Source organism: Pimephales promelas, chromosome 23, assembly GCF_988280905.1.
Source record: "Pimephales promelas chromosome 23, fPimPro1.hap1.1, whole genome shotgun sequence".
NCBI classification, from domain to species: Eukaryota; Metazoa; Chordata; class Actinopteri; order Cypriniformes; family Leuciscidae; genus Pimephales; species Pimephales promelas.
In genome coordinates this window covers 6,866,191-6,983,444 of record NC_142791.1, presented here as the reverse complement: position 1 = coordinate 6,983,444, position 117,254 = coordinate 6,866,191, and the positions used below count along the sequence as shown (strand labels likewise).

At 38.7% G+C, this 117,254-nt stretch overlaps 1 protein-coding gene across 1 annotated transcript; it reads left to right on the top strand.

The window, feature by feature from the left end:
• Window positions 1-9,455: 9,455 nt before the first annotated feature.
• Window positions 9,456-103,817, top strand: dchs1b (dachsous cadherin-related 1b). The gene is made up of 21 exons (XM_089126526.1): window positions 9,456-9,841; window positions 21,367-23,190; window positions 79,171-79,359; window positions 80,968-81,199; window positions 81,816-82,052; window positions 83,223-84,269; window positions 85,069-85,256; window positions 85,487-85,583; window positions 85,756-85,913; window positions 88,880-89,729; window positions 91,917-92,156; window positions 93,594-93,719; window positions 93,920-94,129; window positions 95,198-96,064; window positions 97,173-97,286; window positions 97,383-97,594; window positions 97,865-98,016; window positions 98,399-98,529; window positions 98,650-98,941; window positions 99,271-99,407; window positions 99,682-103,817. Exons 2-21 carry the CDS (start codon window positions 21,388-21,390, stop codon window positions 102,303-102,305), a joined length of 9,906 nt encoding a protein of 3,301 aa, XP_088982652.1. The 5' UTR covers window positions 9,456-9,841; window positions 21,367-21,387; the 3' UTR covers window positions 102,306-103,817.
• The last annotated feature ends 13,437 nt before the right edge of the window (window positions 103,818-117,254 follow it).

The window sequence follows — 117,254 nt, the reverse complement described above, 5'->3', positions numbered from 1 at the left end:
ATCTCATAGTGTTTGTATTGGTTTAGTCATGTTCTGTGGCAATGAGTTTGGAAATTTGATTTAAAACCCTGACGACTTTGAGGGTTTTACCAGGGGCGTCATGTTATTTTTAGACATGACCATGAAAAAACATGACCAAATGACCAAATTTTGAGTAAAACGTTTTGAGAAGTAAAACGTGTCTCATATAGGCCAATAATTTTAACATATACATATATGTATACATATATAATCAAAGGGGAAATATCATGAAAATCTGACTTTTTCGTGTTTAATTGCTACAATCGGGTCTGGTGCATCTACCAATCCAGAAAAAGTGAAAAGTAACTTTTTCAACCCAGTAACTTTGTTTTGGTAAGTCTTTCAATGAAAGTATTTAAAAAAAAAAAAGCAGATCAGATTTCACTCACCTTCTGATGTAGGAAGGGGATTTTATTATAATATTACCGTCCCTTAACCTGCACTTTTCCACCCACGGTGCCGCCATTTGGTTTTCGCAAGCGACAACAGTGTAACCAGTTCTAACGCAATGGCAAAAGTTCAAGCTGCACAGATGAGCACAGAACACTATTTGACCAAAAATGTCTCAGCTGTCTTATAAAGACCTCACAGAGCTGTGTAAAAGTTAAGTCGATGAGATAAATCATTGTAAAGTAACTCCACAACAACTAAATAAATCCACTAACCATTCAGAAACATCTTTGTTTCACATCCTTGTTTCAAAAACAACATTGTTTATGAAAAACATTGCCTACCTTACCTTTAATTCTTATTTATTTAATTCTGAATATTGAATTTATGAATTGTAAGAATTATATTTCTCGTGAGTCTTCATGTTAGTTATTTCTTAGTCATATTTTAAAGGACGCGCGAGAGATCACTTCCGGCGTAACTTTGGAGACGGTTCAGTTCGGTTCAGTTGAACATCTGATTCAGATCAGATCGACGGCTGTTAACAAGAGGTAAAAACTATATAAATACTGTTCGTTTTACCTCATAGACCTGCATTATATAATTAGGTAAGCTAAAACATATCAAAAATGAATTTCAAAGTGAACTATCCCTTTAAAAAGCAAAAAATGTATTTTGCACTAATCTATAGTTCTGATACCATTTTTAAGTTTGACAATGAACATCCAAAGCTGAATATAAAAGCAGGGTGTGCTTCTCCCAGAGTGCACTGTTTGACCAAACTCTTATGAGCCTCAACGTTGCCATGGGTCTCCAACAGTCACGTTTAATCTTGATCGGGCTCTCTTTGTTTGTTATTTTTTGCCAGAGACTTCCAGCCTTGCCATAGAAACCCGATCTTACGTGGTTTTTGGTCTAATACATAGTCGAATATCACTGAAATAGTCCACTGCATGATAATTACAGAGGCCGCAAATCAGAGGTCCCTGTGATGTGGACGGCTAGCCAACCTCTAAGCGGTACAGCAGATCTCCCAAATATTAAACCACTACCTTGCTTTTCCATCCTGGGCTATCTGTGTCTAGTGATGGGAAACGCAGTGGTGTATCAATGCGACTTTTGACTCTCGCCTGCTCATGTAGAAGCCAACAAGCAGACTCACACTCTTCCACAGTTAAGCTCACCAAACACTCTTCATCTTCACTGATGTGGGAACAAAGATTATAATTATTAGACTTATAGAAATATAATGGCTGGTTGTATTTGTTCCATGGGTGCCAAGAACCGGGACCAAAATGTACTGTAACCTCGGACAATCATAGAGAAGCGCAGCCAACCAATGGTTGCATTTGAGCTTAATTTAACGGCTGCTTGTTCACAGATGTTAGCTGCAATATTAGGTTCTGTTGAGGACAAACTGTGACAGGAAAATTAATTTAGAATCTGTTGTAAGAATATCCAGGCTAATGTTAATAGCTTTGTTGCTATTTTGCTTCCATTTTATGCATTTTCCCAGAGTTCGCGAAGATACATTGGTAAACGAAAGACATGATGGGAATCGTTTCCCAGAGCTACAAGTTTTCCAAATGCGTAAAATAACTGAACAAATGTACGTAGTCAAGAAAGGTCCTTTATAAATATATTTTTGCGGTCAAAGCTTGAGCATTATTAGCTAATGCATTTGTCCAAATATTTGGTCTGATTGTTCTGAATGAGGCAGAAAATCCATTGACATAACTGAGGAGATCTTACTGTTTCTACAATGGATGGCCTATTTACATTCTTTTCCATCCACCCTAATTTACTGTATTACAAATCTCTTCTGTCAAGGGTGTACTTGAATGATGAAACAAAAGTAAACATCTGTTGCAGTCTGAGCACTTTAACTGGATCTCACTGTACACTGTGAAGAGACATGTTTTTTGAGACACTTCTTTTTGGCTGATTGCACCAGTTTTACTGTAAACTCACCATTGCATAACATAGTATTTTAATCTTTTGTGTCATAGCTTTAGACCCGTTTCTTCTGTGTGAACCGCTTGTATAACATTCTTATATGTTCCCTGATTCATAAATATATTTCAGTTTGAATAAGAAAAAAACACATTTGTAGATTTGGCAAACAAAAAGCAATTCCAGTGCATTGTGGTACATTTTATCAGGACTGTGTTCTCTGTAAATCAGACTACTTTGGACAATTGCTCCATTTCTTGCATTCTTCTGAAAAGACAGATGAGCAATCTCAATCTCATAATTGATGTGTCCTTATATTTGACCTGTTTCGGGAACCAAGTCACTCTGGAGTCCAGCAGACGGGTGAGTTTTCACATTTTCAAAATTGTTCTTGATCTAAATCCAGCACCATTTCAAGTTTCACATTGTTTTGGCATGCGGTGTTTAATGGACTTTTAATTGTTCCCACAAGAATGCTTATCCCAAAATACTGATTTATTTAATTTTTTAAATAATTGGTCGTTGTCATTACATATTTACATAGTTAGTTGTGAGTGCAATAGACTTGTAAATAAGTTGTGGGGATGCGATTTTGATTCGTTTCAGTGACTTGAATCTTTTGAATCTGTTTGGCAAAAAAACTCATTGGTTTTTGATGAAGCTCAAACACGTAACACACGCGAACCTCATTGGTTCTTGCAGGTCAAGCGAACATGCTTGAGTTTCCATTTACCACAACTGATGTGTTCGTTGATGAATGTTTATATGTCAATAAAGGCCTAAATTAAGCCTGTTCATCATATAAAGCGGTTATGTCTCTTTAGATAATTTGGACTAAACCACTCAATTCACATGGATTCGTTTTATGATCTCTTTATGAACTTTTTTTTAAACGTCAAAGTGGTAGTTGCTTTGAATGTCAATGGAGGGACAGAAATTTCTCCGATTTCATTAAAAATATCTTAATCTGTGTTCCAAAGATGAATTAAAGTCAATTAAATGATGTAAATGATGACAATTTTTATTTATAAATAATTTTTGGTTGAACTAACCATTTAAATGGTACTATAAAGCAGCTTTAGCATCACTTCTCTGTAAGAATTTTATTCATCCATGTGCAAGATAGACAAAACCCTCCATGTGCTGTCCAACACAAACGTTCTCCACTGTGTTTCAAGTTTTCCGGCTGAACAGATACTCTCACTGAGACGTGGTTCACACATCCTTCCTGAAGTTCAAAAGTCGGGCGCTACTGTCGGAAATGGATGAGCTGAATGATTTGGCCTCCTGCATGAACGGAAGCTGTACCAGAATCATTTCCACCATTCTTGGGGTCGAAGGACAAACATCTTTATCACCGTGGCACAACAATCTGCATAACAATAAACAGGAAGCAGGTGAGATATCCATTTGCGTATTTTCTTGCACTTGACCTTCCCATCCTTCCTTTTTTTAGTCATACGTCATTTTTAATGTGTCGAAGCTGAGAGAATGGCTGAGGATGTCTTTACCAATGATTTTTCAGTAGATACTAAAATTTAATTTAAATGCCATAATGGAAAGAATAGGCTCATAAAAGGGGGGAAACGAGGGCCCATGGAAGTGACCCCTGCGTGTGACCTTGCAGGACCTTTTAGAGTCTGGATCTGCTTCTTAAAGTGTTCTGTTTCACTCTTGGACTGATTAGAAGCGATTAATGCTGATAAGAAAACAGCAACACAATACTGGAAGGGTGAACTTTTAGCATATGATGCCAAAACTGCATGCAGTCTTTGTGTTCATTATACACACATCCACCTCTTTGCTCACACACAATCCATAATCATGCCACACCATCGACACACATTTCTCACGCACATACTACTGAACATGCACAAACATACAGAATAATTTGCCAGTCTAAAAAGATGTGGTGCTTGTTTTAACGTAATGTTGAGTGACTAGGCACAATGCAGAGGAAAGGCCAAGTGTTGTCAAGAGTTTCTTTCTTTCCCACGATGCTTTTCACAGTCAGGGCACCACAAGGAAGGAAGCTGACGGTGAGGTTTGTCGCCTTGGCAGAGGTGGCCATGTTGCTCTCCCCATGCACTCTGTTGGACATAAAGTAAAATAACTCATAGGAAGTTCTCAGGATTTTGCACTTCCTGTTTTCAAAAAGGCGGGTTTGACATACAATACAGGGCAAAACAGTGATTTCAAAGACTTGCTTATGAAACGCTTCATTAATTTAACACTGTTACACTTTCAATATTAGGATTCTGTTATATGCACTGTATACATTACCATTTTTAAAGAAATCAATACTTTTATTTAGCAAGAATTTAGCATTAAAGACAAAATACATTATAAAAAAATAAGTCTTTCAAATACATTTTTTTGTTGTTCTTGCTTTCTATTCATTAAAGAATCCTAAAAAAAATGTGTCAAAAAAAATCATTATCTATATTGATAATAATAAGAAATGTTTCTTGAGTACCAAATCCGCATATTAGAAAAAAATTGACACTGAAGACTTCAACTTTATGTAAAAAAATTACATTTTAGAATATGTTAAAATACAAACTATTTTAAATTGTTATAATACATCACAAGTGAAAATAGATTGCAGAGAGAGAGAAAGAGAGAGATATCAGATGTTTATACTTTAGATATTATGTCATATACATAAGTTATTCTTCTGCCACATGTGAAAAAATCTCATATCATTGGATCCTCAAACCAAAAATACCATTAAAATATGATTATAATCACAACAATATACAGCAGTTAACTACTTATCCATCAATATGTCTGCACAGGAGTGAGAAACGGATATAAATGAAATCCAAAGTCAATGCATTAACATCCGCAGTGTAGTGTATCTTGGACTGACAGAACCTCCCATGAGTTTTTCTTCAAGAGATCTGTGATTTTAATCAAATCTGTCAGTCTCTGCACAATGGAACAAATATCTTTACATTTTTTCAACCCAGCAAATTTGATCGACATTGTACGTGTCAATAAAAAGCCTATTGAATAACATTTAACTGCTACAGTATTATTTCTGGATTCTGAACATGCTCCTTTGCAAGCTTCATCTCTTTGTGCTTTCTCTACTGTATATCAGTTTCCTTCACTCCCTTCAGACCTTGAACATCTTCTCATGCTTAAACACACAGCCCAGGCCTAATTACATCATCTCTTCCAACTTAAGCAATAAGAATGTAAAAAAAACACCAACAAAGATCTCATTTCTTTGAATTTGATTCTTTTTATGTGCATATTCACACACACACACACACACACATCCACACAGAATCACATCAATTTGCACAAAGGCTGGAAAGCAGTTATCAGAACTTAACCTTTTTTTTAGTTTGAGATGATTTAGTATTAGCAAATTAGATGTGACAGATAAGACCAATGTTTTCCTGATTTCCTGGCTGACATATGAAGTTTTCATGATGATGTGTTGAAATAAATCTTTCAGGATTTGATGAAAAACAACTGTCAAAGACTGAATTTATTGAACTTGTCAAAAACTGTGAAGCTGGTGACATTCCAAGGTTTCAAAAACACTCTAAATGTGCGTATTAAATTCATTAATAGATTTTGAGAAGTAAATGAATACAGATGCGGTGACGCTACAGTAAAGGCCTTGAGTTTACTGTATTTTGCCATTCAAAAATAAACGTATTCTCTGACTTGAGCTTAAAGGGACACTCCACCCATGTGCATTAAGATTTCCATTGTTAGAAATCGCAGCATGGCATCATGACTTTTGTGTAAACATACGCGCCACTTTCAAGTCAAGTGGCGTCTTATCTATACGCATTTTGAGCTATCCGCGTGTATGCGTGTATGTCTACGCCGTTAAATGTCCGAGTGATTCCGCGTGTATGTACACGCCATTAAATGTCCGAGCGAAACGAAGCAAAATGTAGATCTATGTCTGGGGAGCGATATTTTTTTTCCTAGGATGGTAGGGGAGGTTTAGGGACGGGGTTGGGGTAGGTCATTTCTTTATATATACAGTAATGTAACGTTAAGTCAACGGCATTCATAAACACGCTGAAAAGCGATTGTGCGTGTTGATAGCACGCCAAAAATAGAAATACGAATTGGCGTGTCATACATACATACGCCATTTCATGAGATCAGTCTGGAAATCCAGTCATACTATTGAATGGTCGTGCAACACTCTTCGTGCAACGAGAGAAATCTTCTATTTACCTTTTTCACTTCCTCCTACAATGAGGCAAAAAAATCGTAATTTTACGTCATTGTAGGAGGAAGTGTAAGAGAGGGGGATTTCTGTAAAGACTACAAGCACTAGTTCCCACCCTTTCAAACCCGGGGGTTAGACCTAATGCGCTAACAGACCAATCACAGATCAGTGCCAGTGCGTTTGATTTCACCGGCAAAAAATTTTTGAAAATATGGACGGAGGTTCTGAATACGGTTCTGACGTAAACGGTAATAACCAGACTGAATAAGAATGAAAATTTCGGTGCATGAGTCTCTGCAGGTGATACTCCGCTACAATGGCGATCCTCGTGAGGCTTAAGTTTCCGGCGGATGGATTACCCCCCTTGGTGTAGTGTTTTTTTTGCAAAGTGACATCGCCATCTACTGGCCTGGCATGCAAAATGCAGAATTTTTAGTACTTTTTGTGGATCCTTGTGAATGGAAAAAATTCAAAGGAAATACGTTTCTCTTTTTGTCGTGTAAACGTACATGTAGATATTTTTTGGAGGGGGAAAGAAAGCCCACTCGTTTACAATTACGACCTTGTTCATGTGTGTTCAACTCTTACAATCTCTCTGACATGCACTGTAATTTGATAGACTCTCATTGTCCTTAAAGTTCAATATCTGACCACTGTAGAGAATAACAGAAAAGGCTGTTATGACTTTGTGAAAAAAGACATCATTTCCTCTCCTCACATTATGGAGAGTGACCTACTTTTTTTACATTATGTTTTAGGGAAGAAAGTGTGAACTAGAATTGTACCAGACTTTTGGCTAGAGAGGTAATGTTGATCGACATGAATAAGGAAATTATTCAGAGTTTGAATAAATATGTCCATAAAAACATAACGTTAGGCTACTAAAATGTGTTCCTATGTCCACAATGTCCACAATTTCAAGTATCACACACGTCAAAAATGTCTCGGTCCAAGCCAGTGAAAAGTCTGTTAGGACAGGCAAAATCAGCCTGTGTGAATGAATGGCGCTGGCACCTTAGACAGAAACCCTTATTAACTCTAAATGAGCCATGACAAAATGACCTCACTGTGATTGGACTCACCAAAGCTGGGATATGAAGCTCTAAGATTAAGATGGCTTGAGCAGGAGTCTTTCACAAAGTTTCAGGTACTCATGTCCCATTTCTCCAAAAGATAACAGCATTGGTGGGAAATCAGCAATGGAAAAACTTCAAACGCAACATATACAGTAGGCTACAGCTCCACATGCGTGGGTTTAACTCTGTGAGATTACATTTAAATTGAGTTTGTGTGTTTTAGGCTGGGAAAGCATGAGCCTCTATTGGTTGAATTGTATTGCATCTAGACATAAAATCAGAGAATGAGGCTGATATCTGAAGGTTATGAACAGAGGCCAAGTGTGTCCTAAACCTTGTGGGGAGCCTCTCCCCAAACGCTCGCACACTAGAAACGCAACGTCACCATCTGCTAACACTTAGGAGCATGTATCATAAGTTTTGCGGTATAAAGTCTTTTTTTACAACAGAATTGAACTGCAAAGAAATTTACATATAAGATGATTGAATGCTGATTTCACCTCAAGGTTTATAAAGGACTTAAATATTTATGCGCAATATTCAGATTATAACTCTGGAGAAAATGGAGAACAATGAATGTGATATTTACAGTAAGACTCATGGATTTAGAACACAAATTGCACCTTTAAATTTGAATCGTTTAACAAGGAAAGACTGTGTTCTCTTCTGCAGGTTTGTATTCATGCAGCAACCCATCTCTCTACTTAACGCTTGGGTGCAGTTGGAGGGGGGGTTGACCTGAAACCCAGGTTGATAAATGACCTTGCTGTCACACTGATTCTCCTGGTACTGCTGTGCACTGAGACTCCATCGGTCTGCGGGGTGCACGCCCATGCTCCCTACAAATAATGTCCAGCAAGGTCTAGTAGACATTTTTTGATGTATACACTCATAGACATTGAATAATGCAATGCTAATTTATTCTAAATCATTAAAACAACCATCAATCTATGACCATCAATGAATAGGCTCATATTCATATTTCATATATTTTTTTTGTACGCCCACAACCCCAAACCTCACATGTTCCTATATGTGTGTGTGTGTGTGTGTGTGTGTATATATATATATATATAGAGAGAGAGAGAGAGAGAGAGAGAGAGAGAGAGCTGTCAAACGATTAATCGTGATTAATCGCATCCAAAATAAAAGTTTGTGTTTACATAATATATGTGGGTGCACTGTGTATAATTCTTTTATATGTAAAAATACACACACATGCTTGTATATATTTAAGAAACATGTTCATGTATATACTGTATTGATTTATTTATAATTTATGTTATATATATATATAAATATTTTATACATAAATAAGATATTTTTTGAAATATACATGCATGTGTGTGTATTTATATATATACAAAATAATTATACACAGTGCACCCACATATATTATGTAAACACAAACTTTTATTTTGGATGCGATTAATCGCGATTAATCGTTTGACAGCTCAATACCTACCAATTAATTAATACGAATGTTAGAATGTTTACAATAATGGTGTTTTATCTTGTATATAAGCCTTAAAATTTAATATTATATATGAGAACATTGTGCACGTATATGCAAATGTAGTCTTTATGCAAAAACATAATAGCTACACCATCAAACTACAAGGTCCAGAAGCTGGTTCTTTGTCTTAAAGCCACTTCTCCAAGGTAGAGCATGGTGGCACTATAGTCTACAGGAACCAGTCTAGTCCTAGTCCTCCTCTTTGCTCCCCCTTTTGTACCGCTCCCCACGTGTCGAATATATTAGCAACCCAAATTAAGAGAGGCCGGGCCTGAGGTGGGTGTCGGATTTCACTCGCGGAGGTGCGGGGTATCCACAGAGCGTCCAGTCCATGCAGTATTGGATGCTGAGGTGACCGTTATACGAAGGTGCGCGTTACTATTAACACACAGAGGCAATCGCATGATATCCTGATCCCGTTTGGTGAATGGAGTAGTGAATGCGGACCCGCTCACACCTGAGAGGCTATATAGGCTATTATTTGCCGGCGAAAGCAAGGAGAAGCTGCTTGAGTAGGCTATTTAATCTCTTTCCCATGGATTTAAGGCTGATGTATTTATCTTAAAACAAAAACGATCCGTTTGAGGCTGGGAACGGGCTGGATACATCTGCATACAAATTGGATTTGAGTGAGACAACGGATGCTCACAGACAGCGGCGGAGCTCGATCAGATGAATGTAAGAATCAATGTCGTTATCCTATCTTTCACTATGATTTAAGACAGTCTGCTTAACACTGATTCTGACACCTCAAGGGTTTGCTCAAGAGAAAATGTTGAGGGGCGCACGATTTAGCCACATTTTTATTGATCATTTAATTCATTCACATTTCTGTTTGAGCAAAACCAATCGCTTCTTTGTGTAGTAGCCTATACAAGAGTGTGGTTTCATTCATTTTCTTATACCCCGATGAAGTGAGTGACTGTAGCCTATTCGTCAGCGTATTTCATGTCAGCTGGTTAAAGTGTGCAGCTTGGATGCGTTAAGGACTCAAGAAAATTAATGTTTCCTAAATTGACCAACACGTATCTCATAACTCAGCAAAAACAAACAGAAAAATTATCTAAACCTAATTTAGGTTTAGTTAATTAACCAGTTAGTCCATTCTGGATGTTCTGTTCAGGTGGATTTCCGCAGGCAGGGTGCAATTAGGGGAGTGGGGCTAAATGTGGTTAGGCTGGTTGTGGAGTTTTACTGTATGGGTGAATTCAGGTTGATTCTTGAGACATTTTTTTTCCAGTCATCTCAATGACAAAAAGTCTCCCAACCAATCTGAATTCACCCTACCTGTTAAAGTATATTCAACACAGGTAGGCTATACTTATTTTATTTTTTTGCTGCACAACAAGGCCTGCTGTAGCTAATTAATCACTTTATTAAACATTAACATAGCCTATCGCAGGCTATCGTAGCCTAAAAATGGACAATTATTATGTCTTGAGTTTGCACAAGGCAAACTTAAAAACATTAAGCTCCAAAGTCATATCATTTAGGCTACTTTGAACTAATGCAGTGTGGGTATTTTTAAACATCCACGTTCAAAGATATTTTCTGATACTGTTGGCAAATTGGCAAAGAATTGTTCCCACCAAGTATGTCTCAGATCCTACAATGAGCCATATCTTTACTAAACATGGAATAAGCGAGTGCTATCTATTCCTTGCACGTAAATTGAAACGTTCTCAGCAAATGATCAAGCGTAGATCGGGTTCTTCTTGAGCGGCGAGGCGTGCATTCTCCAAAAACAGACTCCCATTTTTAACAAGAGACATATGTTTGAGTTTTTGTAGGATTACCAGTTTTTTTTTGCTCTCTTTTATCGGTCACTGCGGCTACCGGACGCGTAGCTATAGTATGTGCCTGCACTCAACGTAACTGCACGCACCTCACGGCATCAAAGCATGACTATTATTTAGGTCCCTCAATCAAACTACACAGGCTGTAATTAAGTATCATGAGCGTGTAGTTAAAAGAGAAGAGAGCAGTTCGCTCACTCATGTGTGAAAGGCATGTAATATTGTGGTGGGACTGACAGAAGTAGCACTGGTGTTGTGTGCACTGAGTACTGGAAAGTAGAAGCGTGATTGCAGATGTGTAAGAACGTATCAATTTTGCAATGGGACCCCACTGTTGAGTTCTGTGGCGATTGCTTCAAGACTGCACTGCTTTAAAATCCACTTCCCTCATTTTTTTGCTGCACTTAAAGAGTGATGGGACAGAATACAGAACTGGGACTTTTCTCTGATTGTGTCACTGTATTAGTGGTGGGGTTTTTAGTGACCTTTCTGGAGATTATATCATTACGCCTTCAGGTGGCAGCAAGCGTTTTTGTAAATGATGAGTATATGAATCATTCACTAATTCGATTCGTTAAAGGGTTAGTTCACCCAAAAATGAAAATTATGTCATTATGACTCACCCTCATGTCGTTCCAAGTCGGTAAGACCGGTTTTGGATGAACTAACCCTTTCACCAAACGCTACTACTGTGTGTTGCTTTGAGACGCGCAACAGTAAATCCTTCTTTAGTGGTACAACAAATAATAAAGTAACTAGAAATACTGTCTGTGACTGAAATGTAAATTACTCAATAGGAACTTCTTGTTAATTAAATTGTAGAATAAAAACAAACACATCAGTGATATTCGGAACAACACGTCTGCTCATTTGATATCGCTTAAAAATAATTTACTGGCTACTCTTGTCAATATTTTAGCGGATGAAATGAGAAATCACTCAGTGTTGTGGCACTGTTCTCCTATTCAATCAACTCAAATCTGTTTGTAGGATTCAGCGGAAGCACAGGCCATAGATGGCCAAAGCGTCCTTCACGGCAGTCTATGACGGACACTTGTACCGTATTAACAAAGCAAAGACCGATGTTCAATAGATTGTGGTTTCACTTGGGTGCCATGCATTCATGAGTGCTATTTGTATTGTAAGAAACATCTGTTCATTGGGCATTGGCCTCCCAGATAGCAAACTGACATTGAATCAACGTGGAAATATGACATCGAAACAACGTTGATCTGACATTGTTTTGCTCATCGAATTAACGTTGAACCAACGTCAGACGCGTCATTCTTTCAAAACTAACGGAAAATCAACTTGAAATCAACGCGTTGTTTCAACGTTATGAAAGCAAACCAATTTTCGATTTCATTTAGCTTTGAAGAATGCCGCGTCTGACGTTGGTTCAACGTTAATTCGATGAGCAAATCAACGTTGTTTCAATGTCATGAGAGACGTCGTTTCCACGTTGATTCAATGTCAGTTTGCTGTCTGAGCTGTCAGTCATGATTGGACGTGAGCTCGATTCGGTGTGGTTTTGAACAAATGGTGATGTACATTGTTGACAGTCTCAGCGCGTATGATTTCAAAACATCGATGTACACGGAGAGCTCTGTGATAGCATAGACTGGAAAAAAAATGGACATAGTGTCTGTGACGTCACACATAGGTTTCTGAAGAGCATTTTTGAAGCCCAAAGTGGGCAGAGCCGGCCGTCACCATCTTGGTAGCGCGTCAGTATCGTATTTCCCGAAAATGGGTAAAAAGGTGGGATTAGCTAGCCAGCTAACAGACAGCAGACAAACGGCTAGTGACAGCAGCGGCAATCCACCTGTCACTCAAGTGACCACGCCCTTAATTATGCAGAACTTTAATGCTTAATATAATTTAAACTGAAAAATATACAGGCTCTGCTGTAAAGTTGAGCATATTAACATGGGAGGTATATGGAATTGACTCTCTTTTGGAGCCTGCCTCTAGTGGCCAGTCCATGAATTGCAGTATAAGTCACTTTCGTGTTGGATTCAAGAGAGAGACTGGAAGGTTGCCGCTTGGGTGATATTCAGTGTTGTGAATCGTAACACATTTCATTTGAATTTCATAGTCTGGTTTCTTGCACAACGCTTTTAGTTAATACTGTAAGAGAACAGTTATGAGCTTGGTTAAATATTCTTACATTTGTTTGACAGTTGAGAAGCAGCTTTAATGAGCAACATTGCTGCAAGACCTTAGTGTAGATCTAATTATACATAATTGTGTGATGTGACATCAGTGATTCCTCTCTTTTTTAAATCACATTTACACTGGTTGAAATATACAAGAATCAACCAGATCTATCGTCAAAATCTTTAATACAATTCTTTATCAGTACCAAATAAAGTATAAAATGGCACTTCTGGAACCTCTTTTCCTGCATCACAGATCATAGCTGATGTCAGGAGCGCAGGGCACATGTGCTGTCTCTGCGTGAGACACGTTATAAGGCAGTAAAAGAAAGACATACCCAGTGAGCGGGAGTCTGTTCATACTGTTGCCCATCAACACTTGGACTCCGATCAGAGGCAACACATGGGGGGAGAGGAGCTGTTTGATTTAATTAGAATAAGCCAAGAGAATAGGGTGTGTGTTTCAGTTGGAGGGGATTTGAAACCACTCGTGACCACCACATATTGCTTGAGGATCATTATGTACTTGGTATTTTGTTAAATGATTGCTATTTAATATGAATGTGTATTTGCTACCCTTTTTTAAAGACATTGAAACTCTAAGATTAGAAGTATGGTCTGAACTCTTTGTTGGTCTAGGGGAAACCACGATTAATCTGTTTCCTGCAAACGCCGCAGTCGGAAAGGCGAGAAATAGCCCTTTTGCTGAGTGATTTCCCTGTCTAGATGTTAGATCTCAAGGGTGGATATCCATTTCTTTTTCCTTATGCTCTTAATTGAAGCCTTATAATCATCCCAGAATTGTTCTTTAGATGAAACGCTTTGCGTGTGATTTTTATAGACTTGCCTTATCAAAAAAAGAAAAAAAAAGAATGAAAACGAAATATTTTTTGAAGTTATTCTTGGATGTGTCACAGACCAATTCTCACTCCTCCCTTCTTTGAATGGATGAAAAATTCAACCTAATAAAAATATTCAACCTAGGCTTGTTGGAAATACATGCCTCTTTTGATTACCTGCACGATTTTGATATTTGCATCACATTACCAAATTCATTTGTATGGCTTTTCTTGGTAATACTTGCTCAGTAGCTCACCTGGTACAGCACTGTAGTCCTATGAAAAACCAACACAGTCTCATGAAAGTGCGTGTGATATCACGAATGTCATTTCTCGTGCCATTTATACTCCAAAAATTATTATTATTTTTTTTTTTGCGTGCATATGCTATGCACTGAAAACCCCTTGGTACTGTAAAAAAAATATTTTCATGATTTATCACAACATTTTTTCTATTGTCAAATCAACTTAGACAATTTATGTAGTTCAGATAACATAATATTTTGAGTTTCTGATGATTAAATCAATCTCCTTCTTTCCATTTCAATGAACTTAAAATTTTAAGGCAACCAGGTTATTAATTTTTTTAAGTTAAACCAACAAGTTTTTTACAGTGTACGAACTTTCATGAGATCAGGCTCGAAAAACGAATCACTATTAAAAAGCTCGAAAGCAAGCTAAAATGCCATGGTTACTTCTTTTCTACTGCAGATCTCACTTTGGTTTTGTTAAAGCTACCAGTTCGATTTAGTGTTGGTGTTGCGTTATTTTCAAATGCAGTTGAGCTAATACATTTTAATTTATCTGAAATGTCGCCACAAACACTTTTTTCCAGTGAGCCTGGGGAGCAGATATAAAAACCAGACCTTTTTCCTTTTGTATTTACATACTATTCTAACTTACTTTACACTCAAAGATAGGTAACAAAAACTGTCTAAAACACTTTGTGTCTGTGTGTAATTGTTCTGTTTTTAATTAGCTTACCCAACCGTCTCTATTGTTAGATTTTGGAATCGGCTCCCTGGCACTTTGGTTAGAGCCAAGCCATTATATCCAAGTGCTCCAGCGGCTTTTCCCCTGGGAAAGGTTTCTTTTTTTCCATCTATGAAGCATGTTCTTGCTTAGTCATTTAACCAGGTGGTGATCCACTCCTCTTGTGTGAGGTTTTCTCTTTCAATGTGAGTGGTTACTGAAGTGCAACATATAGTCTTTGCTCTTATTTGTGTGCTTTAGATACTGATAACAAACCAAACCAGGCTTGTGATATGCACAGAGCACTCAAAAGACACCGAATGCTTTGCTCTGCTCTCACCTGTGCTGCTCATTCACTCAGTAATAATGTCATTGAATCATTGAGAGCTTCATTTCACAATACTCCAGTGGAGTGCTTCATATGTCTGAAATCCCTTGACAGCATATTTATTCAGAGTAGCAAACTTCAGTATGGTGGCTTTGTGCTGTTTTACCTCTCATGGCCAGTAATGGTAGTTGTTCTCAAGCATCAGCACTGTCAAATGGACTGGAAATACGCATGTTTGTAGATAAGGTCCGAGTTTGGACAAGTCAGTGTACAATTCTAGTGATGCACAGTTCCTTTTCCTCAATAGGAAGGTACCACGGCCGGTCGGTGGTGGTGATTGCTCCTGGTGTAGCCTTTCTGTAATTCTAATTTAGACAAACATATGTTTTATACATTTTAGCATTAACTTCCCTAGTCTAAGGAGTAAAAACTTGTTGGTCGTTTTTATTGGTCACGTAATTTCTCATGAAATTGACACATTTGAAATATGTCATTAACAGAATATTTTAAAATAAATGGGTTTTTAAAAACTTCTTATTTCCTTTCTTTTCTTACTTATTTGGTTTTATCGTCGACATGAATGTTTTTAATTTTAACATTAATTTAAACATTTAATTTTTTTTTTTTTAGATTTTATGTAAGTAAAATGTTCTGTTGTGATAAAGGACTGTGTTACAGAATACGGTTAAATGTTAAACCAGTTGAAGAGCAAAGCATTTGTTTCCCCCAGAGATTTTAGCATCTGAAGCAATTAGATGTCAGAGACATTTTATCTAGTAGTCTAATACCCAGTTTAGTGTGTATAGTGGGACAGTGTGCTGTAACCTGGGAGACATGGGAACCTGATATGTGGCATCTCAATGTTCAACGTTTGTTAAACAGTTCGTCACTGCTTATTAATAATTCAGGGAGCTTGTCTCTCACTGTCGCTCTTTTCCTTTTACATCCCATTCCTCAAAAGGAGCATGCTGTACACCCGAATCCGATCGTACCAGGGAGACCGCAGGTTGTTTTGCTCATTCCCTGAAGATTTCTCTTTCTTAGAGCACAAGTGTGCTTGGCTGGTATTGGCAAAATGTTAATCTGATTAAAATATATATTTTTATTTAAACATGGGTGGGACTTGATTTCGGGACATGGGTGGGACTAGGGTGGGACTTGATCTCGTTGTTGGGAATTTGTTAGATTGTAGGAAGTTGGACATTGCTAACTGAATCTGATCTGAATGCCAGTTTCCCGTCAGTTGTGGCTGCCGAGACATACGTCATGAAGAGAACAGATGGCAGAGATAAATCTTTTATAATAAACACTGCAACATTCTGTAAAAATTGGAATTGCCAATTTTGACTACATGGTGACTTAACAACCCTGTTTTGGTTACAACCTTGTTTTGTCTTTGGTTGGTGAAGGTTTGAACTTGCAGAGTAGTGTGTAGGGTGTATGTCTAATCTATCATTGGGAAATTATTCTTGACTATTGTTTTTTTTGTTTTTAAATATAGTACAAATATTTTACTAAAAAAAACATTTTTATATGTTTTTATATAAATTCAATATATATTATTAAATTCAATCCCATCCATACAAACATACATGCAATTACATATTTGCTAATAATAACATAAATACTTGCATAAAAAATACTAAAAATTTATATAAAACTTAAAAATTAAGAATGAAAATGGTGTAGCTTTCACTAAATTGGGGTTTACACACGTTGATGAAGGGAACCTTTGTTTCTGGGGTGGCTAACATGAGAAATGTTTCACCTGAACTTGTGGGGTCACTGCTTTAACCCAAAACTTGTTATTTCTGGACTTGCCTCTGATTGGAGAAGGAAATTTGGAAACATTTCTTCCTTGCATTTTTGCCACAGTGACAAACTCCATATTTCCAGTTACTTTCTCAGGAAACCACATACCCTATTAAACCTGTGCCACAGAGAGACCATAAAAAACCAAACTAGTATGTGCTTGTGTGAAGAGAAATGTCGGGAAAGCCATATTACACCAGTTACTTAGGATTACATCATTGTTGTCCAAGCTCACCTGATGATGGAGGTTGTTTTTACTCATGATATCTTTCCTCAGCCCATGTTAGTATGTTAACTGAGAGATTTATCTTTTCCTGGGGCTGGTAAACCTCCCATGAACCAGTGGCAAATTCTCTATACGAGATTTAGAGTTGGCATTGGTTTCAACCTTGGACTCGCTCTTGATGTCTTAAGCTGTTTTGTTTAAGTGCACTGAGGGTCTTTACACACTGAAGAAATTAGTAGTAATTGCCCTCAGAAGTGTAATCTCGGCCTTTATTCAAACGCGGTACAGATGACAGCTAAAAAGCGTGTGTTGGCTACCATGAGCTCAGTGAGTGAGTCACTGGTAAAGCACGCTGATAAGGGATTTTATTGGATCTCATATCTTTAGGGTTTTGCAAATGTTTGTAGAGAATTACGTTTTCTTTGAGATATAGAGTTTTATAAGTGTAGTGCAGTTTCATACCAGGCACACAAATAGTCTCAATCAGTGGTTATCAACCTGTTTTTGCTTCAGGTTTTACATTGGACATCAAATTTAGCATTGTTTTTTTTCCCCTCCTCCCAACTATTCCAGTAAGAAACTTTTAAGTTAAACTTTTCCGTAAATACTCTTTGCATTTTATTTAATGGATGCTCAGCGACCTGATCCTTCTTTGTTCATCTGTCACCTGCTTCCTCAGTCTTAGCGTAGCTCAACTGCCATAAAAACCAACTAAGCCAGTCTCATATCAGTTGGAATCTCTTACTAAGTCCCGCCTGCCACCTTCACCGTTAAATCAACCAACTCCAGCATTTTGACGACAGCTGGACGGCTAAAAGCAGAAAGCCCATGGAGGTCTGGCACTGTGGTTGTCTAAATACTGAAAACTGAGCGGGAGTGAATTCCATACCCATTTAGCCTGCGGAAACTGTGGCAACTGCTCATCCGTATTCAGTCATTTCAGACCCATCATAAGCATAGGTTTTGGTGAAAGATTTCTCATTCATCCCTCAAATAGAGCCAAGTTTCTTAAAATGAGACATCCCACCCTGCGATGGTTTCTGCATCATTTTTATAGTGCAACAAGAATGCAATCTCTCACAGTTTGAATTTTCCAATGCTTCTTACAAAAGTAGTTAGGCTATCAAATTAGTTTTGAGATATAAGTTTGAATGTCCATATTCTTAAATCTCGGCGGTCTAACATGGCGGTGAGCTTCGGCTCACGTTGACTAGGACAGCCGGCCCCCCGCAGGTTTTCCTCAGACGCCTCTGTCAATCACTCAGTCTGGCCTCTGTTTATTCGGAGAGATCGTGATGGAGAAACCGTCAGCTCCTAGTCCGCCGGCCCCCTCGACAACCTTTTTATGCTATGTATTTTAATATGCCGTTAAATATAAGAATGAGACACATTGTGAGGCAATGCATCGTGGGCCTCCATGATCTCAGAATCTGTTTAAATTGGCTTAAAGTGGCCCCCAAGTGCCCCACAATCTCTGCTACTTTCATTAGAATGAACATTGGGCCCGCCACACTTCACACAAATACCTATAGGGGGTCCCCTGATCCTAAAATTGTAGGTTTGAGGTTTTAACCCCCAATACAACTGTTTTTCTGCCCTATAATGATCACTTAAATTGTTTCAATTCGATCCATGTGACTCAAACTAGATTTGTTTCAGATCATCGATGTGATAAACATATAGTCATTGCTGTAATTTGTGTGTAAGTGTGCTTCTTTACACACGCTAGTACTAGAAATCACATGTAAGTGAAGGTCGTAGATACTTGATTAGGACAGATCACATGGTTCCCTGCCGGTCAACTGTGTTTTTGAGGATAATTATTTGTAAATGCCTACAATTAGTGGCACAAAACCACTTGATGGGTTATACACAACCACACAGGACAGGCTCAGACTGTAGACATATTTTTGATAGATAAAGATAAAGCATTACTTTTAAATCTGTTCTACCCCTGTCATAAACCTATTGACTCATTGTGGCCACTAGAGGGAGCCTGCTTGAAAAGCCTTGTAATGAATGAAAACATTCGTGTGGTTTCATCTGGAGGGCTTCTTTCTTGTTAAAAAAATGGCACTGAAGTCCAAATTCAATATTTCTTTTCGTCCTACGGTGAGTTCTGTGCATCTCACTGGAGAACTCTTAAAAAGCACTGACAAGGACAAATTGCATTTGTAATCCACTTATGTATAGAGACCACAACAGCCCACAGTGATGATTTGCCATCATTATGCATTGAGGTTTGGATAATACTGACTTTACCAACAGATACTCTACACAGCGCAAGTGCAAAGACTCCTGAGGTTTGTTGTGATCCAAGCCAAAGTAGTATAATTTTCTAATTGTGCTAGTGCGCTTCTTCAGTGGCGGATAAAATATCATCCCGAGACTGACCATCTGTAGCAGATTGCTTCACAGAGGATTCAGCCTTCACACATATGACAAGAGAAGAGATGCTTTCCAAACACATGCTCCAAACTTCTGTCTGGCCTTTTTGTCTGAGTAATGTCTTTCTGTCTGCTCAAAATTAGTAGCTAAGTTTGCTTCTTTAATATGGCTTTAAAAAAAGTCTAAAATCATCTAACTACTGGCTGCTTTTGGTTTGAACTGACTGCACTCAAAGGATGAATAACCTGCTAAATGAATAAATGTACTCAAGAATATTATATCTCAATATCTAAACATTGTTTTTAACATGTTGGGATTCAAGTGGCAGCAAGCAAGAGAGGCTTGTCCTGCAATCTGGTGACCACCCTTTCAAATATGAATGAATCTATGCCAGTTGGTTGACTAAGCGGCCATATTCATAACATCCTGGGCTGCTATTTACTGTACAGTTATGCAAGTACAGCTGTTATATTACATCCATATAACATATCAAATATGAGAACAATGGTATCATTTTTTAGATTTTCATATTAAAAAAATCTTATCCAGCTGATGGGTGTATGAGGTCTAGTGTAAACAAATGTCGATCTCATAGTAAGGCAGAAATATTTAGTGTTACATTCACCATATTTAGTTACAGTTCCTCTTGTTTGTGTATGTATACAAGTGGCTCATCTGCTATTATTTCTTGGATGGTACCCACTCATCTTAATATGACTGGAAAAAAAACATATAATTTTCATTCATTATAGGAAGCATATTAGGATTTATTGTTCTGTTAAATAAAAACAATTTACAAGAGGTGTCTTGATTATAATACACGGTTTTATACACGGTTATTAAAGCATTTGGGACTATATGACAGCATCATAGAAACATGGGAAATATATGCATGTTAAAGGGTTAGTTCACCCAAAAATGAAAATTAAGTCATTAATTACTCGCCCCCATGCTGTACCAACCCCGTAAGACCTTCGTTCGTCTTCGGAACACAAATGAAGATATTTTTGATTAAATTTGAGAGCTGTATAACTACCACATTGGCTCCTAAGGGACTGCCTCTTGACGGCCCAGAAAGTCAATGAAGAACACTACTTCAGATCGCAATTCTCGAGCATGCGTCGTGGAAATCTAAGGAAATCTCGTTTCTGGCCTACAAGGAAGAAAAGAAATAGTCGAATAAACTCGTTATTTTTGTTTGTTTTTTCGCACAAAAAGTATTCGCGTCGCTTGATAAACATGTAGTTGAGCCACGGTAGTCACTTGGGATATTTAAACATTTTCTTCATTGACTTTCTGGGCCGTCAAGAGGCAGTCCCTTAGGAGCCAATGTGGTAGTTATACAGCTCTCAAATTTAATCAAAAATATCTTCATTTGTGTTCCGAAGACGAACGAAGGTCTTACGGGGTTGGTACAGCATGGGGGTGAGTATTTAATGACTTAATTTTCATTTTTGGGTGAACTAACCCTTTAAGGCGTAGTGCATGAATAAGAGCATACAACATATGCATTAGTTTTTACTGCCCTGACTGGGGAAAGCCTCTCCTTTTTTAAAGCAAACACACCCCTTTCTCATGCATTCCAGCTGTTTGTGAGAGACAGGGATCTGAATTGTTATCTATGTCATAATATTGTGCTGTGTAAATGTGATTGTGACAGTTTGATCCCCTCCTGTTTTGCAGGTGTGAAGAAACCTTGGCACGATGACTTCGTTGAATGGCTTTGGGAAAAACACATGTGAACAGTTCCGGATGTGGGTATTCTGGAGGCTAAGGATGCTTTTGGTGCTTTGTGTAATAGTGGAACTATTAACAGTAATGGTCAGTGGAGAGGGCACACCAGGTATTTTAGAGCTCCAATTAGATGAGGAACAACCTGCAGGGACGATAGTGGGCGACATTAGTGCTGGTTTGCTACCTGGAGTTACTGCCTCTCTATACTTCATCTCTGATCATGAAGGCACCGGCATTGGTAGTGATCTCCACATCGATGAAACCACAGGCATTATCAAGACCGCCAGGCGACTTGACAGAGAGGAAAGAGACCATTACAGTTTTATAGCTGTCACTATGACAGGGTTCACAGTCAAGGTCTCAATCACTGTGAATGATATCAATGACCATGCCCCCACATTCCCCAAGAAGAAAGCCTCTTTGAAGATCCCAGAGCAAACAGCGGTGGGAACTAAGTTCTCTCTTGAGCCTGCAACTGATGCGGATAAGGATCAGCTTACTGTACAAGGATATCAGATTAAAGAAGGCAATGTAGGACAAGTGTTTAAACTTGAGACCAAAAGAGCAGCAAACAAAGTCCTTTACCTTGACTTGGTAGTCAATGGAGTCCTGGACCGAGAGAAGAGGTCCTCCTACTCCTTGGTGTTGGAGGCCTTTGACGGTGGATCTCCAAGGGAGACTGGACAGATGACACTTGACGTCTTGGTGCAGGATATCAATGATCACGCTCCGATTTTCAACCAAAGCCGTTACAATGCCATCATCTCTGAGAGCCTTCCTCAGGGCAGTAACATCCTGCAAGTTTTTGCATTTGATTCTGACGAAGGAGACAATGGCCTTGTATTGTATGAGATAAACCGACGGCAGAGCGACCCGGATCGCTACTTCGTCATCGAACCTCGCTCTGGGATCATTACGCTCAATAAGCCTCTAGACTACGAGGTGAGGAAGGTTCATGAGCTGGTAGTGCAAGCCAGAGATAATGCGAGCCATCCAGAGATCACCAATGCCTTTGTTACAATACATGTTAGAGACTACAACGATAACCAGCCAACCATGACCATAATTTTTCTCAGTGAGGACGGCTCACCCCAAATCTCTGAAGGTGCTCAGCCGGGCCAATACGTTGCAAGAATCTCTGTCTCGGACCCTGATTATGGCGAGTACTCCAATGTCAATGTGTCTCTTGAGGGAGGGGATGGGAAATTTGCCCTGACCACTAAAGACAGCATCATCTACCTCATCTACGTAGACCAGATTCTGGATCGGGAAGAGAGGGATTCTTATGAACTTCGTGTCATGGCTACTGATTCTGGAACCCCGCCGCTTCATGCAGAGTCCTCGTTCACGATTCATGTCACCGATGTAAATGACAACCCCCCTCTCTTTGACCAACAGGCATATAAGCAGACCATTCCAGAAGTTGTCTACCCAGGTAGCTTTGTGCTGCAAGTGACCGCGAGAGACAAAGACCAAGGTCCCAACGGTGATGTCCGCTACAGCATCTTACCAGACAAGAAAACGCACGCCAGTTGGTTCACCATTGACCCTGTCACAGGTATCATATCCACTGCCACCAATCTGGATTATGAAAAGGACCCAAAGCCAAGTTTCAAAGTAGTGGCCACTGATGGAGGTCGACCCCCGTTATCCTCCACTGCTCTGGTAGAAATAGACCTCCAGGATAATAATGATAATGAGCCAGTGTTTGGGAGCAGCTTCTACAATGTTTCTATCAAGGAGAACACATCAGCAGGGACCTGCTTCCTTGAGGTAGGAATGATTATGTTTTCCTTTTATGTTTTGTAACATGTTTACCTTCTTCACTTGTATCATTTCTGAGATTGTTTTGGCCATGATTTTTTCAGGTTTCGTAGTACTAAATGTAACATTTGATTTGGGCTGGGTATTCTTACCGATTTCCTGATTCAACTACATTCTTAAGCTAAAGATTTGATTCCGATTTGATTGTGATTGATTTTGATATATTTCGGTTATAATGACCATGTTGCTTATGTGATAGCATATAATGCTGTAAAAGATACAGTGTGGTTTTTCAGGCTATTTCAAATTGGTAACTTATAAGAGTGAGTTGCTTGTTGTGGGAAATGAGTTATGGTTTACTGATTGCACATTTCTGCTTTACCAGTTGGTGAATTAGTTGAAAAATCAAGATTTTTTTACCCATCCCTACTTTTGACTATAGCAGACAACTAATTTAACAATCCAATATGTCTTGAAACAAGATTTTGAAGTGTTGTGCATATTTGTTTTTGGGTCTTTTATCTTGCTTGAAAGAATCATGGTAGCTGCGGAGCAATAAAACTTGTAATTTCACTCACCAAGACAATTTGTAATTATGACATATGATTAGCAGATTTTAATATCCTCTCATAGAGAATTGCAAAAAGAGCTGTTTGGCAGATGGTAAAATTGTGCTTTGTTGTTCTTTTGAAATGTTGGTATAAATCTGTTGCCATGATAATTGTTGTCACACTGTGTTCTCAAGCTGTTGTTACCCCTGTGGAAAAGAAATGAAAATCAGGGCATGCTTTTTTCCTCAGTTTTTTTTTTTTTCGCCCAATAATAAGCAATTCCAGACTTCAAAGCACCTCCGTAATGTCAGTTTCCAACAGAAGCATTTGTTGAAAAATACCCTCCAGAACAAACTTTTTAGATAAATACTGGAATTCCACATTGTTGCTGGTTCATTTAACATATATTTGGAATGAATCTCTCTGGTCAGTGTTTGGAGGAATTTGGTATGTGGGTTTGTAGTATGAAGAAGGAATAGGAGAGTGAAATCAGTGAATGAAAGAGAAGGATAGAGAGACAAAGAGAGAGCCACACACATAGAGGGATGCATAGAGTCAGCAATAAAAAGGAAGCTGGAAGTGAACTATATACTGATCGGCGAATCTCGGAATGAAGGGGTTTTTGAAAGTATTCTGTGAAACCAGAAGATATGCAAGTTTAGCAGAAAGCTGTTTAAATCACTTAAGGAAATAATAAGAAAAAATGCAATGTTTTTTTCTGTTGAATTAATCTTTTCACATTATTATGCCGCTTTTCCACTACACAGTACCAGCTCGACTCGACTCGGCTCGGCTCGCCTTTGTTTGGTTTTCCACTGTGTAAAAGTTGTACCTGTTCCTGATTTCGGGTACTTTTTTTTGTACCACCTCCGGCGAGGTTCTGATCGAGCTGAGAATACGCCATGGTCAAGAGGATCCTTGGAGAGATCGATAGGGCAACGAGGAACGAAAGGCGTCGCTATGACAACCGGGTACTATTTGTGGCGGTACTGTCTGCAATGGAAACGAAAGTCGGGTCGAGTCGAGCTGAGGCGAGCCGAGTCGAGTCGAGCTGGTACTGGTAATGGAAAAGCGCCATTAGTCAACATTCATTCAACTCATTTCAGGCAGCACAGTTGGTTTTCCAGTACCCTTGTCGCAACTTTCATTCCAGCATATGTCCCTTTTGTCTCACTGAACCAGGTTTGGACACTAGTGTGTGTGTTATTTTTCATCCAGTACTCAGCAGCAGCAGTCCTTATGGAACCAGGCCTCATATATTAGCATATAACACACCAAACTGTGTATCTGTGTGGTCTCTGGTCCACTAAGTGACTGGACTTGGCTTGCCTTAGTGTTTTCTACTCTGGACATGGTATACTTTTTATATTTTTATAAATCACTACTATTTGTCCCATTTGTATTTTTATACAATTTGGAACTTCAGAGTGTGCAGCACTTCAGGAAATGTATTAATAATACAGAGGAGCTAATTCTCTGTCGCTATTTTGCACAAAAACGTACATCTTACATGCACTAAAATAACACTATCATTCTTCAGTGCAAAAACAGCTCCTTTTTATGTAAGTTAGGCTCATAAGGGATTTTACCTTTGCTTTGTTTGTGTGGCACAATTATTAACTTGTATTTAATAGAGATGTTGGTGTACATTTTCTGTTGATCATGCCTGTAGCTATTCTTTACATAATATATGTTTATAAGATGGGGAATTGCATTTAGAGTTTGCATAATTTTGATATATGATGCATCAAATCGCACACTAAAACATCACTAACAGCTTTAATCAATAAATGCATTATTTCTTAGTGAATTTGCTCTTTACATAGAAGGGATTTGTGTTTAATCAATGTTTGTATGATAAACTGCTGATACATTTTTAGCACACCTCGGAATAAACATGCATTTGTCTATAGGAATTTTAAATTTAAGCCATTGATCAGTAGTCTTGAATGACAGATTGGATTGATGAATGTATATTTTTAATAGTTTAAATTTCAACCAATATCCCCCAAACACAAACACTCACTGCTGGTCCAGTCATTTCCTCCGAAAACATGCCTAAGCTTATCTATAGAATAGAATGGTGTATTATTTACACACTGCTGAAAGAGAAAACTGCCTTTTATTTGTATTTCAGTTTCCTTTCTCCTCCCGAGAGTAATTTCTCATGGAAGCAGTCTCTGCTCTAGTTTTCTGTTCATTGTTCTGGTGATCCGACAGATTTCGTGAGTCGGGCGCCCAAACCAAACCCTGTTCGGGACAGTCCCTGTTAAAGTATGTTTGGATAAGAATCACCCTTCTGTATGTACTGGACAGAGGTATCTCCACCCAATGCACTCGTGTATCAACCGTTGGGCTTTTCCATTAGCACCGCTATATGCTGATCTCAGAGCAGATTTTGTTCCCAGTGTATAATTCTTAAGTGTAAAACTGATTCCGAGTTGTTGTACATTGTCCACCCATTAGTAAGACCGGAGATCAATTCCCTCCTGTTCACATCTGATAATAAGTCTCTCACTGCTGGACTGGTCTGATGCATTTAAAGTATACGGTGGTCTGGAACATAAGTTTAATTCAGAACAAATGAGAGAGAAATGGACTTGCACCCACTCAGGACAAAATATAGACAGACAAATCTTAAAGTGTCATCGAGGTAGAGCATATCATTCTTTCAGTATGTGCCTTGATTACTTTCACATTTGAGAGAAACCATAGTGTTTATATGCTCTTCACAAAATCGTGCCTTGGCAGCTCAGGGTCATGTTGAACTGGACAGCTCTTCATTGCTTAAAACAATTCATTTTTATCATATGGATTTATTGTGTACTACATATTTCTATTTGGCCGGGTAGCATGTTTATGCTCACAGGTGCAGCTAGTGTTACATTTCACAAATTAAATTTAGTGAAAACGCTTTTCTTCACCTGTTGAAGCAATTTATACGTACTGTGGTGTTGAATGGTTTTTTGTCCTGAAGACTAATCACATTTAATAAATGGTGCATTGGAGCACATCTGGACTGATGCTTGTAGAGGAAGCTACCTGGGGAACAGCTTCCTGTAACATAAGACCGGCCCCCTGGTGGGGTCACATTATAAAGGGCCCCAACGGAAACAGGATCCAGACTGACTACCTACACATAGTCTGTGTCATTCGGTAGTAGAGAAAACAAACCCTTTTTGTAGTTGGTAAATGGTGATACATTTATTGAATGCCCATGTAAGTTGCCCAAGTGCTTTTTAATGCTCAATTAACCTCTTTCCATTAAGGCACAACAATTAGTAAAGTCATTAAACAAACACTTCACATGTTCAATAAATGTTCTTGATCTCAAATATGGGTTGAAATCTCATTCCTGTGAACATGGGGTGGAAGATGTTTCAATTCTCACATATGGCCTGTGTTTAGCCTTGATTTCCTCTACTGTTTTTTCTACATTGCATTATGCAATATTTTAGTTCCCCTCACCCTCTTTTTAGTGAAATACTTGCATTATCCTGTTTATTAAATGGATCTCTTTTGAATGCATGATTCTGATTGGTCAATTCAGCAGTCAATGATATCGGTATGATATTGGCTATTGGCTGTTAGAGTTTTCTTTTTCGAATCGGTCGATATTAGATATTTCAATGTGTTATGTTGGTAATCCGCTGCTATTACAGTTTTTAAATAGGTATTTCATTGTGCATACTCCCATTTTTACACATGTATGAGTGTGTAAATAAATAAATAAGGGATATACATTGAGTCTATATAATAATGCTAGCTCTGATGATGCTTAAATTCACTTTTTAACACATCTTTAACATTTAACAAAAAAATGTTTGCGTTTTTTTAGGGCTTTCAAACGATTAATCGCGATTAATTGCATCCAAAATAAAAGTTTGTGTTTACATAATATATGTCGGTGCTCTGTGTATAATTATTTTGTATATATATATATATATATATATATAAATACACACACATGCATGTATATTTAATACAAAAATTATTATATAAATATAAAAAATTTAATTAAATATAAATTAAATATATATGTATATATATATATATATATATATATACACCTTATATACGTACATGAAAATATTTCTTAAATATATACAAGCATGTGTGTGTATTTATAAATATGAAATAATCATTCACAGTGCACCCACATATATTATGTAAACACAAACTTTTATTTTGGATGCGATTAATCGCGATTAATCGTTTGACAGCCCTGTTTTTTTTAATGTATTTAGATAAATTTTTGTTTAAGACAAAAAAAAAATCAGAATCAAGTATTCCAGAGAGCTATGCACTCCTAATTTTTAGTCTTCTCACTCCTCTGTCATTCCTTTTATCTTCAATTCTGTTTGATTTCCTCACCGTTCCTTTTTTTTTCACTCTTAACACATTGTTTGCATTTCGTACTACTCATGAGGCTGTTCGACCTTCTCTCGTTTGCGAGCCTGATGTCCACTGCTGTTGTCTCGGAGTAAAGCAGAGCAGCTGTGGCTGTATCTGGTGACATAGTGTTGAGACTGGCAAGCTCAGAGGTTTCTGGGGGCAGTGGTGCTGTTTAAGATCAGCTAATTGAATTTCATGATGTGTTGAGATGACTATTACCATGTATGAATCCTTAGGGTCCTGAAAGTTGTTGTTGGAGAGTTGCTTCATGGGACAGCAGGTGGTTGATGGCTTTAGAGGTGATGATTCCTTTGGGCGATGAGCTCACCATTGGGGATCATTTTCCCAGAGTGTCATATTTGATATAATTAGAGATAAAGTTGAAAAGCATTGATGGCCCATCATGAATGTAGGAACGTGGAGGCCATCTGGTCTTTATCTGTAGATGGTAAGATACGATTCCTAATATTCTCAAGATATTACATTATTGTCAAGAAATTCAGCTTCAGTCAAGTCATAAAGCTGTCATATGAGAGAACAAACAAACACTGCAGTAACAGGATACACAAGTTTGTTCAGCGTCTCAACAATGTAAATCTCTTTAAACACTCATATTTTTCCAATGTTCATTTGTCTCATCAGTATTACAAATGTTCCTGTCACAAAATCTCAAATGTAGACAACCGCGATTTTCCACTGTTGTGTCTTGGCCTCGTTATGTCTCGCATGTATTATTCTTTGTGGTCTAAAGGAGATTTCAAAGCAGTATTTCTCAAAGCTTCAGGGGCACCCAGACCAGGCCAATGATGATAATTTACCAAGAAAGACTAGTTCACCCAAAGACACAATTTTCTCACCCTCATGACTTTTTTACTTCTGCTGAGCAGAAAAGAAAATATTTTAAATAAATGACAGGATTTCAAATGAATATTTTAAATGAATGACATTTTTTAGGGAACTGTCCCTTTAAGAACTGTGCCTTGTAGTTACTATCTGCTGAGCTAGTGTATCAGTGCTGCGCTGCACAGTGGCAAACTCTTATTCAATCAAAGAGCCTAATGAGGCTTGAATAAAAGTGATTATGTTTTAGTGAAAGGGCAAATTAGAAGAGGTGACTAGAGATGCGCAATTGCACTCTTCTGCTTTTATTTTACACATACAATACTCACATTCACTTTTCACCATGTGTCACTCCTTCCTTCTCAAGCTTTAATTCAGTTCAGTTCAATCTATGGTGACCATTCTCCAAAATAAGCAGGTCTCTCCCCTCTCTTTTTTAAGGTTTTCCCATAAAAGAGCTCAGTTAAATGAAATTTAATTACAAAGCTACTGTGTGCCCCAGACTCAGCCAGTAATAATACCTGCTGTATTGATTTAATGAACAGCCCAATGCGGTGAAAAGTCCATTAAAGCCCGCGGAACTTGAACCACAGCATGGCGGCGGTAATCTCTATAATTTCTTGCTCACTCCACCTTTACGTTTCTGAACAACTGCCTTTATAAGCCGATGTGCCAATAAACTGGGCACGCATGCACACTGTGCCATTAATTGTGGTCTTTCTAACCCATCCTTGCTTTTGCAGACTGTCAGGCACCTAGATTATCCCTCCAACACACCCAGTAATCTTGCCGTCACCCTGGTGGTCTCTTCTCTGACCTCCATCCCGCACGGTTGATGCTCTGCCAGCTTGCCTTTGTGAGATCTCGCCACGTTCTGCTACTCATCGAACCCTCTGGCCTTCGCCCTCACTCTCAGGACTGTCATTTCCTTCCATGTGTTGCCATTACATAATGCCCTGTCAGTATTTTTAAGGTTTGTTTGCATTACATTTAAGAGGCTGTACGTTAACCTGAGGTTTCTGTTTGATGGGAAAAGGAGCTTACTGCATTTTTCCAAACCTCACGCTGAGTTGATTCATCTATCCTTGGCAGGGTTTGGGTAAACTTGTTTGAGTTGGCATCCGAGCGTCGTTCTGTGAGATTTAACTTCGTGGAACGGACTCTGAAAGCCGAGGAGAAAAGATATGGAGGTGCTTCCTCTCAAAATTCCCACATTGGCCCTGTTTTATCCCCCCCAAGCTGTTATAATTTGCTCAGAGTCTTGTATTCAAGCAAGATCAACTCTTAAGTACGGATTTATGTGCAGTGACTATCCAAATGATCTTTTGTAAAGTTCATTGCTTCTTATTTTACTTGTCTCCTTCAAATACGCATATAGAGATGTTTGGAAATTCATCCATCAGTCATTTCTTTCAGCTGATTTAATGCTGAAGTATTTTTATTCTGGCTACAATGGCTTTTTAATCCTTCTGTGGCCAATAAAGTTTTTGGACTGCTTGCGTAGTCGTACCGTATTAACTCTCTCGGAGCGGTGTGTAACACAAATGTTACAATGTGTTTCTTATCCTACTGTTCAAAGCGTTTTCAGTTGGCATGGTCCTTTCTTTTCCAGTCCACGTTCGTTTCAGATCAAGAAAGGACGGCCTCTGTAGGCCTATTGAAAATACCTTGGGCTTCGGAGCCTGGAAAAATAAGATTGCCGACCTCATGGTCTCTGTCAGTCTTGTGCGGGACGCTTATAGGGGAGTGAGTTCCAGTAGCTAGCTAATTTTGGTCTCTTTGCACCAGGCTCTATGTCTGCCGTCACTCCGGGACTGGAAGAAAAGATTTGAATTCATAACGCTTTTTCAGATGGAGCCCTTGATTCTCATGGAAAGTCTTAATCCCTCTTGCAATGACTAACTAACTTACTAACAACGCATGTTGGATGTTGCTCCAGAGGGATGTTGTTACTCAAAACAATATTGGGTAACTTCACAAGCATAATGTTGTATGCCAAAAATTTGTTTATTGACTTTTACCTCATTTTTTTTTAGTTTAGCTTACATTATTGGTTTGAAAAGTTGGGGTCAGCACTTTTTTTAAAAAACTTTTATTTAGCAAGAACATTGAACATTGAATTGATAGTAAAGACTTACATTGTTAAAAAAATAGGTTTCAGCTCACCACGCGAGCTACGCCCTTGGCAATATAAAAACCATCTTGTGTCGTCAAAACCACTGTAGGGAGTCAGGAATTGGAATTGTGAGTATTGAAAACGATCAGGATAGAGTGTTAAAAAAACATTTTTAATGCATGGTTTTCCTGTCATTCAGGGTTATGTTATCATGGCAAGGAAGTTGGACATAACTTTAGACAAAAAGTTAGTGTTTTATCCACAATAATACCATGCTAACACTCATATTTTTTGCGTCTTGTGGCTGTATATTTGAAATAGTGAAAAATTTGACGGATAAGTTATAGAAATTATTGTTATTTTTTGGTAAAAACAACATTTTCCCGCTATTATCTCACAAACAAAACATTACCCCACAATTACTTTTGAATGAGCTTGTAGTGAACTGGAATCGTCCTTTAACATGGTCCCATTCTGTGGGAAGACGTTTGGCCAGCTGTAGTCCTGTGGCGATAACGATTGTCTTCTACACCCCAGGTGATGATTTTGACCCTAGTTCAATGGCCGTCTATGCTGCGCTGATCCGTTCATCATGAGCTCAAGTGTTTTGCCTCGGGATGAGTTTACCCCTGGAATGCAGTGCACTCGTTGCTTACACGGAGAAAGCGGATATGAGGGCGCTTTGTGATTGCAGTAGAACTTGACCGGATCATCTGGCTCAACCTGCTCCACCTGCAAGTAGAGCTCATTGATTTCTAATAAAAAGAGCCCTGCACCCCTCATAATGAGGTGGAGATGTTTCTTCAGCTCCTTTTCTCCTAAAGATTGTGTAAATGGGCCAGCGCTGATCAAACAGAAACATCTGAATGATAAGATCTCTGAACTCTTGAATGTTCAATAAAAGCTCTCAGCTGTCTTGCGGAGAGGCTCTGTGCCCTTATTGGATGGTTTCCAAATAATCAATTCATAGGAATCAAACATGGATTATTTGGTTCCAGGTGCTGAAAAATAGCAGCAACGCATCCCTGGATAACCCTGAATCTGCACCGACTGCCAGATGGTTGTCCCTGAACTGTTTAAGAGTGTATACATCTTATGAGAGCTCTTATGAGTAGAAGTAAGAAGAAGAGCAATCATGCAGTTTAAGGCAACTGTTTATGAGACAAGTCGATCTGGGAGTTTTGTTTTGGTTGGCTGTTTACACTTTCATACAGTTTGTACATGCACTTACACCCATAAATTACAACCCTATTATCGGCATATTTGGATGCGTGTTCTACAGCAACAAATAATGATAAATCAGACAATGTGGGAGGCTTCCACTCAAAGTTCAGATTTTCTGGGTCAATGACATTTAAGAGTATTTTATTTTTTTAAATCTAGTGTAAAACGTGCATATTTCTCAGAAATGTACTCTTTGGATTAATGTTGGTTTCAAATACTGTTTTAGTTTAATAGCTAAATGGCTGTTCAAAACGAACATTTTCCATGCACACTGAATATGAGTGTACTGACACTTCTGAATTATTATTTTCAAAAATGTTTTAAAAAATATTTTTAAGGTAAAATATATAAAATAAATATATATAATAAATATAAATAAATATCTATATATAACGTGAAATTATCTGATATATTAATATAGATTCTAAGAAATAATAATAAAATTTATTGCCAAATTTTAAGTTTTCTTTTCAAGAATTTACTGATATAATTTATTTAGGCTTTTTTCCTGTCATTATTATATCAGAACAGTTGTATCACCCATTACTTTATGCTCCCCCAAAAAAATCAAAATGAAATTTAATTAAGAATATAAAAACATGCATATAAAAGTATTTCTGCATGTATGCATGTATATATACAGTACATATACTGTATATACAGTGTGTGTGTGCGTGTGTGTGAGAGAGAGAGAGAGTGAGATAGAGAAAGAAGGGAGGGAGATGCCGGCATGTGGTGTGAGTTATTAGCAAGAAATTGTGCCAGTAGTCATGGTTACCATGGCAATCCGACAGCGAGGAGGAGGAGGGTGGTTTATGTCTGTGGTGTGATTGTGTGTCTGTGTGTGTGCATGTCGACTTGTGTGTAGGGGTAGTAATTTGCTTTCGGCTGATGGTCTGGTTGGCAATGGTCCCTTTTGTCCTTTTTTAGACATTTCTATGTTATATGCTTTTTTAAGTGTGTTTCTGCAGGTCTGCTTTATGTCTGCCCAGGCTCCCCTCAAGGACATGAAAAGTGGGTTAATAAATTATAAGTGTGATCCTTTGTAAGTAAAACTTGTGCACAAGTACACACTCACTCACACACACACAATGATAAAATAGCCTTTCGGTGTGGAAACAAAGCCACTCCCTACCATCTCGCATATCTTCTTGGGCTCTCTATCTCATAAACTACACACTCTTATCGGGCCGCCTGAACTGGAGAATTACATGACAAAAGAGAGTAAAATGGAAGCAGACAGTCTGTGGGCTGTGAGCCATGCTGGTATCACACTGGTAAAGAATAACACCAGCTCTCCCCAGAGATCTCCTCTCTACCAGAACAAAGAGCTGTCCCTTCCTCCAGAGCTCCTTCACACACAGTCCGCCTTTCGCCTTTCCACTGGCCGTCATCTGTCTCTCCTGTTTTGAGGGATCATTTTGAGAAGAAAATAGTTGTTTGGCTCAAATGTGAAACATTTAAACATGCAATTCTGCACAAGATAGTCATTTATAGTTTTGAAATTTGAATTTCATATAGGGTAATTTGGGGCTGGTTTTCATGTGGATATTCTTGGAATGTTACAGTATGTTGCAATAGATATTGCTCATACGTGTGATTGGTGTCCTGTTATTGTACAGTATGGTATAGCTAAACACACATTTATTTTTTATTGACTTGAACCCATTTACCCTCAAACTCATACTGTACATGTATTACTTGTATTCTGTTGTTGTAGAGTTGCTAGATGTGGTTTGTGTGGTTGTTTAAGTATCAGCCTGTGAGTCTACATGCAAACGTGTACTGTATGTGGGTGACATTATATATTGTGGTAGGTGTGAAACAATTGCTTAATTGTTACTGTGCCTTGGATAATTATCATGTCTAATTATCATCATCTTGTTAAATCATGCTTCTTTTTGATGCGCCATACTCATAATTAGCTGAAAGACAGTGTGAAATCTCTATGGAACCTTTCAGGACCAACAATCTATATGAGCTATAAGATATGCTTGAATATTTAGCATAATATAACTATTCATTTAAAAAAATATGAATTTATATTATTAATTAATGTTATTAATTTGTATTTGATATTGTTCATTATTTAAATAATAGTAATAATGATATATAATAAATAAATAAAAAACATTTATATTTAATTATGACCATTGAAGCATACAAGAAATTGTGGGAAATAATTAAAATGCACACTTTATCATCATTCTGAGCCTGATGAAGACCTGAGGGTTGCTTTTTTAATAAATTTTTGGGGCAGTACCTTATGTGCGGACTTCACACTTCTTTATTTTGTTTACTTCATTCAGTTGTCCTGCACCTGAGCCCAATTTGGGTGTTTGGGATGTGCACACCAGTTTTTTTTTTATATTTTTTGACGCTTTATCATCATTACCTACCATTTGCACCCTTGCGTTCCACGAATCTGTAGCTGTCATTTATTACCTATATTGCAACCACTATTATCCATTATATCCAGAACCTCTAACTTCACATCTGCATTTCTATGTTTCTGTAATGTCTTTATGCAATTCTCCCAGGTCATCACCCATAGCCCATAGACACTCCCTTGAGTCATTAACACTTGTCTCCTGCTTGCATTTTCACTGTGTCAAGGTCATATTAAAATAGGCCGGTGCTTCGCCATCCACAGGCTGCTAATGTGTCTCCTGATGATTTTGATTTGTCCATTGAATGAAACTGGCTGTCATTTCTACACATAATATCCATTGAGTAAATGGGTGCCTCGTTAATTATTCTGTATTTGGTGTTGGCTGTGTTTGACAGTACACGCAAAACAAGACGTCTGTGCCTCAGTGGATCTCACTGATTTTTGATCAGTAAGGGTAGCGAAGTGTAACGCCTGGGGTGATCTGACTGAGTGGTTGGTAGAAAGAAAAAAAAAAGACTAAATGAGACCATTAGCTAGGTTTAGCAACCTTGTTACTATGGTAACCGACACCCATGGGATGGCAGGTGTTGGGAAAGAAAACTGATGCAAGCTTTGGACAAACTGGATGTCAGAATGAAGTGTGATGGAGTGGCGTGCACTTGTGTTGTTTGTAAATCTTAAATAGACCTTCATCAAGAGCACCATCTGGACAAATCCACAATTCAATTGTGCACTTTTACTCAACTGTTAGTGTTTATGCATGTATATCACTACATGCACATGCATGCTATTTCATTGTTTATGAAACATCATGCCACATGGCGCCTGCAAGGTTATTGATTGTTCATAATGATTTAAAACTGGTTATTCAGGCAACAGCTCCTTTACATCAACACTACTCTGTGATCCGACTTGGGGCGTAATCAAAACCCGTAGAAATGGTTTGACAAACTAAAGGAACCCATAAACCCATTTTTATTTACCACAAGGGAAATTGGCCTTAATTCTCGGCAGCCTTATTTTCCACTGTATGAAATCCATGGAGGGAATACTGTACCTCCTGCCACACAGATGCAAACCATTATGAACAGCTAAAGAGAGAGCAAATCACTCCACCACAACCTGCAACAAAAAACAATCAAAGCATATCTATAGACAGCCTGGGCGATACTAAAAGTCCCTTCTATAATCAAAGAAGTTTGAGTTAACAATCATTCTGAGAGTAAAGCGTCCCATCTCTCTCCCACCCCACCCTGTCTCAGAGCTGTGAAGTGATCTAATACAAAGCCCTTTGTCTGGGCGGATAATGATCAAACAGGCGGAGGGGATTTCTTGCAGGATTGGTCTCTGATGCGTTTTTACCGTGACCCAATTAAAACGCACATGCTGTATGATCCGTGACATGGTGTAACTGGAAAATCCAGTCTCTTGTTGGAGAACACGACTTCCTGACTGTCATCTGAATGTCCGGTTCTTCAAACAGCAGCCATTGACGCTTCAGTTGGTTTGCAGGACCGTATAATTTTTTGTTGAATTTTCATCTATTCTGACTGCATTAAGTAGGAATGCGCAATATTGGTTCCATATTGGATGATAATGCCAATTTTTCTTTTTAATTTATTAGTATTTACCAATATTGGATATTTATTTAAAATAAATATAACAATGTTAAATGTAATCTTTAGCAGAATTTAAATTCAATATGCATTTTTAATACGGTTATAATATTGATATTTTAGTGCTTTCATTTAAATTGATTAAATTATATATTCTGTTCATGTTTATTTCTAGTAATACATTTAAAAATATGTATATATTATATTCATAATTTTTATTATGAATGTAAATAAATGCATGCTGGTTTAAAACACATGAATAATATAACACTGAGTCTGGCAAGCTTAGAAGTAACTCAAAAAGAAAGGAATATAAAACTTTGTTGATAGCTAATGTACTAAATACCGAAAGGAAAACGTAAAGACTTTGATGTTTTTTATCAACCTATGGTAATGGTTTCAGACTTTTCAGCTTTTCTAATCTGAATAATGGCGCTATCGCAGCAAGACTGATTCTAAATAGAGCGGAGGATGCCAGTTAAGTCAGATGGTGCTGTAATTTTCGAACTGGATTACCTCATCTGTTAAGGAATCACTTCCTTCCTATAGAGATCTCAGAGCAGGAAGCTAACACCTCATGCTGATCAGAGATATGCCGTCTGGACCACAGTGCTGTTTCGATGCTTATCAGCAATCAAAAAAATGTGCATTCCTAATAGGAACATGCATTGTTATACCACAAACAATATAATGAGGGAACTTAAAAGGTGAAACTGGGAGCTCACCACCATCTGGATTGTATTTGGTGGGAAAATATTTTTGTAGCTGTTTGAAATTTGATTTTCAGTGAATTAATTTCTCCCCTGTAAAAGAAATCTGCACATGGTTATTTTTTATTATTATTTTTATCTCTCTCGCAAATGCATTTGTCACTGTTGCGCTGCAGGGGAGAGAATAAGAGGAGACGAGACGGGAAGAGTGGTGAGAAGAAAGAAAAGGGAATGAAGGGGGAGTGCAGTGTAATCGTTCATTTGTCTTTGGTTTCTAACCTCCTGGCTCTGCAGATAATTGAGTTGAGCAAAGGCACGATTTGACAATGCATCATTAGAAATTTGTTGTCGTTATTTTTTTTCAGTGCCATCAGACCAAGACTTTATGCTTCCAGTAGGGAAAGGCATTATGAGTGACTACAGTTTCAACAAACAACTAGTTGATTGATGAGGTTAAGTAGTTTTAGATTTCTGTCTCGGGAGTCCTGCATTAAGTTGTGTTCTGTTACACCACGTCATGCTGTTTTTGAATGCAAGAGCATTTACATGCCATGTAATAATCCATCAGTTATCAGATTGAAGGCTCAACTTAACTGAAAATCTTTCATGTAAACACCTCAGTAGATCCGATTGAGCTTGACGCTTGTGAAATTTCGATCGGATTGAAGATAAAAAATAATCAGATAAAAATCAGGCATATTAACTCTTGAATTTCTCAGTCCAGTGGGACACACAATCTTTTGTGTTACGTGACGACAGACACTGAATTTCCACAGAAGTTGTGTTCTATATAACGCACATCTATATGAATATTTTAATCGGATTTGAATGTTTATGGTACATAAACAGTATTTTTGGAATCTGCAATTTGACAGAATTGGTGCATATTAGCATACCTATAGTGTAGTCGTGTTAGTATAGAACTAGCCTCATCCAAGGCTTCAGAAGTCTAGTTGTTCAGGCTACCCGCCAACTAGTTGATTTTAAAAATGTTATTTTGCCCTAGATTTTAGACTGAGACTCAGTCCAAGGTCACCTCCATAAGATCAAGACTCAAATTCTGGCACCTAGAACTTACAAAGGTGATGACAGCAACATCCAGAACTGTTAGAATGAGTTTATCCCTGAGCTCCTTTAGACCTTTGACCCCTGAAACTAAACTAGGCTTCTGCTGGTTGGGTGTAGAGAACTTCAAACTGAATGTAGAGATCAAGTCAGAGCAGCTTCTACAGACCAGAGTCCCTGGGTATTTGTAGGTTTTTAAGTAGTAGTAATAAGTCCACTGACATAGCAAGAAGTATTGGTAAAATAATGAATCAGGCTGCTGAGGAACTTGGGAAATATGGTAGAGTCACACAATAGCCTTGCTCCCTGGAGTATATGGTCAGCCTTGATGAAACACAACGCAAAATTGTCCTCTCATCCATACATAGCCATTATAACTTGTCGGACAACATTTGTCAACAAGAAAACGGCACGTCATCTTATGTCAGTGTTGATGTAGAAGTTTTGTTTTTCTCTGAATCTCATCCAAACCATGTCCTCTTACTTGAATCGCCCATTATATGATATAGTCATGGAAACAAATCCAGACTGTTCCCAGCTGCTGTGAACCCTTGTGATATTCTTCTCACAAGCCTCTCCCATCTCCAGCCTAAACAAGTCAGGTCTATAGAGCCATTTGCGCCCTTAGATCTTTGATGTCGCTAGGCACTTGTGATTTATTTTAGACAGAGCTGTGAATAAGGTGATCTCAACGATCTTTAACATACAGTAATGTCTCCGGAAGTAAATCTGGCCTGAAACGTCTGTGACATAACGCTTAGTCCCGTATCACATGGATGTTCGATGTGTTAGTGAGATGGCTTTCGTCTCGTAAACATCGCAATCTTTGTCTGAAAGACTGCTGACGGTTAAAGGACCCTCGTCATATGGTAACAATCTTTTCTCAAGCTGTTCACATGCCACCAAAGTCATATTCATCCTAAACTGTCTTTGAAATATTAAGAGGGTGGGCGGGCGGCTCCTCCGAGCTAAACGTTCCCCTAAAATGGAAAAATGCCACACGGCCTCCTTTTTAAGGTAATTAGTCTTTTCTATTTATTTGCATAACAGACAACCAGGTCCATGGCAAATTTATGTTTTATACATCAGACTCCCCATTTGTCTTATGGACGTGGGCTCCGGCGGTTTAGATTGAGTGCCCGACCCAAGCCCAGAACCCCTGGGTGTTACTCCACAGTAGTGCCCTTAATGTCAACCGGTGGAAACGGCTCTTAAGTGGAATGGCTTCTTTTTGTTCTTAAGCTGAATTCGTTTTTATGTTGAACTGAAAAGAGAAGCATTTCAAGTGTAATAGTGATTGTTCTGGTTTTGTTGGGGTGATGTATGGAGTGAGGCTTCTGTGTGTGGCAGAGCTTAATTTATGTGCCCTGTCTGCCGGTAACAATGTGAGCTTGGAAGATTTCCATCCTTCGCTTTCCCTTCCAGGGTCTGGGTTTAAAGATTAGGAGTAATATTCATCAGGGTGTTGTGGCAACACTTTCTTTCGTTTTCTTTCTTGCTGGCTTGCTTTCTTCCGTCCAACTGCCTTTCTGTCTGTCTTGTTGTATCTGTCCATCTGTGCTTCTTAATTCTGTATTTTCTTTCTTTTCTTCCCACTATATTTCTTATGGATCGTCTTTTTATTTCTTGGTTGAGTGTCTTTTTCTGACTGCCCTTATGTCCTTTTCTCTTTTTTCGGGCTTTCTGTTCTTCCCTTCCTCTTTACTTGTCCTTCCTTCCTTACTTCCTTCCCTCTCTCCTTCCTTCCCTCCTTCAATCTTTCCATCCTTCCTTCCTTCCTTCCCTCCCGCCATCCGTCCCTCCTTCCTTCCTTCTTTCCTTCCTTCCTTGCTTACTTCCTTACTTCCCTCCTTTCATCCCTCCCGCCATCCGTCCCTCCTTCCTTCCTTCTTTCCTTCCTTCCTTTCTTCCTTTCATCCCTCCCTCCTTCCCTCCTTCCATCCTTCCATCCCTCCTTCCTTCCTTCCTTCCTTCCATCCTTCCTTCCTTCCCTCCCCCCATCCGTCCCTCCTTCCTTCCTTCTTTCTTTCCTTTCCTTCCTTCCTTCCTTCCTTACTTCCCTCCCTTCTTTCCTTCCTTCCTTCTTAATCTTTATTTCTTGCTGCTTTCTTGCTATGTCTGTCTTGCTCTGTCTGTCTGTCTTTTTTCTTTTTGTTTGTCCATCCTCCCATCCCATCATTTTTTTCTTTCTGTCCATCCTTGTTTTTGTCCATCGATCTACCCGTCTGTTCATTTATTAATCTTTCAGTCTGTATTGTTTTTTGCCTTTCTCGTTTTCTCCTCTTAATGCACAGTTCTTCATCTGCCTACATGTTTAATCCAGTACTTCATAGTTGTGGTTTAGCAACCGATGCCACTCGATATCTGGCCTTGACAACACTGGCCATGCAAATGGGCAGGCCAGTGTCTCCTCCCAATTAAAGCCTGTTTAAATGAGTCATAGAGAGTAGCATTGGGATATTTAGCCCCAGTAAAACCCATAGACCAGACACAGGAGCACTACAGGTGCTCAGGAGTCCAGACAGACACTTTAGGGCTTTCTTTATCTATGTAAAATGAAAGTCCAGAAAGTTCAGCTGACGGTTAGGTGTAAACGTATGTTTCCGTACATTAGTCTCCAGTGATCTAATTTGGCCTAAATCTTGGCATGACGAGTGAAAGGCAAAATATATATGCTTTTGTTGGAATATATGTTTTAAACATATGTTGCTGTTATTTTTAAGATTTGCAGTACTGCACTGTATATATGTGCTGCCAAAATAGAGTCCAGGGATTTGAATCTGGGACTATTTTAAGGTCAAACTGTGGCGATGTAGAGAAGCTTGGCGGCTAGGCATTGGTCAGTGCTTGATCAGGTCAGTGCTTGATTTAAGAGGAAACTGTGGGGTCTGGAGTTTTACCGTACTTGTTTGTGCACCAGCGGAAACATTCTCAGTCTCTAAATTACACAAATTTAACATTTTTAAATGTTATCTTAACAAATCTGAATATCCATTTTCCTACTGGACATAATATTCTTTTCCAGAATTTGAAACTATTGATTTAGATATGCTTTGAATGTTTTAAAAAGAAACATGTTTCCATGGTGTAGACGTTCAGATTATCTGAAACAAGAACTTCATCCCTTGTTTTCCATCATCCCTTGAAGAGATCTATACTGATCCGAAACTTTCTGGTTGAGTTGAGTTTGGCTCAGTCAGCTGGACAGACCACAGTTTTCAAGGTAGGAAAAGAGAAACATTCCAAGTGGTAACTGAGTATTTATGGAGAAACCGTTTCCCTTAATGTATCCTTAATGTAGTGAAGACTTTGTGTCTATTAGGCAAGGACCTTTTTGGGTAATTTCTTGAGTTTCTCTAACCATGCAACTCGTATTGACCATGGTGGTCCAAATCGGGAAGAGAGTGTTGAGTTACTCCATCACTCCGTTACATGTCTGTCAACATTGTTGGAAGAAAAGCGAGCGATCCAAAATAGTGCCAACAGTGAGGATGTTGACCGTTTTATATACCAGATCAATTACTTCTCTTTCTCTGTCATTCACTCACACACACAAAGTAGCTCATTTTGTATAATATCAGATCAAAAATAGCTTCACATCACTGTTGTTAACTTAAACATACCATGGCAGTTATTCCCTCAACCATGGCAGAGCAATATCAGATTTCCTCGTTTGGGAAATTATTCCACTCGGTCCAGTTTGTCATCAGCAATCTGTAAAGACGGAAAACTGGCCGTTAGACTGGACAAAGGTCAGGTGCCCAAATCTGGGCAGTGTTACTCAAGACATTTAGCAGCCGGATTTAAGTTATAACTCCACCTGACAGATTTATCCTGTGGGCCTCTTTCACTTTTTCCCCTCCACATCTCTTTTGCTCTACATACAACAGTGTTCATTTGTCTCTTTTTGTCTGTCAGGGAATTTCAGGTGTGATGGTTTCTTTGGCACACCATTTCTGGTGCTCCTTTTAATCAGTTCTTCCACTCCTCCTCTCTCCGGCCTCCTTCATCCATTATTCCTCCGAGTGAGAATGAGTCAGGCAGCTGTTTCAGGTGGAAATAAGGCTTTGAGATCTGGTGTGAAGGTGAGAAGTGACTAAATGTTGTGCCTAGTTACTTCCCAGAGGGACTATCCTCTTTAAACTGAACCCTGCTCAGGGAGAGTGGTCAGTTTCTTTAGCCACAGGGAGTGTCTATCTTGTTCTTTCTCTCTCTTTTCTCCCGTTATTTCTTTTTCACACAAAAGAGATACTATGACGGTTGATTAGGACTGAAAAGAACTGAGCGTGACCATGGGTTGTAACCTTAGAGCTAAGGTTTTCCATGAAAAAGAGATCCTGTCTGCTTCAGTGCTTCATCAGTGTAGATCTTATTTGATTTCAAAGAGTTTTTATGGTGATTTACAATTTCTGTTGCCTATACTGTGAAGCTGTGGTTCTCAGCTTTCGGATATTGATTTTACACTTTAACAATGGTCAGAAAATGGCAACCCAACACCGTATCAAAATAGTTTATTGTGCTAAAGTAACAATAATGTTTTTGAAAATAAAAGCTATTTTATTTTTTTGTCCCAAATCAACCAATGTTTCACTACTCTGAAACTGTACCCGCTTAATTGGTGTTCGATGAAAGATCTGGGGCAGGTCACATTTTCTGCCAAATCAGTAAGCAGACTACAACAGCTTTTAGCTTCAAACCCTGTTTTCGTAATATCTACCTAATCAACAGATTGCTTTGAAAGCTGGATGTTGAACGCAGTTGAACATGCCCCTTATGTTTGAAACATTGCTAGACATATGTGAGGTTTCTGTAATGAAATACACATGCTAGTTTTTGACCTTGTAGTTGTGCGTCACGTGAAGCATCTTACTAAATGATTTGACATGCAAGTCACAGTCTCTTATATTAAGCAGATTTCTGCTGCTTGAATCCAGCTGGTGACAGACACATTTAGATGGTTATCAATGAACCCCATGGAAAAGAATGACAGGCTGGTCAGTAACATATTTTATATTTTCACTAGCTTAACCAGCAAGGCTTCTTGGTCAACCAGCTTCACCAACTAATGCCTGGTTTAGATTACACAATTTTAGCCCGATTTTGGCACGATCCGTTTGGCGTAGAGTGTCGTGGGGATTCGTAAACGACAACGGGCGTCGGGACGCAATTCGATCGTATAACCTCGTATAGTGTGTCATAGTGGGCGACAACCTACGTCGCGTCTGCGATGCTTCACGACATCACGACAAAAAGACTAGCATGTTTAATTTTTTTAACGGTCGTCCATGACGGGTCCGTCACATTTATGAGGTTGACCAATAGGAGCACAGAAGCTTTTCCGTACACAACTTTCAAAAATGGCGAAATGAAAGAGAGACGATGGTGCTAACGTTAAAACTAAAAGTAAAAATATATAAGAAAACAATATTTTTCCTCAAGTTCTCTTTGGAGGATTGACAGCCCATACTGTCCTCTTTGAGCAGGTTTCTCAAGTCTCACGCAATGGGCGTGAGACACACGCAATTCAACCAGTTCACACGCTCACACGCCACACCATGTATTTCTCACGCTGAAAAGGCAATGCCGAGCAATCCAGGAGCGTGTACATTGTCGGTTTTCTTTCATTTTTAAACTTTTTGTCTGAATACAGGACAGCCAATACAACACTCACCGCTTCATCCATTGTTTATGTTCGTTTCCGGAAGTCACTCGCTACTAGTTTCGCCTTCGCGATGACATGACGCGCTCCATTAAAGACGGCACGTGAGGACTGGTCAGGAAGCAACGTCTAGTCTGACATGTGTCTTGTCCACAACACAACAAGATTTTAGGAGTCAAAATTGCGTAATCTGACACACTGACTATCGTAACAGACAAAAAAATCGTGTAATCTGAACAAGGCATAAATTGAATACGATGTTTATGCTAGTCCAACAGTCACCCAAATCAAGTAAATGTATAGGCTACAAATGGATATTTCATTGGATGTTAAGAACATTTTCCATTTCCATCTGTTCAACACGTCAAATATGTTCACCTGTTTGCTCTCTCCTTGCTCCTTGCCTCTTTAGTATGACTCTGTGAACATCAGTAGTGGATTTTAGGTTATTATCTTGGAAGGGAAACTAATGACAATAGATTCAAATATGAATGTAGAGGTATTTGAGTGCCTTCTTTTCGTAAATCCATATTTGCTGGAATGTAGATCCATTTGGCCCATTGGATACTGACAACTCATTCTGTTCAATCAAACTAAGGACATTTTCCATTAGTTCTCCATTGGCAACATCGCGTAATGGGAAAATGTGCATTATTAACAACAATGATCTCATGCCAACATGCTCTTTATGCATCTGGTCTATTGGTTAATTTGTTTTCTCTGGGATATTTGAGAAAATTGTTTTAATTGCTACCCTTAAACCTCCAACTTTAACTGTTGTTCCTCAGTTAAAGTGAGCGAGGGCTTGAGAAACGCATGTTTAACAGAAAGGGGGGGGGGGGGGACTTGCGGGCCCCTCTCCTGTTTCTCCAGAGAGGGTCTCTCTTGGCAGACATGTGTAAATATCTTAACATGTCTGTTTTATCAATCTGAGGCTCTCCTCACGCGAGGCGCTGATTGGAGACCCAAGGCCATCTGTCAAGCCTGGATTTCAACAATTGGATTTTGTAAACAAGTCCACTGGGCGCTAAACACTCTCGCTCCCAAACGTCAGGTACTGGTACATGCGCGGAGATCTGTAGCTTAAACATTGCTAAGAAATTCGAATGAATCAAGAAGAAAAATAATAGTTTAACTCCAGAAATCAGTGACCTGGGGTTCGGGTTTGATTTAGGGTTAAGTGTTTCACCTCTCGGGTCGGCAAATGGCAAAAGATAGCAGCTAAGCTCTTTCCTGCTGATCGAATTACAATCACAGTTTCAAGGTCAAAGGCTAGAGGTCAGAAAGTGAGCGCAGGAATGCAAAACAATGCCAAAAGAGTCAGTTTAACTTGAACGAAGCACAGTACCTAGCCACAAATCAGTACCAAAGACCTTTTTCTGCTAAAAACCTTTCAGTCATTCAGTTAGCAGTGTTTTTGGGTCAGAAGATGACATTCATAAATGACTCCCTGCTGTCTTTACATGTCTTTAAACATAGCTGATCCTAATAAGGACCATTCTTTCAGCACAACTGATTCCAATCAGCTAAAGTGCGACGTGAAGGGAAGGCCAAAGAGTTTGGCTGGGTTCACTCTCTCTTGCTTGGTATAACTATGAACGGCAGAGGAAACTCAAGCCTGGCCTGAAACTAATCTGTTTTTGTTGCTTGTTTATGAAGTGCGTTCATGTGCAGATGGCGTCTCTGTTTTGAAACCTAAGATTTGAGTTGCGGATTGACATTGCTGTCTTGTTTCTTTAATGTGCAGCACTCATCTCTTTTTTTCATCCTCAGTATGGCATCATTGTCTTCCCATAGCGAAGGTTTTGCTCTTTGAGCAGGACCCATGAATCTTGGATGTGTCTCATACAGAACAGTGTCGGGCTCAGCTGTCATAACTTTGTGACTAATGTAAACTGGAATGCCGCAGCTGAGCCATAAGCGAGTGGAGTGGAGAAAAAACAAAAACAGAACAAAGTAAAAATTAAACAAACAGATGTAGAGAGAGACAGAGAGCATGTGAATGCCGGCATCATTGGGCAGTCCCTGAAAATGAATCAAAACTTTTATGGCCCACATGAAATGATTTAATTTAATTAATGTGGAAGGTCATGAAAGGGGTCCTTGATGTCTATAGTGCTACTCTGAATGCATTTCTGCCTTTTAGGTTAGAAAGATTGTTTTCCTGCTGGTTTTCACATTATGTACTGTGAGAATGAGCAAAAGAAACAAAACAGCAAAATCATTCTCTTTGTTAAGTTCGGGCTTCGAGAGCCATGGTACGCCAAATGCTGAGATATAGGAAATGACTTATTACAATGCTTGAATACTTTATTATAATTGCTCAGTCACAACATTCTGCTGATCATTTTTGTTATTTGTATAGTAGTGATCACTAAACTGTATACCTGACCATTTCATGGATTTCCTACAAAGCTTTACTTTAGTTTAATGCTTCTCATATCATTCAGTGGTCACTTTCTTTTCACATTATACTTTTTAGATTAATAATAACAATTTAGAATTTTATTTTATTTTTCTCTTGAACACATGGGAATTGAACTTGAATTGAAACCTCTAATGTTACACTAGATATATATTAAAGGAGTGGTTCACTTTTAAAAAAAACTTTTGCTAATAATTTACTCACCCCCATGTCATCCAAGATGTCCATGTCATTCTTTCTTCAGTCGAAAAGAAATTAAGGTTTTTTATGAAAACTTTCCAGGATTTTCTCCATATAATGGACTTCATTGGGAACCAAACAGTTCAAGGTCCAATTGAGAGTTTCAATGCATCTTCAAATGGCTTTAAATGACACCAGACAATGAATAAGGGTCTTATCTAGGACCCTTCAAGTCATGACTCGAAAAAAGACTTGTTCATTTTGATGAACGAGTATGAACAGGAGAGTAATGAACGCTCATCACATAACAGAGCAAAGCGAGCATTTGTGCTTATGAAACTTTTATTTATTTTTGAAATGACCGATCGTTTCGCTAGATAAGACCCTTATTCATCGTCTGGTGTCATTTAAAGCCCTTTGAAGCTGCTCTGAAACTCTCATTTTGACTTTGAACCGTTTGGTTCCCAATGAAAATCCTGGAATTTTTTCATCAAAAACCTTAATTTCTTTTCGACTGAAGACTAAAAAAACTGACATGCCCATCTTGGATGACATGGGGGTGAGTAAATTATCAGCAAAAGTTTTTTTAAAAGTTAACTACTCCTTTAACAGCTAGAGATAAAATAAGTGGTCACTTTTATTTAATTGAATTGAATATTTTTTTATTTATTTTATATTTCAGATACCCTTTTCCCCATATATTTCCCATATTCCATTATTCCTGTATTCTCTTCCGGATGGATGGAGACATATCAAATGATACTAATTTCTCAATCTTCCACACAGTTTGAAGTTAACCCAGTCAACAGCCTCATTGACTATTTGGCTTCTCACCTTGAGACGGGCCTTGACTGCCGACAGCTCCGACATCTTGAGAGAGTGTGACGGGGGCCTGGGAGAAAAATTAAAAAGCATGTGATTGATTAAACTTCTTTGTTCCTGGAAAGAGCCCTTCTCGGACACATACAAAGTCCACTGACTTGTTTTCAAGCTCGAGTGTTCCAGTCACTCCTTTTTTCTCATTTTACTGCCTTCGGTGAAGGCACCTCATCAGCAGAAACCTGAAGAGCTGTGCTGAGCTGATGTCATTGATTTAGCACTTCGGGTGCTGGCCATGCACTTCTAAAACACATCCCTGATCAGCCTCTCGAGGTAACACGAGGATAGCGTTTGTTGTTTTTGGGGGGATTGTTTGCGTTGGTGTTGTGGTGGTGGATTTGGACTGAGGTGTTTGCTCGGAAAGCCATCCGAGGGCACATTTAACATCACGAAAACAAAGTAACCACAAATTGTCAAATGTAGAGAACCATTATGAATGTTACACTATGGAAATTATGGCTTTGACCAGTCTATATTTTCCATCTATGGCTTTATTGACCACATTACAGGCTGATGTCATACATTCAATCACTCGATTTCAAAGGTCTGCTTTCCGATGCCGCCACATCCACCCTTTAACCTCCTGAATCCCAGTTGAAGGAAGCCAGATGTGTTTGCAGCGGCAGCTGCGGCATGACTTGCGCCATTACCTGTAGCACAAAGCACGAACTTTATTTGTCTCATCAATTTCTCTATTCGTGTTCACAGCCTAAACCCTCTGACCCCAGTCTCCACTTCTCTGAGAACACAGGTTTGGGTTTTTTTTTCAACCATGTGAAGGTTATTTCCCCTCCCTCCATATCAACACCATTACACAAAGGGGAGGCCTGGACACAAGATCAGCAGAAGGGTAAACACACTCGAAACTGCAGACTCTCTGGAAGCATGAAGAGCTAAACAAATAGAATACTCTTCAACACACCATCCCAGCAGGCCCTGCGTCTGCGCACGTGTCCATCGGTGAGACTAGTGTGTTCTTCAGTCTGTGTACGTCTTCTTTTATAAGTACGCATTAATCATCATGTGTGAATGTTTATGTGCGGAAAGTCTTGTGATGCATAATACAAAAATTGCTGCACCTATCTTGATGCTGACATCATGCTTGGATAAGCAAGTATGTAAACTGTTTGGAGAAGTACTCGTAGATTCTCTTCCCTCTTGGGAAAGTTCTTGCCGTTTTGCCGGTTTATCTGTCCACTATCAATGCAGTCAGGCTTGGGCATCACTGAGGCAGCACATAATGCTGCTGACTCTATCTGTCCATGGTAACCTGTCCGGGGGTAACGGCCTCCCAGGGTACGGTTTCAGTCAAACGCTTCAATAATTAATTGCTCTTCTTGAGCCAACGTTGAAACATTCAGGAGGCCATTGATTTTGTGTCTTGGGAATGCAAAGGCGTTTTAAGAAATTGCTGTAATGAGCTTTGCCTCCACATCAGTCTGTTCTTTACACTTTGTGAGCGGGTGAGTTCATTGGAAGACAATGATGATCTAATGCAGATCTGATTCTGTTGTGTATCTCTGTAGAGCTGAGTACATCCAAAATTCTTGTTACTGTAATGTGATTTTGCTTAATGGTTTGGACTGGATTAAAGGAAGGTCACCAGAATTTCTAAAACTGGCAGCACATTTGTGTTATGACACTAGCAAGCAACACAATACCATATTTTTGAAGATATAAGTGTGTGGGTGAATCTCACAGAACCATGTCCAGGTCATGTTTTAGCTTAAAATGAACACTTGACAAGTGTCAAATGTGAATAAAAATCGTCGTTGGGGAGTATATGAAATGGCGTCAATCATCATTTGGCCGGTAAAAATGTTATGAATTCTAGCAATAGCTATGTTTCCATCCAAAATTTTGAATTTAACTTTGGCCAAAATTGGAATATCACATAAAACATTTGCAAATAAAGCAAATTTAAGTAGTACAGAGAAGCCTTTAAAGGGATAATCCACTTTTTTGGAAATAGGCTCATTTTACAACAGTTGGGTTTTACCGTTTTCGAATCCATTCAGCAGATTTTCTGATATTTTGAAGAATATCAGTAACGAGACAGTTTCTGGTCCCATTGACTTCCATAGTAGAAAAAAATATATACTATGGAAGTCAATGGGACCAGAAACTGTCTGGTTACTGATATTTTTCTAAATATCAGAAAATCGTCTGAATGGATTCGAAAACGGTTAAACCCAACTGTTTAACTCTGTCCGAGTTGTAAAATGAGCCTATTTCCAAAAAAGTGGAGTATCCCTTTAAGTAGTACAGCAAAGTTTAAGAAATGTAACTGTCAAATTTGTGAATTGGTAGAAGATAGAATCGCGATTCACATGTGAATCGATTTTTTTCCATCGCATTTTGCAGTGAGAGTTTTGCGAGGAAATGTGCTGAATTCTCATGAAAATCGTGTTACAATCCAAAACATGATGTTCTCTTGAGATTTCCAACGACACAAAAACAAGCATGTTCCGCATCAAGCCGGTTGCATTAACCTCTCATACATGTGTGCCTTAAACCTTCTTGAGATGTACAGACCCCATGTGCTGGTGATTAGGTATGAGGGTGAAGGGGTCAAGTGTGCTCCAGGATTCATGGCTTAACTGCTGCATTCGTTCTGCTCTCCAGCAACTGATAAATCCAATAGCGCTGACCCTCAGCTTACGCGATTGATTGGAATGTGTCATGCTGCGTGAAACGATCTTCCTTTGTAATGGCGTTCTAGAGTTCAATCCTTCACATTGACTGGCTGATGCATTTAAACATCAACAGGCTCTGTAGTCATCTTGACACCACAGGTATAAGAATGCCACACTCATATCAGTTTTGCTTTTACTACAATTCACATTGCCCCCACTGATAAATTGTGCCAGATTATTTTTCCTATTGCTCTTATGTTGCTTGATGACCTAGCACATTTCAACCCCTGTGGCGTGATGAGAGAAATCGTTGTTGAGGTGCTGTAAAAGGAACCCTAAGGTCACATTGAAAGGCTGTACTAGTACTAGGAAGATCTCTCTGTAACATTCCAGTGACCTGAAACTCACATTCTGGAAGCCATTACCTAAAATTACCTCAGTATCAAAGGCTTTTTTTTGGTCTCCTGTCTGCTTTTTAGTGCCAACAGCTCTCCCCAGCCGGCACAGACGCAGCACTGAAATTATCGCCTTTGGATCATCTCTACTCAGTGCTCGGTTCAGTGATTTGAATCAAGTGCACAAACTCAAACTCAAGTGGAAAGGGACAATGAGGCAGGTTAAGGTAATTTGGCTGTAAGTAACAATGGTGCTTTTCCTGTTTTTGAAAGCCGAACTCTTTGAAAAAAAAAGTTCAAGACGATGTGAAATCCATTTCACAAAACATTTTTCTTTTTGCAAAGTGATGTATTTCCAATTATATGTATATTCAGTTCAATTCAAATGTATTTGTATAGCACTTTTCACTATACATATTGTTTCAAAGCAGCTTTATAGAAAGTGCATTTCAGAAATGTACATAGAAAAATACATTTAGTTAACCCTCTGAGGTCTAGGGTGTATTTGGGGTTCTTGAGATGCTTTCAGATGCCCTGACATTAGTGCTTTTTTCAGTTGCTTATACACCTATTAATGGCACAGGTGAAATTTAGCAGAAACAGGGCTACCATAATATGTGAGCAACATGTATGTACATGTTTGTATTTTTGAGAGAATATTGTTTATGGGTGGTTATTGAAAAAACTAAAAATGAAAGTTTCTAAAAAAAAAAAAAGGCCACAAAACACATGCGAAATATGCATCTACAATATTTTTTGACTAATGGATGTTGTGGCCTAGAGTTTTTTTCTTCAAAATGATCTGAAAATTTTGAAAGTATTGATGTTATTTATATGACCATTAATGACGGAGTATTCATATAGCGTACAGTAATATATTTAAATGTTATTACAATTTAAAATTAAATTTTAAAAAACAATTTAAAAAAGTTTTTCTATTTTAGTAAATTACGTAATATAATTTATATCTGTGATAGCAAAGCTGAATTCTCAGCACCATTACTTCAGTCTCACATGATCCTTCAGAAATCATTAATGTTGTTTGCGCAATAAACATTTATTTTGTTTAAAACAGTTGTGGTGCACAACAGGGTTCTTTGATTATTGGAAAGTTTAAAAAAAACTGCATTTGTTTGAAATAAAAACATTATAAATGCCTTTACTGTCACTTTAGATCAATTTATTGTGTCCTTACTGAATACAATTATTTATTTATTTAAAAAAAGACTTCAAATTGTATTATATAACCATTATATTTGTTTTTTAACAATATTTACATTCTATTTTGTAGTTTTACTGATTATTGTAATGCCTAATTGTAATGTAATTCAATAGTCGACAACCTACAAAAGCACTTTACTGATGTTATGAAGTTTTAGTATTCGCAGTTTCAAAGATGCTTTTAAAGCTAACACTCAGTGATATTAAAACTTGTTCAGTGAACTTCTCTGCTACTTGTTGCATTAATTATAGACATATTTAAAATCTTATGGCACATGGCCGGACGTTACTTCACAATACATTGAAAAATGTTGAGGTAAATTAAGTTTCAAACATGCAGACAGCATTCTTTGTTTGTTTGTGGTCTTGTGTCTATTATTTGATGTTCAGAGACAGTTCCTGTCATTCAAAGCAATGTGATTTCATTGCCAGCCTCCTCATATGGATGTAGTAAAAACAAGTTACTGAAATCATTACCGTCAATCATCTCAGAGACGCTGGCCAACACTGACACATAAGCACAGTCCTCAATATCACATTTACACCCTATCAAGAAATCAAAATTACATTGATTTTTAATTCCTCATTACATGTCACCTCATTACATCTCTGAGTCATTCACGTCTATCCTAGTGGCGTATCCAATCAAAGTGACGCCCATTCATAGTAGTAACAGCCTGAGCACTTGGCAAGCTCACATGGAATAAACCATAATATGCGTCCCTGTACCCACACAAAACACTGTACTTACACCGATGTTGCTTTTATGCCATAGTCTGAAGCAGCAGATTGTAAAATAATTTGCACTTTTTATAGTGAAGATTCACGTCTACTCTGTGAATCTACTTATGTGTGAAATTGGATATGAAAACACCATTGTGGATTGAGACAAGTTAAATATAGTCTTAAAAGGATACATTAGCCTTGCCTTCTCTTTCATGTACTCTGTGAGTATGGAAAAGCCATGTTGTTGTTGTTTGTTAGCATATACGCTTACATTTACTCAAACATGGCAGTGCTGATGCTAAAAATCCAACATATCTTCAGTCAGAAAACATTTAGCTTAAAAGTAAACACGAAAACCTCTGTTAGCATCTGTTTTAGGGTGTGTTCATACTTGGCAGGTTTGGTTCGATTAAGACAAACTGATGTGATTGCTATGCTAGTGTGGTTCATTTGAATAAGTGTGAAAGTTTCCATCTGGTACACAACAGACAAGTGGACCGAGACCCACCTTTTCTATGGTACGGTTTGACTGAAATACATGCAACATGGACCAAAGACATTCAAACAAGCCTAAAACAGGATGTAATGTCACAAGATGTGCCCAGTTTGTTAAAAGCATCAGAACTATTATTACCTTGTAGCAGATCTTCATTTGTGTGTGCTTCGGAAGAGTTCCTTGTGCTGTTTTAACTCCTTTACACATTTTATAAGCTTTTAGTGAGTTCTTAGCTGGTTTTACAGTATTGTATGCACATATCAAGCATATTTACCACAGCACACAGCGTTGTTTCCCATGTTCTGTAACAAAATACACTTCATTAAAGCTGTTATTTGTTTTGTATATTTAGGTTTGATGTTAGCGAACCATGACTAAATAGATCATTTTCTTTTTGGTCCGGACCAAAAGAACCCAAATACAACCTTGAGGTTTTAGGCAAATAAAGCTTTAACACAGTAATCTCAAACATATTGAGCCATGGTTGGCATGTTTTGTGATTTTTATAGCATCAAACTACGAAATTCTGCTATTTATTATGCTCTTGTAATTCTGACTTATGAGGAAAACTGGCGTCTGGACACATTGTTTCTCCTGTTTTATTATTCTTTTTTTTGTACGGCAACAAACGTTGACAGTTTGCCATTCAGGTAATGCGTCTTTGCCTCTGAAGTTTATTATGTTCGCTACACATGAGCTCAGTGTTTCCGCATTGTTAAATTGATATTTGTTGGGAGCCAAACGTAATGTCAGCTATATTAACTGCGTTACAACAATGATTTTGCCATCTGTGCTGTTTGCTCTTACAGAACAGCAGCTGTTCTTCACTGCCAGGGGAAAATATGGAAAAAAATAGTGTAACCTAGAGATAGTGTAACCTACCGGTTATTAAAAATAGATGTTGGAGAAGATATAAGTGCAAAGTTAATGTTTTCTCTGTAGGGTTAGCGCAAGAAAACAGCCTTGGTGCTGCAAATGAAGCCAGTATCGCATTAGCAAAGCTTCCGTTCTCTCTCCGCCAACAATAGACACCTTTTCCTGGTTTATTACAGAATTTCCTCCAAGGTCACAGACTTCATTTTTTCCCTTCTTCAACGTTTGTGAGGTACCACAGGCTTTTTCTGAATTACTGGTTGCTGTAAAGAAGTCAATTTCCGCACAGCACTTTCAGAAGGCTCATGGGTCAACTCACCTAGTTGTACTGTTTTTTGGAGAGATGTGTGTTTACATTTTGGAGTAAAGCATTATAACTAGACATAACCCGATTGTAATTTAATATTTTTATTTTAACATTGTTATGTGTGGTTTTCTTGATAAAAGTTAAAGCCGTCTTATTTTGGGGGAAACAACCATGGTCAGTTAAAGGAATTTACTTAAAGGGATACTTCTCCTCTGCAAAGATGAATGTGTATTTAAAATGGGTCATTTATGTAGAAGAAATGTGAAATTATTTTTTTAATTTGGAGCTTTCTAGACTGAGAAAAGCCATAAAATGAAAGACAACAACTCCCAGAATGCACTTGCTTCGCTGCCCTTGGAGGCCACGCCTACCGGTAACAGAGCGCAGTAGTTAAACAACAAGTCTAGGCTACTAGTGAGTCTCCGTGATGAGTCTGCTCGAAAATGTGTTTCGAGATCGCCCAAAATGTCCTAGATTCGGCTTTTGCGTTCGACAGTCGCCATTCATTATGTTTACTGTGGAGAGCAGGGCGAGGCTAGGGCCGTGGGAGAACGGCGCGAGGCCAGTGGCGTGATTACTGATGAGCGACGCACCGGTCTCGTATCTCTCACAGAGGAGCGGGAATTTTCTTAGCAATGTTAAACCACTTGTTTAACGTTCATGTAAACTACATTCAGATTCACCAATCAGAATGAATTCAGGTAGATTGAGTTAGATAGGAGGAAGTGTAAAGGGTAAATAGCGGGTTTCTCTCGTCTCAGGGGAAAATGAGAGAGTGTTGCATGACCATTCAATAGTATGACTGGATTTCTAACAATGGAAAGCTTAATGCAAATCGGTGGAGTTTCCCTTTAAAAATATAAATTCTGTCATCATTTACTCACTCTCAAGTTGTTTCAAACCTGTTTGAATTTCATTCTTCTGCTGAGTACAAAAGTTATTTTGAAGAATGTCAGCAACTATACAGTTGATGGACCCCTTTGTCTTCCATAGTTTTTTTTTCCCTACTATAGAAGTCGATGGGGTCAATCAACTATTTAGTTGCCAACATTCTTCAAAATATCTTCCTTTGCGTACAGCAGAGGAAAGAAATTCAAACATGTTTGAAAAAACTTGAGGGTGAGTAAACGACAGAATTTTTATTTTTAAGTGAACTATTCCTTTAATATCAACACATAAAAGTAAAAAAACAAAAAACATCAGAATGTACAAAAAACTTGTTTTCTAGGGCATTGTCTGATTCTGCTTATGTTGACCTGGAATGAGGTATGTGTGTATATATTTTATCAGACAGACAGGAAGAGAGAGGTGGTAGAAGAGGTAGAGATATACTTTGCTGAGACGGAAACCACATTCCTCCGAGAATCTCACAATCGCACTCCACAGGTCCTGGTAAAACACAATAGAGTGATAAGTGAAACTCTGACACACATGGGTAGTGGCTCACACATATAACAACTGGGTAGACAAACTGGCACTGTTGTACTCTGAATTCTTGCTTGTGCCAACACGACAAACCGCTTAACTATACTGTAGTCGGGTACCGTATGATCAGTGTTGGAAATCGCTTCCAATGTACACCCAGTATACACTGAAAAAAGAAACCATTTTCACTTAGGAATTTCTCAAATAATTACATAGAATCATCGAGTAAAAAGTGGGTTTTACTTAGCAATATTCTTTTATAACTGTTATATCTGTCATTTATAACCCAATGAAAGCCAAACCAGTAAAGTTGTTCGCTCTAAGTTGTTCGAGTGACGTTTTTAGGGTAGTATTTTGCAAAACTGCACCATGGGTTTGTTTATTGTTCCATGAGAGAATGATGAATAATTTAAGTCTGTGATTCCGTCTCGGATAAGGAGGGGTCAGAGAGTTGCTTGGCCAAGGCTACATATGAGCTTAAACAAACTTGCTGTGTTGATCTGTTTATACCTTGACTGTTCATCTACAACACAAAGGTTGCCGGGTTGATAGCGAACTAGGCCTGGCAAGAATATTGTGCCTCATTATGAGTGAACTTTTCCCATAGTGCTTTGTGGAAATATTTGGTAGAACACCAACAATTAAATACAATTTTGCGAAGAAAATGTAAGCTATTATTTGATTGAAATCTTGTCCTTTTGCCCATATGCATATATTGAAATGAAGACACGTGAAGACAGGTTTGACAAATGTATTGGTTCTAATGTGTCATATGACCAATTGCATTTGAATTTAATTTGAATACACAAAAATGCAAATGGAGATACAGTATATGAACTGCAGTCAATAATGTCTTTCACAAAGAGTGTATTTTTGTGTGTTAAATAGGGTAATTCTGCAACTTGGTTTTAGCAAACCAACTAACATGGTATTTAAAGAAGAAGCCTCTATAATCTAAAATCCTGATTTGTTTGATAGTTGTATTTGATTGCAGACTCTATTTAAGGGCTGAGCCGTGTTGATATGTGCATAAGACTGTATTGAGAAAAAGTGTGGTAGTATATGTCTGCGTGCATGTGTTTAGAGAGAGGAGATGGCTGGGGTATTAACTAACCTCATGCACATAGAGGCCATTGTGCGCTCTGGATTTGGTGGCTAACCCAATCTGACGGCCCGGTTTAGAATAGGCCTGCAGGGAACCAAGTGTTTAAGGTAGAAATTTACAAGGCTGTGTTGTTTCTTCATCCTGTGCTAGCCCGTCTCTCTGGGGAGAGATGTTGAAGCCTCCCCCCTAGTCTCCATAAACGTCAGTCTCCTCAATCTCACATCCTCTGCAGTAAATGTAAAAGTTGTGAAGTTCACAAAAGTTGGCAGCTATTTCCTCAACATTGTTTTATTTGACTCTAGCGACGTGAGAACCGGCTGAAAGTGTCATTCGAAGTTAAAATATCGAGATAAATCGCTTTGGGCGTTTGATATTGAGATCAATGAATCAACTAGTGGAATGTGCTCACATTTGTGGTCTTCAAATGGATAGTGGATCATTTCTGGGACATTAGTTAAACATGCATGCTTATTGTCACCTTGCTCCAAAGGTCAAAGGTTCAGACCCTGTAACTGGTTGGTATGAAACTTGCATCTTCAATTTCAGAAAGCTTTGGGGTTTTGTGTGACTCCTTGCTCTATGTGACTCTTTGCACATAGTGTACAGCTCTGATTTACCAGTGGAAATGTGATTAAATATCGTAAAACGCATTCTCATCCTGACGCTAAAGGGTGCCATGTGCATAGTATTTCGACGAAATGTCATATGGCGTCACCTACATGACGCCAAAGGATGAGAACGGGCTGTAATATCACATATACGGTACGTGAGATAAAAATGTATATATGTGTGTGTGTTTGTATATGTATGTATACATATACAGTATATTTAATTATATGGTGTTACCAATGAACTAGAAGAAGACAAATGGAGCAAAGAATAAGTGTTGTTATTGTTAACTAAACTACTAAAAATAGTTTTTGGTAATGGAAAAAAGCTGAAATAAAATATAAATATTAGATGAAAAATGTTTAAAAAAAAGTAAGTTGAAGTACTAAATTTATTTAATAATAATATATATTAGAAGAATATGTATATTATATATTTTAATATATATATTAGAAGTATTAAAAATACTAGTATAAACATAATAATAAAATAACACTGGTAACACATTTAATTTACAATAGTGTTTAATTCATTAAAATTAGTCAATGTAATTGGTTTCATGAGCAAGTAACTTTGAATGGGCTATATGCACGCATAAATTCCGCATTTGACGCAAGGATGCTCGTCCATTTCCGGTTGTGGAGATTAAAGCGGAAGAAAACCGAGGAAAACGGGATTATGGCAGAGTCTTCAAAATTTACTGTCCTCCAGTCTTTGAAATGAAACGTACATACGTTTAGATGTAATTTTATATATAGTTATATTTATTTAATATAATTTTAAAAAGAAGCATAAACACAATGAGGGGTGTCTGTTTTATCTGTTTTTGTGACTAATGTTTCTTTAGTATAACCATGGAGTATAAAATTCAATATAAATTCTTGGTATTGCATTGGACTCTACGATCTGCGGAAGTTATCGAGCATCCCTAATGCTTCACCGGAAATACCGCCGTGCATAGAGCCCATTAATACTTGAAACTATAAAGCATGCATTTAAATAGTAATATTAATTAATTAATAATTAATTTTATAAACCTGCACAACACTTCAAGTATTAAATTAACCTTATTGTAAAGGTTCAAACTGAACCTTATTGTAAAGTGTTATCAGATAATTCATTTAAATTTCTAATCATAATATGTTGCACCTCACAAGTGAGAACTATATGGAGCTGTGACTGTATTTCGCTCAAGCTGAACTCACACACTTTTTCTCTGCCTTTTATCTCACACCCAGTGCTGAGCTGAGCTGAACATGACCCTGCGATAGACTGCCAGCTAAGCTTGATTATAGAGGATCTCTGTCTTTTATCTGGGGACTCCGTAGGAAAAAGAGAAGTGGCAGGAGTCAGAGAGAGAATGTATGGAAGTAATGTCCTTGTAGAGGTCAGGCAATTTTCAAAGAGCCGGTGTTTCAGAGAGCTGGTTTCTGCATTACAACATGACAGACAACAGGGGTTTAATTGGGAATGGACAACTAGAGAGTTTCTTCCTGAATCTGAAGAGAAATATATAGCTTGATTATGGATGAAACCATTCAAGTGGAATGGGCGTGAGGTAAATATCCAGACACGCTAACCAACACACACAGAAGCTCCCACAGGGTCACCCTAATACGTGCTTCTTGAGAGTCAATGAAGGGCCAGACGGAACACAGTTTTCCTGGGACAGGAAAAGAGGTTCACAGAATGTACAGAGCAGAGACTCTTGGAAGGAAGCATCTATTTGAAACATGCTGCTTTGTCTTCTGCTTTTAAGCAAAATATTAAGGAGATGCAGGGCTGTTTCCATTCACAGTAGCTTTGTTTTCACAGGCGGAACTCAGAGCCAAACAGACATAACAGGCAGTTTTGAAACAATACCATCAGAGACAATTCTTATCAATCTGTTTTCTGGCCTGTGTTTGGCCTGTGAGTGCAGATGCTGGGCTTAAAGACTAATAATGCCTTTACAACTGTTTATTATGTTATGCAGCAATATTAAAGAAACATGACTGATTCAAGCTGATAGAAAAGCAACAACCGCTCGTTACAACCGAGGTATGCTGCCAAGCTTATGCACAAACAAACGCGCAACCTTGAGAAACCACTCATCTCCACAACAAATAGGAAAAAGAGGCTACAATTTGCAAGAGCTCACCAAAATTGGACAGTTGAAGACTGAAAAAAATGTTCCCTGGTCTGATGAGTCTCGATTTCTGTTGAGAAATTCAGATGGTAGAGTCAGAATTTGGCGTAAACAGAATGAGGACATGGATCCATCATGCCTTGTTACCACTGTGCAGGCTGGTGGTGGTGGTGTAATGGTGTGGGGGATGTTTTCTTGGCACACTTTAGGCCCCTTAGTGCCAATTGGGCATCGTTTAAATGCCATGGCCCACCTGAGCATTGTTTCTGACCATCTCCATCCCTTTATGGCCACCATGTACCCTCTGATGGCGACATCCAGCAGGATAATGCACCATGTCACAAAGCTCGAATCATTTCGAATTAGTTGTCAAGACAATGAGTTGATTGTACTAAAATGGCCCCCACAGTCACCAGATCTCAACCCAATAGAGCATCTTTGGGATGTATATATTTAAAATTTAATAATGTAAATGTATGATGTGTGTACTGTGTATGGGTTTATGTATAAAATAAGAAACGGCTATTTTCATTATATTATATATTCATAATAATGAGCTCCAATTCGAGATTATTCATTATTTTTCTTTTTGCTTTTCATTTAAAAAAAAAAAAATTTAGGAATTCTTTCATCCAAACTGACATCCAGACTGGCCTCCTAAATACTGAAGCATTGCACTTAAAGGTCCAACTGATCCGTTCAGAGCCCACCCTGAAACCCAAATCCACTTTATGGAGCTTTGATCGGCTAATCACCCTCCTGTTTGACTGCACATATCATGTGACGATGAGAGCTTTGCACCCTGACTACAAGTCTTTTATTTAGCTGGCGGATCAGAGGCCCAGAGGCACCGTGATTTAAAGATAATCTCATCCTCCTCGGCTTATATTGGCACACAGAACAGCTCCACTCTCTCTCATTTTTCCAAAACATATTCTTATTTGCATCCCATGTGTGGGAATGTGACGTGTGTGAGAGTGTCAATCCATGCGCATCTCCTACCTCAATAACATCTCTTGTGTATGTCAGTGACGGATCTAGGAACGAGTTCAGTTAAACCGTGCTGTGGGGAACCAGCAGGTGCGAGAAACGAACATCCACCCAGTATGGGTCCCGTCCCGGGAGGTGACTGCACTGGGGGTCCGTGTTATGTCTACAGGGTTTGATGTGATGGCTGGCTCTGTTTGCAGTGTTGTAACAGATGTGTTTTGTTATAATGGGACTCATAAAGCAACAGTTTTGGGAAAGGATTAATTCTGAGGTAATTTAGTTCTGCTCTCGGTGCAGGAATTCTGGACTGAACCATGTGAAGAAACACTTCAGCGTGACGAGGGTTTCATTTTCAGTGGATAGGACATGCCATGTCAAGGACTTCAAAATTGAAACAATAGGATTTAATTATTCAATAGCGCCAATGCCATGTCATACCACAAATATGGCAGTTAAATGCCACGAGGATATTTAAAATCTATTTAAAAAGGGATTTATTGGTTCAGAGTTGTGGGTGTGATGTACTGAGATGGTATCTCTTGAGTTAATCATAAATGTAAGAAAACAGACAGTACGAGAGCCTCAAAGGCATCTCTTGTAATGGAGGTCATGATGATGTCATGCTCCTCATCTCTTTTATGAGACACTGACTTTCTACAGCTGGAGTACTTAAGAGCTCTTCTCCCCTCTCCTTTCCTCTTCTCTCGTCTCCAACTGCCATTTTCCTTCTTTGGCGAATCTAATGAAATCTAATGGAAAAAAACCCACATTTTTTACGCAAAAAATCTGGGGAAAAAGTGTTTTTTTGCTTTTCTATTTTTTTTTTTACACTGACAGTTAATTTGCTCTATATAATAATTTATATAAATAAACTTTCATGAAATCAATGTATTAATCATTTTTATGAATATAATATAGAGGTGAAACATTGTAGCAGTTCATATATGTATAATAAAAATCAAATCAATAATTATTTATTATATATATTATATAATCATATATATGTGGATTTATCAAATGCGTTGAAAAATGAAACATCTGTAATGTATATAAATGCATTAATTTCTTTGTGGTTGTTTTGGCGTTTCCTGAAAACACGTTTGGTAATAAGAGTTGGCAGTCGAGGCATCATTTTGTGGTTTGGTGCTCAGGGGACGCTTGGTCAGATAAAAGCTTCCTCTCAGGTCCTGATTTCTAATAATCATTAGCATAGAGAGAAGACCATCTTAAAGGGATAGTTCACTTTGAAATTAATTTTTGATATGTTTTAGCTTACCTCAAGGGCATCCAAGATGTAGGTGTCTTTGTTTCCTCATTATTTTGAATTTTGACATTTTTCAAAATTCAAAATAATGTCAATCAGTCATACACTGGAGGCTAAGGGGGTCCACCAAAAATCATGCAGAGAGAAGTCAAAATTAAACATGATTTAATAACTCGTAAATGTAAGAACACATTGATGGCCTAAGACACGAAACGAGCGGTTTGTGTGAGACAACGAACAGTATTTATATCGTTTTTACCTCTTGTAATCATAGCCATGACAAAATGATCTGACGGCACGGGCGCTTCGGTCTGCGCATGCGCCGGAAGTGATCGCTTGCGCGCCTACGTTACTCTTTGTTTTTACAGAGATTTCGGAAGTTTTACCTTTCACTTAACATATTTAGATATACGGGAAACCGCAATGGAAGACGATTTCGGTATATCTAAATATGTTTAGTAAAAGGTAAAACTTCCAAAATCTCCGCGATCACTTCCGGCGTAACATTGAACTGATTCAGTTCGGTTCAGTTGGACATTGAACAACTGATTCAGATCACTTGGACGTCACTGTGAAAAGCGATATAAATACTGTTCGTTTTCTCACAAAAACCGCTCGTTTCGTGTCTTAGGCCATCAATGTGTACTTACATTTATGAGTTATTAAATCATGTTTAATTTTGAGTACTCATGCTTTTTGGTGGGCCCCTTTAGCCTCCAGTGTATGACTGATAGACAACAACGGTTTGACTGAAAAATGTCAAAATTGAAAATACTGTGGAAACAAAGACACCTACATCTTGGATGCCCTTGAGGTAAGCTAAAACATATCAAAAATTCATTTCAAAGTGAACTATCCCTTTAACAAAACCAAATCAGAGGGCTTCAAAAGACATCTTTTTTGAGAATTACGCCATTTATCTATCCTAATATGCAGACACCACTTGGATCAGTCCGCTTTAAGGTTGAGCGATCCTGCGAGGACAAGGTCTTGATTTAACGCTCCCTCGGACGTTTTCTGAACCAGCGCGCACATACAAACACACGTGCGCTTGTGCATGCGTTACTCATCTCAGCTCGCTCTGCTCTCGGCCCGACTCTCTACGTCCCATCTGGAGCCTCAAGACCTTTGACCCGTACGCTATCTTGCGCTCAGCCGGCGTGTTTTTCTTGGCCATTCCTAGTGCGTTAGGTAGCCAGAAGTGAAGAAAATAGAGTGCAATTGGGACCGAGCTGGTGTGTGCTGTCTGGCGGATGTTTGTGTGTGTGTGTCTGTGCCTGCGAGTGCTTTATGATATGTGTGTACGTCTTGTAAGTTTTGTTATGGATGCATATGGGTGCGCAGGAAGTGCTGTACCACTCTGATAATTTATGACCCGTTTTCCACAAGGGAGAGACTTAATTATGTGCTGAGCATGTGGTGTAAACCGTCGTGGTTTGCTTTGATCGCATCCGTCCGGGTCCAGAGGCTGTGACTATTGGTTGCTGCTTCCTAGACAAGCGAGGTTGTAGCCCTTACATCTGGGCAGCTGGGATTCGCTGACAGCTTTATTTCGGTTTGTGTGCCCCTGCTAAGCTCCTCGGAAATCTTTCCTCAACAACAGCAGGGCACCCCTGAGGTAACAGGTGCTTTACAAGTATGAATTCTTCCCCCAAAACCCCCTTCGGAGCATTTCAGATGCACATGTGTGAGGAGGTGGGGATTGATCGGTGAGCGTGTGTGCATTAGTTGGGGGAGGGGGGTCTAAATGCTCAGATCTAATTATAACTTGAGAGAAAGCCAGTGAGAAAATGAGTTCAATTAGTCTATAAAATTGACTGAGTGTAGAGAGAGAGAGAGAGAGAGAGAGAGAGATTTTTACTGCTCAAAGGTTGTTCGTTCATGGGTCAGGGGATCTAATTCAGTTTTCGGTATCAGAGGTTTCTCCAGAAATATAGCCATGAATCAATCAATAGATAACATACTGTACAGTAAAGGCCCGTTCGAACCAAGAGCAATAATTATAGCGATTACTATTATCCACACCAATGATATTGTTCTGTTTATTTTATGTGCTCACTGCAGTTTTGTTGTCTGCTGCTTTAAATACTCAAGCTCTTTAAACAAAACAATGAATTCTGAATTCTTTTAACCACTTTCAGAACATTTTTTTGTTTCTCTGTGCCATTATCGTTCTGGTTGTGGTTCTATTTAGAATTATTTTTACTATATTGTTAGTCCTTGGCGTGAATGGGCCTTGAGAGTATGTACAGCAGCTGTAACATTGTTTATAGCATTAGGGATTACACAATATATTGGTGGTATTTTATGTAAGGTCCAATATGTAAAATAGGCTTATATATTTAAGCCCAAAAAAATAACAAAATGATCAGGGGACTCTTTTTTTTTTCTATTTGCCTGCCTGTTTTTTTTTTTTTTTTTTTTTTTAATTAAAGTATTAAATAAATAAAAAAAAAAAAAAAAAAAAATATATATATATATATATATATATATATACTGTATATATACTTAGCATAAGCTCCATCCACCTTGAAAAAGCTATCCCGACATTAACTTTTTGTAATCTCCGGTCACGTTTCCTTTTACGATTCGGCGACGAGGATTTGCAATGCAGCCTTTTAAACTTCCCGGGGCCATGACAAGCGCCTCTCACTGCTCTGTTCCTTCGTTTCTGCTGCGTTCAGTCACGTCACGCTGACTCTGAACGAAAACTCGCTGTGGAAACGGGGCTTAGTACTTTTTGTCCCTCTCTGCTATTATAGTTTTTCAAGATGGCGGAACTACATGGAAGCCTCCGCGGACCCAAAAATATAAAGATATTACATTTTTTGTTTACGAGGATAAGTCAGATAATTGGCATAGGTATTTGTACACCATTGAGGACATATTTATGAATGGCGAAAAATATTGATTTTAAATAATAAAATACATAAAAAAATACACATTGTCCCTTTAAATAATTGAACAACAAGCAATATTATTTTCTGAAGTTGTACATGTTTTAAAATAAATAGCTGTTTTACAGTGTACATTATTACATTATGATACATGTTTTAGTTTTCTCTGAATTCTCTGACTTGATAGCAAACTAGTGTCTTGGCAAATGTGAGCTCAGTGTGAGACCTCTTTGGAACCTCTAGAGGAGACACGTGAGACAATTCTTGGGATAAAGTGAAACTCTACCCATTTAATCTCATTGCCATCCCTGAGAAACAACTGAAATATTAGAAATCTAATTTGTTGTTTTTCTTCTATCCTATGGGGAACCTTGACCCGCTTGGAATGTGGTCTGAATAAACTGCGGCTCCGTACCATCTCTGATTCCATAACTCTATCCCTAACTCCTTTCTGGGTCAAATAAATAATGACTTGCTTGTTCCACAATCAGTGCAATACATAACACAGACCTTTAGTAGTCTAAAAGGGGGATGTCTTATTGTTTGAAACTGTTTCGAGAGATCTCTTAATCTGTCTCTCTTTTTCTCTTTGCTCCCCAAACAGTCTTTCCTCCATTAATTCACGTCCTCCAGTTAATGTTCCCCGGGGTACTGGTCGTTGATACATATATTTACACACAGCTCCTTTGGGACCCAGACTGGGATTTTAACCCTTCTACATCATATGCTATTATATATTATGATCAATAAGCTTGGTCCCCAGAATAAGTCCAGAATAAACAAACAGCGCTTCTATTTCCACACCCACAAAGCTCTTCATCGGTCAGTGCGGTGTAAATCAGGTTAGGCGAACTATACTGCGCCTTTACAAAAACAAAATCTAGTTATTGTTCGACTGAGAGCAGTATGTCACTTTAAGCTTGGATTTTGGCGGCTTACGCAGTTGTCAGGTATCAATTGGCCGGCATTTATTGTGATTTCTGTGGTCATAAAAGTGTGTGTGAGTCACCTTCTACAATCTGCTGCATGTGTTCAGCACGGCCTAATTCAATATGGCTTCCATTAGTCAGATTGGAGGGGTTCTGCTCAAGTGTTTTTCAAGGCCTTAACACTAAGTAGAACTCTCAAGGGAGGGGCTTTTTCTCTCCCTTCCCCCCATTTTAGCCTTTTAATCACCCCTTTTCTTCTATTTTACCCCTTCTCTTATCTTTCTCTCTTTCTTTCCTATTCTCTCTAATTTGCATTGTATAAGTGAATTTTGAGCTGCATTTTTGCCTGTGACCTTTCTCTCAACCTTGTTAAAGCATGGATTGATTCACAATTTAACTTCCTTCACTATAGAACGAACAAAAGAAATACAAAATGCTATGACATCTTGAAATTTGGTATATATATATATATATATATATATATATATATATATACAGTATATATATATATATATACAGTATATATATGTATATATACTGTATATTATACAATATATAACATTAATGATATGCTAGCAATGATTATGCTTGCAGTTTATAAAAATGGATCCACATTGTGAATATAAGGATTGTTAGAGGTGCTTTAGAGGTGATAAGTTTGTTTACAGCATTTATATATAATTCATATATATATATTAAACAGACATTTAAAAAAATACAATAATGGAGATGAAATATAATATATTTGGGTCTGACTTTTTTAATTGAGCTATCTTGCTCAACCCCACATTGTTTAAAGTATGTTATAATTACATTATATATTATATACATATTTATTATATACATATTTTATATTCATATTATTTCTGAATTATTCATTATTATTTCATTAAGATGGTAAGTGCAGCAGGTCTCTGTTGTAAGCTCACATCACAAAAGCAGAGCTTTGGTTGTAAAATTGTGTCAAGTTTCATGTCAAGACTTTAGTAATTTCTGTCCCAGTCAAGGAACAGAGAAACAACCCACAATGCCTGGAAACCTTTTACACACACTTGCAACTCAATGACCAACCCTTGAACTGACCTCACAGGTTATAGTAGATGGTCCCATGACTTCTGGAAACTTAAAGTTGTGTTGATGTAGTAGAAAACCAAGAGGAATTCCAGGAATGAAGTGGGTATGAATCTCAAAAGTAGATTCATAGACATTTTTTTCCTTTTCTGTGGTGATACTATGGGAACAAGGTCAAGGGATGTGGTTTTAAATGATTTCCATCTTTCATGGGCCTCAGTCATGGGGTGGTGATAAGACTTGAGTCATTAGCTACATGAGATAGGAAAACGATGTAGAAACTGACCTCGCTCCATACTTCAGTCTGTGTTCCCTGTGTTCAGGGTAATTGATCTCAGGCCTCAGATGTTTTATTTTTTTTATGGAGCTTAAATTTGACTCTCCAAAAGTCTTTTTTATATATACATTCTGTCACATAGATGGGGGAGAAAAGTTATTGTCAGCATTATTGTTTTAACATTCTCAAGGACTATTATGTATGTTTTCATTATTTGTTTCTGAAAACGTTTGGCTCTGAACATTCTGAAACATTTCCAGATCATGTTTAATTGACTCATCCAAGTGATTTGAATCTTTGCAGTGAGTTCACTAACTCGTTGAATCATTCACTCAGCTGATTTAAAAAAAAAAAAAGAAACAAATTTGACCGAAACAAATCGTATTATGCTTTATTGATTTATTTGTCCCTACAAAATGGTTTCAAGACTACAGAAAGTGTGTTAAGCATTATTTAGCATCAAAATAAATCTATGTTTTGACCTCCATTCTTCAACCTTAAAAAAAGCTATAGAAAAAAGGCCACAATTATAGCATAAAATGTAATACGTTCAATTACATCTTTGCTACATTTTTGCCCATTCGTAATTTGTTTGCTTGTTTTGAACAAGACTGAATCACATACTGACCAAACATGTCTCTGGATGGAATGAAAATGACTCACTCGCTAAAAAGATTCATTATGGATTCAAGAAAAGTTTTTAAAGAATATACAATGTACACTGTGATTGTTATTCACAGTAAAGCACATTTGATTGAAATCCAGGCTCTTATTTGATGCTTTAGTAGTCATTGTGTTCCCATAATTCTCTCTAATGAATGCGAGTTGCCCGGCCCCTCTTTTCACACAGTTTTTATTTGCAGTGCTCGAATGAAACTAGAGATCTGAACTCACATGGCACTGATATGGGTTCGATGATTGTATTACAAACTCACACTTGCTTTCTAAGTTTGGGATATGAAAATGAAGCCAACATGTTACAGCTATCCACAGTTTAATGAGGACCCTCTGACTAAAGCCAGCGACATCATGCCTCAGGATATCCCTCTTCCTAATTGAATTTATTTGCTCCTATGAAAAGAGATGAGCGGAGGCCACAGAAGTTTGTGCATGTGTTTTATTTAAAGATAACAGGTGGTCTCTCATTGTCTGGCTATGTGGCATGTGTCAGAGTCCAAATGAACAGCTCATTTTAGATGTAGTGAAAGGATTGCGTTTGCCGCTTAGCATTCAGGGGTCAGGGGTCGACCTAGCGGCTGACAAAGAACTGGACGACGTCTTGCTGACCTATGACCTTGACCCTCAACGGATCCACGGGCCATGAGGCAGTGTGTGTACCTCTGCAGGTGGAATGTGTGACATTAGTGTTAGTTAAGTTAGTTCAACGTGACAGGATATGTCAGCTGATCAAATTAGAAACAGATTTGTAATAAAAAATGAAAGAAACGGTCACTTTTAAAAAACAAAACTCAAAATCAATGTGAAAACAAAATGGACCTGGTTTATACTTTCTGTGAATGACTCATCTACACACGATGTTCAAAAGAAAAAAAAAAGACTTAATAATCTTTAATCATAATCTTCAGAAATCATTCTGATTTGCTGATTTTGATTCATGTCGGAAGTAAAACGGGTCGCAGATGGCAATTCACATTGACTATAGTGGACAGTTACTAAAGATAACAACAGTGTGATAATAGAATTCAGCTTTGTGACATCCAACCCTTGTTTTTCATGTTTGAGGACGTTTTATAGTCTGGGTGTCTGGAACCTCAAATTCTCCAATTTTGCCACACTCTTGATTTTGTTTATAATCACTATTTAAAGAGATAGTTCACAAAAAACAAAATAAAAATACTATCATTTATTAACCCTCATGAGGTTCTAATCCAACCCTGCATTACTTTTGTTTTGTGGAATAAGTGAGATATTTGAAAAATGTTTCAGTCAGTGGAGTCCAATGTTATTTGTTCATTGACTTTCATTGTATGGATAAAAATGGTTGAAACATTCTTCAAAATAACTTTTTTGTGTGTTCCACTGAAGAAAAGAAAACCATACAGATTTGAAATTAGAAGAATTTATAATTTTATGTGAACTGTCCCTTTAAGAATAATCAACCCAGAGTTTTGGTCCAGAAGATAACTTCATACATTCCTGTAAATAAAGGCCAAAAAGTCTTAAAGATAAAAAATTTGACAAATACTTTTTTCATTTCTCCTCTTGGGGTTCAGAATGATTTACCTGAGGCCTGCATACATTAATAACTCAATAAGCTTAAAGACTCCTGGTGCTCTGTGCGCTTGAAGTGATACCGTATGGAGAACAGGACCATGTTTTGGGGGAGAGCGCAGTTTGTCTGCCCATGTTTATGAGGCTTTGACAGCTCATGCTTATCCACTGAACTCCCCCAGACCGGAGAGGATGTTGAGTTTTAGCTCCGCCCCTTTTCTTAAACCCCTTCCCTTCCACTCTTACTGGACCCGTCCTCCCCCACCCAAAAGAACTGTTGTGAGGCATATGACTAAGATACTGCTGTCACAGTGGCGACTGCATTGACAGGCATTGTAGGTTATATATTAGGGTCAGTTTATGCTGCACTAATGTTGTTTGGGTTTCGGGCGGCCTAATCAAGACCACACTTTCCGAGAGGAGACGGAGAGTGGGGAAGTTGGGATGATGATGCTATGTTTCTTCCCTTCTTTCCTTCCTTCTCCCTTGTTTTTCCCCTCCATCTTCATTCCCTTTTCATTAGGGCTGGGATCACTTAGTGTAAGAGTGCTGAGATGTGAGGTTTGTGCCATTCGAGGTCAGGGGTCGGGGGAGGTATTGGAAGGAGAATAGCGGTCTTCTAGTTTCTGGCCTGCACTTTGTCAGCATCACTGAGGTAATATCAATGAATCAATGGGCTTGTACTCATATTATGTGCAGGAAATGATTATAAACTACTGTGGGCTTCAAGTATAAGCAATGTTTTCATTGAACTGTTTTTTTTTTCGTATCCCAGTAGAACATGTTCCTACAGTAGATCAACATTCATACTTTCATCAAGACATTAATATCAACCAATCAGTACTTTTACACTAAAATCTAAAGTAGTGTTTAAAGGGATACTCCACTTTTTTTGGAAATAGGCTCATTTGATCACTCCCCCAGAGTTAAACAGTCGAGTTTTACTGTTTTCGAATGTATTCAGCCGATTTTCTGATATTTAGAAGAATATCAGTAACCAGACAGTTTCTGGTCCCATTGACTTCCACTATGGAAATCAATGAGACCAGAAACTGTCTAGTTACTGATATTATTATAAATATAAAAAAAATGGCACAAGACATTAAAAAACGGTAAAACTCAACTGTTTAACTCTGGGGGAGTGATCAAATGAGCCTATTTCCAAAAAAAAAGTGGAGTATCCCTTTAAATATAGATGCCTTGCTTGTTAACTTAGTTTAGTGAAGCTACCATTGACAGTTTGGTTGTTGGGTCAATGTTCAACGTATGCTATTGTTCAAAGTTTGGGTCAGTAAGATGGTTAATCTAATAAAATACAGTAAAAAAGGTAATTTTGTTTTCTATTTTAATATATTGTAAAATGTAATTTATTCCTGTAATGCCATAGATGAATTTTCATGTTAATTTGCTGATTTAGTGCCCAAGAATCATTTCTTATTGTTGTCAATGTTGAAAAAAGTTGTGCAGCTTAATATTTTTGTGGAAACAATTATAAAAAAGCATGTTTTTGAATGTATAGAAAGTTCCAAAGTACATTATTTCTTTGAAATACAGTAAAAACCTTTTGTAACATCATACATGTCTGATTAAGTTATAATGATCAATCCTTGCTGAATAAAAGTACCAATGTGTATATATAAAAAAAGTACAAAAGTTCATTTCTAAGAACTTAGCAGGCCATTTTTGAAATACTACATGTGCAAAAATAAGTATTGCTTGTCCGATACACTCTTATTTGTCATTGACCCTGTTATAAAATATGTACTCTTCATATAACCCTGTAAAATTTAAGAAATGTTTCCCTTGTGATTACATACTCCTCTCTTGAATAAGTGGTAATGACATTCTGGATTTAAAAAATATATATTTTAGAAGTGCTACAATCACTGCATGTATAGATGAGTGTGCGTGCTGTCCCAGGCCAGAACCGATGAGGAAACCCTAGCCAGATCCGGGAGAGCTCTTGCGTCTCTCACATTCATTAGAGGCCTAGCGGGGATGCTAATCAGCCTGCATTTAACGGGATTGGTCCCCAGGCTCCATCAGAACAATCACATGAATCCACATTACAGTGCCTGGGATAGTAAGGTAGATGTGCTTGGGTGCATTTTAGGATACACTGGTAACAATTCAAACAAACGACAAGTGAACGTATAGGAGGAAAAATCAAGCATTTTCTTCCAATGAATTCTGACTGTGCCAGAAAGTTGTAAGAAGGCAGGAAATATTTTCTAAAAGGTTATTATGATATTCCAATGATCATTTCCACACGACCGTTTCCAAACCCCAGTTGCCAAAGTATAGTAATGAATTATGTATAACATGTTTGTACTTTTCTCGTCTGTGTACATACTTCAGCCATGAAATACAAATTGGGAGCAACCAACATGAATTGCATAGAGTTCAAAAACATACACAAGTCTGGAAGGAAGACCCCGGCCAGATCCCACAAACTTTTAAAAGGAAAATAAGACTCTTGTGGCATCTTGCAAAAGCTGTAGGGAAGAAAAACATCCACACTGTACCCTTTCTTCATTGTAAAACCACTAAAATGTAGCCTTTTACATTCTCTGTAGTGATGCATAGCTCAGGGCCTCGAAGCGAGATGCTCTTGCCCATAAATTTTCTTAAAGGTGCAGTGTGTTACACAAACAGCACTGAGTGGAGTTCGCCAGTGTGGTTTGTAGTTGTTGAGACATAGATCCATTGAGAAAGAGAAGTGGTTGGAATCTGTCTGCTCTCATCTGTTGCCAGTTTAGAGAACGCTCTGGATTGTCCCTGGTCCATCTTACTTAATTACAGTTTTCTCACATGGTGTTCTGGAAGTAATGAATTTTCATTCACCAAAGAGTCTGGAAGCATTTCTCATTATTTGGTTTGTCTCTGGGTTTATGCTTTTGTATTCCTAATTCGAGTCGCATTTTCGCTGTAGTACAAGGCGACCTTTGGGTACAGTATCGTTTTTTGCGAGCAAATGGAAAGTTTCTCGGGAAGAACACAACAACATTTGTGAGAGAACGCAAAAGCATTGATATATTGTTTTCCCTCCCATCTCATATATTTTTTACTTTACCGTGTAACTTTAGGGCCTCCAAAAGGTTTGCGTCCCAAGTTAACACTTGACAAGTTGCAAATGCAAAAGTAGTTTTTTATGATTTTTATGGATTTGTTAGAGTATGAATGTTTTCTTCCTTCTCCATAACTATTTGGCCACACTAAAATGTAGAATATTCCTCACATTAAATCACCAAAGAGAAAAAATAAGGGATGTTATGTCTATATTATAAATATAGTACAACAGTTGCAGTGGGTTCTAATGGCACAGTTGTGTTTCTAATCTTAGAAGAAATGCAACAGAGTAACAAAACTGTTGGTGATAAATGAAAAATTTCTTGTTCCATATTTTAGTATGATTATTGTACCCGAACTGTCCCATAAAAAAAAAAATAACACCATAATTGCAGTACATTTCTGAAATTGTTCTGGGAATGTAACACATTTCTGATCAGTATTTATTCCAAAATTAATTAATTACCCTTAGCCTTAAAGGAGTGAATCCTGTGTTTAACATTAGGCTACTAGAAAATATCGATCGAAAGTACACTTGCACTAATCAATGAAAATTCAATGTGCTTTGCTATTTAGTTCTGTCTCATTTTGGATTAAAGCACAGCTATTCATGTTTGCTCCAAAATAAGCACCTCGCTTTCACCACTTCTTATAATAGACCTCATATTTTAACAGTGGCATATGAGTGCCAGACCAACTTCCTCTTTGAACTGCCATTTGCCATAGTGTGGGAAGTTCTGGTTCCGTCTGGCATTCATAACACCATATGCCAGTTAAACGCTCCCATTAATATGCAAGACTGATGGTAGTGAGTCTGGTTTTAATTTCTCTATGTGGTGGATAATGATATATTGAATTTGAAATGGTTTTGATTTATGAGCTTTGATTTATATATATATAGTATGACAATTGAGTGGTTTGGTGCTATCTGGCCTTCACAACACCAAATGTCAGTTAAGGGATTACATATTAATTAAGAAGTGATAGTTAGTCTTTTAATGTTAGGGTTTTGACTTATGAGCTGTATTGAACTTGATACATTATTCATGTTGCCAAGGGAACAGACTATTTAAAAATATTTAAATTACCGAACCAATCCATATTTACATGACTTGTTAGATCTATGTTGAATCATACTTTTTATAAATATATTTAAATATTGATCTAAAGACCAATAATGTCTAAAACTGTAAATTCTGCAAAGTAGTCCATTTTTTGCAGACTGACTTTTTCTTTAGAAGAGGGTTTTTAAGAATGTTTCAACTGTTTTCATTGAAAGTCAATGAGCCCAAATGTTATTTTGGACCCCATTGATTGTCAATTACCTCCCCTGGCTGAACTATCCATTTAAATACATAAATAAATTGCTGTGCCTCACAAATGCTCACATTCAATACAGAGACCCTCAAATGTAGTTTTCACTGTCTGGATTCCTAATCCAGATGTAAGCATAGGTCTAGATACACAGGTATTAAAACACTGGGAGTCCTTGGAAAAGATTTCATCTTAAATCAAACAAACTGCCAATCACAACCTCTTTGAAAAGGGTCGACAGGAAAGTCACGGTGAGGGAAAGGACATCTAGCTTAGCTCTCAATTAATCACATCCAAAGCACTGCTGCTTATCTTGATATAGACCTGAGACATTATAGTGGAGGATTTCCTCAGTTTCTTTTACTTATTCCGACCCCTGCGATTTTAAAAGAGCCAGATTCCCTTGGGAATGAAACGAGAAATCGGAGATTAACCAGGTGATCTTGAATTACAGATATCAAGGTTGTGTGCATTAGTGAGAAACTCTATAAGTTTGCTGAGCCATGTAAAAATAACACAAATTTGTCTGTTGGACAAGCAGTGACCTGTAATAGATCTGTTGTCTTATCTGAAATTGTTTGTATGAGCCTGTACTTGGGTCAACGGGTTCATGTGCATTTGAAACGGATGCCTTCAGTGTTAAAAATGCAGATAAATTACTGTATCAGCCTCTTGACATTGGATGCTAGCAAAAGATAAACTCTTAGATTAATAATGTAGACCACATGTTTGAGACTGTAAGCAATGTAATAATAACAAACCATGTATTGCACTTGTAAAATTGCAGTGACCCTTAGAAAACCGCAGACAATTTTGTTGTGTTGTTTGCTCCGTGAAATACATTTGTCAGCTTGAAACAACTGAAGAAATCACTGGAATTTAGAAAGTGACCATGTACAGTATAATGCAATCACTCATCAGGTTGTTATTATATATATTGATTACAGATCTTGTTGAATGTTTGTGATGTTGTTGAGAGATTTTGAAAAAGAAATCAAACTAAATGTCCCCCTAAATACAAATTGAAGTTTGTCCTTGTGCAGTGGGGCGATATCAGCCAAAAGAACATATTGCACATTAATTGCTGTGATAAATTCAGTAATGTAAGTCAAGATTAATATGAAACTGCTGTTTCATGACTCTTGATTTATTGTGCCAGAAAGCATCTACTGTACCACATGATCATCAGTACAGTATATGCAACTCTTCAATTACAGTTTTGCTCCTCTAATCAGAGTTCATCTGGTTAGTTATGGCAGTGTTCATCCTCCTGAGAGGTCTGCAGCCCAAGGAAGCCATGAATTACGGCATATGGTGTTAAGTCCTACTTTCTGGGAGCACTTGTCCCAAGAGCAGCTCTGGATAAGGGAATGCATGAGTCTCTACGGCAGAGCACGACTGAATAATTGCAATACTTTTGCACAAGTCTCTGATTAAACTGTAGAGATTGGTAATAGCAAAAAGACTTAGTGGTGTTTGAAAGTTCTAGTGGCTTGTTGTGGGCTGAATGTGTCTCGACACTATTGATCTGCTGTGAAAAGCATGGCGAGTGATTTGTTTCCTGTGACGTTGAGAAACCCTCTGTCGTTTAATTTATTGATGAATAAGGGAAGGTGTGATGCAGATGGGAATTCTGGTCAGGACTGTCAGATTGATTGATGTCAGAATGGCCGATGGATTCTTGCACGTGTGCAGAAATGCTAGACAGCTTTACATTTAATTGGCACTGATGAGTGTGCAGAAAGTCTTGGCGGCCCACTTTCAGTCTGCAGACTCGATGACCTTTCTCTCTCTTGTGAGGTGTACAAACTCTTTTATATATAAGAAAAATAAAATAGAATATTTTAAAGAATGTGTTCAACTGTTTTTGAGCAGTGCAGTCTAATCCCAAGACGTCATATAACTGACGTCTTGGGACATCTTTTGACCATACGTCAACATCCACCTTTTTAGGGTACCCTTAAACGTCGGTTAAATGACGTTATCGGGTCCGATTCCTAAACCTACCCCTATACCTACCCCGTCGCCTAACTGACGTTAAAGGTAAAGCGTCAGCTGTATTACGGCCCGGGATCGTCATTTAACCGACGTTTAAGGTTACCCTAAAAAGGCGGATGTTGACGCATGGTCAAAAGACGTTCCAAGACGTCAGTTATATGACGTTTCGGGATGAGACTGTGTTAGTATAATGAGAGTTCAATGTTGTTTTGGAATCCATGTATGGACTAAAACAGTTGCATATATCAATATCTCTTGAGAGAAAATTAAACAGATTTAGATGATAATGAGTAACAATAAAGAAAAAAAATGTGCTTGTAATTTTCACAGCAAAGTTGAATACAGATTTGGTGCACTTTCAGAGAGTGTGAAGAACAGATTTGCTGCTCTCATTCCCCTGTCAGTATCAATTCTTTCCCCGCTGATAAGACCTCCACCCCTCAAGCCCCAAAGGGGGCGAGACGCCTCACCGGGCCCCTTAATGCTTTTCTCACCTGCGACCTGTTTATTAGAGAAGGTTTCTTCCACCCTCCCAACCTCACAAACACACATTCAGTTGAACCCTCTAGACCTTCTTGCCCCATTACCATTAGGGGTAAAACGGTACATGTATTCGTATTGAACCGTTACGGTTCGAGGCTTCCGGTCCGGTATACAAACCGAACGATTCCTTGGACCATTTTTCCTGCCGACAAAATCCGCGCTGGCGTGGCCAACACAACGTTGTGTAACATCAAATGGCAAGGGTAATGAAAGCAGAACAGAACTGCGCTACTCATTATGTGCTTCACGGATCGTTTATCAGTTCGGACCAGCAACATCCGATCTCGATCAAGCGACACTGTTACTACACAGCGCTAAGAGATCCAGTGAAGAAAACATTTGAATTCACCACTGACTGAAGTAATGACATCGCTGCGAGATCTAGTGAGAAGCATTCGCATTTCTCCGTTATTAACCACAGATCTCTATTAGACCAAACAGCGCTGACGTGGAAACCAGGAGAAACATTGTGCCGTGAATGAACTCGTAATACTTTACGTCCACAGACCAGTGACATTCACCATGGATTTAATATAGCAACACTAACTGTAACCAGTTTGGCTGGAAGAGTGAAATGCTTTCAAGTACTTCACACAACTTTTTCCAGCACTTCAACACTCAAATATTATTAAATAAATATATATTTAAATGTTATTTTTATTGTGATGACCAAAACATTATTTGTTCATCCTTCAAACATTACTCCCATTTATAAACCTGAAAGTTTCAAGATGTAGGAAACTCAAACTTATTTAAAAATATTTTTTCTTTTGACAAATAGGACATTTCTCTGGCATTTCTTTCTTTTTGCTATATCGAAAACGTCTCGGTTACGTATGTAACCCTCGTTCCCTGAGTAGGGAATGGAGACGTTACGTCAGATGACGGAGAATGGGGGTTTCGCCTCCATTCTCCGTCATTCCGACGTAACTCGGAGTGACTACGAAAGGGAACGTCTGGGTTAGGTATGTAACCCTCGTTCCCTGAGTAGGGAACGGAGACTTTACGTCTCCCTGCCACTTCCGCTGTACCACTGGGTAGACGCCTGAGTTCAGTCTCGGCTCCTCAGCGAAGACATACTGCGGTTGCGTTTGCTTCAACCTTTTATACTCGCCAGGTGAGGCGAAGTTTCACTTTGCAAATTCCACAGACCCATGGCTTTTTCTTGCCATTGGCTTGTTTTTTAATACTCGAAGAGGATTGGCTTTCTAGGCGAAACCCCCATTCTCCGTCATCCGACGTAACTCGTGACTACGAAAGGGAACATACCGTCTTGATGTTTGAATCTTATTGGATTTCTTTTTTTTTCTTATTCTCAAATGCAGTATAAATGATCGGCTCTAGTCTTCCCTGAAAAAGGGGATGGTGTAGAGGTCATGCTCACCAGGTGGGCTAGGCTTGTTTCTATCAGCACCCTGGGACTAAAATCTGGCAACCATAGCATCCCTGGACGAATCATTATCGCAGATGCTTAATCCCAGCCACTTTACCCAAATATCCCAAGAACACAGGCGTAGGGCTTTGATTTGTCAGAAAGATAGTATTTCACCACACGCAATCCCAACAGCAAACAACAGCGATAATGGTAAAAAAACAGATGGAAACGAGTTGACCACTGCAGAGCGGAATATGAGCATTGGTGGTCCCATTCAGGTCGGGCTCTGGAGGACACGTTCACCTGTTGGTTTATCACTGCACACATGAGCAATTCCTGTCACCAGAACACCACAGAAAGCTGCTACGGCCTTCCAGAGAGGGTCATGAAGTGCACATCTTGGTGTGAACTGGCCTTTTTTCCAACCAGTACTGAATATTTAGGTAAATTGTGGTTTTAACAGCTGGCAACCGGACAGGACAATCCTCTAGCGGTTTCTATACTTCCTGTTTTTACAAAATATTATTATTGGAATGGATATGGGAAAAAGATTTGATCCTTAAAGAAAAATTAGCTTGACCTTGCCTTTTTGGCCAGATTTCACATCCTCTAGATGGCATTTAAGAACAGGTTTTTGCAGTCCTCACAAGTGGCAGCAAGCAACGTTACGGAACTTCTTCCAGAGCCAACCGTATTAAATATTTGCAGGCGCGGCAGAGTCAAAGGTCATTTCCCCTTAATGTTTTGCAAGGAGCCCTTTGTTGTGTTACAGGAACTAGGGTCTACAGGTCTTTATGGAATTGATGAATGGGACGTTTTGTGGACCACCAGAGTAATATTGTTTACAGAGAGCATCATGGTGGGAGAGGGGTCACAGCATAAAGCAAAGCTGAGGGGTCGTGAACTCAACCTTTCCGCTAGCAGGAGCCCTGTTGAGGAGCCTGAGACCCTTAAGTTCAGTATACTCTGTTTTCACCATGTCAGGATTGTAATGTGAATCAGCTGTACAGCTGCAGTTATACTGCCGTGACAATAAGGAGATTATCTGTGGTGGTGTGTGTGAACACGTGATTGTGGTTTCTTTAAACTTATTCGCTCATTTCACGAGGTTCTGATGACTTCTGAGTTTCTGAACTTCTGACTTAAAACCAAGCTTTGATAGTGTAATCAATCCTGACTCCTTCTTTTGCATCCTGAAGATTGTGTTTGTCCTGATCCAGACCGTCTCTTACACTTTTTCCGATTGCTTTCCAGCCTTTAAGTTGGTCATATCACCAAGGTGCAGTTCAGAAACTAGTGCACAGAGAGGGCAGGATTCCTAGACAAACAAAGGCTTTTACGATTTGTGGAAGCATAGAGCCGAGAGATCCAAGACAATTTTCCCTTTCCTAGCCTTCAGCAACTTCTGTAACAGTCGCTGAATTCTCCTGAGAATATGCCAGATTCTCTCAGTAACATTTGCCCCTCGTGAAAGCAGTGTTTTCAGTACTGTATGAATGCATATGGTATGTATTTGACGAATCTACATGCTTCAATCATCACATTAAAGTCACCAGAAGCGCCTCCTGAACTCAAGGCCAGATTTTTCCACCTATGGCGTATCCCAATAACCTCATCACTTCTTGGAGTCTCCATCTCTCAGCAACAGTGGCCCTCTTTCCATAGACGTTTACCCAAGCATTCAAGGGCAGGGAATGTGAATCGTAGAGAGGAGACACTTTTCTCCTTCTCTTTCTGCCTTTTCTTGTTTTCCCACTTCACTGTTAGAGATTGATGAGACAGGTGCAGCCAAGACCAGACCAGCTGGCTGTAAATCCATGGTACAATCAGCTAGAGGACAGAGGGAACGAAATTACAAAGGGACTGGGATTTATGTCTGGAGTGTCTTGGTTATTTAACAGGGCTATACCGAACTCTCAGCATTTAGTGTTTAATTATTTGAATGAAAACATATTTAGACCTATGAATCTTGTTCTGCTTGCTCTCTGTGAAGACGAGGGTTTATGACATGAGTCGACTATAATTCTGACAACGTTCTCTGTGTTTGTGCTCCACAGGTAAAAGCAGATGATTCAGATGGTGGGTCATTTGGGGCCATCACGTACTCGATTGGATCCGGGCCTGCTAGTGCTCCACCCAGTCAGTTCAGCATCAATAAAGAGACTGGACAGATCTGCACCAGTGTGGCTTTGGATCGAGACGAAGGACCAGACAGTTTCGACTTCACTGTCACTGCAACGGATGGGGTGAGTTGTAAAGCAGTTTTTTGTTCAAACTAAAATCATACATGCATATTGTTTTCCTCTTTTAGCTATACAAAAGCTAAAAGGTGATTCCAAAGGCAAGGCATCACTTGTTATTGCTCATACTTATTATTATTATTATTTTTCGGGACAAAAAATAGGGGCGTTACTCCTCCCACACCATTTGTCACAGACCCATGAGTGAGGTGTCATCGACCGGCTCATTGAGGAGAGGTGTGCTGTATCTTTTCTAAGCGATCGGTGTACGATGTTCACATGGTGGATGAAAAAGTGGCCAAAAAAGTCCCATTGACTTAACATTGCAGAATCTTCAGAAATTCAAATCTAACACTTTCACACACACAGTCACCAAAGGGCTTGAGAACCCTGCGTCTCTCCCTCTTACCCAATGTGACTCCTCTTATCAAGCAGCCAATAAGTAATGACCTAAAATATTCATAGCCACTCCCCTAGCAACCAGTTACAGGTCCCTAGCAACCCCATAGCAACCATTTAGAGCACCATAGCAACAAAGGGTAATTCATGCTAGAAGCATGGTAAATCATAGTAAATGTGGTGTATCATGGTAAATCATGCTACAATCATTGTAAATCATTCTAGAATGTGGTAAATCATAAATCATACTAGCAACATTGTTAATTATGAATATAATAAAATGTTAATTAACATTGTTAGTTAGCATGTGCCCTGTGCCGAGTTTTGCCACTGCAAGCACCACTCACATTTTCTTTAGGAAATGTGCATTCTGGTTGATTCTACAAAGTAGTTAAAATGTAAAATAATATATTAATAAATACTATAAATAACACTAAAATAACACTGATCTGATTGTAGCTCCGATTTTTAAGCAAAGCGGGGACAAGTCATTTACAATTATTCAATTATTTTTGTGGTACTCAACATTATGCCACAAGTGCTGGCGATTGAACTTAACCTCAACCAGCAATATTTCTTTAAGACCCACATTGTATGTTAGTGTCCAAAAATGTGAGACCACTTGGAAAAATGCTGGTCATTAATACGTTTAATATGCTTTTTAGCTTTTTGGGGAAACCTGATCCATTTAGAATTACACACTGAGTTATAAAGGGTTTTCAACTCTTAAAGCTGCAATGCAGAAGCATAAAGTTTGATTAAAAAAAGACCATTAGTTCTGTTGTGTAGCACCTAGATGCCCAGTTACTCAATTCTTTCTCTTTCAGTTGCCAGTAACAACAATCATGAGCTCTCTAAATGAACAGGCAATAAACTGCAGTGTCTCAGGGGCACATTTCTGTACATACACACACACACTCTCACACTCTTCCACATTTCCCTTTATAGGCTTAAAGCAGTGGCGCTTTTTGTTTCCCATTTCAATTATTAATGCAGCCATAAAATGCTGCCTGTGAAGAGCGAGCAGGCCGACTGCAGTACATACTAGCTCACTGGCCTCTCTTAACCTGGAAAGGCAATTTTATCCCACTGCAAAGTATTCTTCTTCATTATTACACACAAGAAATCATCAAGATTGATTCAATAGTAGTGTGACGGTATTCACAATCCTGTCGTTGTTATCGTCAGTAATATAAAATGATATTTTCCCTGCAGGGAGGCCTTGTGTCCTCCGCCTTTGTGAAGGTGTCACTGGTGGACATTAATGACAACAGACCTACATTCTACCCGGTGAACTATGCCGTCAGCTTGAGCACACAAAGCACACCCGGGACCTCTGTTGTCAGGGTAACGGCCCAAGATCCAGATGCTGGTGCAAATGGTAAAGTGACATATCACACTATCCCTGGTGGAGGATCCAATTTCTTTACCCTCAACAAGGACACAGGTAGTTCAATAAAATATATAGCCTATATTATATATTAATTGGTTGAATTATTCCTTTAATATAAATTTAATTCAATATATTGCATTTAACAATAATAAGAATAAGACAGAATATTTATATATGGTGTATACAGTATATAAACCATATATATATATATATATATATATATATATATATAATATTGCATGTTATTATTAGTGTTTATATATTAAATAAAATGTAAAAAACATGACATTAAAAACATGATTTTCAATGTATGGCTTTCTTCCTTGCGTGGAAAATAAATTATATATATATATATATATATATTGAGATATTTATCTCAATGTGACTATTTCCCTGGTTAAATAAAGGTTTAATAAAAAAAATAAAAAAATAAAAAATATATATATACATATATTATTCTTTTGTGGTGTATTTTTACTTTTAAGGTGATTTTTGAGAAAGGTTTTTGGCCTTTTCCGTATCCACAACCTTTTAATTCCAGTAATCGCTTGCAAGATTGGCTGACTAAACTTGCTCATCTGTATCCTTATATTTCATATTCACATTCTTCAGGACTCATCATAGCCTATATCTCATTTTATTGTGAATCTCTGCATTTTTTCACTGTTAGGTGTGATCTCTCTGTCACGCTCGCTGCATGGAAAGGCCAACTCCGTCATCACCATGGTGATCACAGCACGGGACGGAGGCGGTCTCACAGCACCTGTCAATGCCAGAGTGAACATCAGCGTTGTGGCTGGCTCAGTAGCGCCCCCAGTGTTCGAGCAAGCGCAGTACTTCTTCACAATATCTGAGGACGTGCTCCGGGGAACCGAGGTTGGCGTAGTGAGAGCCAGTGGCAGGAATGGTTAGTTTCAGCATTTTCCATGTTCCATCTAAAATAAGTAGCCATGTGCTGCTGCATACTTTCGCATAGCTCTGCTAACCTCAGTGCTTTGGCTCTCTGAACCATGAACTGGTGTCTGTGTGAGAGGCAAGGGTGCTGAAAAGCCTGATCGGGAATATTTTCACTCTCGCCGAGCCAGTTGTGCAAATAGACCAGCAGCTGCTGCGTGAACCTCATTAAACAGTCACATCCATCACAGATTACACTCTACCTCATGTTGCTGGAAATTATTGAAGGCATTTCATTGGGATGTTTAATGAAAAATAATGGGGGATTCTATGAGAAGTACCTGTTTGTACTAGGGATACACTGATATCACAGTTCTGGCTGGTACGGAAGGCAATAATTATTTTCATGTTATGGCAAATAACTGATAAATGACCAGTATTAAAATGTGATACTATTTTGTCTAAATAAATGGTAAAGGAAAATGCAAAAAAAAACTAAAACCCATGTGAATTTAGGCATCACGTCATTATAATGTACAGTATTCATTTTGAGATATGATAAAGACACATTTAATTAAATTTTAGTCTAATCTTCCTAATGTGATAATTAGGGGGATGTGAAAATATGAAAAATTTGCATGTTCAATTAACTGTACAATCTGATATCCAATATAATCTGATGAACAACCAATGTTTCAAGATTTTTTATTCCACATTAAATTAATCAAAAGTGACCGTAAAGACTTGCATTATTTCTAAAAGAAAATAAATACTGTTCTTTTGAACTTTCCATTCACCAAAAAAACCTGGTTCCACAAAAGTAACTAATTTTCAACATTGACATTAATAAGAAATATTTTTGAGTTACTAAATGTATCTTTACCTTCATATGAATACATTACATAGAAATGCATTTTTACTGTATTTTTGATCAAATAAATGCAGCCTCATAAAGCAAAAGAGACTGACCCCAATCTTTTGAATGGCAGTGTTCTGATTCTGAATATGTTGTGCGTTCCTAGTCTGTACCTGTGACCGAAAGGTTGAATCACTGAAGAGATGATCCATGAATCATAACCAATAATTCCATAAGAACATTGTCCTTAATAAATAATAAATTTACAAAGTCGCTTTAGATTGAATCACTGCTTACGTATCTTATCCCATCACTCTCTCGCTCCAGGAGTCTCTAAGGATGTCACCTACACTATCTCTGCTGGGGATCCAGATGGTTATTTCATGATAGATCCGGAAACTGGAGCACTTAGAACAAGCCTTCCTCTGGACCACGAGTCGCGTCCCTTTTTTGACTTGGAAATTCAAGCGCGCAGCGGTTCCCCTCCAGCTTTTGGAGAGACACGTGTTCGGGTCAGCGTAGCAGATGTGAACGATAACGCTCCCATATTTTTCCCATCATCCTCTGAGTCTCTGCTCCTACTAGAGGCCACGAAAATGGGTACTGTTGTGTACCGCGTGCAGGCTGAGGACCGCGACTCAGGCCCTAATGGACAGCTGAGCTTTGACCTGATGACGGCAGGAGGGCAGCGCACTTTTGGCGTGGAGCGCAGCAGTGGCGAGATCCGACTAATTGGGAGTCTGTCGTACGACAGCGTTCCTCGCTATGACCTCCAAGTGATCGCAAAAGACAGCGGCGCGCCTCAGCTTAGTGCTACGTTCAGCCTGGTGGTCCACATCCAGGCGGAGAACGACCAGGGTCCCGTGTTTGACACGATGACCTACCGTGTGGAGCTGAAGGAGAATTCACCACTCAACACAAACTTCTTGCAGGTCCGAGCACTCAATAGAGATGCCAATGGAAATGGAGGGTCGTCCAGAGGTTCCACGCCATCTTCCACGCTGGCTTACAGACTCCGGCCTGATGGGGACGCAGCAGGATTTGGGATCGCCCCGGACAGTGGTTGGCTGTTTGTTAAAAGCGCTTTGGATCGAGAGGCCAAGGATATCTACCTGCTAACTGTGCTGGCCACGTCCGGAAGCGGGCAGACGGGGAAGACCGGCAGTGCGACGGTCAGAGTTTCTGTGACGGATGAAAATGATAACTCTCCTCGTTTCTCCCAGGAGAGGGTTTTCTTGGCAGTGAGAGAGAACTTGCCTGCAGGAACTGGTTTTGGGAGGGTGTCTGCTACCGACCGGGATGCGGGTCTTAACAGCCGTCTTGCATACAGGCTACTTCACACGGACCGATACTTCCAAATCAATTCACAGACTGGTGAGTTGGAACACAATTATGACCCTTAAGTGTCATTTGACATTTATATATTTAAGACATTTTCTAGATGAGGGTCTTTTAAAATATTTGATGCCAAATATTTTTTTATTAAAAAGGCATATTGTGAAAAACATTTACTTTCTATAAAAAAAAAAAACACAACTTTGGCTATCAGTAGACTAAAATAATTATGATTAGGATTAATCTAATTTCCAACAGAAACATTTTCTTTTTTCTTTTTTTAGAAAAATAATGTAATGTTTTTAATTAAGTTATAAAACACTATTTAAATTTTACGAATATTTATTTATTTGTTTATTTATTTTTAAATTGATTTATTGCGTTTTTTGTGGACTCCTTAGAACCTTCTGGTTGAAAATCCCTATTGTAGACTCTATACCATAAACTTAGCTGTGTGTTTATGAATTTATGAATATTTTAAATACATTTTTTATTTTTTTGTATTAAGTATGTATATTTTACCTACTGTTCAATTTAATTTTAGTTTTAAGTAATTTAGTTTTGTGCTTTTTTTTCTTTTTAGTATTTCTAATTAGATTTAATTTGTTTTTATTTCAGTTTTAATTTCATTTCAGTTGTTCAGTTAACTTTTCAAATTGTATATGAGTTTTTAAGTTACAATTTTTCATCTAATATTTATGTTTTATTTCAGCTTAAATTAAATTTACAAAAACAATTTTAGTTTTAATAGATAGTAGTTTTATTTTTAGGTAACAACACCACTGAAAATCAATTGCGCAATTCTAGACTGAGTATTACATCCAAATTTCATGTGTAGGTGAAATCAGCACCAGGGCAGCTTTGGATCGTGAGCACCAGTCCAGTTATCAGCTCATTGTGGTGGTACAGGACAGTGGTACACCTCCGCGTAGCGCCACCGGAACAGCCCACATAACCGTGCTGGATGAGAACGACAACGCGCCAGCGTTCAGCCACACGCAGCCTGGCAGGGAGATTCTCATTCAGGCAAGAAACAGACTGGCACAGGCAATATTCAAAGCCTTAAATCAGTGTCATAACATAGGTGCTTGTGTTTATTAAAGCACAGTTTACACATCATAAAAACGTCATTACATCTGTACATAATATCTTTCAAGAATTGTTTATGTGACCTTGGATACATTCCCACTCTTGAAGTTGTTTGTATCAGTATAAGCAGCCCGACTGCTGTTTAAAACTCGCTTGATGTTTTCCAGGTTCAGGAGGGTCTTCCTGCCGGTTCTTTATTAGGAACTCTTCACGCCAAAGACCCAGATGAGGGAGAGAATGGCACTATTTTCTACTCATTATCGGGTAAACAAGAATCCAGAATATTTCCTATGTTGGGTATTGCCAAAGGATGTTTATGCAAAATGGTAAAACTGTTAAACGTAAACATATGTCCTCAGAGTTATCTTTGTGCCCAATATGATGTATGGCACAGCTAATTATACTACCATATTTGTCTATATTTATGCTTTTTAAGGCTCCAGAGCAGAACGTTTCTCCTTGAACCCAAATACTGGAGAGCTGCGCTCTTCTTCCCCCCTGAGGAGAGCAGAAAAAGCAGAGTACGGCTTCACTGTCACTGCCTCGGACCGTGGAGCTCCATCTCAGAGCTCTTCAACTGCCTTGCTTGTACAGGTGAGCCTTTTTTTTTTAATTCTGACATTTTTTAGGGTGGTTGCTTACTGGTTCAAGTCATAAGTCTACCGTTAATTATTTTTTATTTAGTTAATCTGTCAACATATTAAAGAGGCCATATTGTTCCCTTTAACAAAGTCTTAATTTTGTTTTCGGAGTCTACTAGAACAAGGTTTTCATGCTTGAATGTTAAAAAAAACATAGACTGGCTAACGTCAGGCCACGTCTCATTGAGATTGAGACGTGGTCTGGGAACCACATGTTCATTTTCTCGTATTTTAAGCGTGGTTTACGAATGCCAAGAGCCGTTTATTGGGTGCTAGCTCATAGCCAATCGCTTCAATTGTACCAGATGACGTATATAGAGCGAAAGAAATTAGACGATGAAGAAGACTTCGGTGTGTCACATAGACGTCGTCATCGTCTTGCTGCTCGCTCCCTGTTCAGTGATTGGTCCCCCGCGCTGAGGCGAAAATTTGGTCCATGGTATCCAGACTACCTAGCAGCGTGAATAAAATCGCGCTGCGCAAAGGTAGTATGGTGAAACCCTGGTTAAAAAAAACATAATCTCACATATTTTACATAGTTGCAATGGGGAGCGTTTCCCGAAAGCATAATCTGCCAACTCACAAGTTCCGTCATTATCAGCATAGTTCAATGAGATGGTGTTTCTCGAAACCATCGTCCCAACGAACATTTATTTAACATTTAATTTATAGCAAGAAATTTAGCATTAATTCAATCTTCACCGAATTCTTTATACGTTATTACTCCTCCACCTGTGTGATATGGTTGGACGACAAATTTGCAACAATACGGTTTCGGGAAACAGTCGTGAATAGCTAGTTGATTTCTTTAATGATGCACGAAGCAGCGAGTTACGTTGTTGTATGGGAAATCAAATGCACCTTTTTTTAGTTTCTGTCTCTATGAAGCCCATCCAAAAAAGCGCAATGTTCTCTGATTAGGAGACCAATGTGTTGTGATTGGTCAGCAGTTTCAAGCGTGTGTCAGAAATGTCACACCCCTTACCATAACATACTACTAATGTAATTCAACCAGGCCTCGTCGCTTTTTGCATATGCCTTAGGCAGGAATTATTTAAATGATGAATATTGTGACGTGTACCTTCGGAGAAGAAAACTCAAGACTACAATCAAGGTATTTTCAGGGAGGTCAGAAACAGTGCTTACTGATATAGAGAGTCCAATTGTTGTGGACTTTGTGCTTTGTAACTTTGCAGACCTTTTTTCATTCTCAAACAGCAAAATTTCACACTTAAAGGAGAACTCCGCCAAACAATGAACCTTTGGTCTAATAAAACATCGGTACATAGTCAACCGTTCTCTGAGATTTGTTTTCATGATAATCGAATGTAAAGAGTCTCATCTCTAAAAACTGTTTGGCGTATAATGCTAGTAATGGGGGCATTTACTAAGTAAAAAGAAATCGCTAGTTTATACCACTAACAAGGCTCAAAATAGCCCCACACTAACGCAGTAACATAATGAGGCTCCATACATGCAAAACGAAGCATTGAGAACTTTGTAAGTGTACAGACCGTTTAATAAGAAAATACTTTATGAAGACAGTTCACTTCGTGTATACATTACAGACAGGAGCCATCTTAAAAAATAGTCTCGATAAGTCAAACCACGAACGTCGTGCTGAGTGATCTGAACTGTATGAAGTTCAACGAACTTCTGAACTGTATGAACGCCGTTCCGGGATCGACTTATCGAGACTATTTTTTAAGATGGCTTTTTAAGAGAACGATTGACTAGGTACCGATGTTTTATTAGACCAAAGGTTCATTGTTCGTCGGAGTTCTCCTTTAAGAAAGTTAAAAAATAATAATGGGTCCTCTTTAAAATCTCGCTGCATGAGAAGCAATATGGACAAGTCGCCTTTGACTGTGCCAAATTATCATCATGCTCACAGTCTCCTGAGCTGTGGTATCAATATTCAAGAAGGGAAATGAGTTGTGACCCGGAGGCCAGCTCCTTTCTACACAAACACCTCAAAACTCCCAGGATTACTTCCTGCTCCAGAGGAACATACTGTAACAGAAAACCATGTATTATCCCAATGTTTAGCATGGAACTGCGTGAAACAGACATGTCAAGCTATGTCTTTGACAATAGGATAATTTTCATGGTTTTTCATTCCAATGTAAAATAATCCGGATTCTAAAGAGTTTATTCTCTGCAAAATTATTCTCGCTGGTTCTTTTTTGTTGCGAAATATCTTTAGTGCTTTTACAGATGTGATTTTAAAAAGGGAATTGGAGGCTAATTGTAGAGTGTGCGGTTGCATGCAATTTCTATATTCCCTGTTTGTATGGGGAAGATGAGAGTAAGGAAGAAATGGAGTGAGAGAGAGACAGAGGGAGAATGCACCTTTGAATCAAGTGTTCCCAGATGGCTCTGATGAGGCCCAGCTGTGGTTCCCAATGATCAAACGGAAAGCTGCAAACTTCGGTCCCCTAACATGGTAGCGCTAACGCTGATACGCTCACACCACAGAACTTTGCACCAGTGCAATCTCGAGATAATATTTTACATACCATCAGTAATACCATCTTCATTTTGAAAGGCCAGTGTACTTTGCACCTAAGAGAGTTCCCAGAAATGGATCAACGTCAATCCTTCTATTGCTTTCCTTTCTGTGATCTGGTATGTGTGTACTGTTTTTATTTTCATGGGGATATTAGTATGAAAGGCTTCACCTATGAAAAATGTTCCAGCTCTAATGTACTTCAAAGACATGGGAAACGGCAGGCAGGTTCCTTCCATCTTATTCGTTCATTAATGTGCACTCTGTTGACATCTAAAACAATGAGAACACACCCATGCGTTGTAAATTGTGGAATATGGTACAGTATATTTGGCTAATGATGACAAGTAATTCTCTGTTTTTACATTTTACACTACATCTTCTAAATTCATTGTGTTCCCAATCTGTAGGTCATTGGCTCCACAAGGACCCCTCCAAAGCCCAACACCCTATCCATGACCCTCAACTCAGTGGAGGGTGCCAAGCCAGGCTCTGTTATTGGCTCAGTTAGAGCACATGACCAACATGAAGTGAATTCAAATGGTCAGGTGACCTACCTGGTGGTGGGAGGCACAGATCATGAAGGAACCTTTATGGTTGACCGTTTGACAGGAGATGTTTACTTGGCTAGAGAGCTGGACTATGAAAAAGGGTCACGGTATACTCTACAGATCGAGGTGGATGATTTCTCCAAGGCCTATCCAAACACTCACATGGTTCAGCTGGAAATCAACGTTCAAGATAGTAATGACCACCCACCACAGTTTCCAGAAGATCCTGTCACTATTGTTATTCCTGAGAACATACAAGCCGGTTCCTCCATTTATACCTTCCAAGCTACTGATAAAGATGGTAGTGGCCCCAACAGTGAGGTACGTTATTCTATCCAACAGCGGTGGCCTGACAACCCAGATCTCTTCAGTCTAGATCCTGTCTCAGGAGTCTTGAAACTGGGTCGAGAGTTAGACCATGAGGAGACCTCCAGCCTGTTCCTGGTGGTCCATGCCACGGATTCAGCCTCGGACCCCAATCAGAGACTCTGGGGCTCGGTGACGGCACGAGTTTTCGTCACTGATGAGAACGACAATCCTCCGATCTTCAGCTCCCCGACTGCTGTTAGTGTGATGGAGGATCAGCCGGTGGGCTTTGTGCTGCTTTACGTCATGGCCCGGGATGCAGATCAGGGCGAAAATGGCAGGGTATCCTACAGGGTCCAGTCAGGAAACACAGCAGGACGGTTTGTCCTCAGCCCGAACAGTGGTAAGAATCATTACATTTCTCTCATTCGCTCAAAGCCAAAAGAAATGTAGCAGAACAGATCTGATTCTTGAAGGGTTTATCCGTGGGAGCGCAGTTCAATTTTGGCCCATTGACCGCACCTTTTTGATTTGGCGTTGGAAATACGCATGTATTAGTTTGAAATTCCTCTCAACCTCCCAGAATACGACCATTTACAGCTCACGCAAAATGGGATTAAATTGACAAAATCACCTAATCGACTGAACATCTGTAGACGATTTCCCTTCCATTATTGTCAGATGGTTTATGCTGTATGTTAGTGTTTAATTTCTGTTCTAAATCGTTTCTATATGCTATATACATATTAAAGTTGGGTTAAATGGCACAATAAAGTCACAGCTGAGATTAAACAGACACTAAGTAGAAAGTCTTCACTCTGTTTGGACTCTTTAAGGAGGAGGTATACTGTAGAAATGGACGTTAAGCACAAAACCAGAGCTACCGTATACAGAAGCAGAAGCCAGCTCAAACATCTCAATGATGTGTTTAAAGCTAGAGTGTGTTAGGTGGACTATAAATAATTTTTTTTTTTTTTTAAAAAGAGGCCGCACACAGACTTCTCACAAACACACAATAATATTTCGGAGTCAGCAAACAGTCAGGCTGCCATATCAACCGCAGGGCTGTGTTTATCCTGAGTGACCCTCGCTCGGGGTCTTGCTGATGACAGCATTGCAGAGAGGTATGGCTGGAAAGGATCAAAAATGGATCCATGACAACAACTTTCTTCCCTGGTCTTCATACCAGCAAGTCAGCGAATAACTTAATTCTCAAATTCCTTATGGAGAGTGGAGGAGCTAAACTGAGGAGAAAAACAGAGGATGAATAAAGCTCAACTTTATGTCAGACTGGAGCTATGGATATTGTGTTTGACTTCTATGTTCTTCTATGAACAAATTTATGTTAAAAAAGGACCAGCAAAGATGAATTATCCCTTCAAGCATGCAAAGAGTTCTAATATACTTAGAGCAAGCTTGCATCCCATGGTATTTTCTCAGCTGGCAAACTTATATTATATTATATTATATTATATTATATTATATTATATTATATTATATTATATTATATTATATTATATTATATTAACATTATACAGCTACTTTTGAATGGCCACCTATGGACAGACACATCCTTTTTGTCCACATAGTTATGGCTACTATAATATCTCCATTGGATAACATATTACAGAAACAGTACTTTTACTATTTGTAATCTCCACATTATTTGTTGTGGTGGGCTACTTTAAAGGGATAGTTCACCCAAAATTGAAAATTCTGTCAATATTTACTCATGTCTCATGTTGTTCCAACCCCGTAAGAACTTTGTTCATCTTCGGAACACAAATTAAGATATTTTTCATGAAATCTGAGAGCTGGATCCATACCAGTCCATAGGCTTCTTGAGGAATTGAAACTTGCCGGCCTCAAAGTTATTAAAGACATCGTTAGTCCAAGTGATTACAGTGGCTCAATCTTAAGTTTATCAAATGACGAGAACACTTTTTGTGCGCAAAAACATACATAAATAACGACTTTATTTCAACTATTCATTTCCTTCTCTTTGGGCCTCTACAGTAGTAAGTTAAACGTCACACGTAGGCTCACTATTGGCCAACGCTGGTCATGTGTGTGGTACGTGTGACGTACAACAACAGATCATACGCTGTTGAACTCGAGGCGTTCTCGAAAAAGTGTTCTCGTCGTTTGATAAGGTTAAGATTGAGCCACTGTAGTCACTTGGACTATTTTAACAATGTCTTTAATAACTTTTCGAGGCCGGAAAGTTTCAATCCCTATGGACTAGTATGCAGGAGTGATCCAGTTCTCAGATTTCATCAAAAATATCTTAATTCGTGTTCAGAAGATGAACGAAGGTCTTAAAGGTTGGAACAACATGAGGGTGAGTAAATATTGACCGAATTTTTATTTTTGGGTGAACTATCCCTTTAAGTCATGAATGAAACCTCCTCAAAGTTACCCAGCCACATTCAGGTAGCTCAAGATAGTGTCTGGCATTTACATAATGAAATATTACAAATGGTATAAAACAGAAGAGCTCTCTGACCTCGGTCACACGTCTCCAACCACAGGCCGTGCTGTGAAGCGTGCAGCAGATCTACAGATGTTTTTCTCTTCTCCTCTTCTCCAGGCTCTCTCTCCATCCTTAAACCTCTGGATCGTGAGGAGCAGGAGAACTACAATCTTACAATTGTCGCAGAGGATCATGGGATACCCCAACATTCCACCACTCAGGTTCTGTCTATACAAGTAATTGACGTAAATGATGAAGCACCGTGGTTTGAACGCAGTGAGTTTGAAGCCCAAATCAAAGAGAACCAGCCAGCGGGAACAAGCATACTGAAGGTCTCCGCTTCAGACCGGGATCAGGGTGAGTTTTTTTTTTTAGTTTTAGTTTTTATTTTTATTCTGCAAAAATCCATGTTAAATGCTGCATTGTTGGGTATTTCAATTCAACCTTTCAGATATTCATGACCTGTGTCTGAAAACTTTGCCATCTGGTTAAAGCAGTTATGTTGAGTTGCAGTGAGGGCAGTGTTTTTTTTTGTACGCTTCCTGTGGAGGGTATGTGGGACTCATTCTCAGCCTCATGGGTTTAGTGAGAGAGTATGAAAGAGAGATTGTATAGTCATTTTTCAGGAAGCATTAATTGAGCAAGCAGGTGCTCGTGCCAAAGCTTCCTAACTTTGCACGCAATCTGGCACCCGTGCGTCTTTGTTCATGCTTAACACTTGTGTGGACCACTTCTAATGAAACCGGTGTTAAATCCGAGATGAAAAGGTTTGAACCTGAATATTTTGACATTTGACATTGCACTTCTGTTTTAATTCAAATCAGGTCGTTCACAACTTCAATCTAACTCTGAATGAAAGGAAAGAGGCTTTGGTTGATTGTCACCAGTCACAGGCTGTGTTTGGAATAGCATTCTTACTAACTAGTCTACTCATACTTATAATTGATCTGACTGCCAAAATATATTTTTACACAAATTCTAACTAAAAATTCCAAAAATATGGCAAGGTTTTGGTAAGGTATGATGTGAGGACTCAAAGATGCAGAGACATGGGAATAAAATTAAGAATAACATAAAAACTACCCAGTGGGTGAAACAGGACCTACCATCACCTTGACTTTCAGTACAAGAGTTGGTAGCTGGACATGACTTCAGGGATCAGGAAACAAGGAATGCAAGACTAACTCTGAAGTCCGAACAAAGTCTTTTGCATATTACAGCTGGTGAATCTTTAGTTGTCTCTAGTGATTGTCGTTTGAACCTTTCTGGATCCGCCATCAAATTGATAAGTTTAATTATATCAAGTGCTGTGAGAAAAGGCTATAAATCTCCACCTCCAGCATCCTCACACGCAATATAGCCTTCTAGCCGAGACTCTTTCTTTATGTGTACAGATGTGACGTAATGACACAAAGACATGCTCGAATCTCTTAAAAACTTTATTACAAGCTTAGCAGACAGTTTCGAACACTGGCTGGTTCTGTATTTTCTCAAATATGTATTTTGGATCATTTTTAACCCAAGAAAAAGCTACGGGCTGCAGCTTTAAATAATACATTTTTTAAATGCAATTTATTGTCAATCTCTTAGCTCATAACTGGAAGCCATTCACTTGCAACCTAGTGAGATCATGTGGCAACAATGTAGTATACTTTGAAATATTTTGAAAGGTTTCACTTACTAAAAGATACAGTAGTAGGCAGCACGCAGTGTTTACTGTGCAGTATTCAGTAGATACATAATACGCAAGTATTCAATCAGAATTATTGATTATATATTTCTTTTTTATTGCAGGCACAAATGGCTTAGTGATATACGGTGGTCTGACCGAGGATGGATTCAAAATTAATCCAGAGACGGGTGTGATATCTGTCACTCAGATTCTCGATAGGGAACTTCAGGACCACTACACTTTAACAGGTACATAACACAGTCAGAATCTGAACATAATATGATTGATATGGTAATAATTTCATTTACCGAAAAAGTTTTTAATAGTTTAGTTTTAGTTAACAATAACAACACTGGCCTGATAAAGTATTATGTGCTACTATAAAATATTATAATTTATAATATAATCAAATCTTAATAACCCTCTTTAAATCTTGTGTATGTGATAGTATATGCAAAAGATGGAGGAGTACCCCCTAACTTTGCCAAGGCTAAAGTACACATCACAGTGCTGGATGAGAATGATAATGCTCCTGCTTTCGGGCGGCAGCATTACAGTCTGGAAGTGCCTGAGAACCAAGAGCCCGTGGAGCTATTCAGCCTCAAAGCCACAGACCTGGACACCGGAGAGAGCGGACGACTGGATTATAAGATCACTGGTAAAAAAAAAATTGTATTATTATTAGGAATCTGTAGAAGAAAAGCTTCTACAGTGGATTACAAACCAGATAAAAGTTAGTAAGTTACACATAATGGGTCTCATTCATGAAACACGAGCAGAACGAATTTTTGTGTAAATCGTGTGTAAAGTGGTTCTGGCGTAAATTTTCGGATTCATTAAAATTTTTCAAATGTTAGTTGGTACGCAAGAAATCTACACCTGCTCCCAGCCACGCGTAAATGGTGCGCTTAACATCCGAACGTTTTGCTCATTAATAAGGCTGCATTTTTATTCACCTTAATTGGGTACATATTTAAACAGCATTTTGAAAAAATGCTTTTTAAAAATCTTTTGAAAATCTTTTTACTTTTATTATGAGAGCCAGTAATAGCAGATCTGGTGATCGATGCGGTCCTTGTCCAGTTTGAATACGATTTATTCAGGGGTTTTTTTTCAATTAATTTGTTTTGTTTTTTGTTTGTTTTTTGCTGTCAAGCTTAATGTTGAACCATTTTCTTCTCACTTCTGGGACTGTTCGATTGACAGGTGAAACTCTATTAACTGCATCTGTAATTTGCAGATGAAAAAAAATAAAAATAAAATTGGCGTTTTGAATGAACTTCTGATAATAAAACTTAAATTTCTACATCCGAGAAATCTTTCTTTTTCATTTGCATTCATATTATATGCCTATATTTAGATGTCAGTTGGATATAATGGGCGGGATTTATGGTAATTGAGAATGAACGTGCACACGCATCCCATTTACGACTGGTTGGAATTCATTAACACACACACACACATTTCACTATCACATCTGACGTTTACGAAGTATTTGTGAATCAGGAGATGAGTTTTCGGGAAGGTCTCTTTACGTCCAAATCACTCTCATATTTACTTGTATATTTACGAATGTTTCATGAATGAGACCCATTGAATTTTTTTAATTATCTGCGGTCAAGGCACGTTAGTGTTTTTGCTCGCATTGCAGGCTTGTTTCTTATAAAAAGAAGACCCACTCTGTTTGATTATTAACAAATGTTTTGTCTGTGTGTTGCTATTCTAGCTGGCGACCCAGATGGTGACTTTCGACTTGTCGGTTCCTCTGGAGCTTTGTCTACTTCAAAACCTCTGGACCGAGAGCGGAAGAACAGTTATTCTTTAGAAGTGTTGGTTCAAGATCATGGCAGCCCTTCGCTGAGCAGCACTGCCACTGTGGAAATCTCAGTCCTTGATGTAAACGACAACAGCCCCAAGTTTGGCAGCAGTAGCTACACCGTCGATGTCTCAGAAGATGCTGCTGTAGGTTTTGTGGTGTTGGATGCAACAGCCACAGATGTGGATGAGGGTGAAAATGGGCGGATCTTATACTTCCTTAGCCAAGAAGCCAAAGGTGCATTTACAGTGCATTCAGACACGGGGCGGATCACTACCACAGCACTTCTGGACAGAGAGAAAAGAGCTTCTTACACCTTCCAAGTGTACGCCGTTGACCTTTCACCCGCCGCACCCCGCAACGACACAGCCCAGGTAACCGTCACCGTCCTGGACGTCAACGACAATGCACCATTCTTCATCCAGGACCCACTGATTATCAACGTGTCCAGTGGTAGTGTGTCCACGCATCAGGTGGTGGCCACCATGAGAGCAGAAGATAAGGACTTTGGAGCCAATGGGTCGGTGTTTTACCGCTTTGCTATGCCAGTCCGAGGATTTTCTATTAACTCGCTGACGGGGGAGATCCAGACCACAGAGAAGCTACAGACCCTCACGCAAACTCAACGCACCCTCATAGTGGAGGCTATGGACCAGGGCAGCCCGCCTCAGTCTTCTCTAGGTGTGGTGATGGTCTATGTGAAGGAGGAAGATTACAAGGGCATTCGATTCACTCGCAACGCCAGGGATGTTAGCTTACAGGAGAATGCAGCTAAAGGTATGCAGAGAATTTACAGCAAAAGATTTGGTATGCTATTATCCCGGAAGATTTTAATTGTAAAACAAGGCTAGAAATTGTTCCTTGTCCATTTCATGGAAAAAAGGGAATGATAACATTATCATGTTATAAAATCACAAGTCAGCATCAACCCTTATTTTCTTAAAGGGTTAGTTCACCCAAAAATGAAAATTCTATCAGTATTTTACTCACCCTCATGTTGTTCCAAACCTCTATGAGTTTATTTGTTCTGCTGAACACAAAGGACGATATTTGGAAGAATGTTTTAATCAAACAGATCTCATTCCCCATTGACTACCATAGTACAGTATGTATTTTTTCCTACTATGGTAGTCAATGGGGATTGAGATCTGTTTGATTAAAACATTCTTCCAAATATCGTCCTTTGTGTTCAGCAGAACAAATAAACACATAGAGGTTTGGAACAACATGAGGGTGAGTAAATACTGACAGAATTTTCATTTTTGGGTGAACTAACCCTTTAATACATGTTACTGGTGGTATTTGCACTGTTATTCCCAAAAGACATACACATATTTTGTAATCGTTCATTAAAATGTAATGATTTTTACGTTTCAGCTGATGTCATCACGGCCCGGGCATGCACAATTATGACCGGGGGAAATAATGTTACATTTTTAGAAAATAATTTGGTAATATAGATATTAATGTATTATTGTAATATAGGTGATGGCAAAAATACCAACTTTTTATGAACCAGTCAATTCCAATTGGATAATAATTGGTCCCATCATACTTTTTACTTAATTTTTTGATGTCCTGTTATGCTCAGAAACAAAACGCATTACAAAAATAAAATGGGTTGAAAATTCATTAAATGAAAATAAGTATCTTGTTTGTGATGTATCTTGCAAAACTATATAGACCTCAATTTTCACTCTTTTTATTATAAATCCCACACTAAATGTTAGTCTTTGTTATTTCAAAGCACTTGAAAACTAGCAATGATGAAACCTGCAGCATTCGCAGGCAGTCAGTTTTGTGAGCATTTAAAGCCAATCCATCAATTTAAGTGAGTATGGCAGAAGAGTATTGAGGTCTTTTTTCGGTGTATTTTTCCCCACAGGCACTGCAGTCGCCCAGGCTCAGGCTCAGCACCCTGACGGCACCCGCAACGGCATCACTTACACCATCTTCAGTGGGAACAAATACCGTTCCTTCAGCATCGGCTCAAATACAGGTCAGATGTATACAAAAATGCATATGAAAAACAATATTTCTTATTAACAATGGCAGTCAGTTGACCTACTTCAATGCATTTTTGGTGCTTTTATAGGTGAAATCTGGGTACAGAGCTCAAATGGCCTGGATTTTGAGGACACTCCAAGACTCCGTCTAGTGGTGAAGGCTGAAACTACATCCTCAAGCTCCTTCATGGCTGTAAACCTGATTCTTCAGGATGTCAATGACAACCTACCCCGATTCCAGCTGCAGAACTATGTGACTTATATGCATGAAGCACAGGGCTATGATTTTCCAATCCTTCAGGTAATGGGTCATTTACTTTTTTGTACTTCTAAAAGGTCACATGTAATTGAAAACACATTGGAAAAGTATTAAAACTTGAATATTCTACAAACAACTTTCTTTTACATTGTAACTTTTTGCCATACTAGCCAATCGTGAGTGATTTGAGAAAATTTACTGTAGCTATCATGAACCTTTTTAATGGAATTATTTACCGATTTTTCCCTCACATATTTCAAGTGTTCATTTTGGACTGTCTGTTTGATTAAGCTGTTTTTTTTTATGAATTAGGTTATGGCAGAGGATGTTGACCAAGGTCAGAATGGTCAGGTGACTTACTCCATTGAGTCTTCGAGTCAAAGTGGCCTTTTCAAAATTGACCCCCTGACCGGCAGCATCACGACCGCAGCCATTATGGACAGGGAAATCTGGACACAGGCACAGTGAGTGTATATCATGCATGTGTACTGCGCTTGTTCGGCCAATGAAGTCATTGCTCTGAAGGTCTTTACTTTCCCTCTGTGGAATGTAACTGTCCTCTCCAGCGTTATTTAGTTTGTGTGAGATGTGTTCAAGCCCTCGTAGTTTTACCTCATGTGTTTTGTTTCTAAAATGTTCCCCTACCAGTAGAAAAGTGGTGTGTTTTTAATTTACTACATTTTTGGTCTGTTAGAGCTTTTGGATTGTTGCACAAATAGTTTTTCCAAAAATAGAAGAGATCTTTTGTTCTCTCTCTTGATCTCAAAAAACTAAACAGAGACATCTCTCATGTGATATAAGTCAGAAAAAATGATCTAACCCTTTATTTTTTCTCATGTGCATCAGGTTGGTGATAAAAGCCACTGATCGTGGTAGCCCCAAGCTAGTAGGCACTGCCACCATCACAGTGATTATTGTCGACCTCAACGACAACAGTCCTACCATCCCAGTGCCACGGGAAATTAGAGTGCCAGAGAGTAAGTCAACTAACTGGTGACCTTTGACCCTTTTTCCTGAAAGACTAAATTACAAGCACCTAAAAGACAAGACTTTTATTACATGTATCTGAATGTCGTGTCCCTGCTCCCCTCTTCCAGACTCTCTTATCGGCACTGAGATCACGCTGGTTACTGGAAATGATGTGGATTCTGGCCCAGTGCTGTCTTACTCTTTGCAGCTGGATGCTCCATCACAGGGAAAATTTGATATCCATCGTTACAACGGCCGTGTGTCTCTGACAGCACCGCTGGACTTTGAAGAGAGGACATGGTACACATTGACAATTCGAGCTTCAGATTCAAAGCATCAGAGTGAAGCTAATTTAACTGTGCTGGTGGAGGACATAAATGACAATGCACCTACATTTACGCAAGATTTATATCAGGTAACCTTTCCTTTCTACCATTTGAAGTATTTTAAAAGGAGTGACACAATTTGTATTTTGTTTTATTAGGATTGATGTTGGTTTATTGCCTTTGTTCTTCTTTTGTGAAAAGGGTTTGACTCTCATGGATTAGGATGGCAAAATAACTTGGTTTATATAAGTTTATCCCAGAATAAATATACATGCTTCCATTCGCATCAGTAAGAAGTGTGCAGTCATTTATGATTGCATTTATTCATTTAGCAGATGCTTTTATTCAAAATGACATCGCTGTGGATACAGGAAAAAGCATGCCAAATAACAGCTTTGTTGTTGCTTTTGGTTTCTAGGTAACACTTCCAGAACATTCTCCATCAGGCAGTCCTGTTATCACAGTAACAGCAACAGATCGAGATTCAGGAGAAAATGGAAAGGTCACCTATCGAGTATTGTCTTCAACGAGGGACGGGTTTTACATTGATCCTAAAAATGGTATAAGCTTTATACTAAACATATCAATGGCATTTACTCATGTATATTCTATCTATAACAAATAGCATCTTGCAACAAATAAATTGTTTATCATAAGTGAAATTAGTAGTGGATGATGTGTACATAAAATGACGGTTTGAGTTAATAAAAACAGCATCTACCTACAAGGTCAGCTACTTGCATATAGTTTAAATAGCCCCTGCCAATAGTTTTAACATATAGTCAACTATATAGCATTAACATTGTAGTAAAAGCACTTCCCTTGTCTTTCTAGGTACACTTTTCATCAGACAGAAAGCAGAATTTGACCCAGAGCAGCCCTCTGTGAGTGTAGTCGTCGAAGCTCGTGATGGAGGATCTCCACCTCTATCATCTTCTGCCACGGTCCAAGTTCAGCTGATGGACGTCAATGATAATGCCCCCATATTCCATCAGATGGAGTACAAAGCCACAGTGTCTGAGGACCAGCTACCTGGAGCCACTATCCTGACCTTAGAGGCAGTAGATGGAGACCTATCTCAGGAAAACTCTGGTTTTGATTTTGCAATCGCCAGTGGGAATGTTGGAAATGCTTTCCAGATTGAGAGTAGCGTTCGTTTCATAGAGGGCCATGGCTTCCAGACCGTAGGAACCCTGATCCTGGCAGAGCGACTGGATTTTGAGGCATTATCACGCTATAACCTTTCCATTGCGGTCTCGGACCGTGGTGTTCCCCAACGCAGCTCCAGCGTACCAGCCATCATCACAGTCACTGATGTGAATGACAACCCTCCTGTCTTTGGCAGAGCTGAGTACATAGTGGCTTTGAGTGAAGGGGCTGCTGCTGGTACAGAATTCTTACGTGTGACTGCAACTGATCCCGATTCAGCTCCCTATGCAGAGGTCCAGTACAGCATCAGCTCTGGAGATGAGATGAAACTCTTCTCTGTGGATCAGTGGACTGGAGCACTGAAGCTTCAAAGACCTTTAGACAGAGAGAGCCGAACTTCCCATGTGGTTATAGTACAAGCTTCGGATGGCCATGGTCATTTTGCCTTGGCTCCTATTCATGTAGAGGTAAAGGACATTAATGACAACAGACCTTACTTTCCCATTACTACATTAACAGCCAGTGTCCGTGAAAACCAGCCACTTAACTCCGCTGTGACTGTGTTACATGCAATCGATTATGACACAGGAGTTTATGGACAATTGAAGTATTTCTTGATGGACCACTCCAGCCTAGGAAAAGACCTCTTCTTGGTAGATCAGAACTCTGGTGAAGTTCGTACCAGACAGATATTTGATTTTGAGAAGGTAAACTCGTTTAACTTTATTGCTTTGGCTGTGGATGCCGGCAACAACTCAGCTACAGTCACAGTGCAGGTCTACGTCACAGGGGAAGATGAGTATGACCCAGTTTTCACATCTTCAGACTTGTCCTTTGAGGTACCAGAGGGAGCGAAGAAAGGTCAGAGCATTGGACAAGTACAGGCCAAAGATGAGGATGGTGGGGTGGATGGGATTGTACTGTACTCCTTCCCCAATTCCTCTCCTTACTTCGATGTGAATAAGACCACCGGTGTTATCTACCTAAAGATGGACAGCTCTGGCAGCTCAAGTGCTGGAAGTCGCTCGAAGAGGGAACCCCGCCTAATGACTATGGATGTTAACGCACACAGCCCCCTTGACACATCGAGAGTAGCTTCTGCTCAGCTAACCATTGATGTCACCAACACATCCTTTGGTCTCGCAACAGACTTTAATGTCCTCCTTGTGAGCATAATTGCTGCCTCTCTTGGAGTAATAGTCTTGTTAGTCATAATTGCTGTGGCCCTTTATCTAGTAAGATCAAAACGCAAGAAGAAAGGACAAAACACAGGGAATAGTACTGCATCTTCAGGCACAGCTTTGCAAAACTTGGATGAGTCTAAACCCGCAGGGGGCGACAGGATCTATCATCAAGCACTTCCTGGATATGCAGGTGATGAAGAAGGAACAGGTGGAGGCTCCTATACTCGAGGAGGATCCTTAGATCCTTCTCACTCCAGTGGACGGGGATCTGCCGAAGCAGCGGAGGATGATGAAATCCGGATGATCAATGAGTACCCAAGAGTTGCAAGCATCACCTCGTCAATGCAAGAGCACATTTCTGCCAGGGGCCCTGATTCAGGTATCCAACAGGATGCGGACCAACTCTCCGATATTTCTTGTGAACCAGGGCCACTTGATGCAAGCCAGTGGTTCAAAAATAAGAAACTGGGGAGCATCAGTGGGAGTCTCAGTGGTACCCTACTGTCTGGTCAGCTTCCAGTCTATAGAGATGAAGGTGGGGGCTACCTTGGAGTAGGCCGTGGGTTGAATATTTCCCATCCGAAAGATTATGCTTTCCCTGAGGATGGAAAACCCTCTGTTGATGGCTCCCTCACAGCCATAGTGGCAAGTGACGAGGAACTGCGAGGCAGCTACAACTGGGACTACCTTCTCAACTGGTGCCCTCAGTTCCAACCCTTAGCCAGTGTCTTCACAGAGATTGCCAGACTAAAAGATGAGAGCTTACCTCCCAACAACCCACGTAGACCTTTCCAACCCAAACTCAAGACAGACCCCAAGCCAAGAATCGACCCTCCACCCCTCATTACCTCAGTGGCTCATCCAGGGGCCAAATCTGTCCCACCCAAACCCGCCATAGCACGGACGTTCCACCACTTAGCATCGCTAAGGCGTTCACCTATAAGCCACGAGGGGTCCATCTCCTCAGCAGCGATGTCTCCCAGTTTCTCCCCTTCTCTGTCCCCACTTGCTGCACGGTCCCCAGCCGTCTCCCCATTCGGGGTCACTCAAGGTCCCTCAGCCTCCATCATCAGCACCACAGAGCACTCTCTGGAGCACAGTGATGAGGCTGAGATGAGAATTTAATGCTACATTGCACTCCATTTTGTGGAGGCCGTTTTATGTCTTTTGATAAGGCATATTAGTCACTCGTAGCAATGTTGCATACCTGAAAAAGGCAGCATGAAGAATCAGTCGCTAAGCCATGATGGTGACGCAGGTGTCTGGTAAATGAAAGGGTAAAAACATTGTGTGGCGACGTTACCCTTCTTCAGAGCCACCGCAGTGTTGATGTGAAGTGAGTTATGTGTTGCTTTGTTTTGTCTCGCTGGCTGGCCAGGGAGGCAAGACGTTGACTGCTCCTTTTGTTTGTTTCTTTTTATATTGATGACTCAAACAGCTTTGAAACTCCAGTGTTATGTTAAGTCCATCCAAAATAGCTGCTATTGTCATACTTTGTAGGCCGCAATGAGAACTCTGTAGAAACTCAAACTGATGTCACTATATTTGTTTATTACCAGGGGATGTATTTTTTTCTTTCTTTTCTTTTATATTTTAAAAAAATCAGTTTCATTTATATGTTTTTTATGAAGGACTTGCCATTGCTTTGAGTGAAGGAGTTCTTACATTTTAGTGACATTTTTTGTATGTATATTTATATGTATGCTAGCCATAATAAGTGTATTATCATTGTATAGTGTCTAGGATCACCATACTGTGCGGTTGTGAAAATTGTGACACTTGTAATGTGAATGATTGGAAGATTGTTGTATTTTATTATTTATAAAGAGAAAGGCTGAAAGTGTTGAAACGTCCCATGTTGCATATAGTTGTATTATACTGTAGGCCTTTTCAAGTTGTATTGTCCTTTGCCCTTTGAACTAGATTGTTAGCATCTTAGCTAATTTATTGCAGCAAAAAAAAAAGACGGGCCATACTTTTTTTGGCTCATCTGGAGACCTTTCAAGAAATTAGTGAAACCTCAAAGACTCTTCTGTATATATAAATGGGTTTCTCCCAAAACAGCAGCTCTCTCACACTGTTTCTATGCTGCTTTTTCTGAAAATAAAAGTTTTGTATTGTCTGCATAACTTACGGTTGGGTCGTTAGTAAATTTAGAGTGAAACAACTTTTGGCCCATCATCTAGGATGTAGTTTATTCACCTTTCAGAGTAAGTCACTAGACAATGGACCTTCTTTTGTAATACACAGTGGATATTTTCTGTTTTGAAAAGAAGCTTCTGAAGTGCCCTGCATTTTTTTTTTTTTTTTTTGTCTAACAATCTCAGTGGAAAGAGATTTAAGCATTTGAATGACCAGTGGGGCTGTTTTGCTACCTGGTGCATGCCTGATACCGCCACTGCCTCAAGTGTAACTGGACCCTGTTTAGCACTCAGAACAAATGCAACTCAAAGAGGGGTCTGATATTTCTGAAGTCTGTCTTGCACAATTCATTTTAAAAGCTGACATCTAATTGTCTCATAGTCTGGAAAACAACAGATTCCAAGATGGCTGCCTACATTCCAGCAGCAGTACAGTTTAAGTCATCTGTACATATTTAAATCAAATATTAAATTCCTACTGATTTCTTTTGTCAAATATGAGTCTTCTGTCTTCCTTCCTCCAAGTTCAAATTAAAACATGGATGGGGAGTGTCAAAGTAACTGAAGGGTAGCAAAACGCCAATCATCTGGCTTTTAGAAAAAAGGAAACCGGAGGGGTCAGAGTCAAATTTGTCCTTCATTAAAAAGCAATTTGAAAGGATACAGCATGTTCCAAAAACCTAGACTAAAGCCGGGCCGCAGGCTGTGTATAGCTAGACACAGGGTGTGCCCGTTTTAAAATCGCAGCCATTAAGAAACATTTCCATGAATGTCAAAAAAAAAATGCATATTAACATTTTTGCTCCACATGAATTGGCTCAAATATCTATGACTGATTATATTTGCTATAATTGTACAGTATCATGTAAGAACTGGAAATAACTCAAACGTACTCATGTCATCATATCATTACATCAACTGCCTTCTGTTTTTAACTGAGGACATATATACCTCTCCAATGGAGCTGAGAGTCAGCTGATGCGAGCTTGACTAACGTGACCTGCCAGAACTGACACTAAGATTGATATCTTTATCTTATTTACGACTAAAGGCTGCATATTAGTATACATTTTGAGGATACCGCCCCAGTAACAAGCTGTTGTGTAGTATTTTTTGGGACACTATATGAAACTGAACCACACTTTAGATACGGTCACATTCTGCCTTAGTTTCTACTGTATTGAGTTTTCTCATCCCCTGTTGTGAAGTTGGTTTTGGCTGAGATTCACCTCTCCTCCATCTCCGTGCACGTCTAACTGATTTACACCATCCCAGATATCACATAGAAATAACAGTATCATTCGCTTGCACAGTCAGTGTTTTATAAACACTGCAATGAGTTGTGTGACCACTGTATAAAATGTTTTCTTTATCGCTAATATTATTTTCAGGATGAGATTATATCTTATCTGTTATAAGCATTGTGATCTATGTCATTTACACTTAGTATACATCTCTGTGTTATCAACATTTGTTATCAAGTCTATTTACAACACAGTTTGTACATTTTGCTGCTGCTTCTTTCTTTGTCAGACATTATAAGTAAAAGGCTGATGAAGGATTTGGGGTAATTTTTGTTATGTCTTCCCATTTTTCTCACCATCATTTATTGCCAGTGCTGTGGGAAATTCTTTTGCAGAGCAACATTTTTAACTTGCTATGATTTATTTTATTAAATTATTTATGCAATCTCATCAAGGATTTAAATATTATAGCTATACCTAAAAACGACAGCAGAGAAAATATTACCAAAGCCATGAAGCTTGTCGCACATCTTTGTGTGGGTCTCAGCTGCTGAAACGGGGTTATCAGGTCATCAGACGTCAAGCTTTTCCCATTGAAGATTATATACTGTAGATAAGAATAATCGTGAATGTTCGCCCTGCATTCCACTGCAACACCGTATAAGAAAGATATGTCAGCAAATCTAAGAGCTAACCTCTGGTTTTGATATTAAACTGCAATGTTTTTTGATGAATAACGTGTGATAAATTAAAAATGATTAGTTGAAGATTTATCATTTTGTTAAACGCTTCAGTAGAAAAACAAGGGAAGTCTCCATAGCACCACTGCATGTTGAAAATACACATCAAAGAAAGATTCCACAGTCTTGGCTATTAAAACAAGTCTGCTATTCCCATCAGGTCAGTAGTAAATTTAATGATCCCTGCATACCTCATGGAAAAAAGTCAGATGTATCTTTCATTGATTATTAGAAATGAATCGCTCTGCATTGTCAAAATTATTTAAGAAGAATAGAAAACGGTAAATGTCTCAATGAAATGTGAGTTATGACAAACATGAATTTTAAATTACAGGACTAACGTTTTGGCTCTTAGATCTTATCATCCTGAGATGCTATAAATTGTTCTTAAAAAGTGCCTATAAAGAAGATCTGTTAACTTACCAGATCTGGCTCAGGCAACGGTTTCTGCAATTTATTTAACCCCAAAATGAGTAATTCTGTCATTAATTACTCACCCTCAAGTCCTTCGTTCATCTTTGGAACACAAATGAAGATATATTTGATGAAATCCGACTGTTCTATAGGCCTATTTGCATAATAATAATAACGTTACCGGTTTTGAGTCAGCACGCATGCGTCGTGGTTCTCCCCCTACTGATTTGCTGGCCAATCTTCGTAAATAGCGCGATAGTTTTTTTTTTTAATGCAAACAAAGAAAGCACTTTTGTCGCTTAAAATTGAGGTTAGTCCACTGGAGACACGTGGATTACTTGAATTAAGTTTTTCCTGTCGTTCTGGACCTTGAATGTGTAAATTGCCAGAAAGCTTTTGGATTTAAAATAGCTTCATGTGTTCCGAAGATGAACGAAAGTCTTAAGGGTTTGGAATGACATGAGGGTGAGTAATTAATGACAGAATTTTCATTTGTGTGTGTGTGTGTGTGTGTGTGTGTGTGTGTGTGTGTGTGTGTGTGTGTGTGTGTGTGTGTGTGTGTGTGTGTGTGTGTGTGTAAACTAGTTAACCCTTTAAATCTCTTCTCAATTTTATTATGCTGACTCAAAGTCACTCTCAAAATCTGTCAGATTCAGTGGGGACCTCTCAAATTCAGTCCATGAGACTAAATTGTGTGTGTGTGTTTTTTTTTTTTTTTTTTTTTTTATCACTAGAAATGTTGTTTTTCATGTAATCTATCCATTCTGTTTTTTTGGTTAAGGTACTGTCTTAGTGCATGTGATGTGCCGGTTCATATTTGCTTTCTTGATTAACTTAAAATTGTCTTCCGCCATCCTAATCACCAACCTGGAAACTTACCAAAATAAATATATTTATATATCTGAAACAGCTTTATTATGCTTGCTACGATTGTTGTTTTACTTTAGAAATTCTTGCTTGGTTTCACTGTTTACTTTTTGCACTGTATATGTAAAATTAGATTATAATATCACTGCTGAAAGGAACGCTTCCTCATTTAGGAGGAGATGTTTGTCATCTTTCAGTGGTGATCAATGGTGCTAACTGAGGAGAGTTGGTGGCGAGTGCCCTCTCTCAGGGTCTGTGCATGAACCGGAGCTGAATGCGGAGGTGGACAAAACTATACCAGACACGGCTGATAGATCGCATCAACAGCTCCTGATTTATGACAGTCCAGGCTTGAGAGAGAAGGAAATAGCTGCAGAAGTAAAATACAGTTTGACTTTAGCTTGGATTGTAGTTAACAGTATCATGTCCTCTCAGATGTTTGAGCTAATATCATGATGTGCATCCCAAAAATCTCCATCAAGATGCTATGCAAGATGCTATCCTATCAATATAGGCCAACATTTCTCAAGAATGCTTTCAGCACCTTGTTGAATCAATGCCACGTAGTTGGAATGTGAAAGGGGGTCAAACACAGTATTAGTATGGTGTGTTCCTAATAATTCTTTAGGTGAGTGTAATTTAAAATGTCATTTATTCCTTTGACCACTACTCCAGTCTTCGGTGTCACATGATCCTTCAGAAGTCATTCTAATATGCCGATTTAGTGTGTAAGAAACAACTTATTATTAACAATGTAAACCGTTCAACCTGCTTAATATTTTACGACTCTTTCATGATCAGAGGCAAATCCGAATCCAGTATTAGATTCAGTTCCTGTTTCTGGGATACCTTCATGGATAAATGCAAATATGTAGCCTTCGATGCTTTTGATATCCTATAATCCTGTGCATTCCATTCTGAGAGTTATGAATAAAAATTTTAATTTAAAATTTTCTGGGTTCTTTTGGAGATCATTAAACCATTATGCTGCCTCAGAAATCTGTCTGAATTCAGTTTCATAAGGCACTTTTTTGCACAAACGCTGCCTGCAATGTCATTGCTTGATAAGTGAGGCAACGAGTCAGCTGCCGTTTTCGGCCCAGAACTCTTTGAAAAATAGAATGTTCAAAAGAACAGCATTTATTTGAAATCTAAATGTATTTACTGTTACCTTTGATCAATTCAATACATCCTTTTGCATGGTTGTGTATACATATAATATTTATCCCTGTTAGCATAAGGCGGAAGATTTTCTTAGCTCTTAATGCAACCCAAAGCCATGTTTCGCTCCTGCTTAGTGTCTTTTCTGTCACTACTTTATTATTATAACTTTCCTAATTTCTGCTGGTTAAAATCAAGGAAGATCGAAGCTTGAACTGTAATCAGTTACAGGTTTGAGTCGCAGCGTTCAGAAAACAGCCTCTGTTTTTCCACTGAGTCACTGCAGGTCTATTAGCATTGAGTCACAGGCCTGCGGCTTCTGCTCATGATTACATCTCTTGCCCAAACCTCTCACATCTCCTGGGATGTCTGGAGGACATAGACCCGAGAAAAGTATGGGATCAAGTGTGGTGCTCTGGAGCCGCTTTTGGCAAGTAGGCATAATTCATATAAATGTAGTTTTGTAAAAAAAAAAAAAAAAAAAAAAAAGAATCGCACCATTCAGATTTCTGTTGGTGCTTTGCTGAATTAAATGACTCAGTTGTTGTTTTGGATGCAGAGATGTTGAGTTCCAAATGAAGATGATAAATGGACGTGCTGAAACTAGGATGTTGTCAACGTCTTTGTGTTGTAATGTGGCTGTTCATAAACAATTCCCTCCAAAGCTCTGACAGATTTTTTCCATTCAAGTGAATAAATGGCAGCATTTAGAGTCAAGGAGGAAGATGGATTATTTGTGAGGATCTAATGAGCCAAACTGTGTGACGGTAACATTATCCCACCTGGTTTTGATTTATCCACCCTCACTGATTGATCTTGCATTTGTGTAAGTCGAAAGTGACTCTGAAACTTTGGATATTACATCAACCCTGAATCAAAATATGGCAGAAAAGCTGATTCAGATCTCATCCTTAATGTCATGTGAGAGAACAAGATGAATTGTTGTTAACAGGGGCTCTGTATATGTCTGCGTTCTCGTCACCTCCTCTTTTGTGCGGCCTGAGTTTACTTCAACACCAGGAAACAGGCCTCATCCATAACCTCTGTAAAGAGCCTCCTGTCGCCCCCTTTTTCCAGCACTCCTCCTCACAAGACCATGTTTACTTTATTGTGCGAAAAAACCGTTAGAAATACGATTTTTTTCCCCCTCCCCTTTGTTTTCAATGGCAAAAATAGAAATCTTTGTACATTGAAAACTGGAAAAACGATGAATCTACAACATGTTTGAAATGTCACCTAAAAATGTGTATTTAGTTTACATATTTCATCGTTTTAATAAATATACTTTTCTGGACCCGGGGGGCATTATTTCCCATAATGCACTGCGTGTGATTCTCAAATTATTTTAGAGCTTGGCATTAGCAACCCTGGTTCCTCACAGGAAACAAACAGTTGTTGAGGAGGGAATTTTAGTAGTTTTAGTTCATTTTAAAGCTTGCTTTGTCTTATTTTAAATCATTTAAGTCATCAGTTAGGTCATCTTGAGGCACCCTTGGGTAGTAAATTGAGGGCCTCAAGTGCATGGGCCCCAGCCTCCTGGTTGAGAAGCACTTCTCTAAATGGTTTGAACTCTAAGTAATGTTCGAAATCACACTTATACTTTTAAATATGGCATTATTGAAGGAGACAGCCATTTATAGTGGTCTCCAAAAACCATAGTAGACATTATCAAGTGCACTCATTCAATCCTACAATGCACCGCAGTAACAAATGTACAACACTCGACGGCTCGAGTCGTACATCCATCCAAACAAACTTCATCAAACTTCCGGCACACTCAGTGTCCAAATTCACTCACTCGTTTTCATTCACTCCTTCAAGTGGACTACATTATGTTGGGAATACTGAATTAGGGTATAAGGGGCGAGTTCGAACACAGCCTAAGATTAGGATCAGTAATATTCATAAAATGTACATTAATTTAATTAATTAATTTTAATCTCATACTTTAGGAGAACCAGGATTTTCTCCCACTAACGTCAGTATTTTTTCCTCCTGGTCTGTCTGAAAAAAGACATTGTGCTGTTGCTGTGCATAAAGCACCTCAGGAAAGAAAAGATGTACCTTAAATATTATGTCTTGGACGTGACCTTCTCAGACAGAAGTGGGGGTTCAGGTTTAACTCTCGGTTTCCTCTCTCAGCACAGTAGTTGGACTTTTGGCAAGACACTGAGATTGTCAGCAATATGTTTATGGCAATGTTACACTTCTGAAGGGGGAAATTTTGTGTACCTTGCGGTCAAGTTATGCCGAGTTGTTGAATAAGGCATAAGTGTTCAAAACTCGCAGTAGACTTTAACCCAACAAGGAGACAAATGAGGTGGAATATTTTCCAGGTACTGAAGGTGAGTGTTTGACATGTGTGTTGAGATATTTGCTGTCAACAAGTAAATTCCAGGGCTAAAAACTTGATATGGTGTGTGTGTGTGTGTGTGTGTGTGTGTGCGCGTGTGTTTGTGTGCATGTAATGTAAAACCCTTTATATCATACACTCTAAAAAATGCTGGGTTGTTTTAACCCAAATTTGGGTCAAATATGGACAAACCCAAATGTTGGGTTAAAAATGTAATTTAAACATTTAACCCAATGGCTGAGTTTGTCCGTATTTGACCCAAAGATGGGTTAAAACAACCAATTATTTTTTATTTTTTTAGAGTGTAGTAATATTATATAAAGCCTAATATAATATAATATACAGTAATATGGTCTCGTCAATACCTAAGAGTATAGACTCTTCATGTTGTAATGTCTTCAATCCTGCCTTTTAGTCCAGTCATTTTATAAAAGGTTGAACAAATTGCAACAGAAGCAAACTCTACTGATTGTATATCCTCAATATGTCCTGAGTAAGGGAAAAAAGCCCGGAAGAATCCCATTTGGGGAAAGTTTCGAATAAGTATAAAATATTAATTCTTTTTGTGAATAGGTTACAAATTTTATCCTTTAGATATATCACCATAAATTACTAAGTTGATAACTTACATCAAGACAAACAAAAAATGTATTACAAGTTTTTTGAAATTGTTTGTTAACATGGGCAAGCGGTGCCACCCGGCTACACCCAATGTTTAGATATGTTGTGTTATTTATGCAAATGAGCCCATACGTAATTAGATTATTAGATTATGTTTGCCTTTGAGTTCTGAGTGAGACTTGGTAAATGTAAATATGATCTGTCTGTTTGTCTGTGTCACATATCGGGGCCTTAAACACCCCCTCAGAGCCGTTTGGACATTGAGGTAGAGCTGTTTGGACACTGCCAGAGATTTTATCTTAATGCTCCCATACACACTGACTCAAAGCTTTGAGTGAATTCCAATGCATTGCATTTTAAAGCTCCCCTTTAAACTCCTAAAAGGAACAGCAGATAAATTCAAACAAGTGCATTTTTTTTTGTAAGAACTCTCAAGTGTGCCTCAACATCCATCTCAAAAGAATGGTTTTAACTGTCCCAGATCTTGTCCATGCATTATAATGAAACCGCAGAAGATGATGTTAGAGCTAAACTGGTTTTCCAATCAAATCGTCCAATCAAAACACTGCTTTGTGCATGATGACTTCATATTATTGAGACACTGTGTTGTCACAGCAAGACCGTTGAAACAAAGTAGTGATTAAATTATTGATTATTATGTTCAATATTAGTCCTGGGCACAGGCCTGAATGCAGTCCCCAAAATCTGTCTGAGCTCCAGAATCTGGGTCGTAGAGATCTGAAGTCGACCCATAGTTCAAACAAGAGCCACATACTTCAAATGGAAAGTATAGTACCATCTGCTTTCACTTTAGAGTCCAATTCCACACCTAAATAAAGATCCCTCCTGAACACTTTTATTGCTCTCCAAACCCCCTCTTGTTCAGATTTTCTTTTCTTTCTTTATTTTTCCTCCTTTCCCTCTGGCTATATTACAGCAGGCAGACGGTGATGTGAGAGCTCACCTCTCTCTCCCACTGACCTGTATAAAACCTGTCCCATATCAGATCCTATTGCTTGTGTGAAACTTGAGGTTTGTTTTTTTATTGGTGTGTGAATCCTTTGAATTGATTCTCTTTTCCCGCTACTCATTTGACTCAGTTGACTTATCTGTATTGGACTGTTTTATGTAAAGTAACTGACAGGTTAACAGCTTAACAGCTATAAAAGTACGGTAAAAGCTTAGTAATATGATTTTTTTTTTTTTACATTTTATTGATAGAAGAAAAGTGTTTCAATCAGTGTACGGGGTGGAATCCTGACACATGTGTACATAAAATACTTTATCATTACTTAGATCATTGATTTTTTTGAATTGCATGCAAGGCACCATTGCATTGCCAAGAATTAAAGGGGTGATTGATTATGATTTCACTTTTTAAACTTTAGTTAGTGTATAATGTTGCTGTTTGAGCATAAACAATGAAAAATTACAACGCTCAAAATTCAAAGCAAATGAAGATATTTGCTTTTGAAGAAGTTTTTTTTTTTTTTTTTTAAGGACTACAAGAAACGGCTGGTATAGGGACTACACAACATTCCTCCCGGGTTAGTGACACAATTTTAAGACTGAAACAGACATAAAAAAAGTGAATTTTTTTCTCTTTATTAAAGTTTTATGTGACTATATTTTACATTTTGTGTACAGCTGACAGAAAACAAGAAGCTCTGATTATCATAATAATGTCAAAGTAAGTATTACCTTAGTTTCCTTATTTCCTTAGTAAATGCTAATCTACATATGATTATAAAGACAAGTTTTTGATGTGTGATTCTACCACATGCGCCATTGACCTGGTCCACCTCTGCTTCACTATTATAACAGGCACTCCTGGGACTCAGTGTTGAGAGATGAAGTTGCCTGAACACGCATAAAGGATGAACTGCAAACTTCTCATTTTTACAAGGTGATGCTTAACCTCCTTATGGCACCAATGGTTCTTCTCTTTAGAAGTGGGTGATTTATTTAACCATCAGCATATTTATTTGTCTGTTTGGACCTTTTGAGAAATTGATTTCCCCCTGGAGAGTGCTGGATTTGACCTATCTATGGTTCCAGACAAACCTCCTGCGCACTATCACTGGCAGATCAGGTTGCTGGAGAGATCAGACCAGGCATTATGCTCTGGAAGTCACAAGAGACTTTATCCAGAGCCCCGCCAACCTGATCAGCTCGCAAATATGATAAACACTGACAGAGGGAAGAAATGACTCCATGTTGGGCTGAATAGGGAGTTCAACACATTGCCTAAACCCATTCATTCATCTGAAGTCTGCAAGAGGTTTATAGGGTGGGGTGATGGGGCTTAGGACTGAGCGGTACTGGATCATGCTTTGAAAAAAAAGCCTGAAATGGATGTAAAGGTTGATGGGAAAGGTAAAGACAAAAAAGGGTGCACACTTTTATAGTCACGCAATCTAAAAGGCTTCACCTAGAATATTTTGAACTGCAAGTGCAAGTCACGCACCTTGGCAGTTTTATCCGCTAATAGTCATCTACGCAAAAAGCATGATTCAGCTCCAGGGAAATAAAGTCCATCTGTATTGGTCACAAGACATCAGAGATGTAGTGTGAATCACTGACATGTTGCATGCTTTGATTTCATTTTCTCATGCCACTGCGTGCCAAACAACCTCTTGTTTTTCAGCTGACACACAGGAAAGAGTTACTGATTTCCCAAAAGTGACGTGATTCTATTCTGGCAGGGTATACAGCAAAAAATAACTTTGTTTTGAACTAAACTCATAGTCGTGTTTGTACAAAGTAGAGCGTAATGCTCTCACTCATTAATAGCTGTGAAAGATATCTGGCAGTGCACTTGTGATGTGTTACAGTAAAATCGCCGTTTGAGAACCAGATTAACAAAAACAATAGACAATGAATTCAGAAGAGCACAGGAAACATTGTGACAAAATCTAAAAATCAAAAAGAAAGATTAAAATGTAGGATGTTTTTTTTTTTTTTAAATATGAGCTGTTTTATTGTTTGAGGTTGAGATTTAACTTCTCTGATGTTTGCATATTTGATATTTTTTATCAAAATGATACTATTTGATACTGTATCTGACTAATCTGACAAATCTTTTTTTATTTTTTTATGTGGCCTCATTAATACGGATACTCAGTAGTCTGTTTCTCCCACTCTCATCTTATCCTGTGTATATCCCTTCTTTGAGGCGGTAAGCTGGCAGAAGAGGAGAGAAAGAGATGGAATGCAATAAGAACATGGATGCTGGGTAGGGGAGACAAGCATTAACCAAACACACTTAGTACCCTTATAAGGGCTTTACCATTGTGATTATAGCTGTGCTGACACATTCGCTCAAGATATGAGCTGAGCAGGGATTTCTCAGTATGGTTTCCTCATGTGGAGTTCTGCATAATGAGAGACTGTGTCTTGACGGTTTATGAAAGCTGAACGCTACAACGTTCTGGTGGTTTATTGTTTGGGATTGGTCAGAGCTCACACCTTACAGCTATTTCTGCATGTGCTCGACATGTGTGTGGAGACTCAAACACAGCGTTCTGTCTCTCTGTGTTAATTTCAGATCTGAAAATAATCCCTTAAAAAGGTATTGTTGTAAAAGTCATGCCAATGTAATAATTACTTGAAATATTCTGTTTAGTCTGTATTTGTTCATCCAGTGAATGCTATATTTGGTGTTCAGCTAATACATAATTCCGTCAAAGGTATTGTTCAGAAATGAGTAATGATTATTTTTAATATTGTGAAAATCATTTTTGGAATCTGATTATGTAATCCATAAAATCGACCATAAAATACTACCCAGTACTGTATAAACGTATCATATAGGCTTTAAATGTCAAAATACAGTTTCTAGATATACTGTATTTGCTCTAGACAACATCTTTTTATTCACATAGGCCTAAGCAGAAAAAATGTAAGAAAAACAACAGACCGGGTGAACATATCTGAAGATGTGAGAAATATTTCTAAAGTCCTTTTAGATATCTAAACCCGAATAAACAGAATTATCTCTCTACACAACCTGTGGCATATTAAACGAAATTTAGTGTCTGCTCTTTTCACCATTGTCCTTAAAGCAAGAGCAGGTGAGTTTAGGCAATGGGTAGTCTGGAAGAGAAGTGTATGCTAAATAGACGATTTAAATACTCTGTGTGTTTAGTCGAATGGCTTTGGGTGCAAATAACGATAAGAAGCGAATCGTTATTCACTTACAGGTGTTCACTTCACACATTATAAGAGACCTTAAGCGGTGCCTCCCTTCAATTCCCAAATCACTGAGGCCCCCTGTATCTATAGGACCTCATCGTGGGTCAAAGGTCACCCCTTTGCATTTATTTATCAGTACATCTTTCAGAAAGCAGTTCCGGATCAGATGACATTCGGAGAGGAGTGTTCCGGAAAAGTTATTTGTTTTTGTGCAGCTGTTTTATTTAGAGAGAGAGGCTTGTCATTTTAAGAGGGGCTAATGGAATGTTTGCTCACCCTCTTAATGACTTTGTTGAGGAAGACCATCCATCTTTCTCTCTGCGCATTACAGAACTGAACTCCAGGAGGTGACCGCCTGGCAGAGACACACAGTTTACACAAAGCCGTGCTGGAGATAATAATGCTATGGGAAACAAAACATCAGAAGTGCGTGCCTTTCAGTTTTGGAACGATAATAAATATTAGCAGATTTTGAATATCAGTACGCAAATAGAGCTATTTATACTTGATGAATCGAGTTGATTTAATTGAAATCATCCTGCAGTTTTTGTGCTTACACCCAAAGTGCACGCACATAAAGCCACCTCTCAGTACTAAATTTAGTTCTTTTTCGATTTACATTGAGCTAAACAGTCAAATACACACAAAATAACATCAAAATGCCGGTCTTGCTGAGTATCCGCGTAAACCTAGTGAGTTATATTTTAAATGAAAGTAAAAATAAAATGCATGTGTAACAAGATAATGGATCAGTGTGTCAGGTCTTAAAGTGACAGCAGCCTAATATACAGAACCTGCTGCCAAATTCTGAAATAAAGTCAAGTCAAGTCAAATAAATTTATAATAGCGCTTTTCACAATACGGATTGTATCAAAGCTGCTTCATAGTATCAATCAAAACAACTTAACAGTGTTTGTTTATAACTGGGAAAAAAGGACATCCAATTTTGGTAGAGGTGATCTATGGTATGATGGGTCATTTAATAGCTTGTAGACAAAGTTGCTGAAGCATCCCCTCAGCATGGCAGCGTGGGTATCTCATTCCCTATAGCGCTTGACGCAGTTCGAGTTCCCTTCGAAAGGGAACGTCTCAGGTTACGACTGTAACCTATGTTCCCTGAGAACAGGGAACGAGACACTGCGTCTCGTCGCCATGCCTCTGGTCTGCTTATATAGTCCCTTCAGACAAAGAAGTGCATGACATGTTCTCTAGGCGCTGCTCTTATACTTCCTGGTTGCGCTAGAGCATGATGTCATGGCTGACGCCGGCTAATATTGTCAGGATTCTACAATGTTTCAGTCACGCTGAGGCGTTCCTCCATAGCGCTTGACGCAGTGTTTCATTCCCTGTTCTTGGGGAAAAACGTCTCAGGTTACGACTGTAACATATGTTCCCTGAGAACAGGGAATGAGACACTGCGTCAAGCGCTATGGAGGAACGCCTCAGCGTGACTGATGACTGAAACACTGTAGAATCATGACAATATTAGCCGGCGTCAGCCATGACATCATGCTCTAGTGCAACCAGGAAGTATAAGAGGAGTGCCTAGAGAACATGTCATGCACTTCTTTGTCTGAAGGGACTATATAAGCAGACCAGAGGCATGGCGACAAGACGCAGTGTCTCGTTCCCTGTTCTCAGGGAACATGGGTTACAGTCGAACATAGGTTACACACCTGTATTTACAAAAAAGTTAACATATAAGCCCTGGTGAAAATTCTGAGAATTTGAGATCAAAATGTCTTGTTTTGAATGAACTACTGAGATGCAGATTTGCTCTATGGTTTTCATTTGATGTGAAATGGTAAAGCGGTGTCAAAAGATATCCTGACATAAACACACCAATCTTGCTTTTACTCATGCTTTTCACGCTTGAGTTTCTTGAGACAATTTATGGATGGATCTCACAGGACACACCTGTAATCACAGCTGTAAATCTGCTCTTTCCTTCTCTCTCGCCCACTTAATATAAACAAATAACCTCCATGTGAATTCTTTCTTAATTTAGCGTGCATTGAAGCAAATGAATTACAGATCTCTAATGATAAAGGCTTAGATAAATTAAGTCATTTAGGGTCTACATTTTGGTCCACAGATATGGTTAGGTGATTTAAGAGGAACATTTAGATTCCTTGGGCAGAGACAGCTCTGTGGAAAAAACTAGCAGAATTTCTGCAGCTGGCTGCTGAGTTGCGTGTGAACACATTGTCACAGAGTAATCTCCCACAAACACAGATGCACACACACATGCGCAAATACTCTCTCCTGCTATGCTCACAGAGAAAAACTTCAAACTGAGGAGGGCAAAGCCACATAGAGACTTTTACCTCATGGTGTTT

Excerpts from the sequence above, each read along its gene's own strand:
- dchs1b (XM_089126526.1), top strand. The coding sequence starts at position 21,388 with ATGACTTCGTTGAATGGCTTTGGGAAAAACACATGTGAACAGTTCCGG. Across the intron at positions 82,053-83,222 it reads GAGAGCCAGTGGCAGGAATG|GAGTCTCTAAGGATGTCACC; the intron begins GTTAGTTTCAGC and ends CTCTCGCTCCAG. Across the intron at positions 99,408-99,681 it reads TTACATTGATCCTAAAAATG|GTACACTTTTCATCAGACAG; the intron begins GTATAAGCTTTA and ends TTGTCTTTCTAG.